This window comes from Muscardinus avellanarius, assembly GCF_963383645.1.
Source record: "Muscardinus avellanarius genome assembly, chromosome: 2".
NCBI classification, from domain to species: domain Eukaryota; kingdom Metazoa; phylum Chordata; class Mammalia; order Rodentia; family Gliridae; genus Muscardinus; species Muscardinus avellanarius.
In genome coordinates this window covers 201,729,958-201,846,172 of record NC_137787.1, presented here as the reverse complement: position 1 = coordinate 201,846,172, position 116,215 = coordinate 201,729,958, and the positions used below count along the sequence as shown (strand labels likewise).

The following is a 116,215-nucleotide window of genomic DNA, read 5'->3' as shown; positions in this document are numbered from 1 at the left end:
CAAACAGTCCATGGAGCTCTTCCACCTCTAATGGAGAAGAGAGTGACTGCTCAGTCCCAGCACGGGCTGGATCGTGGCTATGGTCCAAGAGTAGAGCATGGAAAGGAAGAGAAAGAGAGAGACTGGCCGACAGCGGAGCCCAGCGGGCAGCCCTGGAGCCCAGAGGCAGCCAAGCCGGGTCTAGACGACGTCACTTTGATGGCACCGGCCTTGAGGTGATTGATGTGATGAGAATCCTGCTTCCCTCTGAGGTCTCCGTGCAGTTGTGTTTGATGTAATCTGTGAGCTATTTTGATTTAACTGTGCTATCTCAATATTGTTCTCTGCCCCCTCCGAGGGTATATTTATTATTTCTTTTTTTGAAATCCTTTTGAGAAACATGTTTTATGCTTCTGTATTTTACTTTTCATTACTTTGGTGGCTATCAATATTTGTACTCTTAGCCGGGCGTGGTGGCGCACACTTGTCATCCCAGCACTCAGGAGGCTGAGACCAGAGGATCGTGGTTTGCAGACAGCCTCAGCCACTTAGTGAGGCCCTCTGCAACTCAGGGAGACCCTGTTTCAAAATAAAGAATAAAAAATAGGGCCGGGGGTGTAGCTCGGAGGTCGAATGCCCCTGGGTTCTACCCCCAGACCCGCAAAAAAAAAAAAAAAAAAAAAAATCTGTGCTCTTTGACCCTTTGTTTAGAGGCCCCTGGAAATGACAGCGAGCTTCTTCATGTTCACAGTCTGCCGTGGTCAGTGCTTTCATCTCTTTCAGGACATTTCAAAGACATCAGAACACTGTGATGAAATTTAATGCTTTCGCTATTTGGGAGGTTTTTAAAATCATTTTTTATTTTTATTTATTTATTTATTTTGCAGTGCTAGAGTTGGGATTGAGGCCTGGGGCATGATAGGCAGAGGCTCTACCCAAGGTACACTGCCAGCCCTGTGACATATGCAATGTATGTTAACCTAGAAACAGTATTGCTTCTCACAAGCAATGTCCATTCTTATTTACCGCACACACTGCGTGTGGTTCATTCCTTCCTGTAGGTTTAGCCTTTCCTCTAGCGTGAGTTTCCTTCTGCCTTATACTTTAATATTTAACTTAAAATGGGTCTGCTGGTGGTTAAATCTTTTCATATTTTCCCTTTGGGGGTGTTCCACTGAGTCCCACTACTAGCCCATTTTCTAATAGAATGTCTAGCTGGGCATGGTGGTGTGCAACTGTAATCCCAGTATGTGAGAGGCTGATACAGGAGAATCGTGGGTTTGAGTTGCCTTTGCAACTTAGCAGGACCCTCAGCAACTTGATGAGGCCCTGTTTCTTTCTTTCTTTCAGGTCTGGGGATGGAACCCAGCAGCATTTGACCTCCGAGCTACACCCCCTGCCCTATTTTTTTATTCTTTATTTTGAAACAGGGTCTCACTAAGTTGCAAAGGGCCTCACTAAGTAGTAGCTGAGGCTGTCCACGAACCACAGTCTTCCGGTCTCAGCCTCCTGAATGCTGGGATTACAAGCGTGCGGCACCACGCCCGGCTGGTGAGGCCCTTTTTCAAAATAAAAAATGGCTGGGGTTTCGCTCAGAGGTACAATGCCCCTAGGTTCAATCCCCAGTATGGGGGAGAGTGAGGGGGAGGGGCAGACACAGTATTTCTGTTTTTAAAAGGTATTTTGCTGAGTATAGAACCCCACACTGGCAGTTATTTTCTTTGAACAGTTTGGAAAGTAATCCCAAGTCCTTTGGCTTCCCCTTTTTCTGCTGAGCCACCCCTTGCTCCCGGGAGGCAGCCTCTTCCCATGACGGTAGTGCTGTCTCTGCCTGGCTCTCAGAGGTTCTGCTCAGATGTGCCCGGCCTGGCTCCGGGGCTGCCCGCTGGGCTCCGCTGTCGTCCAGTTTCTCTCTTTCTCTTCCTTTCCGTGCTGGACTCTTGGACAATATCCATTACCCAGCCCGTGCTTACTGGGACCGAGCAGTCACTCTCTCCTCCGTTAGAGGTGGAGATCTACCCAGCCACGTGGCACGGCTCCAGTGCAGTCTTGGGCTGGCGTGTCCTTGGCCGTGTCTGTCTAGTTGTTTTCTCTGGCACTCTTTCTTCACTCCTGAATTTGTGATGTGAACGTCACACTTCTGCCCTGTCTGACATACGCTGCCCTCTTCCCCTCGTCTTAAGTTCTTTCTTTCCACCTGCTTTGTTTTCTTTCCTCGTTATCTTTTCATTTGTGTCTGGACTGCTCTTAAGCCCACCCTTTGATTTTTAATTTCAGTGATACACTCTCAATTCCCAAGTTTCCACTAACTTCTTTTTATTCTCTACATTCTACATAACAGGTTCTCAATCATCTCGACTTCCTTGGGCATCCTGTTCATGGTGCCTTACCTGCAACACGCGGCATCTCCTTGTTTTCTGCGGTGTCTCTTGGTCTTCTGTACCCCTGCTTGGCTGGACAGTTTTTTGGGTGAAGAAGGCTTGAGGCACGAGTGAGGTTGGATTCCCTGGTGGGACTGACGTTCAGTTCTTCAAAGGGACCTTGCATGTGACCTTTGTCAGTCAGTGGCCGGGAGAAGGCAAAGCTGTCACAGGTCCCTGAAGAACTTACTTTGGCCTCAAGCTTGGTTTTCAATTACCGACCCGGAGCCCCAAGCAGCCGCCAGCTGGGTCGATGCCAGCCGCCACTGCCCTGCTAAGCTGCAGGCCCGGGTGAGTTCTGGTGGACACTGCTCATGTGCTCCTCTACTGTTTCTTTTGAAAGTAGGAAGAAGCCCGCAGGAAGAGAAAGTGGACGCACATGGTGGTGGGACTGTGGTGGAGCAAGGCTGCTGTGGCACCCAAGAGGCGGGTCCGCTGTCCCCTCAGGTTTCCAGTGGCCTAGCCTCCTCCCATCAGGCCTCTTCCTCAAGGCTCTGGCACCTCCCAGTCCCCCAGGCTGGGACCAAGCCCGCAACACCTGCCTTTCGGGGACACTTATCCAAGCCATGCGGAAATGCTCTTCATTGATCTTTGGGGAAGCTGGTGTGGGGCTGGTATCACTCTTCTTTGCTGCTGGGGAGGGTTCATGGGGAGGCCCACTTGGGCCCAGAGGCTCCTTCCTTGGAATGGGTTTCTTCTTGACAGGAAAATAAAATTGCTTAATCAATGGATACTCAGCTATTTCTTGAGCTTCAATAGTTTGTGTCTTTAAGGGAATTATGTATCTAACCAAACTTGCAAATTTATTGTCATAATTTTGTCATGACATTCCTTTACATACTTTTGCTATTTGTGGACTCTAAAGTTATGTCACCTTTCTTATTCTGCAGATTTATAAATTTGTGCATTTCCTGGGTGTAAATTGTGGTAATGGTCTTCCCAATTGGTTTTCATGCTGTTTTTAAATTCTCATTTTAATTTTTTTAGCTTGGTTTCCTCAGGCTTGCCCCTGTGTCTGCCTAACATATGTGCAAAGCCGGATCTGGATGGAGGCTGTAAAGACTTCATCCTCTGCTGATGGACCCGTGTGTACACTGGAAATACAGTTGGCCTGGTTCCCATGTCTCCTTGGGGCTGCTGTTTTGCCAGGGTATCTTGCCGGAGTCCAGCCCTAGAAGAGTCGGGGTCTGCGTGTCGATGAGGGGGAAACCGAGGCCAATGAGAGAATACGCCACACGATTCAGATTCAGTCTTCTCCGTTTTATTCAGGATTTGTTACAGTTTTTATACTTTATTTTTTGGCAGAAGAGCAAGAGCGTAGTCATGCAAGCAGGATTGCCAAGGACAGTAAAAATTATTATTTGTTATAAAGTTTAGGGCGAGGGTGCCAGACATTTAAATAATCACAGTGTGCTTTGTCTCACTTCCCAAGGCTGACTCAAACGTGCTCTGATACAGTGGCTCTGACTAAGGTCAGTTTGAACTTAATATTTGGCTCAATATTTTTATCCTTGGGAAGATATCTTTGCCGCCTGAGTCTCTCACAAGCCGCTCCCCATCAGTTTTAGTTACAATGTTTATACATAAAATTCCAATTATACATATTAATCCAAATAATCCTAAAATAATTTTATGAAAGGAATGCTAGGCATACTTCATGGGGGATCTACGCCGTTGCGGATCCCATGATCGAGCTTTCTCAAGATCTGCATGATATGCGGTAGCAGTGTCTCTCACATGGTTTCCTTGTCAGCCAGATACTGATGGGAAGCTCGTCTCAGACATTTCCGTGTGTGTGTGTGTGTGTGTGTGTGTGTGTGTGTGTGTGTACAGATAAGACAGAAGATTTGTTTTAAGGAACTGTCTCCATGACGTGGGGGCTGGCAAGTCTGCAATCTGCAGGTGGCTGTTAGGCTGGAGACCAGGAGAGCGCTGCCTGCTGCAGAACCCCTCTTGCTAAGGGGTCTTCTTGCTCTTCTCAGATGGACAGGACGAGGCTGAACCCATGAAGGCAGGTCACTGCTTTACTCAAAGTCCACTGGCTTCAGCATTAGTGCCGTCCTCAAAGTTCCCCTTACACCACCCAGAGTAAATCTGAGCAGGTTTCTGGGAACCGTGGCCCAGGTAGGCTGACCCACAAACTACCCATTACAATTTTCCTGGTCTGCACTGGCACCAAGCGGGACCCCAAGCTTGACTAGCATGGCTGGAGTGTGCCCTGCTTCCTAGCAAGCCCTCCGTCTCCAGCAGCATGGCTTGCTGCTTCTTGGCCCATGTGGAGCCTGCTCACCGTGGGAGCGTCTGATGGTTGGCCAACTCTACGGCTCTTGCCGACCACACCTTGGGACGAGTTGGTGCAGCCCTGTGCAAGGCCTACAGCTGTGCTGTTGATGGCCTTTTCAATGTTATGTCTCACTGGTTTCCAGCGTCAGGATGGGTTAATTTTGACAGTTTCACCTAGTTTTTATCTTTTATTCTGTGTGTGGAGGAAGGATTTGCTTACATCCTCACCCACCATCTCTGGAAGTTCCTCTTACCTTATGCATTTTGAAGCTCCATTATTAGGCACATATACATTTATAATACTATGTCTCCTTGATAAAGTGGCCCTTTTATCATTATGACATGTTCTTCGTTATCACTGGAAAGACTCCTTGTCTTGACGCCTATTTCAACATTAATGTGCCTTTCTGGCTTTATTAAGCTTGGCCAATTTTATGGTATTTCTTTCTTCCACCCATTTACTTTCAACCTATTTGCCTTTAAGTGAGAACGTGTCTTGTATAGAGCACATAACCAGGTTCAGCTTTTTTTTTTTTTTTTTTTTGGTGGTACTGGGGTTCCTGGAAGCCCTTCTACCTCCGGGCTACACTCCCAGACCTCTTTTTACATTTTATATTTGGAAACAGGGTCTCCTAAGCCAGCACGCGCGGCTGGCTTCGAACCTGCGTGATCCTCCTGTCTCTGCCTCCCAAGCGCGGGGATTACAAGCGTGCGCCACCACGCCCGGCCAGGTTCAGCTTTTTAAACCCATTCTTACAATCCCTGCTTTTAAGTGGAACGTCTCATTCCCCAATATTTGTAGTTAGTATGACTAATTTTAAGTATGCCATTTTAAAAACTTCTTTTTTTGCTGGTTCTCTTGATTTTTGTTTCTCTTCCCACCCTTTCTCTCCTTTTGGATCATTTTCGAATCCCTGGAATCCCCTTTGAGCTCACTAATGATGAGACAGCCATGCGGCGGCTCCTCTGTGGGCAGAGGAGTGGCTGCAGATACCACTTAAAGTCTGGGTGACTCTGGACTTCTCACTTTAACAAATGTCCTACTACACACAAAGGTCTCACTTTCCCAGTGATACCTACCCTCATACGAGATGTGGCAGGACTGCGTGCTCCGTCAGCACCACACCTTACTGCCTGGCTGGCCAGGTCTGGTCTGGTGCTCAGTTCTAGCTACTTTGTAAGTAGAAGAATGAGAGATCCTTTTAGGGCTCTCATGGCCACACCTGGAACTAGAAATATGAAATGCACTTCAGCTCAGTCCATCCCAACCCAGTCTTCACAGTCATGTTACTACCCAAACTCCTGGCTGGAGCAGCTACTTAATTTTCTAGAGTCTTGCTACGAACCAGTGCTTCGTCCCAAGCAGCCATGCCTGAGGATGCAAAACACTCGGTGCTCCCCACGCCATGCTTTCCTGCTGCTGCGTCTTCTACCCTCAAGAAGGTTGCCAACACATTGGAGCTTAGACATGTGAGCAATCTAGTTCCAGAGTACCATCTTGAGGCTTCTAAGTGGGGTCACTCCGACTACCAAGGACCATACTTGGTACCAGCACCCAGCAGAATCTACACAGGGACTGAACACAGAGAACTGGTAGGGCGGGTGATGGAAGCAGGGAACCGGCAGTGCAGAAGTGGCTACTGCTCACAGGGCAGCTGAGACGGCCGCAGTGGCTGATGCTCCTCACCATAGCCATGTTCTGGAAACTTCTGGTGGAGTAGTATCCATGCGGAGGTTGTACAGAGCAGGCTGGAGCCTCAAAGAAGGGGCGGCAGCAGGGATGCTGCCAGAGGAGACTCGGCTGCTATCACAGGGAGGTCAGCGGCAGTGTACTGCAACCTCTTCTTCCCTACAGCTTTCTTCCACCGGCTGGACCCCGGGAGTCCTGGAGTCCTGGAGCCTGGGGCCCAGGGAGTTTGCATTTGTGTTCTCCACCCAGCAGAGCAGGGAGGGAAGGGTAATTGATGTATCTGTGAGCAAAAGGTAAACGCGGGCATGTCCTCCACTGAGCTGCCCTTAAACTCCACCAGGCAGACAGTTCACATCAGCTGCCTGCTGCGTTCACACACGTCCCCGAACCTCTCAGCACACACATTTTATTTGCTATTTGTGCTGTATCCGGGGCTGCACTCAGCGAGCAGGTCTGTGTGCTGCAGACAGGCCGGGCTGTGCTGGCCATTGGGTTTACTGCCTATCCTTTTATTTCCTGAGCTCTCAGAAGCTTTCCTTTCCATAAGGCCTATGCTCACGGTCTTTCCTCCCTGCAGGCAGCTGTGAGGCAGCGAGGGACCACTACAGGGGCCAAGGGCAAGCGCACTCCTGGGCCCTAGCTCGGGCCGGCAGCCATCAGAAGTTTCTTGCGCTTCCACTCTAACTCAGCTTGTTAGCGCTTAGAGCCTGGTGCGTCCCCGGGCCAGGACGCTCTCGCTAGGGCTAAAAAGAGCCTCGCCTGACTTCTGTTTCTCCCACCGCCAAGTCGGAGCTCCCAGTCGGGCCCCGGCTCCCGGCTCCTGGGCGTGCCGGCGGGCCCACTCGTCAGCGTCCACGTGGTGGCTGACAGGCCTCCGGGTGGGCGGCTGCGTATTCACCCGTCAAGTGACCTGGCCTGGAGTCTCCGCGCGAGCCCCGCCCTCTGCTCCGGAGAAGCCGAGGCTGTGTGATCACGCCAGTATCACGCAGGCGTGTTTAGGTGGACGCCTTAAACACTCTCCATCGAAAGTGTGAAGTCTCCATCAAAAAGGGCGGTTTAAAAGCAGCCATCGGACTACGGGCAGCGAAGGTGCGCGCTGGGCCGCGGGACCACCTGCACGGCCTGCCCGGAACTCCTTGGCGCCTCCCGGAACTCCTCTGGCGCGGCCCAGGCTGCACGGGACCGGCGGAGGGCCGGACTCAGAGGCCGCGCACGCGCGCCGCGGCGGGGGAGCGAAGCATTGTGGGAAGCGCGCGCAGGCCGCTTCCGCGAACATGGCGGCGCCGTAGTCTTGGCGCGGGAGCCCGGGCGCAGGGGAGACCGCCGTGCGCGGTCCCGGGTGGCGATGGCGACCCCCGACCAGAAGTCGCCCAACGTTCTGCTGCAGAACCTGTGCTGTCGGATCCTGGGCCGGAGCGAAGGTGCGCGCGTCCGCAGGCCGCTCCCGCAGCGCCGAGACGTCTGCGGCGGGGCCGGGGCTGGGCCGAGGGCGGGGCGCCGGGTCAAAGTCCCGCGCGGGGCGGCGGGCCCGGGCCACCACAGGTGTCCAGCGTGGATCTCTCCCGGGGAGGGCGGGAGGTCCCTGCGCGCGCAGGGCCGGGGCCCAGGTCAGCGGTGGCCGCCGAGGCCCGGCCAGCCGTGGCCTCTTGCAGGGCCAGGGGGTGTTTAAGCGGCGAACTGAAAGGAGGGAGGAGTGCCGTTCCAGTATCTGGGAGGGCTCTGGGTAGAGGGAACCGTGCCCTGTCTCCCGGGGCTTGTCATCTGGGCCTGATCTCTTGGGTCCTTGTCACTAGGACACTGAGTTACCTTTCTGGTTTTGTGTTTCTAACAGAGGAGAAGTCAGATAACTAAGATAGCTAGTTATGACTTACCTACCCTAGTATCAGTTTACTTCTTATACCAGTGATTCCATTTTCCCCACCAGTTGTAAACCACACATTCATACGTTGTCACCGTCATAACGATTTTGAAGTCATTCATCGTGAGCTAGAATCCTGCTTCTAACCTTTAAAAAAAAAAAACTTGTTACGTTGAGGCGCTTTTTGATTGATATAAAAGTGTCATCAAGGGGGCTGAAATGCAAAATGCTGTATCCTATGTACTCATTCAGACTTGTATCTAAATTAAGAGCCTGTCGGTTGTCAGCGAGATCCAGAAGGGATTCTCTGAACAAAGTACTTTAACAAGGCCACTGGAGACCTTGTCCTCTGCTGCGTACTTGGACAGTTAGAGGTCCGAACAGTCATGATATTCATGACTTCAAATTTTACTACTGTTGGCCGAAAAGTTTTATAAATATTTAGTAGCTTTACTTGTTCCAAATTTTATTTGCTCTGTCAGTGAGCAAAGAATATTATTGCTTTTAGAGTATTAGACATTTAGGCCGGGCGTGGTGGCGCACGCTTGTAATCCCCGCGCTTGGGAGACAGAGACAGGAGGAATGCGCAGGTTCGAAGCCAGCCTCACTGGCTTAAGAGACCCTGTTTCCAAATAAAAATATAAAAATAGGTCTGGGAGTGTAGGCCGGTGGTAGAAGGGCATCCAGGAACCCTAGTACCACCAAAAAACAAACAAACCAAAAAAATATTAGACATTTAAAAGTTGTTTTGTTGGGCATTTTATCTGTTAATGCCATAGAACATTTGGTTACCTCATTTTTTAGTGGTATATTCAATTGCTTTCAGTTTTGTAATATATTTTAGTAGTGTAAAAACCAAAGCAAAATGGCTGCTACTTTTAATGTAAATTTCATTCTGTTAATCAAGTTTTCATAAGGCATATACACTTGATGTATATTGGTGCTTAATGACTTTATAAAATTAGTATAGCCATTATTTCCCACCTGTGTTGGTCAGCTTTCTGTTATTATAATGAGTTCTTGAGGGAATCCACTTATAAAGGAAAAGCTTTATTGTGACTTACAGTTTTGGAGGTGCTCATGTATTCTTGCTTGGCCCCTGTGGTAAGGCTGCAGATCATGGTGGAAGTGCTAGTCGGAGCAAAACTGTGTACCTCATTACCCAGAAGGAACCATGTCCCCTTTGAGGGCATGCCCCCACTGATCTAAAGACTTAAGACTAGGTTTGAAACCTTCCCAGATTATGGTGTCACTGTATCACCTTTTCCAACACAGAACACCTGCTACCTTGCTTAAAACACATAGAGCCAAGTCAGTGATGTCATACCCCTGCCCTTGCCTGGAGTATTGCACTTCATTTTGTAACACTTTGTAATCCTCTGAGGTAAAGAAATAGAGGGGAGTTAAGTCAGACATGGTGGCACACGCTTGTAATCCTAGCATTCAGGAGGCTGAGACTGGAGGATCACGGTTCGTGGACAGCCTCAGCTACTTAATGAGGCCCTTTGCAACTCATGAGACCCTGTTTCAAAATAAAGAATAAAAAAAATAGGGCAGGGGGTGTAGCTCAGAGGTAGAATGCCCCTGGGTTCCACCCCTGGACCTGCAAAAAAAAAAAAAAAATAAATAAATAAAAAAATAAATAAAAAATAAAAAAAAATAAAAAGAAAGAAAGAAATAGAGGGAGTTTACATTAGATTAACATTTCAGCGTAAGTATTCTGGTATGACTAGAACACAAAGCATTTGAGCTACGGTGGTTGCCCTGATTGTGAGACCACGGTGTGTGCACTTGTGGATGCAAGGGACAAGAGGAGAGTGCGTCTTGGTGGTCCAGGGCCACAGTGTTGCTGCCCCTGATTTCATGTCTTGCCAAAGTGGTGGGCTCTTCTTGATGAAGTTTCAAATAATGCGTGATCTTCCTTTGAATAAATGGAAATTGCACTCTTGGGAAAAATCAGTGTATAGTAAATGTGCATTAAACATGTTAAGTGTAAATTAATATCTACATTAAGTATACAGGTAGTTCTGTATCAGTGGGTTTGGGTCAGCAGATTCAGCCTACTGGGCATCTTGTGCCATGGAGTTAGTCTGTCGGTGTGCTCTAGTGCTGACTAGGTACAGACTTTTTTCTTGTCATTATTCCTTAAACAATATAGAATAACTCTTAGAAAGCATGATCATTGTATTAGGTATTATACATAACCTAGAGGCAACTTAAAGTATATAGATTAAATTATTGAACTATCAAGTTTTAAAATATTAAATAATAAAGTACAATATTTTTGGTACTGGAGATTGAACCTAGGGGCATTCTACCTCTGAGCTATACCCCCAGCCCTATTTTAGTTTTTTTTTTTTTTTTTTTTTGTGGTACTGAGGGTGGAACCCAGGGGCTTTTCTACCTCCGGGCTATACTTCCAGACCTATTTTTATACTTTATTTGGAAAAAAGGGTCTCCCTAAGTTGCTGAGAGTCTCACTAAATAGCTGAGGCTGGCTTTGAACCTGTGTAATCCTCCTGTCTCAGCCTCCCAAGTGCTGGGATTACAAACGTGTGCCACGGACCACGACCACGCTGGCTTAATTTAATTTTATAGGGTGTCACTAAGTTGCAGAGGACTTCACTAAGTTGCTAAGGCTGTGGTGAACCTGTGATCCTCCTGTCTAGGCCTCCCAAGTGCTGGGATTACCACTCCTGCACCACCATGCCTGTTTCTTACTGAGTTTTTGAGTGTTCTTTATCTGGATACAAGTTCTTTGTTGAATATTTTTTGTGTGTGTGTGGTAATGGGGATGGAACCCAGGGGCTCTACCTCTGGGCTACACTGCCAGACCTATTTTATATTTTATTTGGGAACAGAATGTCACTAAGTTGCTGAGAGCCCCACTAAGTAGCTGAGGCTGGCTTCTAACCTGCATGATCCTTCTGTCTCCTGCCTTCCAAGCGCAGGGATTACAAGTGTGTGCCACCACACCCAACCTGAATATAAGTTTTGAAAACATTTTTTTCCCCCTATTTTTGTTCTCTTAAATGTTATTTGCAGAGCAAAAGTTTAATCTTTTTGTTTGTTTTTTTGTGTGTGGTACTGGGGATGGAACCCAGAGGCATTTTACTTCCAAGCTATACCCCTCAGCCCTATTTTTATTCGTTATTTTGAAACAGGGTCTCACTGAGTTGAAAGGGCCGTCACTAAGTAGCTGAGGCTGTCTGCAAACTGCCATCCTCCTGTCTCAACTTCATAAATGCTGGGATTGCAAGCGTGTGCTACCACGCCCAGCTCAAAAGTTTGATTTTGATGAAGTTCAACTTACCCATTTTTTAAAAATTGTTTATAATTTTGGTGTCATGGGAAGAACTCTGTCAAACCCAAGGTCACAAAGATTATTGTTTTTGTTGATTTGTGTTTTACTCCTATGTGTGGTCCACCTGAGTTAATTTTCCTATACTGTATGTGTTAGAAGTTGGAATTCATTTTTAAGTTTAACAAAGAACCATCTTCCCCCTTTTTAAACAGTTTATTTTGAAAACTAAAGGTTCTAAAATAGAGACTTAAAAATATTGATAGCATGGACCCACTCTAGACCAGTACAGCCAGAATTTGTGAAAGATGGGGTCTAGCATCAGTATTTATTATTTTAAACTTTATTTTAAAATGATTTTAGAAGCCGGGCGTAGTGGCTCACGCTTGTAATCCCTGTGCTTGGGAGGCTGAGACAGGAGGATCGCGCAGGTTCGAAGTCAGCCTCAGCTACTTAGTGAGGCTCTCAGCAACTTAGTGAGACCCTGTTTCCAAATAAAATATAAAATCGGTCTGGGAGTATAGCCTAGAGGTAGAAAGCCTCTGGGTTCCACCCCCAGTACCACCACCACCAAAAAAAAAAAAAATGATTTTAGAAGCTGGGCGTGGTGATGCATGCTTGTAATCCTAGCATTTGGGAGGGTGAGACAGGAGGATTGCGGTTCACGGCCAGCTTCAGCCCTTTGCAACTCAGTGAGACCCTTTTCAAAATAAAGAATAAAAAATAGGGCTGGGGGTGTAGCTCGGAGGTAGAATGCCCCTGGGTTCCACCCCCAGCACTGCAAAAACAAAAAATAAAAGGTTTTAGAGTCACAGCAAAGCTGCGTGTGTGACCTCATTTCCTCTGACATCCACTTCTGTCATTGCCATGGTAGGTACGGTTGAGGAGTCAGTAACACACCTTGGTCTTAAGTAAGTGCCACACTTTGTTCACGCCTCTCTGGTTGCTGCTTGACCTGTTTGCTGTCCCAGTGTTTCCCTAGTGCGGGCCACGGTGCACATATTCCTCAGGTTGTGAAGTCCCGCAGACCTTGAGGATGCTCTGATGATTACAGGTTATGTTGCAGAAGTCTCAGGTCAGATTTGCCTGACACTTTTCTCGTGATTAGACTGGGGCTCAGGGTGGTTGTGCATGGTCTGTCACTGTTGATGTGACCTTGGCTGCTCCATCAGGCCGATGTCAGGCTTCTCCTGTGCGTTTGGTTACCCCGCTGTCCACACTGGACTCTGAAGACGAGGCACCGCTGCCTCTTTCCTCTGGAAGGGCAGGGCTGAGTTTGCTGGTAGCTGCAGCAGGCGCTGCCTCAGGAGTGGAGAGGGCACTCTACCTGCTTGGGGCGAAGCATCGACGCACATTACTCAGCCCTGCGTCTTTTTTTTTTTTTTTTTTTTTGGTGGTTCTGGGGTTCCTGGAAGTCCTTCTACCTCTGGGCTACACTCCCAGACCTATTTATATTTTTGAGACAGGGTCTCTTACGCCAGCGCGGCTGGCTTCGAACCTGCGCGATCCTCCTGTCTCCGCCTCCCAAGCGCGGGGATTACAAGCGTGCGCCCGGCAGCCCTGCGTCTTTTAAGTGTGGTGGAGTTAGTGCCAGCATTCCCTCCGTCATTCCTTTTTATTTTTTTTGCGGGTCTGGAGCTGGAACCCAGAGGCATTTGGCCTCTGAGCTACAACCCCTGCCCAGTCCCTCCGTCATTTCTGAATTTGCATCTTTTCTTTTTTTTCTTGGTCTAGTAGAGATTTATCAGTCCATCTTTTTTCTTTCCAATTTTTAAAAAAATCCAACATTTGCTTCTAATTGATTTTTCTTCTATCTTTGTTTTCAATGTCATTGATTTAATTTTTTAAATTTACTTTTTATCAGATTATCTTTATTATTTCCTAATGGATACTTTGTGTTTAGTTTGTTCTTTTTCTAGGTATTATTATATAAACTGAAGCTGTTGACTTGAGTTTTATTTTCCATTTTAGTGAAGACATTTTATGATATAAAATTGAGTGCTTAAGCATTTTTTTTTAGCTGTACCACATATTTTGGTGTATTGTACTTTTATTTTCACTAATTTCTAATTTCCCTTGACTTTTTTTGATCCACATGTTGTATTTAATTGACCCCCAAACATTTGGAGTCTTTTCAGGTGGTGTGTTGGTGACTTCTAGTTTGCTTTTGTTCAAGGACACATCATACAGTAGTAGTAGAGAGCACACCTTGAAGATTTTCAGATAGCAGAAGACAGAAACGAGCCAGCCCCGAGCCCCACGCCAGGCTGCTCCCGCTCCTCTGCCCGCCGCCCCGCCCCCTGAGAGCTTGTTGGGAGCCCGCCGCCCCGCCCCCTGAGAGCTTCTGAGCACTTCTGCCTCATTTCCTCTGTGAAGGCAGCTTGGCTTTTCATCTCTCAGGGAGCTTCGTAGTTTTGTTCCTCCAGAAGTTTTCTTTCTCTTTTTGTCCATAATCTCTTCTTGTCTTTCTAGGACCTTCGGGTTGTGTAAAATGGAGAGGGAGGCCTCCTAGACATGGCTGGCTCTCGACTTCTGAGGCTCTGAGGCCCGTGCCCCCTTCCTCTGAAGGGCAGGGCTGATTTCTCTGGCAGCTAAGGCTGGCCGCACCTCGGGGCCTGCCTGCCCTGCCCCACCCAGGGCCGCCCAGTGGTTGCACTTCAGGGTTCACCTGGTGAGGCGACTGCATTCCTCGACGGCGGACGACAGACAGCAGTCCTGACCCGCAGCCATTCTCCCAGGCCCCCGGCTGGTGAAGAGTCCCTCAGATTGAGGTGCCTTCTGCAGAGCTAAGATCTTGGGACCGGAGCAGCTGCTGTTGACCAGGCCGCCAGCCCGCTTCTCCCTCCTCTTTCGCCTCTGCACACACACGTCCTTTCCGAGTTCTCTCGTATCACTTCCTGGACATTTATTCCCCAGCTGGGCCTGATTTTTTACTTAGCTGTCTTGATTTCCATCTTTCCGCCTTTTCGTTTCAGGGTTTAGGAGAGGTCTTCTCTTGGTTTTTATTAACACACGTAGTTGTGCAGGTTAACGAATTCCCTGTGGCGTTTCTGTGCACGTGGACAGGGTGCCCTGATCATGTCCATTCACCTCCTTCCGTCCTCACCCTGACCCACCCCAGACCTTCACCTTGGAACACAAGCTTTCTACAGATTTAACACGTATCCTGTACCACATATGTGCGCATGCGCACGCACACACGTGCACACACCCACATGCCTTCCACTTCCCATAGCCTGCGTTGTCACTCTCCTTAGAGGTCCTCTTTTCGTCCTGGTCTTGCCTCTCATCCCAGATGTTGTCCTCAAGTGTCTGCTGTTTGTCCCCGTAGTATTAGGAGTGGAGTTGGCCTGGAAGGTCTCTGCCAGGGCGGTGGGGCCAGGGGCTTCCCTCTGGAGGGATTGCTGCAGACCCTGCTCTGCCTGGAAGCTCTACCTGTCTGTCCCTGGCGGTCCTCTCGGCCAGATGCTGTCCCACAGAGGAGCCAGACTCCCAGCGTCTGGGCGGAGGCCTGGTCCCTGAGCTCCTGCTTTTCTTTGCCATGCCCTGCCCTCGAGCGAGCAAGCCTGTGCCAGGCCCTCTTGCTTTGCCTGGGGTGGAGGGGCGGCTCTGTGGCTGTCCAGTGTTTGGGAGAGGACTCAGGGCTGTTCCATGGAGACGTGCAGGTGCCCCTTTGGCCTGCTGGTAGCTGGGTCTGGAGAAGGTGGAGTTCACCCTGGCCTCAGGCTTCGGCAGCGGGCACCGCGTTTCTTCTTTGATTTGCCCCCACTCCCTGGCCATGTGGACCTTTCAGGTCCCCTGTCCTCCTGAGCTAGTTGCCTTCTCATTCTTGGTGGACTTCTCGGGCTTCCTTTCTGCCTTTTGTCATCGTTGTCATCTTCGTCTGCCTTCTCCTCCTCTTCCTCCTCCTTTTCCTGCTTGAACCAGGGCTACTCTACCACTGAGCTACAGCCTAGCATTTTTTATTTTTTTTTATTTGGAGGCTGGCCTCCAGCTTGCCACCCTCCTGCCTTGGCCTCTGAGTTGCTGGAGGCCCCCTTTCTGTAAGTTTATGCTTTTTCCTTAAGCTGCTTTCTTCTCAGTTTAAAGTACCGTGAAGGGAGTGGAGGCAAGCACCCGTGCTTAGGCGAGGATCTCTTCTAGAAGTGCAGGCACAGGCTGGCCATGCGTGGCGTGTCTGGCCTTCTGGAAGCGTCGGCCTGAAAGCTCCCCTGCAGGCCTGCCTCCCAGGGCCGGTGTCTGTGCTGCCGCCTTCCCCGCTGCTCTGGCGTGGTTGCCAGTCCACTTTATTCTCTCCCTCTCTCTCTCTTTTTGTAATACTGGGATGGAACCAGGGGCTTTCTACCTTTCCAGATCTAATTTATATGTTATTTGGAAACAGGGTCTCACCAGGTTGCTCAGGCTGGCTTTGAAGCTGCGCGATCCTCCTGTCGCAGCCTCCCAAGTGCTGGGATGACAAGCGTGCGTGACCATGCCCAGCTGTTCACTTTCTTTTCTGTCTTCTAGGATTGCTCTCTCTGGTCTGTCGCTGTCTCGGCTGTTTTATACACTCACTTATTTACTGGTTCATTCATGCCTGGCACTGGTTCCCTAGTGGCTTTTCTGGCCTCGCAGTCAGGACCGTGGAGCAGGCGGCAGGCTGCTTTACGTGCTGGTCCGGGTGCTTGGACACAGGCTGCGCAGTGACTCACGTGCTTTCCTTCACCTTTCAGCTGATGTGGCCCAGCAGTTCCAGTTCGCGGTACGAGTTATCGGCAGCAACTTTGCTCCAACTGTCGAAAGAGATGAGTTCCTAGTAGCTGAAAAAATCAAGAAAGAACGTATGTATTTTTCTTAAATATTATGCATTGGATTATGAAACTTCTTAGGATTTAAGAATAAGTGTGTAAGCTGGGCGTGGTGGCGCACGCTTGTAATCCAGCATTTGGGAGGCTGAGATGGGAGGATTGCGGTTCGAGGATAACCTCAGCTACTTAGTGAGGCCCTTTGCAACTTAGTGAGACCCTGTTTCAAAATAAAGAATAAAAAATAGGGCTGGGATGTAGCTTGGAGTTTGAATGCCCCTGGGTCCATCCCCAGTACCGCACACACACACAAGATAAATAAGGATAACTTAGTTTTGTTTTGGATTTAAAACTGTTAGAACATAGTGGAAGAGGTTTGTTTAAATATTGTTATAACAATATAATTTGATTTTAGAGTTTAGTAGACAAAAGTGCTTAATCCAGCCTCCTGTTGCCTTGCGATGTGCTGGAGTAAGTATCAGGGACCTCTGGGCTGGGTAGTGTAGACACGGCTTGGCAGTGGATGGCGTGTGATGGTTCAGTCACTGCTGTTTATCGGCACCGTCTGGGCTTCTCCTCCTTCAGAGCCTGTGAGCATTTTAATTCTGAGGTGGTAGCTTGGGCTTCTCAAGTGGGGCGCTTGGGGAAGAAGGGTCTCCGCGCAGCAACACTCGACTGGTTAGGGATTACCACAGCTTCAGGAAGCCGTGAAGCCGGGAGTTGGTTTGTGAGCAGCGCCTGCTGTAGCTTGGCGGTTCCCTAGGACATCTGCGGCTGGGGGCGTGTGCAGCTCCCTCTCGTGGCCCCGCTGCTTGTGGCTTTGCTGTGGAGGAGGAGAATGTGGGCTTGACATTTGCTTCTGCTCCTGTCAGATAGTTGGTGAGTATAACTGGAACATCCACAGACACTTAGGACAGGGGGAGTCAGTAATTGACCAGTACGCTTTACACAAAGACAAGATGAGACATTGCTGTATAGCTTAACAGAAACGTGTAGAATCGTGAACAGTATACTTTGGTGTATTGCCCTTTGAATTTAGAACTCCAGAGGTATTTTAACCTATTACAAGTTAGGTTTCTCTTTTGTTAGCTAAATTGCTGATGGTTTTGCCTCACAGTTAGCTGGTATTTCTAGCCGTGCTAAGTGATTCCATGGTTTCTTTTTCCCGATTTTCACCAGTGCTTGGGCCCCAGCCTGACGCTCCCATCTCAGCAGATGTCCGAGGCAGGTGGGCTGGCCAAGCAGGTGGAGCTGCAGAAGCCTCCTGGCCCAGCTCTCTAGACGAGCACTTAAGCTCAGACCCTCTCCCGTTCTTCCAAGGCTTACCTTAGGTGGATGGTGTCAGAGAGGCGAGTTTTGGTCTACGCGAGGAACACGTTCACTCTTTATTTTTCAGTTATTCGGCAGAGGAGAGAGGCCGACGCTGCGCTGTTCTCAGAGCTCCACAGAAAGCTTCACTCGCAGGTACGGCTCAGCGTGCGCCTGGCGTCTGGTAGATGATTGGAACCCTCGGACACTTCCTGGTGACCTGCTAAACTTGTTTGTAATCACACGTGGCTTTTTAAAGAGTTTCACTACTAGCAGGAGCTTGAGCTGGGCTTCACAGAATGGAGCCGCACCGCAGGGAGTTGGTGCTCGAGGCCTGTTCTGGTTGCCCGCCGCGGTGCGTGACATGTCCCTGCGGCGCTGCTCAGCTGGCTTTACAAAGCTCATCAGTTCGTGACTCGTGCCCTGTAGGAAATAATGAAAAAAGGGCTTTGTGATTGGGTGCTGATACTGAGAAGCCTTGTGTTTTTAACCTCATACTTTTATGACTTTGCTACTAAGCTAATTGAGTCAGGGCAAGAGTGCCTTGAGTTCTCAGTGTAAAGGAACTGGGTTTGTCCAGCTCCCCTCTTTGTAGAGAGAAAGCGAATCGAGGGAGGTGGGGTGCTTTGTTCAGCCTACACTAAGCGGTCTTGGTGCTACAACAGTCAAAACCACTGCTGGGTCATAGAGCTGCTAGTAGTTTCACTTATTTTTTTTCTTTCTTTTTTTTGGTAGTGGGGATTGAACTCAGGGATGTTCTATTTCCAAGCTACACCCCAGCCCTTTTTCTTTTCTCACTCTTTCTATCTCTCTCTCTCTCTTTTTTTTTTTTTTTTTTTTTGTGGTACTGGTGATTAAACCCAGGGAAATTCTACCTCTGGGTCACACCCCCAGCCCTATTTTTTTTTAATCTTTTATTTTGAAACAGGGTCTCACTAAGTTGCAGAGTGCCTCACCAAGTAGCTGAGGCTGGCTGTGAACCTGTGATCCATCCTTCTGTCTCAGCTTCCCAAGTACTGGGATTACAAGCATGTGCCACCACACCTGGCTTTATTCTTTATTTTGAAACAGGGTCTGAGCTGTGGAGGGCCTCACCAAGGCCAGCTGAGGCTGGCCGAGAACTGTGATCCTCCTCCTGTCTTAGCCTCCCAAGTACTAGGATTACAAGTGTGTGCCACCACGCCCAGCTTATTTTTTCTTTTGAAACAAGATCTTGCTTAGTGGCTGAGGCTGGCCTGGGGCCTGGGGCCCTCCTGTCCCTGCCTCCCGAGTGCTGGGTCACAGGTGTGCCATCATGCCTGGCTTTAGATCTTCCTAGTCTTCATCTTTCTTCTCTGTTGGGCTCTTAGAACAAGCTGACATTTACTGGGCATTTTAGTTTTGTGGTGGGACATCAGGCTTTCTTAAGTGGCCCTCAGAGGAGGTGCTTCCCACAGTGGCACTTGGTCTGTTGGGGTAAGTGCAGAGAGGTGCTGGCCCAGGAGCCGGGTGGGCGGAGGTGCTTTGCTTTCTCAGTTTGTAGCTGTTACTTGGGTGCACTGTTTAGGTGCGCTTTTCCATACAATGTAAGAAACGGGAAACTCTTTGGGTATACATTTATTTCCAGGCAGATTAATTCAATGGTGATATTACTTGCTTGTCTTAAGTCTTTTTCCATGTACATGAACACTTGTGAACATTGGCTGCTAGAAAGATGTACTTGCCAGGTGTCATGTTTCCTGAGAGGTTTAGCCTTGCCAGGTTCCCACAGAAAGCCTCATCCAGTGACACCTGCTGTATCAGTTGATACAGGCTACTGGGTAGAAAGGTATTTATATGCTTAGCAACTTTATACTTTTTTTTTTTTTTTTTTTTTTTGCAGTACTGGTGTTTGAACCCAGGGACATTCTACCTCCGAGCTACACCCCAGCCTTGATATTTATTTTTTATTTTTGAAACAGGATCTAAGTTGTAGAGGGCCTCACTTAGTAGCTGAGGCTTTCCGAGAACCTGCGATCGTTCTGTCTCAGCCTCCCAAGTACTGGGATTACAAGTGTTTGCCAACACACCTGGCTAGGAACTTTATAAATTTAAAATGGTTGGGCCGGGTGTGTTGGCACATGCTTGTAATCTCAGCATTTGGGAAGCTGAGCCAGGAGGATCACTGTTCGAGGCTAGCCTCAGCTAGTACTTAGGCCCTTTGCAACTCAATGAGACTGTTTCAAAATAAAGAATAAAAAATAGGACTAGGGGTGTAGCTTGAACGTAGAATGCCCTGGGTTCTATCCCCAGCACTGAAGAAAATAATTAAAATGTTTGTTTTTTAAAATTTTGTTGGGAACTCAATATTTATTCTTAAACATTGATATTTTAAATGGTGGTCAGGTTTCTAGGGCTAGCCCAGAAAACTAACCTGGTTTTTTTTTTTTTTTCCATTGTGTGGCTGAAACATAAAAATATTGGGAAGCCAGGCATAATGGCACATATCTATAATCCCAGTATTTCGGAGGCTGAAACAGGAGGGCTGCAGGTTTGAGGAAAGCCTCATCAACTTAGACTCCTTTTCAAAATAAATAAAATAGAGCTAGGCATGGTAGCATATTCTTGTAAATCCCAGTATTGGGAGGCTGAGGAAGGAGGATCACAGGTTCACAGCCAGCCTCAGCATGTTAGTGAGACCCTCTGCAACCTATTTCAAAATATAAAAATGAAATAGGACTGGGGGCATAGCTCAGAGGTAGAATATCCATGAGTTCAACCCCCAGTGCCACACTAACTAAATAAATAAAATGGGATAGAGTATAGCTTGGAGGAAGAATGCCTCAGGATTCAAGCCCTAGAACCAGGAGAAAAAAAAGAGACACATAGTATAACACTGGTAATTGAAGTGAAGAGTATGTACAGATTAGCAGTGATTCCATCTTTTTCTAAAAATACCTCGTTTCTCAAGTGCAAAGGTTTTTGAAACTCTTCTGTCCAGTGTTCTGAGTTGGGCCTCATTTGCACATGTGTTATGCACGCCATGGGAGGAAAGGTGGAAGGTTTGGGTTTTTAAAAATTTTTTATTTTTTATTTTCTGTGGTACCAGGGATGGAACCCAGGGGCTTTCTGTCTTTCAGCTGTGTCCCAGCCCTATTTTATTTTTTATTGGGAAACAGGGTCTCACTAAGTTGTTGAACACCTCAGTAAATTGCAGAGGCGGGCTTTGAACCTGGATCCTCCTGGCTCAGCCCCAGGTGCTGGGGCTCCGGGCATGTGCCACCCTGCCCGCTGGAAGGTGTGGTTGCTGTTAGCGCGAGGCAGGGTTCGGGTGCGGGAAGCACTGAGCCCTGCTCCGCCATGGTGGCAGGGCTGAGGGCAGGAGGTGGGTGCCTGGGGGCGGGGCGGGTGCCCTGTGCAGGTGCTGTCTGCACTCTGTTCTGACACTCCTGGGCCTCCTGGTGCCTGACAGGTTTCGTTTAGTGCGTATTAAATGTGGTAGGTCTACACAGTGGAGTTTGCCTCAGCCAGGGGAGGGTTCGAGTTCTGCAGCTTTCAGGAAGTGAGTGGAGCTGCAGACAGGCGTGTGGAGTGAGCCCAGACAGCCGCCCAGCTGCTCTGGTACGTGAAGGTGGAGGGCAGAGGGATGCCTCTGGGCGCCGTGGGAGTCAGCCCGCACAGGCAGGCTGCGGGGTGCGGCCTGTGCACATGCTCCTCCAGGCCTTGCGGCGTGTAGGCGCCGCAGCGTGGGAGACTGGGCCCGTGCTCTTGGCCTGCCACGGCAGCCCGGTGCCTCCTGGGCTCCTGCTGGGCGCAGGCTTCGGGGCGGCTGGCGCTCCTCGCTCTCCGGTTCCCCGGCACCCCGGCACACACCATCGCTTGCAGGCGTCTTCAGCAGCCTGAGCCCGCTGCTCAGGACCTGTTCCTTCGTGTGAACAAAGCTGCCTGCCTCTTCACGATGTCGTTTGGTAATACGTGTGCTCAGTGTAGTCCGTTTTGGGAACTTCCTCCTCTTCACCCTTCACACACCCTCCTGAGGGAGGACCTGGGCTTTAAGCTGTTCCCCGCCACGGTCCCCAGCTATCTTCACGGAGTCGTTCCCTAAGAAAGCCCCGGGACGTGGCCTCCTCGGAACCGAGGGAGCGCCGCTCACCTCTTTGTGGCTCTGGTGCCCATTCACCTCCCATAGCGCCTGCTTCCCCTGGTGCCCATAACACCATGGATCTGGTGCTTTCTGCACGCCACGACCTGTGGACTGCCCTTGTAAGTACGCCCGTGGGCCTGCAGACTCGGGCTGCTGAGCGCGGCACAGTGTTGCGGTGTAGGGAGGCTACTTAGGCTTGCTCGCTGCCCTTCTCACTTGTGTGCAAAGAGAACACCTCCTGCCGTGGCGCTGTGGTGTGGCAGGAGGTGGTGTGTGCAGGGCACCTGCCCCTCGGCCACGGCGGCAGCTGCTGCTGGTGGCTGACAGCTCCGTGTGCTGAGAGAAGCGGAGTCCGCAAGGTCATCTGGGGCAGGCTCCCAGACAGGCCTGAGGCTGGTCACGGAGCCTCGGGCCGGGCACCCGGTGAGGTGTTCTAAGGCCGAGCGTGATGCAGCCACACGCTTCCCTCGGTGGCCGCTGTCTTCCGCGTTGCCTCCAGAGCCTCGTGGACCCTCTGCAGCCCAGTGCCGGTCAGCGAGACTCAGCGGCCCCTGCAGGAGCCCTTCCACGGCTTCCTGTGGTCGAGTTTAAATCCCAGGTTTTAGCCAGCGTGCCGGTGGATGCCTGTAGTCCCAGTACATGGGAGGCCAAGATAAGAGGATTGCAGGTTAGCAAGGCCCTCAGCAACTAGATCCTAAGTAAAAAGTAAAGGAGGGCTGGAAGTGCAGCTCAGAGTAGAGTGACTGTGGGCTCCACCCCAGTGCCACAAAACAAAAAGCAGACCCATGATTCTTGGTTCAGCACCGGATACCTGGCCTTGGGTTTTCAGTTTCCACTCGACTCTAGGCTTTCGCCAGTTGATCTGTTCACAGCTCCTCTCCTTCACTGGGCCAGTCTTCTAGAGGCTTGGGCCTCCTCTGGGAGCCCCTTAGTGAGTCAGGAAGGGCCATCTGTCGAGTTGATTTGTTGGCTTGCTTGTTTACCACTACATTGAGACTTCAGGCTAGCTGTCTTAGCTTGTTTTGCAAGCTGGGGAATTGGTTGAGTTTCTGGAGGATGTTTGTGTAAATCAACTTTAAAGAAACGTTCAGGGAATGTTTTATGTAATGAAGGGTTTGCATAATGTAAGTAACCGCTCAGTAGTTTGTTTGGTAAATGAAGATCTTACCTTCTAGACAGTGCGTCCACAAGGTACGGCAGTGAGATTGGAGTGCGGTGCTGTGTAGATGCGGGGCATAGTGGATCGAGGTCTGGCGGGTGACAGGATCGGAGAGAGGCCTGTGGGTCAGGATGGGGTCACGAGTGTTGGGCTGGGGCCTGTGGATGAGGGCTGGATGGTCAGGTTTGGAGAGGGGCCTGTGGATCGGCTCCTCCTTCTTCACTTTCTCCTCCTCCTCCTCTTCTTCCTTCTCCTTCTTCAGTGATACTTTATTTTGTGGCCTAAATGGAACATAAGTAAAAAACAGCTCAAATATTCCCGGTGACATTTGTTTTATGATCGCTGTGAGGAGTCCTACAGATGTTCTCAGGAACGACAACACTGATGCTCGGGGGGAGGTAGCGTAAGAGACTTGTGCTCTAGGCCTCGGAGTTAGTCTGCAGGGTGTTGCGGAGCCGAGGGCATTGCCAGGGGACGTTATCCCGGGCCTTCGGAGGCCAGGGCAGCACTATTTTGGACACATGAAGTGAGCACAGGCTGACGCTACCAGGGATTTTAAAATGCAGCCCTGTTCTGGCGGCAGACATGATGTAGGAGGGGGAATAGGACTGGAGAGTTGTAAAAATAGTTTTTTAATATTAATATTTTCTAAACAGGGAGTTTTGAAAAACAAATGGTCGATTCTTTACCTCCTGCTTAACCTTAGTGAGGACCCTCGGAAGCCAGCAAGCAAGGTGAGTGGCTGCTCAGTGGCAGGGGATGGCGGGAGGAAAGCAGACGGCCTGGCTCCGGGGTGGGGGGCACGCAGTCTGATTTTTAAGGCATCTTCAGTCAGTGTGCAGTTTTCTTAAGACGTGCTTCTGAATATGCTATGCTGATAGAATAGTGTGTGATTAAATAGAGCCTAAGGTAAGTGGGCGTGGTGGGCACGCTTGTAATCCCAGTGTTTGGAGGCTGAGACAGGAGGATCTAGGTTCGTGGCCAGCCTCTGCTACTTAGTGAGGCCCTTTGTAACTCAGTGAGACCCTGTTTCAAAATAAAGAATAAAAAATAAGGCTGGGGTGTAGCTCAGAGGTAGAATGCCCCTGGATTCCACCTCCAGTACCACAAAAAGGAAAAAAAAGAAATAAAACCTAAGGTGTCAGTGTTAGTCTATGAGTAGCGGTGGGTAGTTCCTCGCGGACCCGGGGGCTCCTGGTGCTTCAGCCACTGGTGCGTTCATCCGCCATCCAGTGGAGCTTCCTGCGGCACTGGGCTCGTTCTGCTCCGTGTGGTGTTAGGGAGAGCTCTGCTCCCTGCCCCTGGCCACGCCGTCAGGGGCTCTGTGCTGGACCCGTCAGTGACACGGAGCTGAGGTTTTTGGATGGCTGGCAGTCCTTTATCTCCGGAGCCTGGTCTGAGCATGCAGCTTTTCTTCATTATAATGCCGGACATTGAATTTTCGCCTGCTTGGATTTGGAAGAGTGTTTAGCCATCAGACATTGTAATAGTTGTCGGAGTTCAAAAAACTTCTACAACTTTGCCCTTCTGGAATATTTTGGAAGCATCTCATGCAGTTTTTAAATAAATACATGAAGTACGCATTGAGTTCTAGGAAGGGAGCAGGGTTGGAATATAAACTCTCCTCAGGCTTGGAGACTGTTTTGGACTCATACCCGTCTGTATCTCGATGCGCTTTCATTTCAGGTGTCCAGCTATGCCACGCTGTTTGCACAAGCCTTACCACGAGATGCGCACTCCACTCCCTACTACTGCGCCAGGCCTCAGACCTTGCCCCTTAATTACCAGGACCGGAGCACCCAGGCGGCACCGAGCTCTGGCAGCCTGGGCAGCAGCGGCATCAGCAGCATCGGCCTGTGTGCCCTCAACGGCCCCGCGCCTGCGCCACCACCTCTGCTCCCGGGGTAACGCAAGCTCACGTTCCACCTCCCTGACGCGGGGGCCAGAGTGCCTGAGCTCTGGCCAGGGCCTCGCGGTACCTTGCTGACCGAATAGTGCAGGCGTGGCTTGAGCTGTCTCCAGGCCTTCTTGTCCCACTGCTACTTTCTTGTTTTCGGTGTTGGGGACTGGACCCAGGGACATTCTAACTCCAGGCTACATCCCAGCACTATTTTGTTTTTTTATTTGGTTCCCTAAGTTGCTGAGAGCCTTGCTAATTTGCTGAAGCTGGCTTTGAACTTGTGATCTTACTGTCTCAGCCTCCTGAGTACTGGGGTTACAGGTGAGCGCCACTACGTCTGGCTCACATTGGATGCTTTAGCAATATGGTTGAATTATCCTTCAGCACTGTGGTCTTCAAACTAATGAATCTGGCAAGTTAGTGCATATGAATGAATGTGATGGAACCCAAGAATTCACAGCCGAGATAAGATAGCTTTGTGATTTGACAGACTTTCCAATCGAGTTTGGTTTTGGAATATGGAATTCATCTGAGAGTCAGGCTCGTGCAGTGTCTTTAGTGGGCTTTCAGAATTTGTTTTGATTTCAGGTGCACTCGTCGGTGGGTAGCCAGGCGACTGGTTCGCTGCCCGTTTGTTTCCGGGGTACCAGGGAGACTGCAGGTCATAAAGCTGGTGTTTCCCAGCAGAGCAGCGGTCTGGAGGTCTGCATCAAGTGCACGGTGCCCCCAAGCTCAGTGGCCCTTGGTCACTTGGTGGGCTGTGACATTGTGCTAGGGTATTAGAAGATGGGACGTGTGCGCCCAGGCCGTGCCGGGCGAGGGCTCTGTCCTGCGAGCGTCCCTGACGGAGCAGCGGCATGTATTGGTACTCACCGTGTTTCCGAATTTGGAGTGATTGCTGTGTGATACAAACAGTTGCGTAGAGAACGGATCTGAAAGTCTTTTGGGATCAGGCTCTTAAATGCGCGACACAGAAGACAGTTTAGTAGCTGGACTTCTCCTGTTGAGGGTAGCCAGAGGCCCTCTGGGAGCTCGCCGCTCCGCCAGCAGCTTGCAGGTGGGCCCAGGTGCTGTGCTCCGGGACCCGGAAGCCAGTGCGGCTCCGTGGCGTTGGCACGGTTGTCAGAGCACCCGCTGTTAGAAGGGAGGCACCTATCTGGCCCTGAGGCTGTCGAGCAGCACGTTGCTGAACTGCTTTGGTCTTGAGTGCTGCCTTCTACTCTGTGTTTGCCCGTTTCCAAGTCAGTTGAAGTGACAGTACCTCTTTTCTTAGTGAGCGTCCTGGGACAGGAGGTGTTTGAGGATGGGCGATGGGCCAAGGTCCACGTGTCTAAGCCCCGTTGCTCAGGAAATGTCAAGCAAGAGAAGGACATTGATTCTGAAGTTAAAAGTAGTTGGGAATTTCAAGGTGGCAAAATGTGAGCAAGGTACATCACATGTTAGTCTAAAGAAAGTCAGTGAGGAGAAAGGGACGGGAGCTGGGGTAGGATGTTCTCAGCACTGGTGTGGGCCCTGGGCCAGGGTCTTGGGGAGCCCGGACAGTCTATAGGCTTGAGACTGATTGTTAGATGCGTGGGGAGAGGGGGACGTGGTGGTGTTACCCACCTCAGATTGTGAGTTGATGCGATTCCATGTGGTAACCTAAGGAAAATCTCTAGGGGTGTTTTTATCTCTTCTCTAAATAGCCTGGTCATTTCAAGATATAAATGTCAGGTTCTTCCTCTAGACAGTCTCATCAAGCTCCAGGAGTTGGGGATTGCCTTCGACAGCAGCTGGGGTCGCGTCTCGCATGGACTTTGACTGCAAACCAGCCTTCTTCGCAAACCCCTACCTCAAAGGGCATCCCGAACACCATTGTGCGCAATGTGCCGAGGCCGAGGAGAGAAGGGGACACGGGCGGTGAGTAGGGTTGGCTTTGGCATTTAGAATCCATCCCTCCTCACTTTAAGGATGTCCCAGGACCGCCACTTGGTGGCTCCCGCTCTGTGTCGTGGAGCCCAGGTGTCTGATAGGGCCCCGGGCCCTCTGCATCCCCTGCTCGGTCTGCATCCCCTGGTGGCTGCACGGTCTGCTCCATCAGTGTCGCTCTTCACAGCTTGCCTGTTGTCAAAGGCCCCTTCCTGTTTCCTTCTCCACTGCTCCCGGAAGCCTCTGTTGCTGCTCAGACCCCTAGGAAAGTCACTTTCTTTCTCCCAAGTCCTAGTTCCCCAGAGGGCATGTCTGTCTCCATCATGGCACAGGGCCTCGAATGTTGAAGAAATTCATGGACACTTTGCTTGATGGTGAAATAATACCTTGTTGAGAGTTTTAAAGCCCTGCTCATTCCAAAATGAAGCCGGGGGGGGCGGGGAAGGAGTGTGTGTGTGTGTGTGTGTGTGTGTGTGTGTGTGTGTGTGTTTACGGGGACTTGAACCCAGGGGCATTCTACCTCTGAGCTACATCCCCCAGACCTATTATATATATGGGGTGTGTGTGTGTGTGTGTGTGTGTGTGTGTGTGTGTGTTGCTGGGGATGGAACCTAGGGGTATTCTACCTCCGAGCTACACCCCCAGCTCTATTTTTTAGTTTTTCTTTTTTTAATTTTTATTTATTTTTTTGGGTGATACTGGGGTGGAACCCAGAGGCTTTTCTACTTCCAGGCTATACTCTCAGACCTATTTTATACTTTATTGGGAAACTGGGTCTCACTAAGTTGCTGAGAACCTCACTCAGTAGCTGAGGCTGGCTTCGAACCTGTGCAATCCTCCTGTCTCAGCCTCCCAAGTACGGGGATTACAAGTGTGCGCCACCATGCCCGGTTTTTTGTTTTATTTTTTTAAACAGGTCTTACTGAGTTGCGAAGGTCCTCACTAAGTAGCTGAGGCTGTCCATGAACCATGATCCTCCAGTCTCCTCCTCCCGAATGATGGGATTACAGGCATGCACCACATACAGCCTATGTTCTTTTTTTTTTATTATTATTTTTGGTGGCTCTGGGGTTCCTGGAAGTACTTCTACCTCCGGGCTATACTCCCAGACCTATTTTATACTTTTTTATTTTTGGAAACAGGGTCTCTTAAGCCAGCGCGGCTGACTTCGAACCTGCGCAATACTTCTGTCTGCCTCCCAAGTGCGGGGATTACAAGCGTGCTCCACCACGCCCGGCTCTATATTCTTTTTTTTGAAACAGGGTCTCACTAAGTTGCTGAGAGCCTAAGTACCTGAGGCTGGCTTTGAACCTACAAGATCCTCCTGTCTCAGCCTTCCAAGTACTGGGATTACAAGCGTGCACCAATATGCTTGGCTATAAGAGCCACATTTTATTTTATTTTATTTATTTTTTCTGGTCTGGGGATGAAACCCAGGGGCATTCGACCTCCGAGATACACCCCCTGCCCTATTTTTTCTTCTTTATTTTGAAATGGGGTCTCACTGAGTTGCAGAGGGCCTCACTAAGTAGCTGAGGCTGTCCGTGAACCGTGAACCATGATCCTCCAGTCTCAGTCTCCCGAATGCTGGGATTATAAGTGTGCACCACCATGCCCGGCTAGCCGCATTTTATTTTATTTTATTTTTATTTATTTATTTATTTATTTATTTATTTATTTTTTTGCTGGTACTGGGGTTCCTGGAAGCTCTTCTACCTCCGGGCTACACTCCCAGACCTATTTTTACATTTTTATTTGGAAACAGGGTCTCCTAAGCCAGCGCGCGCGGCTGGCTTTGAACCTGCGCGATCCTCCTGTCTCTGCCTCCCAAGCGCGGGGATTACAAGCGTGCACCACCACGCCCGGCACTAGCCGCATTTTAAATATAAAGAAACAAGTAGGTCAAAGTAGGTGTGTGGGAAGACATAAGACGCATGGTGGGTGTGTGATTGTTGAGGGCTGTAGGGAGCAGCATGGTGGGTGTGTGACTGTGAGGGCTGTAGGGAGCAGCATGGTGGGCGTGTGACTGTCCAGGGCTGTGGGGAGCAGCATGGTGGGCGTGTGACTGTCCAGGGCTGTGGGGAGCAGCATGGTGGGCGTGTGACTGTCCAGGGCTGTGGGGAGCAGCATGGTGGGCGTGTGACTGTGAGGGCTGTAGGGAGCAGCATGGTGGGTGTGTGACTGTTGTGGGCGTTAGGGAGCAGCATGGTGGGTGTGTGACTGTCTAGGGCTGTGGGGAGCAGCATGGTGGGCGTGTGACTGTCCAGGGCTGTGGGGAGCAGCATGGTGGGCGTGTGACTGTCCAGGGCTGTGGGGAGCAGCATGGTGGGCGTGTGACTGTCCAGGGCTGTGGGGAACAGCATGGTGGGCGTGTGACTGTCCAGGGCTGTGGGGAGCAGCATGGTGGGCGTGTGACTGTCCAGGGCTGTGGGGAGCAGCATGGTGGGCGTGTGACTGTCCAGGGCTGTGGGGAGCAGCATGGTGGGCGTGTGACTGTCCAGGGCTGTAGGGAGCAGCATGGTGGGCGTGTGACTGTCCAGGGCTGTGGGGAGCAGCATGGTGGGCGTGTGACTGTCCAGGGCTGTGGGGAGCAGCATGGTGGGCGTGTGACTATCCAGGGCTGTAGGGAGCAGCATGGTGGGCGTGTGACTGTCCAGGGCTGTGGGGAGCAGCAGGGTGGGCGTGTGACTATCCAGGGCTGTGGGGAGCAGCATGGTGGGCGTGTGACTGCGAGGGCTGTGGGGAGCAGCATGGTGGGCGTGTGACTGTTGAGGGCTGTAGGGAGCAGCACGGTGGGCGTGTGACTGTGAGGGCTGTAGGGAGCAGCATGGTGGGTGTGTGACTGTTGTGGGCATTAGGGAGCAGCACGGTGGGTGTGTGACTGTCGAGGGCTGTAGGGAGCAGCATGGTGGGCGTGTGTTGTGGGTGTTAGGGAGCAGCATGGTGGGCGTGTGACTGTTGAGGGCTGTGGGGAGCAGTACTTGGGACACGGGCCTTTTTGACAATGATGGGTTTTTCCTTAAGGAAGACACAGTGTCCTAATCCTGTGTCCACCAGCTAACGATTTGTGAGTGCACAGAGCAAGGCAGACAGAACGGAGAGAAAAGGCATACCTGTAGTTGTAGTGGGAAATGTCAGCCTCTCGGTATCGACAGTCACAGAGAAGGCAGCTGCCACGTGAGATTCGAGTGCACTCGCTTGGAGGCATATGGAACCCTCCGATCTCCCCTGTGCTGTGTCTTGGTGGTGTCGGACCCTCTCAACTCTGCCGTGAGCTGGCTTGGCAGAGGCCCCGCCCTGCGCTCTGGCTGCTGTGCTGCTCCCCCACGGCCCTGGTCCTCAGAGCTCCTCAGCTGAGGCGCGTGAGCTGCCCTCACAGACCCCGGTCTGCCCGGTCTTGGTCCTTTTCATCTTAGCTTGTTTGTCGAGTTTGTAAATGTTCTCTTGGTGGCAAATGTATTACCTAGAGCTAATCATGTCATGGAGTTTATTTCATCTTAAAATGTGTTATTTAGTGATTACTGTCTTTTAAAAATCATTTTACAGGTGCTACGGAAATTACTGAAGCAGCTCTCGTAAGAGACATTTTGTACGTCTTCCAGGGCATAGATGGCAAAAATATCAAAATGAGCAGCACTGAAAATTGTTATAAAGTGGAAGGAAAGGTATAGTGACATAAAATCTTGTTTAAAATATTCAAAAAGAAAAACAGCGTCAGATTCAGTGGTGAACTGTTAGGCTTGGTGGGCCCCTGGGGCTTCACAAGACGGTGCAGCTCATGGTGGCACGCTCGGGTTCTGGCTGGTCTCCCTGCCGGGCTCTGGCTGCGGCGATTCACTGCGGGGCCCTTTGTGGTCAGCGCCTGCTCCTTGAACACCTGCCACCCTGAGCTCAGCGGCACCTGAGGGTCACAGCCCTGCCCACCCATGGTGCTGCGTCAAGTGGGGGGCCTGTCCCAGAGGAGGAAGGCCACAGAGCTGGTCGCGGCCCTGCAGGGGTGGGTGGAGCCTCCCCACTGCCCTGTGGTCTCCTCTGCCAGGACAGGCTGGGACGTGGCCAGGTGCCGAGGCCTCGGAGGCACAGCAGCAGGAGGACACGCAGTTGAGGGTCCTGAACCTCAGCGCTCTCCTTTGCTCTCAACCTGGGTGTGTTCACTTCCAGGCACACCTAAGCAAGTCTTTGAGGGACACGGCAGCGAGACTTGCCGAGTTGGGCTGGTTACATAATAAAGTCAGGAAGTACACCGACCAGAGGAGTCTGGACCGTTCATTTGGACTTGTAGGTCAGGTACGTTCCTTATTATTTTGCTGTGGGAATGCCTCTGTTTAAAACCTTATCTGAAATAACTCCTAGGAGAATTCTTAAAGCCACTTTGGCAGTTGATGGGGTCCACTGCAGAAAATGGAAGCAGGGCAGGATCTGCAGGAGCTGACAGTTGCAATGGCTAGGCCGAAGCTGTTGGCAGCTAGCTATAGGGGCCCTCAGCCACAGAACTCAGCAAGCTGCAGGGGAGGCGTGGCCTCTGTCGGGGGAGGCGTGGCCTCGGGGGAGGGAGGGGCCTCGGTTAGAGAGGGTGGTCTCTGTCAGGGAGGGGCAGGGCAGGCGGCCTTGGTCAGGAACATGGCTTTGAAGTCCATGGCCCGGGCTTCATGTTTTGGCTTTGTCCCGAGCACGGTAGCAGGAGTCACTTTTCACAGGTCACTTCCTGTCTGCCTCAGTATCTTCTTATTTACAGTGAGGTAACGATTACCTCCTGTTTGGAGATAGAGAAGGTGCCTGTGTGGCTGCTAGCTGCAGGCCTGGCTGTTCCTGTTACTGCTGGCCACCTGTCCTCACGGGGCGAGCAGCTGCATTGCTGTCTCCACCCCAGTGGCACCCACTGCCTGCCGCAGAAGTCTGCCTGATTGCTGTGTCTCCCCCTTCCAAAGGGACTGTTTTGTGTCTGTGTTTATGTCACTTCATTATATGTATAAGTTCCACCAATCTGTCCCGGTCAACTTAATAGATAAGCAAAACAAACAGGAAATACAAGGAAACTAACTTCCATAAAACTTATCTTTTTTTCTTCTCTTTTGCAGTACTGGGGATGGAACCTAGGGGCATTCTACCCCTGAGCTACACCCCAGCCCTATTTTTTATTCTTTATTTTGAAACAGGGTCTCACTGAGTTGCAAAGGGCCTCACTGAGTAGCTGAGGCTGTCTGTGAACTGCAATCCTCTTGTTTCAGCCTCCCAAATGCTGGGATTACAAGCGTGCGCCACTATGCTTGGCTCAAAATTTATCTTTTAAGTTGCTACAAAAAATTGGCTATATTTATGGGGTACCATGTGATATTTTGACATATGTATATGTTGTATATTGCTCAAATTGGGGTAAATATATTTATCTCCTCCAATAATTACCACTTCTGTAGGGTGAAAACACTCCAGATCCTGTCTTCTGGCCTGTTTGAAGTGTACAGCAGCTGACGTTACCTGCAGCTGCTCTGCTGTGCACTAGTGGAACCCGTCTCCCTCCTGCAGCACCGTAACTTGTGTTGAGCGGCCTTCCTCCCCTTGTCCATCTCAGCCTCCAGTGACCCCCTCATCCCTGACTTCTGGATCACTGTCACATATTCCACGTGAGCAAATCACGTGGTGTGGATTTTGCCCTGCTACACGTAAGGCAGTGGCGTGCAGGTCCATCTGTGTTGCAGTTCCTTTAATCAGTAGCCTTTGAAGGCTGCTGGCGCACATGCGCCACAAGGCCCAGCCACGGCAGTTGGCGCTCAGCTGACTTGTGTTCCTTGGCCCCGTGACTGGTACTGCGGCAGTCAGCCTGGGAGTGCAGCTATGTCTCCAACACACTCGTTTCCTTTGAGAACGCTCACAGGAGTGGGATTTCTGGATCATATGGTAGTTCTCTTTTTAAGTTTTTTGAGGCCCCTCCACACTGTCTTCCATGGTGGCTGTGCCATTTCCCATTCCTACCACAGTGTACCACCTCTTGTCCACAGTCTTGCCAGCTCTTCTGCCTGTTACACTGGCCACCCTTAGGCCAGGCCTGCACATTCATCTGAAGAGAACAGCTTTCCCACTGCAGGCTCTGTCAGTGGTAGGCTGTCTTGAGATGCCGAGCTCCCCACGTGCGGGGCCAGGGCAGCTCCTCCTGGCACCACTGGCACTGTCATTTGGATTTGGGCCCTGTATGTTGCTGGACATGGCGGCACACACCTGCAATCCTAGTATTTGAGTGGCCGAGACAAGAGGATCTCTGGTTAAGGCCAGCCTCAGCAACTTAGCAAGGCCCTCTACAACCTAGTGAGATACTGTTTCCAAATAGAAAATGGAATTGGGGGTGTAGCTCAGAGGTAGAATGCCCCCACGTTCAGTCTCTACGTGGGGCGTGTGTGTGGGCCCACACCACACACACACGGGATATGCAGAGACACTTATGATGCTGAGGACAGGGAGACCTCTGGGTAGACTGAAGCAGATGGAGGGTTGGTATCGAGTTGCTGGCTTTTAGATTTGTCAGTTAAGAACATTAGAGAAAGTTATGTTTTAACTCTGAAGATTTAGAGGGGACATAAAATAAAGGATCATTCATTCTCTAAAGCAACCATACTCAGAGCTCATGAAAACCTTACTATGTTCTTTATTTTCTTCCACAAAGCTCGTGCTTTTTGTTTGAAGGAATAACACTTCTTTTCTATTTATTTATTTATTTTGTGGTACTTTGAATTGAACTTGGGCATTCTACCTCTGAGCTACACCCTCAGCCCTATTTTATTTATTTATTTTTTGTGTGGGTCTGGGGATGGATCCCAGGGGCATTCGACCTCCAAGGTACACCCCCTGCCCTATTTTTTTATTCTTTATTTTGAAACAGGGTCCCATTAAGTTGTCGAGGGCCTCACTAAGTAGCTGAGGCTGTCCGCAAACCACGATCCTCTGGTCTCAGCCTCTTGAATGCTGGGATTACAAGCATGTGCCACCATGCTCGGCTTTTTTTTTCTTCTTTAGTTTGAAACAGGGTCTCAGTCTCACTAAGTTGTTGAGAGCCTTACTCAGTATTTGAGGCTGCCACAAACCTGTGATCCTCCTGTCTCCGCCTCCCAAGTATTGGGATTACAAGTGTGGACCACTGCACTGGTGGAATAATGCTTCTTTTAGCAATGTTACGATGTATTTGTGGTTAGGAGTGCTAGAAGCCTGTTGCCAGGCGGGATCTCAAGCGTGCTGCTTCCCTGAAGGTGTCCGCAGTGGTGTGCCTGCGTGCGTCCGCGCGCCAAGCCCCCCAGGCCTCACTGCTTCGTCTCCTCTCCCCACAGAGCTTCTGTGCCGCTTTGCACCAAGAGCTCAAGGAGTACTACCGGCTTCTCTCTGTCCTGCACTCCCAGGTAAACATCTCCTTTTTATCTTATTTCCTTCATGATTTGAAGATTTAGGAAATTCAACCATGTAGAGTTGTAAGTTTCTCCATGTATCACTTTTAATAGCAGTTTCATAACACTTTTATTGGACCCTGGAGCCAGTTAATTTTCAGGGTCTTGTCTACATTTAAAGATCATTTGTACCTTGAAAGTGCTGTTGCTTTCTCAGAGGGGCCCTTTGACGTCATTGTTAGGAGAGCAGCGGTCTTACTGAGTCTTGATCTGGAAGCAGCCGGGCCTTCCTCACTGTTGTCCTTGTGCTCCTCTCCTCGCTGCCCTCAGCTCCAGCTAGAGGACGATCCGGGTGTGAACATGGGCCTGGAAAGCAGCCTGACACTGCGGCGCCTTCTGGTGTGGACCTACGATCCCAAAATAAGGCTGAAGACGCTCGCGGCCCTGGTGGATCACTGCCAAGGTCCTTCGTGTGTGTTTTCTTGTGTGCCTGCCAGACGTGCTATGGTCCAGCCCCGTAGGGCCAGCCGTCCCATGCTGCTCTTCCACCCTGCCCTTCGGGTCCTGATCGGCATAGAATTTCCACTGGACATGGACTATCAGACACGCCCTTGGGGAGGGCCTGGCTGGAATGGCCTGCGGTGTCTTTGTCCCAGAGGCTCGGTGTTGGTGCTGCGCAGGCAGGAAGGAGGCGCTGCAGTGTTAAGCGCCTTTGGTGGTGGACACCACGCCTGCCCGTGCCCCCTGTGGCCTCCTTTCTGGCCTCCTGCCTTCCGGCCTTCCTCTTCTCCCTCCCCCGAGAGCAGATCATGTGCATGTTTGTATTTGCATGCACAGCTTGGTCCTCCTGGCTCTGCCTTCCACATTCTGGGCTCCTTCTGGACAAGTCTTTTTCCTCAGAGTTGGTGCCATCTCAGCGAGGAACCTCTCTCTCTCTCTTTTATTTGTGACATTGGGATCTTAATGGCTTCCCTCTTGGGCTTGTTAGGACTCCTGGGCTGGAGCCAGCGTGTGCCCTAGGGCAGGAGCTCCACCCTCCCCGCCTCCTGGGCCGGACGCGTCTGGCCCTGTGCTCCTGTGCCTTGACCCTCACCTCCTGGCCCTTCTCCCAACAAGACAGCAGCTGGACACAGTAACCCCCTCCCTGCGCTGGCCGTCGCCGGCCTCCTCCGCCCATCCCTACTCTCTTCCAGCTCCAGCCGCCACTCAGGTCCCGCTTCTGTCCTCAGCCTCTCCCGCTCTCCATCTTTGCAGCACTTGCTGCATAGGGGCAGTAGCATCCTGGGTCCCAGGCACATGCGTGCACACGCGCACGCACACACACACGTCCCAGGCACATGCACACGCGTACACACACGCACGCATGCACGCACACAAGCGTGCTTCAGAGCATGGGTGCCGCAGAATCCTGAAGTCCTGGCCTGGCGCCAGAGCCTGGGCTTGCAGCTCCCCTCCTTCACACCTGCGTCCTCACAGGACCCAGGAGGCCGTGTCTCAGGCTGCACTGCTGTGGGCCACAGGCAGGCCTGGCGGACCCCGGAGGAGGTGTGCTGGGTCATCGAGTTTGGCCATGCGTATTTGTGTGTCTCCCGAATTGTAACAGGTGTGGACTGTAACGCACGTTAGTCACATGCCACGTAGGCTCTGGCGTGTGTCCATTCATGGCTTGCACGCCAGCCCCAGAACTGCAGGCAGGAAGGGAGCGGTCACTAGGACATGGCTTGGTGGTGCCGGGCGGGCTCATGCTGTGAAGTAAACTTGGGTGTTTTTATGTATTTCCCTCCCCCAGGAAGGAAAGGAGGTGAGCTGGCCTCAGCTGTCCACGCCTACACGAAAACTGGAGACCCGTACATGCGGTCCCTGGTGCGGCACGTTCTGAGCCTCGTGTCTCACCCCATCCTAAGCTTCCTGTACCGCTGGATCTACGATGGGGAGCTGGAGGACACTTACCACGAGGTAAAGGCGGGTTGGCGCTGGGGCTGGAGTTGAGAGGCACGGGTGCTCGGCTCTCGCCCTCGGTTCCCTGTGGGGGATGTACCTGCGCTTCATCTAAATTTGCACAGCTGTATGTGCTTAGTGGGGAATCGCCCTCCCTGGCACTAGCGGGGGGTACAGAGGAGCAGGCCGATGCAGAGCCTCCTGCAGACAGGCCTCTGCCTGCAAGTGTGTGGCTGCATGTGCTCACTGCTCTGCGGGTGGGCGACTGCACACCCGTTCAGATAGCCAGGTATTTGTGTATGTGTCTGTTTACCTTTTGAACTATGGTCAGTTTTAAAATCATGTGTTCTTAAAAACCACTGGTGTACAAAACCATAGGGCTTTTGGGGAAAAGTAGGGTGAGAGTGTCATACTAAAAACCATCAAAATCATCAAAGAGACAGGACCCAGAAAATGTCACGACAGTTTACCACCATAAGGCTTGAGGCAGATCCATGCTGCAGCAATGACGAGTTCTGGAGGGTCCTGGTGTCTGAGTTGCGGGGCCTTCCCAGGAAGCCTGGGGCGCTCTGCCGCAGAGCAGCACTGGCAGCAGGTAAGGCGGAGCTGGAGGGTTGCGCACCATGCACCCTGTGTCTGGGCTCAGCCACCTGCCATCGCCTGCATGCAGCCACGGCTTCTCGGGGGAGCTGCACCTGGCAAGTGGGAGGTCTGCAGCTCACACAGGTCATTCCTAGCTGTCTCGGGTGCTGTTACATGCTGTTGTTTTGTAAACACGCTGCAGTATAACCAATTGCGTACGGTGCTTGGTGGGTGCTTGTGAACACACAAGGCCCGTGCGTGTGTGTGCGTATTGGGCGTGAGCTTCAGTGTCTTTCAGCTCTTCCTGTGATAGTGTGCCATTCTGTTTTCTACTATTTTGTGTCACGGATGGAAAGATGACTTTTTATTTATCAACTCAATACATAGGGATTGTAGTCTTTGTAATTTTCAATCTAAGGAGCATTATTAAAATGGACATTCAACCGTGTGTGGTGGCACACTCCTATAATCCCGTGCATGGAAGGCTGAGACAGGAGGATCACAGGTTCAAGTACAGCCTCAGCAAGTAGCAAAACTCATCAACCTAATGAGACCCTGTTTCAATATAAAAATAAAAAATAGGGCTGGGGGTATAGGTCAGAGGTAGAATGCCCCTGGGCCCAACCCCTAGTACTAGACATACGCACACAAACAAAAAAATAGACATACTTTCTCTGCCTCCTGTATCAGCTTGGGAATTCCTCTAAGGCAGGTCCTGGGAGGTTGAATTGAAGGTTTTCCGGAGGCACGCTTTATGTTTTTATTCTTCCATTTTACGTCCTTGAGTGAGCGTACTAACTTGCCCTACCACCGGCTGCACATTCCTGTTCAAACATGCACGTGTGAAGCGCTCTAAGCTCGGCCCTGCCGAGACTGCCCAGGCTCTCGGATCAGTGCGCCGAAACATGGATCCAGCCGGTTTGCACCTGGGCCCTCCTCAGGCTGGACCATTGTGCCACGAGCGTTCTAGTCGGAAGCAGCCCTGCAGCGAGCACTTCTGCCAAGCATTCAGATAAGGCCTGCCCAGCTCTGCTGCAGTCCTGGCCTTTGTCCTCCCACTGCGCAGCCTGGCAGAAAGGCTTCAGGACGCTGTACGAGCGTGCCATCTGCTCGGCCACATTCACACCCATCACTCGAGAGTACCAGCTTTTCAAGGTCATCAGGTGTCTTTCTTGCTCCGGGCTGCACGTTGGCCATGTTCCTTTCGCACCGAGGCATGGTGCTTTGTATGTCTGGGCGTTGTGGGTGTGACTGCTCTTCTCTAACTGTGCTTTTGCGTGGTCACAGCGGTTGTGGTAGTTGAGCACACCTTGGCAGCCGGGCCGCTTGCGCGTCTCCTCTCGTCGAGTCCGGGTCCGCCCCAGCCTCCTCCTGCACCCTCCTGTCCTGCCACGGCTATACCTAAGGCCTCTGGGGCCGTCCTCACCTTGTTCCTTCCAGGTTTCCCTGCTGGCTTTGCAACTTACACTTAAGACAGGAATTGAGAACCAGCCCTTTAGTTCAGCTACAAGTATGTCAAAATTATTTTATGGAGATTGCACACTGAATTTATAGGTTAAGAAATGATTTTATACTTCCTAATTTCATTTTGCTAAACAGACTATCTTTTTTCAAAAACACAGAATGAAGCCAGGCGTGGTGGCGCACATTTGTAATCCCAGCATTCGGGAGGCTGAGACAGGAGGATCTTGGTTCGCAGACAGCCTCAGCTACTTAACGAGGCCCTTGGCAACTCAGTGAGACCCTGTTTCAAAAATAAAGAATAAAAAATTAGAGCTGGGGTATCTCAGAGGTAGAATGCCCCTGGGTTCCATCCCACAAAACAAACAAACAAACAAACAAACAAACAAACAACTAGATTGAAAGCTCTGAGAGGTATTTTGTTTCTGTTTTACTAATGATTGAAGTGTTTCACAGGTATCTTTAGCCAGTGTCTCTGATGTTGAAGTCTCAAGTAAAACTCTGTTTGAACCCTTCCATGGGAGGGGGGGGAGGAAGAATTCTGCATTCTTAGCAGTTCTGGGTTCTTCCCCCCAGGCAATCTCTATAGCTTTTGTTCAGATCTAGCTTATTTTATTATTTTAGCTTTTCATATGTAATTAGTAAAAATTACCTTTCTTTTTAGGTATTGATTTGCACAAGTTATTTATAGTTTTATTTGTGCTTAACTGATATTTTTTATTATTATCAAGTTCAGGAACAAACTTACTGAGATACACATGTGGGAAGTATGGAGTTTATAACATGCGATGATCCCCAAATGAGCCACCTGCAGGTCGGGAATAGCCTTGTATCAGGGCACCATTGCTCATCCACCTCCCAGTCAGGACCAGGGCCTCCGGTGCACCCTCCTCCCCTACTGCCTTCAGCTCTGTGCTCACAGCTCCTCCCCTTCAACCACTTCTGTGCTCTCAGCTCCTCCACCTCTGTGCTCTCGGCTCCTCCCCTCCTCCACCTCTGTGCTCTCAGCTCCTCCCCTCCTCCACCTCTGTGCTCTCGGCTCCTCCCCTCCTCCACCTCTGTGCTCTCGGCTCCTCCCCTCCTCCACCTCTGTGCTCTCGGCTCCTCCCCTCCTCCACCTCTGTGCTCTCAGCTCCTCCCCTCCTCCACCTCTGTGCTCTCAGCTCCTCCCCCTCCTTCACCTCTGTGCTCTCAGCTCCTCCCCTCCTCCACCTCTGTGCTCTCGGCTCCTCCCCTCCTCCACCTCTGTGCTCTCAGCTCCTCCCCTCCTCCACCTCTGTGCTCTCAGCTCCTCCCCCTCCTCCACCTCTGTGCTCTCAGCTCCTCCCCTCCTCCACCTCTGTGCTCTCAGCTCCTCCCCCTCCTTCACCTTTGTGCTCTCAGCTCCTCCCCTCCTCCACCTCTGTGCTCTCAGCTCCTCCCCCTCCTCCCCCTCTGTGCTCTCAGCTTCTCCCCCTCCTCCACCTCTGTGCTCTCAGCTCCTCCCCTCCTCCACCTCTGTGCTCTCAGCTCCTCCCCTCCTCCACCTCTGTGCTCTCAGCTCCTCCCCTCCTCCACCTCTGTGCTCTCAGCTCCTCCCCCTCCTTCACCTCTGTGCTCTCAGCTCCTCCCCCTCATCCACCTCTGTGCTCTCAGCTCCTCCCCCTCCCCCACCTTTGTGCTCTCGGCTCCTCCCCTCCTCCACCTCTGTGCTCTCGGCTCCTCCCCTCCTCCACCTCTGTGCTCTCAGCTCCTCCCCTCCTCCACCTCTGTGCTCTCAGCTCCTCCCCTCCTCCACCTCTATGCTCTCAGCTCCTCCCCCTCCCCCACCTTTGTGCTCTCGGCTTCTCCCCTCCTCCACCTCTGTGCTCTCAGCTCCTCCCCTCCTCCACCTCTATGCTCTCAGCTCCTCCCCCTCCTCCACCTCTGTGCTCTCAGCTCCTCCCCTCCTCCACCTCTGTGCTCTCAGCTCCTCTCCTCCTCCACCTCTGTGCTCTCAGCTCCTCCCCTCCTCCACCTCTATGCTCTCAGCTCCTCCCCTCCTCCACCTCTGTGCTCTCAGCTCCTCCCCCTCCTTCACCTCTGTGCTCTCAGCTCCTCCACCTCTGTGCTCTCAGCTCCTCCCCTCCTCCACCTCTATGCTCTCAGCTCCTCCCCTCCTCCACCTCTGTGCTCTCAGCTCCTCCCCCTCCTCCACCTCTGTGCTCTCAGCTCCTCCCCCTCCTTCACCTCTGTGCTCTCAGCTCCTCCACCTCTGTGCTCTCAGCTCCTCCCCTCCTCCACCTCTGTGCTCTCAGCTCCTCCCCCTCCTCCACTTCTGTGCTCTCAGCTCCTCCCCTCCTCCACCTCTGTGCTCTCAGCTCCTCCCCTCCTCCACCTCTGTGCTCTCAGCTCCTCCCCCTCCTCCACTTCTGTGCTCTCAGCTTCTCCCCTCCTCCACCTCTGTGCTCTCAGCTCCTCCCCTCCTCCACCTCTATGCTCTCAGCTCCTCCCCTCCTCCACCTCTGTGCTCTCAGCTCCTCCCCTCCTCCACCTCTGTGCTCTCAGCTCCTCTCCTCCTCCACCTCTGTGCTCTCAGCTCCTCCACCTCTGTGCTCTCAGCTCCTCCCCTCCTCCACCTCTGTGCTCTCAGCTCCTCCCCCTCCTCCACTTCTGTGCTCTCAGCTCCTCTCCCTACTCCACCTCTGTGCTCTCGGCTTCTCCCCTCCTCCACCTCTGTGCTCTCAGCTCCTCCCCTCCACCTCTATGCTCTCAGCTCCTCCCCTCCTCCACCTCTGTGCTCTCAGCTCCTCTCCTCCTCCACCTCTGTGCTCTCAGCTCCTCCCCTCCACCTCTATGCTCTCAGCTCCTCTCCTCCTCCACCTCTGTGCTCTCAGCTCCTCCCCTCCTCCACCTCTATGCTCTCAGCTCCTCTCCTCCTCCACCTCTGTGCTCTCAGCTCCTCTCCTCCTCCACCTCTGTGCTCTCAGCTCCTCCCCTCCTCCACCTCTGTGCTCTCAGCTCCTCTCCTCCTCCACCTCTGTGCTCTCAGCTCCTCCCCCTCCTCCCCCTCTGTGCTCTCAGCTCCTCTCCTCCTCCACCTCTGTGCTCTCAGCTCCTCCCCCTCCTCCCCCTCTGTGCTCTCAGCTCCTCCCCTCCTCCATCAATGTCCTATCCCAAGTGTGGTTACTACTTTTCATTCCTTGGTCAGCTTTGTCTTATTTCAAATATCATGTTTCAGCGTTGGACCATAGTGTTTGTGCCTGTTAAAATAAGTACCATTTGTAGAGCATTTTTGTATAGCAGAGTTTGAATATTTTTTAGGAGGAGAGGGTGGCGTTTGAGTGTCTTCTGTCCCTAAGGCTCGTGGCCTTTCTCTTTCCTATTTGTAGATCTCTGACCTACAATTTCTGGAGAAGCCTACATTTATAAATTTTCATTTAACTCTTTGATTAGTTTTGAAAAAATTCTCTTACATTGACTATATAATGTATTTACTATATTAGTTTGGTAGTTTAGAGAATTACATTATGTGCTTGGTTATTATATCACTGAAACCTCAGAATTATGTTTCTTCCAAAATACAATAATTTCTCCTCACTCTGGCTAATGTGTACTGCAAGTTGTTTTTAAAATTGAATTACTTCAAGTGTGTAGTTGACTTTGAATAGCTGTACATGAACTGTATAGTCCTTCATAGTAGTTTATTGAACATTTATTTAAGGAAATGTAGCTTTCTATAATCAAAAGAAAGTACAAATGTCAACAAAGAGGTAGAAATTGTGGAGCTGAAAAGTGCCATGACTGAAACGGAAAGTAAGGCCAGCAGGCCTCCGGGCAGACTCTGGCGACTCCAGCAGCAGCAAGGCCAGGGGTGCAGAGCCCCAGGAAAGAGGGAGCTGCAGAAACCTGTGGCTCACAGCCCACAGGTGGCATGTTATGTGAATTGCGAGTTAATGGCAAACATTGACTCTGCACCAAGGCCTTGCCTGAGCTGAGATCCACAGCAAGACACTAGTGAAGCCGACCCCAGGCCCCAGGCTCTGCAGAGCAGTGAGTGAGGAGGCGCAGGGACCCTCCCGGAGGGCGGGCCCTGGCCCACAGCAGGAGGACGACAGGCGGGAGGACGGTGCCCTCAGACGGAAAGGAAACAGCTGATCACAGCAGAGTTCTCTTCCCAAATCGAGTTCCTAGAAGCACATAAACTACCAAATCTGATTTGCAAAGAAATAGATCTGCATAGACCTGGAACAGGTAGAGGTTGAATCAGTGGTCAAGACACTTGAATAGGAATAGCCCAAGACCGATGGCTTCTCTGGTGAGTGCTAACCAAGTATTGAAAAAACAACACTAATTCTTCTTAGACTTTTCAAACAGAGCAGGAAGGAAAGATTCTTAAGTCATACCGAATACGAAGCCACCTTAAGACAGCATGTGAAACCTATATGCCAGTGTCCCCTATGAACATGGATGCAAAACATCCCAGTAAACTACCGGGAAGCAGAGTTTACAGCATAGTAAAGGCGGCACACCGCGCCCAGGGTTAGGCCAGGAAAGCGCCGGTCGGTGCCACACCCCTTCAGAGCACTGCAAAGAGCAGAAAGAGCTGAAAGAGCAGTTGACGGAACTCAGCACCTTTGTGATTAAAACACTCACACTGTGACAGAGGGGAACCCCAGTGCCTGAGATGCTAACACCAGGGTCACATGAACGGGGGCTGCACACCTCCTGAGGATCAGGAGCGGGCTGGTGTCTGCTTCCTCCACTCCTTCGCGTGCTGAGGACCCTCAGGCGAGGCCAGGAGAAAAGAAAGAAGAAAGGGTCAGAAAGGTGGCAGTGAAACTGTTTCTGTTCCAAGCCAAGACGACCTTCCATCTGGAACACTAAAGCGTGCACTGCATAGTAGTATGTAGGTGAAGAGACAAGTCTGTATCTGACACACAAGGTCACTGTCAGGGTACAAGATCAGTAACAAAAATCAGTTGTTTTTCTGTACGTTCACTCTGAGTGATCCAGGCATGGAGTTTCAGAAAAAAATTCTACTTGCAGAAGCATTAAAATAAGTAAAGTACTTACAGATTCGTTTAGCCAGGAAGTACAAGACGTGCCCTTTCCATGCTGTGACCTCTCACGTGTGCCTGTGTGTGGTTTTGCTGCACAGATCGTCTGGCCCCTTGGTGCCCCCCCAGCAGTTGCCCTGTTATTTCTGCCAGGCATCCCGAGTGGGAATCTCACAGCAGTGCCTGGCATGGTTGGCAAGTTGAAGTGGGGTCTTCTGTGCTCTGTATTGATGGGCTGTTTGCTAAGAAAATCACCCACTCCGTTTCTGTTTTTAGTAGGGAGGCCTTGGCATTTGTCCAGTAGTTAATGAGAAATCATGGTACAATTATGTTTTATTTTTTCCCCTTGATTCTTTCTGTGTTTGACATAATGGTGAAAATTAAAGGACCTTGAGTGGAAAATGCACCCATAAAATAAGAGCTTATTGCAATTATATTCTGACCTCGGCTTGTCCTCTCTCACGACACATTTTTCATGGAATTAATGACTTTCTAAAGGTGCCCACACTCTTTGTGTGTGCCACGAGATGTTTGCTGGTAGAGGGATATGTGTTCCTTTGCCCCCAGCTGAAGCAGTGTGCTCGTGACTTCTAAGATGGCTGGACTGTCTGGGGGTTTCTATCTATGGTTTAAATTAACTTTTCTTATTCTTCATACTGATAAAAATCCAGCTTCACTCTAGCTATCAGGATAAATTAGTGTGTTTGTAAAAATTAGCTCTTCTGTTTAAGTGGATAACAGAGAAATACGATCTAATGCAATTGATCTGTTGACTGAACAGCCGCAGCACGATGACTGGTAGCCGCGGGGCCTCCCGGCGGGCTTTGCTGGTTTGTTTCTATCAGGCACAATTTAAGTGTAGGGATGGAGATAGCTGCGCTAGAGTCGGACTGTCCACCTCCCAAGGTTTTCCAGCCGTATGTTCTACACTTGAAGGTGATAGAGGTCAGAAAGTAGAATAGCAAGATCAGCGTGTGTCAGTTACTCTGTGGACAGCACAGGTAAGAAGTGAGTTGAAAGTCAGTGTAGGGATCCCTTTGCAGACAGAAAAGTGTTGACACGTATTCATGCGCCTGCTTGTAGGAGAGATCGCATATTGCTATCACCACTCACACAAGGGTCAAATGTAAGACCTTGGCATTTGTTTTTCTAAATATTTAACCTTGGCAGTAAATTTCTGTGAGAGAAAAACTTATTAATTGACCTGAGAAAATGATATTATTAAAAACAAATACTGGTAATGTATTTTAGTATTTGGCTGGAATTGATTCTTTCATTTAACAATTTCTGATTTAAAAATATTTGCAGTGAGCTGGGCATGGTGGTGCAATCTTGTAATCCCAGCATTCGGGAGGCTGAGACCGGAGGGTTATGGTTCGTGGTCAGCCTCAGCTACTTAGTGAGGCCCCCTGGGTTCCATCCCCAGTAACACACACACACACACACACACACACACACACACACACAATTTGATTTGTGGTCAGCCTCAGCTACTTAGTGAGGCCCCCTGGGTTCCATCCCCAGTAACACACACACACACACACACACACACACACACACACACACACACACACACACACAATTTGCAGTAACAGTGCAAGTCCAACCGACCTGCAAACTGAAACAAATGGGGTGTGGATGGCGTGACGTCCTGCTGGCGGAGTGCTGGCCAGTCACCTTTTGGAAAGGAAAAATGGCATTGTTCATCAAGAATGAAAAACTGCTTAGACGCAGCAGTTGTGCTTTTAGTAAATAAGTGTGGGATTAAAAGCACAGGTCTGGGCACAGGACTGGAAATGAAATGCCCTCGTCGTGTGGCCAAGCTGGAGTGATCGCAGTTGAGTTTCCTCCTTCCCGATGCAGTTCTGGGTGGTAGGGTGGTGGGATAGAACAGGAAGTGAGCTTCAGCTTGGATGAGGGCAAGGCTCTAACGTTGGGTGGTCTCCAGGGAGAGCCGCAGGGCAGTTTGGAGTGTGGGCATGTGTGCCTCTGGGTCTGCCTGTAGGTGGTAGTGTGAACTCGGGGCTCTGGTGAACTGAGTGCCTGGGTTTAGGCCCGTTTCCGCACTGTGGCGCTCTGCAAGGCAGAGATGGCAGAGGTCATGCGAACCTTGAGGAGCAGGTGCAGCTGAGTGTAGGGCCGTTCCAAGCAGGCACTGGGGAGTAGGAGGTGCAGGCGTCTGAAGTGCGCCGAGGTGGAAGAGCTCCTCGTGCACAGAGAAGCCGCCAGGCGGGTCTCCGATGCTGCTTGGTACAGGCTTGATGGGTACTCAAATGAGGATTCGAAATCTCTACCAAAAATTAGAACTTGTTTTTGTTATACTTTGATCTTATAAATCTGGAAAATATATAATCCAACTTTGATTTCCATCCAAAATGCTGCACAGTGCACGTTTTATTGTATAAATGGTTAGGACTTCTTGATCTGGAGAGGTTACCCATAGAATAGCTTCTGGAATAACTTAGTTTTGATGTTGCTGTTCGCTAATACTTTGCACAAAGTCACTTTTTAATACTTGATCTGCTTTGTGTTCAGTTTTTTGTAGCATCAGATCCAACAGTTAAAACAGATCGACTGTGGCATGACAAGTATACTCTGAGGACATCGATGATCCCTTCATTTATGACCATGGACCAGTCTAGGAAGGTGGGCGAGGAGGGCGTTTGTGGGCCCATGTTTTATTGTTTTTATGTGTGTGTCTGTGTGTGCATGCACGTATACATATGCACACTCAGACTGTGAGCACAACTAATTTTTAGTTAAATAAAATGTCCTTGCATTTATGATTGTTTATGTTCTTGAGGTGAAGTATTAGTGATGTCAACATATTAATGTTTGTTAAGATACTGGTTTTGAGTTCCTAGAACTCTCTCGATACTTGATCCAGTATTAAAGTATTTGGATGATTATTAATTTTATATAAAGGTAATCACAGTATATTTTCTGTTTTAGGTTCTTTTGATAGGAAAATCAATAAATTTCTTGCACCAAGTTTGTCACGATCAGACTCCTACTACAAAAATGATAGCTGTGACCAGGTCTGCAGAGTCACCTCAGGACGGTACGATTATGTTGATAGGATGGGAGGTGGTGCCTGTGCTGACGGTGATGTGGTGTAATCGGGATGAAGGTGGAGGTGGTGCCTGTGATGGTGATGGGGCTGGTGATGACCGTGGTGATGGTGGTGATAAGATATATGGCTTAAAATATTTTTTGTTTCATTGAATTTACAGATTATTGAATTTTTTAGACACCTTTGTGTGTGTGTGTGTTTCTCTCTCTCTTTTTTTTACGGTACTGGAAATGGAACCCAGGGGCATTCTACCTCTGAGCCACACCCCCCAGCCCTATTTTTATTCTTTCTTTCTTTCTTTCTTTCTTTCTTTATTTATTTATTTATTTATTTATTTTTTTGGTGGTACTGGGGGTGGAACCCAGAGGCTTTCTACCTCTGGGCTATACTCCCAGACCTATTTTGTATTTTATTTGGAAACAGGGTCTCACTAAGTTGCTGAGAGCCTCACTAAACAGCTGAGGCTGGCTTCGAACCTGCGCGATCCTCCTGTCTCAGACTCCCAAGCGCGGGGATTACAAGCGTGCGCCACCACGCCCAGCCTTTTATTCTTTATTTTGAAACAGGGTCTTGCCGGGCGTGGTGGCGCACGCTTGTAATCCCCGCGCTTGGGAGGCGGAGACAGGAGGATCGCACAGGTTCGAAGCCAGCCGCGCTGGCGTAAGAGACCCTGTTTCAAAAATATAAAATAGAGGCCGGGCGTGGTGGCGCACGCTTGTAATCCCCGCGCTTGGGAGGCAGAGACAGGAGGATCACGCAGGTTCGAAGCCAGTCGCGCGCGCTGGCTTATGAGACCCTGTTTCCAAATAAAAAAGTATAAAAAAATAGGTCTGGGAGTGTAGCCCGGAGGTAGAAGGGCTTCCAGGAACCCCAGTACCACCAAAAAAAAAAAAAAAAAAAAAGCAAAAATATAAAATAGGTCTGGGAGTGTAGCCTGGAGGAAGAAGTGCTTCCAGGAACCCCAGTACCACCAAAAAAAAAAAAAAAAAAAAAAAAAAAAGAAACAGGGTCTCACTAAGTTGTGGAGAGCCTCACTAAGTAGCTGAGGCTGTCCGCCAACCACATCCTCCTGTCTGCCAACCACATCCTGTCTCAGCCTCCTGAATGCTGGGATTACAAGCGTGTGCCACCATGCAAGCTTGTTTCTCTTTTTAAATGGAGTTAAAGAGTAGGTATTGGAACAGATGTAGCTATTTTAGCCTGGTTAGTGATTTGTGTTACTTTTTTATTAATGGTAAAGTGACAGGTGTCAAAATAAGAAAACTTTGCTAATGTTGCTTTGGGACCCAAGGCTGGTTCAGAATCAACAAGGATGTAGGAAGTGTTAACAGCGCGTTCGGTTCTGCTGCATTTAAAGGCTCTGGTTCCTGTCTGCTGTCCTTCTCTTTCGTTTTCCCCATGCATGCCTACCTCAGCTTCAGTCCTTTTATGGTTTCTTATGTCAGGCTAAGTTATTTTCATAGATTTCCAGTCTTTACTGTATTTGTTAATTATATTGCTTTTCTGATTCATTCAAAAGATTTACTTTGCATAAGATATTGTACTGGAAATGGCGAGCCAAAGCACTGTCTAAAGGTTGGGCTGTGTGGAGACTGGGGGCACCTGCCCGGGAGGCTGGGCGCCGTGAGGAGGTGGTCCTGGTGGTCCTGGAGAGCTTCACCCAGGATGTGCCCGTCAGCTCCCGGAGTGGAGAGGTGTGTGAGGGCAGATGTGGACAAATGCTGGCGTAGGACTTAGAGGAGTGGCCCAGAGAGCGTTCCTGCTGGAGTGTGCCTAGAGAGGACGGCCTGCAGGAGAGGCTGGGCCGTGGGCCGCCCCTGCCATTGAATTACTCCTACGTCTGCCTCTGCTCTGCCACAGTGCTGTCGCTGCCGCTGCGGGGCCGCCGCAGCCGTGCCCTCGGCCAGTCCTGCGCTGCCTCTCCTCGGTGCCAGGGACTCCTGCTGCCCCTCCAGCCTCTCGGCTGTGGCCAGTATCTGGAAACCCAGGCTTGTGCTGCTTACGGCTGTAGATACTGAAAGGGGGGGACGCAGGAGAGTGCTGGCAGTGCAGAACAGTGGCAGCGTCAAGTCTGCGCTCGCCCATAAGAGCGTGTGAGGATGTGCAGTGCAAGTGAGAGTAAGAACGGGAGCTAAAGCGGCTCAGTTCCGTTTAAGCCGGGAGAAAAGATCCTAACTTCTGGTGGAATTGGTTATTACTTAACCGTTTTTATCGGAATGAAAAATTTTAGTGATTCAGGGGTATGGTAAAAGCATTCCTGGGGAAAATACCAATAATTTAAAAACTGCATAGATCCAGAGAAGCGTAGTCCCCCTTGGAAGAGGACCACGGGAGCGAGCTCTGGCGGGTGCCTTCAGGGGCCCTCCCACGCTGTGGTGTGGAGCTGGCACGAGAGCAGTGCTGAGGCCAGCCTGTCATCGCGGCTCACCTCCTGCAGGACAGAGGTGCCTTCCTCAGGTCTCCAGCACTGTGAAGTGGGTTCACTTGAATAGTGGAGACCTAAACTGGGACTGCGAGGCACTGCCCCTCGCATTCCTGCTTAACCTTGAACACACGTCTTCTAGCTTTTCTCAATCCTAGATTGTTCTTCAGCGTTGGGATTACTTTCTAGCCCAAGTGTTACTGTGGTTTTTAAGTGAAATTGAATGTTCAGATATGTCTGATAAACGGATCTGAGCCACGCAGATGTAGATTAGCATCATAAAGGCTCTATTATGTCTGGTTTGCACATTGTTCTTTTCAGTAGAAAGCTTCGGAAGCACTTCTTTTCTTCTGTGCCTGCTCACCCTTCGGCTTCTGCACGCGGCAGTCTGGGTGTCCCTGGAGTCCCCGCGATTTCCCTGGAGCCCACCGTGGAGGTGTGCGTGGCAGCAGGGCGTGTAGCTCTCGCCCAGCCACGCAGCTGGAGGCTCTTGCACACTGAGTGGTGACTGAGTCACGGGGTGGTGACTGGGGCCATAGAGCCCGGTGAGACTTGACGTGAGTTGCAGCCTGGACGCGGCCTGGAGTCGGGAGCAGTGCTCTGTGTGCCTCTCCTGCACACCGCTGGCCGTGTCGGCCGGCGATCCAGCGTCCTCAGCGCCTCCAGCTCCTCTGGGGCCTGGCTTGCCTTCGCTGACGCAGCTGCTGTGATGGTGGGGCCGGCGATGCTGGCGCCCCTCCTGTGCATGTGTGCCTTTACTGTTCCTTTGTTAAAATACACATTATGTATGGATGTGCCTTTTCCCTTTTGTTCTTTACAGCTGCGGATTTATTCACGGATTTAGAAAATGCATTTCAAGGGAAAATTGACGCTGCTTATTTTGAGACCAGCAAGTATCTGTTGGACGTTCTCAATAAAAAGTACAGCTTGCTGGAGCACATGCATGCAATGAGGCGCTACCTGCTTCTCGGTCAAGGAGACTTCATAAGGCACTTAATGGATTTGCTAAAGTAAGAACGCAGGGTGTTTGAATTTATAAGTATCGGTACCTTTAGTATGAAAAGGGTATTACCTTCTGGTTTAGGAGAATGCGTGGGCACATGTCTAAACGATGCCACGGGCCGGGGGCCGGGGGGGTTTGCATGGTCAGGCCTTCCCTCGCTGACCATTGGGCGGTGCTGCGCTTCCCCTACAAAGAACCGAGGCCTTATTGCACTGTGCAGGTGTGATGGCCCCGAAGGGTGCGGATGCAGCCCTTGGCTTGGGCTCCCTGTGACGTCAGCAAAGCCCATAGAGTCGTCCTAGTCAGCGTCTTGGTGGGCACGCAGCGCCCACCCTCGCTGAGGCCTGGCACTCTCCCGTTCTTCCACAGCCCCGCGCCAGCCCTCCTGTCCTTCCTTAGAGACGGATTTCCCTGTCCCTGAGAGGTCCAGACACAGGGGTGCAGTCCAGGACTCCCGGCCAGTGCCGGCCAGTGAGTGCCCAGTGTGGGCACACCATGGGCTCAGAGAGTTTTGCTTAGGCCTTTTGGAGAATGGAGACTTCTTAGTTTTTCCGTTTAGGAACCTAAAAAATCAAACATTCTTTTTTTTTGTTTTTGTTTTTTGTTTTTGTTTTTTTGGTGGTACTGGGGTTCCTAGAAGCCCTTCTACCTCCGGGCTACACTCCCAGACCTATATTTACATTTTTATTTTGGAAACAGGGTCTCATAAGCCAGCGCGCGCGGCTGGCTTTGAACCTGCGTGATCCTCCTGTCTCTGCCTCCCAAGCGCGGGGATTACAAGCGTGCGCCACCACGCCCGGCCTCTCAAACATTCTTTTTATGATATAAAATGATAAGTTACCTTTAAACCTTCGGACTAATCAAGCATAGTCTTTTCTTGGGTCTGTAGTCTCAAACCCAAGAGAGCTCAGCCTCTGCTGGAGGCTCTCTGAAGCAGGTTGTGGCCTCTTTGGAGTGTGGCTGGGATCTGGGGAGTTGGTGTGCCGGTAGTGCTGCACCTTGACCCCCGTCCCAGACACTCGGGTTCCCGGGTCCGTGTTCTTGCCGTGGAGGCGTCCAGCGTGAGAGCAGCCGAGGGAAGGTGGTCTCGCGGGGCTGACCTGCCGCATGCTCCACGTCAGTGCGTGCCTTCAGGCTTGGGCTGGGCTCCAGGCTGCGGTCTTCTTGCCGCTGCCTGTCAAGTGCTGGGATTGGCAAGCTCTGCTACCATGTCTGGCCTGGTCTTTCCAGTTTTTATAATTTGAGCTTTTACTTTTTAACTTTAAAAGTTTACTAAAAAGTCAAGTAACAGTTCTTTTAATTTTTAAAAAACTTTTTAAGACCAGAACTTGTACGTCCAGCAACGACTTTGTATCAGCACAATTTGACTGGAATTCTGGAAACCGCCGTTAGAGCCACCAATGCACAGTTTGACAGTCCTGAGATCCTCAGAAGGCTGGACGTGAGGCTGCTGGAGGTAGGGCTGCCGCCGTCCTGCCTGCCGGGTGTACCTCCATGAGCTGGGCATCCCCAGGTGTGTCCTGGTAATGCCAGGGCGCAGCTAGTCTGGTCACTCCTAGAAATTGCCCAGCCTGCTTCCTGGGAACTGTGATCCCACTCTGTTCTTGGAGGCAAGTCACCTCCCCTTCAAATTGCATTGCCTTTGGGTTGGGGGCATTCATAGGCTGGGGGCTCAAGGTGGACAGACTGTAGGGACACACTTGCCCAGAGCACAACAGTGTGTGCATCACACCCAACCTCAGGTGCACAGGAGCACCTGGGACTCACCAGGAGTCTATTTTCAGTGCGTCCAGTGGGGGGTGGCTGCCTGGGACCAGGGGTTATAAGCACGGGCACATGGCCACTAAATGTGATGAGACATTGGTAGCTGAACTCACAGGAGTTCTTAAAATGTGGACTTCCTCTTATGAGGCCTAGTAGGAGGGATTTTTTCCTGTTATACAAATGGTGATGGGTTTTGAACATATGCCAACAGTATTCATTCAGAGCGATGCCATTCATCCCTGAGTATTTGTACAGCACTTCAGTGAGCCTGGTCATTGTCTAATGGCTGGGGATGTAGAGCTGACAGCAAGGCAGCTCCCAGCTCTCGCAGAGCGAGGCACTCAGGCAGCCTTTGAAGTCGGCCTCGTCCCGCCTTCCCTGGGGGTGGACAGGTTCTTCAGCGGTAACTCAAGCCTGCCAATCGTTCATGTCTGCCTAGGTCTCTCCAGGTGACACCGGGTGGGACGTCTTCAGCCTGGATTACCACGTCGATGGACCGATCGCCACTGTAAGACCCTTCTGTGCACCTGTATAACATTCACCGTGGTTGAGGTTGCCAAACACTTTGTTGTTCAAAACTAGTTTCTCCAAGAACTTCTTATGAAAGGGATCCTGACGTCTAGGACGTGCCACTGAATGAATACTCAAGCCGAAATGTGTGTGTGTTACATAATTATTAATGAGTGCTGAAATGCTCTATTATTTGAAGAATTCTTAGAAGTAGCATTTGTTCTATCATGGATTTCAGCATGTACTTAGTAAATGGATTGTTCATTTTGCACCATTATTCTTAGACTGTAGCAACTAATTTAGGATAATTTGAAAGGAACTATAAAGAGTATTTTAGGGGAATTGTATTTTTACTACTTAGATAAAATTTGATATCTAGTATTCATTTAAACTGATGAGAAAATAGCTGTACTATTGTTCACAGTGCTTTTACCATACGTAAAGTGCCCTTTCTTGGAACACTTACCAGATGATCAAAGGTTGGCCAGAGGAGCCGTCTTCTTACATATCTTCTCTGAAAACGCCTCTTTCTGGTGCTCTCCCTCTCAGGCTGGGGCAAATCCTCTTAGACCGTGGTATCTCTTTAGACTCATTCCAGTGATGTTTATATCTGATGCACTGAATAAAGGATACTGCGGTTCTTTCAGTTATTGGGAAAATACTCTGAAAAGTGCTGTAGTTTGGGCCTAGGCCCTCTCGTCGGCAGTTCTCGCGGGGATGGACCCTCGCGTCTACTCCTGTCCTGCCACGGCACAGGCTGCCTGCCGCACCAGCCTGACTGTCAGCGTGCCTCCTATGGCTGCCTGCTGGAGCTGCCGCCGCTCAGTGCACAGCGTCTCCACGTGTGCCCCTTTCACGTTCCAAATAGCTGCTTCTCTGGCGTACACCTGAGCATTGTTCAGGAGTTGTAGTTTACAACACAATGTGATATTTTAACAAGGCATTTGAACCACAGACTTATGTATCTCCTCTTGTGGTGTGTGTACATTCCCTAGCATTAAAGATGCCACGGTGGACGGGCCTAAGTGGTAGGGCACTGGCCTAGCACACGCGAGGCCCTGGCCTCCATTCCCAACGCCAGTAAAAACGGATAGCACAGTATAGGTAATTGCGCAGATTACTCAGAGCTAGGTACCTCGCCAGAGGGTACAATGAATGCGGTCTAGATGTGTGGTTACATACTGTTTGGTGATGCTGCACATCTCCCGAGAGTGTGCAGTGCACTCAACAGTTCTCATGCAGTGTTGTCTTGTTAAAACTTCAGATACGTTAAAGCTCCAGCTTAGTAGGACTGAAGCGAAATGGTGTATACCTGTATCTCTGTTCATTTCTGAGGCTCCTCTGTGCGGCCTTGTCTGTTGTTCAGTCTGCAGCCTGGTGGGTTGGTGGTGGGCAAGATGGAAGGCCTGGGCTCGCTGGCAGCTCCGCGGCCATAGCAGGCATGCTTCCTACACGTCTGGTGTCTGCTGCTCTCTTTACAGTCAGCTGCTGTCTCGCAGTTAGTATATTTTTTAGCCTAATTGCTGTAACTGGAGCTGTGTTGCACAGTTACAAGTATTCAAATGAATATTCGACATAGAAATATATATATATATATATATATATATATATATTTTTTGGTGGTACTGGGGTTCCTGGAAACCCTTCTACCTCCAGGCTACACCCCCAGACCTACATACTATTTTATTTGGAAACAGGGTTTCTTAAGCCAGCACAGCTGGCTTTGAACCTGCACAATTCTCCTGTCTCTGCCTCCCAAGCGTGGGGATTACAAGCGTGCGCCACCACGCCCAGCAGATATAGACATTTTTTAAATCAGATTAAATTGTATGGAGCTGTATACAGAAGTTACTAGAGGATTATTATATTGAAATATTTTTTAGTCAGGTTTTTGAAGAAATAATATTTCTGCTTTTCCCCTGTTAAATTCACATATTACCTCTGTTTTCTTTTTGTTTTCATTAGTTGAGATTATCACTTTTGTACAGAATTATGATGGGCCTGTATTGCGTAATAATCATAATTATGTCTTGTATAACAGCAATTTTAGCTTCATACTAATTCTGTGATGATAAAAATACCAATGAAATTTTCAGATAGGTCTAATTTGGGAAGTTAATCTGTGAAATTCAAAACTGAGATTACTAAAAAATAATTAGTCAAATATATTTTATTGAGCATTTAAAATATTTCTAGTTCATGTTATTTTTAATGAATCTTAAACTCTTTGGGCAAAATCAGCATGGTAAAGGTCCTCTGCCATACACATACTGCATGTATCGTGAGAAATCCTTTAATTTATTTACAACATTATCGAAACTTGTTCCCCTTAATCCTGTGGTTGTAAGACTTCACAGCGTAGGCCGCAGTGAAATAGACGATCTCTGGAGCACTCGTGCTCGAGTTGGAGTGCCTTCAAAGCAGTCTCCAGTCACTCCCGCTTAGGTTTGATTGCCTGTCGGTCCTGAGCGCCCGCCAGGTACTGGCAGAGACAGGCATACAGAGTAGATAGTCCTTGCTGACAGTTGGCCGTGGTGAGAATAGATGCGCTAAACAGGAGATAGTGCCGTGTACAGCTCCAGGCCGACCTCAGGGCCAGGCAGCCACGACTGAGTGTCTGGGAAGGGGAGCGGGGAGACCTGCAGACGGCCTTGACGGGAAGGGCATGGGCAGCTGGGAGGGTGGAAGCAGGTGGCTGCGAACGCCACAGTTGGAGCCCTGACGACAGGGTGGACGTGCTGCTGCCGGGACCCGCGAGCTCTCTGAGCAGAGCCTGGCCTCATCCTGGGGCCGGCCCGGAGTCTGCGCAGGGGGACGTGGTGGCGGGCGCGCTTTCTCTGCCTGTCATCTAGGGGGGTGGACCTGGCCCCTGCCCCGCCACGCTCATGTTTATGTTAGAAATGTGTTTGCCTGCAGTTTGCAGAAAACCAGCCACGTAGCACACTCTTAAACTAAAATATTTTGTGTGGTTTACCTGGTGTGTAAATTCAACTGGGCATCCTGTGTTTTTATTTGCAAAACCTGGCTGCCATGAGGGGGTGGCAGGGAAGACAGGCCTTGGGAAGCCGCTGCAGGCAGCTCGCAGAGACCCCAGAGCAGTGGGTGAACGGGAGAAGGTGACCTGGAGCCCCGACTGAGGAGGTCCTCCCAGGCCTTCCCCGCCCTGGGCTCGCCTGGCCCCCAGGAAGGCCCGAGGCGGAGTCGGAGCCACATCCAGTCCTCGGCCTGGCCTTCAAGTCCTCGCGGCATTCTCTCGCCATAGCACTGAAGCCTGTCTTCTTGGGCCAGGGGCAAGCGTGGTATAGAAGTAGTTGGGTTCCGTTGGCGCCAGCCTGCCTGGGGAGTAAGCACTTAGTGTGGTGGTGGCTTGGTTGTCATGCTGTTTGAGCCCTGCCTTCCACTGGGGCTCTCCTGAAGCTGGCTGTGTTTGGAGGCCGGTCCTGGGTGGGGACGCTTTGCATAGGCTTCACGCACGTGTCTTCCTGTCCTTCCCAGGTGTTCACGCGAGAGTGCATGAGCCACTACCTACGAGTGTTCAACTTCCTGTGGAGGGCCAAGCGCATGGAGTACATCCTCACCGACATACGGAAGGGGCACATGTGCAACGCCAAGCTCCTGCGGAACATGCCAGGTGGGCCCACGGCTCGCTCCTGGGTTCGTGTTTGGGTGCAGGAAGACTTCTGGTGGCAGCGCTTGTCGTGGCCCCGGGCAGAGAAGGAAATTGAGTCAGGCTGCATTTTGTTCAAACTGAAGTTTCTTTGAAAACCCCATTGGTTTTTCAGTGCTATTCGTGTGACTTCTCTAGTTTTATTAAGGAAAGCCAGCCATTTAATAAGTCACTGGCTCATTTAAAATTCACCGTGTGTCTTAGTAAAGTTCTGTCGCAGTTACATCCTGGATGCCACTTCTCTCTCCCTTGGGTACTGGGGTTGAGCTCAGGGACACTCTATTCTACCTCTGATCTGTGCCCTGGGCCTTTGGATGTTTCATTTTGAAACAGAGTAACAGCTAATTTACTGAGGCTGGCTTCAGACCTGCCCCCTCCTGTCCCTGCACCTCCCTGGGAATTTCTCTAATACTTTATTTTGTCTTTAGAGGAGTATGTGAAAATGTTTTGTATTACTTTACAATTTTAAGCTCTAGTAAAACCTTCCAGGTGTTAGAGAGTCGAGATCACTTTAATGCTGCAAATATTGAATGGCTTCACTTGTGAATAATTTTGAAATCTTTATATTGAAATTGATTTTGGTCAAAGCCTGAGAAAGTATTTCATTAAGTATATATTTATAAAGAAGAACTGAACTGGAAATGCCGGTGGCCAGCACAACGTAATTATTGAAAACAGAAAAGGAGCAGTTGTTTGGAGAGAGGTGTTCGTGATCTCTGCTCAGTCATGAGCAGCGGCACCCCTGGGCCGCAGGCGCTGGCGTGGGCAGAGAGTGGGCATCCCCCTGGGGCACTGTGGGACCCACCGTGAAGTGCTTGGGGTAGGTGGCCTCCGAACTCTGGGAAGGGAGCGAAGACAAAGCTTCTCATGCATCTTCAGGGATGGCCATGAGTGGATAGCACCTTCATTGTCCACTGCTCATAGAGGTGGGCCGATTCAGCACGTTGCTGCCCCGGCAGGGCGTGACCATCCTCATGCCCGCCCCTGCAGCCTTCCCTGGGGCCTCTCCGGGGTCACTGGGCATGTCCTGAGGAGGCAGTGCTGAGCCGCGGCTCTCCTTGCCTACTCTGCCTTCTCTTCAGTCAGTGCCATGGGGGACCGAGTCCTTAAGCACCTGGCCACTGCAGCTCTGGAAGTCCAGCTCCAGCACCCCTGGGATGCCTGGCTGGGACAGGCTTTCTGATTTGAATATCAGCTTGGCAGTATCTGCGTGAACTTCTCCTCCTCTTACTGCACTGAGTAATCGACACGGGTGTGGTGTTTAGAGATCCCAACTAGAAGTCTTTTATTAGTTCTCTCTGAGCAGGAAAATGAGCGTTTCTTCATCTGGCAAGACAGTGCCTTTGTGCACCTGGGTCTTACTGTGCTTCTCTCACTAGTCCTTCCCCTTGGCCATTGAGACTTCTCCAGAACTTGGCGTCGCGTCGTGCTGCGTCCTTGGTGCAGCATCATCTGATCACTTGTCTGCCTGGACACGTGGTCCCCTTCGGCTTTTCACTAGTGTCAGTGTGCCGTGCCTGCTGTGTAAGCTTGTCTTACGTGCCTCTGAGTATTTTTTTAGAACAGGTGAGTAGAAGTGGGATTGCTGTTGGACAGGTGTGACATTAGCTTCACTCTGCTGACACTTAGTTCCTGTGTCTTAGCTGTTGTGCTCATTGCTGCCTGGCACTTGGCAGAAATCTGTACCAATTTAATTCACATCCTCCCGAGCTCAGCTCTTCAGTGGGAGTCGTAAGCATCGCTATTTTTGCTAATATTGGATATTACAGCCAAGCAAATTGTGCATTCAAAAAGTGAAAGTAGAATTCATTTGAATTGTTTTATGCTTTTAAAATTGCTGATAAGGATGAACAGGTTCTTTCTTTCTTTTTGCCATTTGTATTCTTTTTCCAGAATGTTGTTTTGTTGCCTGTCTTTGTGGGGAGGGGCATCGTATTGTAATGCTAGTTCACAGAAGTTGCTATGGCCAACAGCTTCACAAACAGAATTAACCAGCTAGGTAGTTTTGTTAATACAGAAGATTTCAAGATACTCTACCGATGAAAGACCCTTGCCCAGATGGGCCCATCGAGTTCTCCTGTGAGCAGCCTGTGGAGCCCTCTCCTGTGCAGTGGGAGGAGGGCGCATGGCCCCAGGTGGAGCGCCGGCGCTGCAGAGGGCACCTGCAGTCGTCATCAGACTGACCTCTTGCTCCCTGTGCGGAGTGGGCCGTTAGGAGCCAGCCGTCTGCTCTGCGGGGGCTCCTGCTTGATGCTCCTCCAGGAGGACCGTACATTCCAGCATAGGATCATTTCCCTTTGCCATCTTGGGCGAGGCAGGTTGTTTTATATACTTGCCATCCGGCTATATAAAACACGCGGTTGATACTAAAATGACTTACTAGATTTGGTAACCCAAACGGTATTGCTACTCGTGGCAGCTAAATTCACATTTCAGATGGTGTTTCACAAGATGAGAGACGTGTAGATAAGTGAACTTTGTTCTTTCCCAGCCTCTGTGGTGGGAAGGAGCAAACTGAGCCCCCCCCCCTTTGAAAGAGCGCATTAAAGTGATGAAATGATAGCCTTTCCATCCTGTAGAAGCAGGATTGGCCTGGTGTTGAGGATGGAGAGCGCCTTCACCCTTCAGGAAGCACAGGGATGAATCGTGTGCAGTGGGGGCCTCGCAGTTGGACCAGAAAATGCATTTCCTTTCATTCTCCTTGTTTGTCGAAAGGAGGAACAATGTTTAGATACTGAGATTTTAGAGGATCATACGCGTGTTGATTCCCCGAAGTGGCTGGTGATAGGGAACAGTGGTTAGTGGCGGTTTAGTGTTTACGTCTTGACTTTAAGATAATGGAACTCTACTAGCTTAAAAAGAAGTGTAAATAATAATTATGTTTAAAATTAGTTTGTACACTAAGCACCAAATTATCCCTTGACTAAATGATAATAAAAGGCACTGGTTTTTCTCTATCCCTTCACACCCTGCTGGATGAGACGGTGCCCCCAGTGCTGTGGGATGTGGCCGCCTGCCTGCCGAGGCCCGCGTCTGTCTGTCTATCGGGGGCCCCTCTGGGTTCATCTGAGGGACCAGGCAGGCAGGCGGCTCTCCCCGACAAGGCGTGGTGGGGTCACACTTACAGTTGCACCTCTGTGGGAACTTACTGGCCTGGGACGTTTTAATAAACGTCTCTGCTGTGTTTGATCTCAGGTATGTTGCATAAAGACAGGGATCTTAGAATGAGCAAAGAACCCAAATAGGAATGGGGCGCGGGGCCTGGCCGGCGGTCAGGTCGAATCTGGAAGTGGGGTGCTGGCCGGATTGTTGGGAGGACTCAGGCTGGGCCTGGCGTGTGTGCCCTGCCCCGTCCCCTGAGCTGTGGCATCCCAGAGTTGCCCGTGACCGCAGGCCTGCACACAGTGTGCGCCTCAAGTGTGAATTCAGCTGGTGGAAGGACCCGCTCCATCTGGCACAAGCTCTGCTGAGCATGCTGGTTTCCCAGTCTTTGTGGTACAGGACACAGTGCCCCTTCCTGGCTTGCTGTGCCTCTGCGCCTTGCCCCTGTGCCTGAGCTGAGCCCAGCAACAAAGGCAGCACAGGCAGTGGTGTCCACTACCACAGTCGGGCTGACCCAGGTGGTCCTGGAAATCATGACGAGCCAAGGGGTACCTGGTTGGCTCTCCTGTTACCCATGTCTCGTCATGCTTAAGACAGGCACTGTTTCATGCCCAGCTCCCAGAGCGTGTCCGAGCTGTCGCTGCGACGGCGGCAAGGTGGCGCGTGGGCTGGGCCACGCCGTTCTCTGCCCCCCAGCGGCTGTGTGTGTCGTCCGGGCTGCAGTTGACACTGGCCACAGGCGTGCCTGCTTGCCTTTGGCAGGGTGTGCAGGGGGGTCTGTACCGAGGTGAAAGCCCACTGCGTTGGCAGAGGTGTGCGCACAGTAGGGACAGGATGGGGCTCACCTGTGAGCCGTCTTGGAGGGAACCGCCGAGGGGGTGCTGTGTTTGCCGCTTTCCTTCCTGCTGGCACAGCCAGTGATGCTGACCTTCACAGGCGCGCCTTGCGCACTTGGTGCGATAGTGCCTTGAAGGACGTTTTTCTCTTTAAAGTGTCTTTGTGCGCCGGGTGTGGTGGCACATGCTTGTAATCCCTGCACTTGAGGGGCTGAGACGATAGGACACACAGCCTCAGCTACTTAGTGAGGCTGTTTCCAAATAAAGTATAAAAAAAAACGTCTGGGAGTATAGCCCAGAGGTAGAAAAGCCCCTGGGTTCCACCCTCAGTACCACCAAGAAAGAAAAAAGTCTTTATGTCTGGATGGATCCTCAATAATTTTACAGAAATGAAAAGGCCCCTTTGCCTGACTCAAGCTTAGGTACAACCCAGAGGCTGGGGCTTTCTGGCCGCCTTGGCTGTGTGGTCAGCTGGCTTGTAACCTGCCTCGGTTTCCCCACCTGGGGCAGGGGCAGGGGGATGATGATAGCAGTTGCTGCTGAGGGTTGCCAGGATTCCAGCTGCACAAAACCGGCTTGGTGCAAGGGCACTGTGAGTGGACAGTCCTCTCTCTGGCTCTTGCCTGTGGTGCAGGAAACGGGCACCATGTGGGGTGGGAGCAGAGCCATGGAGGTGATCAGAGACTGAAACCGGACGCTCGGAGGACCCTGCTTCTTGAAGCCTGTGCGAATCCCTGGCTTGGAGGGGACAGGTCACTCGCACTTGGGTCAAGTCATTTGAAATGCCGTAGCGCCGGGGAGGGACTTTGAAACCCACGAGAGACTGCCTAAGGGCCTTCCTTTAGAATTCTCCCAGGATTCCTGGTAGCACTGAGTGTGGATGTAGGGCATCTCCTGGGCAGTGCTGCTGCTGGCTGAGGTGCCTGGACCACCTGAAGTTCTCCCAGCAGCCTTTAGAGGGCAGCAAAGAACTGCAGATGACTCTAAGGAGGCTTGTAAACGCGCCAAGGAAATAGCCGTGGGTTTGACTTTATGAGAAAAATCTGGAGAAGATTCCAGAAACTCAGATGTAAAAGAACAATACAAATGGATTTTCCTGGAATTGTGCCTCTTCTGTTACGTGTGGAAAATTAACTTGGAACTAGAAGACCACACAAAAAAATGTGTATGCTATGTAGAAAACAGGGTCCTGAGCAGCAGTGGCAAGTCACCGCTTAGCGTTTGCGTGAGGAGCGGAGGTGCGAGCGCTGTCTGTTCCGGGGCGCTTTCCCTGCTGGAGGTGTTGGAGAGGCCAGTGTGAGCCGCACAGCTGGCCCGAGGCTGGCGAGGCCGTGAGGGCGCTCTCCGTGCTAGCATGGAGGCAGAGGGAGGCTCGGCGAAGTCAGCTGAGTGGAGGCAGCAGCAGTGGAGCCGTGTGAGAAGCCGCCAGGCCCGGTGGTCGCTCAGAGCACTCCAGACTGTCCCTGCTCAGGGTGTCTAGCACGCACGAGGGCTCTGTGGGGAAGACGCCGCTGCGGCGCCCACCGTAGGCGAGTGGCGCTGAGGGAGGCAGTCCTCTCTTCGGCTCGGGGCCACGTCCTCCCGAGGCGCTGGGGCTGAGGCAGCTAGCACTGTGGCGCCTCCCACAGCGGTGCTCCTCCCGGGCCTGGTGGGATAGGCCCAAGTGTGAGGTGAGCAGGCGTGTTCAGGCCTCCCCCGAGCGGGGCGCGTTGCCCACCCCTCGGTGTGGGTCTTCCTCCACCCGCAGCAGACCTGTGGCGTGGGAGTGCGTGCTCCGCCTGGGGCTGCGGAACAAGTGTGGTGAGATGTGGGTGGTGCGCTCCCGGGCAGCAGTCGTCCGGGCTAGACGGCGCCTCCCGCTCTGGACACAGAGCCAGTGTTGAGCCATCTGTGGGCTGAGCCGGGAGCATCGAGGAATCCTTGAGTCCTCCATGGAACGTAATCTGTGCACGTCTTGGATGTGTTTCTTAGAAATGAGTCACAAGCCGGGTGTGGTGGTGCACGTTTGTAATCCCAGTACTTGGGAGCCTGAGACCGGAGGATCTGGGTTCATGGTCAGCCTCGGGGACTTAGTGAGGCCCTGTTCAAAAATGAAGAATAAAAAGTTGGGCTGGGGGTACAGCTTGGAGGTAGAATGCCCCTGGGTTCCATCCCCAGCAGCACCACCAGCACGACAAAAAGAAATGGGTCGCAGAGGCTGGTGAGGGATGTGCTGCAGCCGTGAAGCAGCTCTCCTCGCCAGCTGCTCTGGGCCAGCTGCGCACACAGAGGAAACCCTTTGGTCCCCTCCTCCCTGCCGTGGTCCCAGGACAGCATGCCAGTGTCCTCTTTAAAGATCGTCGGGCGTCCTGCGTGTGTGTGGTGGCTGAGCTTCGCCGCTCCTCTCTGAGGGAGATGCCTCTTGTCTTTGGGGCTTGCTTTGCGTGTCTTCGGTTACATCAAGTGTGTCTCGTAGCTTCGGGCCTTTTTTCCTTTCCTCACAAGAAGCGTGTGTGTTGCCATGTCCCTGCACCTCGTCGGGCCACCTGCCCGCTCTGTGCTGTGGAACCCGGCTCCCTGAGGCCGGCCCCCAGAGCTGGGGAGCACCACTCCTCACCAATCTCCAAGCGTGTGGCCGCATCTCCAGCTGTCACCGCATCAGGAGCAGACTGTGGTGTCGTAAGTGAACTGTGTGCCTGCACGCCACGTACGTACGTACGCTGGTCTATGCTTGTTATCATTGAAGTTTGGATGAACCCAGTGGCATTGTACCTCAGAGCTGTACTCCCAGCCCTATTTTATGTTTTTTTTTTTTTTTGAAACGGGGTCTCATTAAGTGGTTGAGGGCCTAAGTTCTGAGGCTGGCTGCGAACCTGTGATCCTCCTGTCTCAGCCTTCCAAGTAATGAGTAGTAAAACAGGGTCTCACTGAGTTGCTGGTAGTACTAGGAGTGAAATCAGAGGGCCTCACTAAGTAGCCAAGGCTGGCTGCGAACCTTCCAGCCTCCTGTCTTAGCCTCCCAATTACTGAGATTACAAGCATGTGCCACCATACCTAGCCAAGAGTTTAAATTCTTACAAAACTAGGGGTCACTTCTCTCCTCTCTACTACCAAATCGTCTGTGCTGAGCCAGGATGGCTCAGTCCCCACGGCACCTCGCAGTCCAGAGCTTGCAGAAGGTGTGGTCCTCTCTGAAGCGGCTTGCTTTATTTGGGGGTCACTCCCACACGGCTGGTCACGTGTGCTAGTGACCGTGGGTTACACAGGCAACAGCAGGTGAGCACGTCACAGTGCTGGAGCTGGAGCTGGAGCTGAGGCTCTAAGGTGAGGGGTGATCAGGCCTCTGGACCACCGCCCCACTCCGCCATCGTGTGTGCGTCTCTCTGTGTCTGTCTCTTCTCCCGAGGGCCGCAAGTGGACTAGGGCCCGCCGTGACAGCTCAAGTGGTGGAGAGTGGTTTGAGAGGCATGCGTGTGGGGATTTGTGGACAAAGTTCACCTCACATGTGGTCCCTCCTGCATTTTTCTTACGAAGGGCAGGGGTGGTTTTCCTGAAGAACTGCCTGCCTAATGGGTGCCTGGGCACTAAGGCAGCAGGATGAGGTACTTGGAAGGGAACAGAAACGTGTCCGGTCCGGCCAGCGTGGCCACCTGCTGCAGGCCTTGCTCCCACGGCCCCTCCTGGATGACATGGTGGTGTCCACAGCTAACAGTGATCTGGTCTGCCTCCGAGCAGGAAGTTAAAGGTGGGAGCGGAGGGCTGTGGTCCGTGGTGACTTCGCCACCTGTGACGGCTGTCACGGCGTTCAGCCTCATGGAGAACGGATTCTGGGCTCATCTTGTTGCCCTCATGGGCCCATCTTCCTCAGTCCTTACGGAAGTGCCCTTCTCATCTCAAAGTAGCTAGGGAACAGTAAGTGTTTGATGCTCAGTAGGCAGACTGATTGTAAGGAAGCCATAAAGTAGTGCTGGTATTTATTCATGGTGCTGCGGTTTTAATAAAGCTTTATTATTTGACTGTTAATAGACTGTGTGTTTCACGCCATTTCTTCTTAGTTCCTTGTATTTGGTAAAGGAAGCATGACCACTCCATTAGGAAGCAGAATAGCACGGAAACCGATAGTGGAGGGGTGCTTTCCTCCCCAAGGCCGCAATCAAGCCGCGCATCTCGGGGAGGTGGCGGCAGCAGGTGGCGAGGGCGCCGTGACCTGGGCCGGCTGCTGACGCTGCGTGCTTGTCTTGCAGAGTTCTCTGGGGTGCTGCACCAGTGTCACGTCCTGGCCTCGGAGATGGTGCACTTCATCCACCAGATGCAGTACTACATCACCTTTGAGGTACCTGCTCCCGTCCAGCTGCGACCGAGTCGGTAACAGGGAGACGCTGCGTGAAGGACGTTGTCTGCAGGTCTCCGACTCTCCCTTCCAGGTGCTCGAGTGCTCTTGGGATGAGCTTTGGAACAGGGTCCAGCAGGCCCAGGACCTGGACCACATCATTGGGGCCCACGAGACGTTCCTGGACACCATCACCTCCCGCTGCCTGCTGGACGGTGACTCCAGGGTAAGGCGGGCGCCCAGGACCAGGAGCCACAGCCACGGCTGTCTTCCCTGCGGTCTTAGAACGTGCGGCTCTGCTGTTGGCCTTTAGATACGTTTATCGGAGATTGATGTTTGAGGCTTGCCATTTCTGAACAGAATTGGAACAAAAGTGGGTCAGACAAGAGCATGCGCTGATGTTCCTGAAATGGTGCGGAGGCGGCAGGAAGGAGCCAAGGCCTCGAGGAGCGCTAGCGAGAAAGAGCAGTTGTGGACGGTGTTCTGAGCTGTGGGAAGATAAAGGGCACAGCCTCGTGGGTTGTACTCGCCACCCACACGCTAGCGTCGCCTCGCGCCCTCTCCCGGAAGGCATCTGGCTTCAGGGCTTCCGTGTCGTCTAACTCCAGCCTATCTAGATTAGCAAACAGGGCCAAGAAAATAGGGTTTTGATAATGCCTAATTTCATCATTAAAGCATTATTGGTCCTATGTGTGCAAAAATTGAGATCAAAGATGCTTCTAAAGAGGACATGTTAATGGTTTTATAAATGTTGGAATAACCAGCAGAATAGCTTTCAGTACTTTGAGTGTAGTTAGTAATATAGGGAGGAGTATATATCTGAAGGCTTGTAGGCCTTTTACTTCTGTTACAGGGACTAAACCTGTCTACTTGGCTAGGCATACAGCTGGTTGTAAGTTGATGGTGGCAGAGTGGGGTGCCCACGGGCGACGTCACCATGTTAGGTCGTCCTGAGGTGACAGACCGAGCTGAGTCCCACTTCATGGCTTCCGATCTAGTGGTTTTTTTTTTTTTTTTTTTTTTTTTTTGGTGTACTGGGGTTCCTGGAAGCCCTTCTACCTCCGGGCTACACTCCCAGACCAATTTTATACTTTTTATTTGGAAACAGGGTCTCCTAAGCCAGCGTGGCTGGCTTCAAACCTGCACGATCCTCCTGTCTCCTCCTCTCAAGTGCGGGGATGACGAGTGTGTGCCACCACACCCGGCCTGATCTAGTGTTTTAAATGGCATGACGCTAGTGTCTCTTCAGTAGATTTGAGAGAATTAAATTACGTGATTCACACAGACTCTCACCATAGTGACTGGCACATAGGTGTTAGCCGCTACTTCTTAAAGCAGTTAAAAGTTGTATTTTGTGGATGTGCACGTGTGCATGTATGTTTTACAGAGGTATTTATAACCGCTAGATTTTGCTCCTTTTCAGAAAACGGAGCTACTAAGGCTCACGCCCACACGATACCCCTTCTAACTGCCGACCGAGCAGTGCTTCGTGGCACTGACACTGGCGTTTCCCTTGCTGGGAATGAGTTGAGCGGAACACACCGTTGTCCTCGTTCTTGCCGCTAGCGAATAACCTCGAAGGCAGCAGAGGCCAGGGAGGGTCTCCTGTGTGCAGGCGACACTGGTGCAGGCTGCTTGTCGGGTTTGGCCAGCTTCACTGCGGGAGCATTGTCAAAGGCCCGTAGTTCCTGAAATCACGCCTGCTGAGGTGTACTCTTCACACACTATTTAATCACGAGAGGTGTTTTTAAAGAAGAAAACCATTATATAAAATGAAGTATTTCATTATTGACGCAAATCGTTACTTAAAAAGTTTACAGTTACAAATCAGAACTGAAGATGTTAAGTGTAGTGTTTTTATTGCTTGCCAAGAAAACCAAGGCTTTTCCATTGACACATACCTTTGGAGTTGGAGGCCGTGGCACGGCAGCTTCAGGTGTGTGCGTTTTTGCTTTGTCTGCAACGTTGAGGGAAGTCCTGACTCACAGGAAGCCGGTGCTGGCTGGAGGTGCTGCAGCAGGTGCTCCCGCAGCACCCCTGGGAGCAGCCTGCGCACCCCGACTCCTGCAGCAGAGCATCGCACACCGCCTCACAGGTGCAGTCACGGTTCCAAAGATGACTTATTTCTTAAGTGCCTACAATAAAAAAAAAAATGAGACATAAAGCCCCATTTAAAGAGAAAAATAAGCTATCTCCACCTTTTGTCTTGCTTTTTTTTTAATCATAAAATAAGACCTCTCCCCAGGACCAGGCCGCTTTTGATAGTGGTGTGCCTGTGTTGGTCACACGCGCCTAGCTCGAGGAGTCTCAGACCCCTGTCCTTCGCTAAGCCAGCGCCGCAGTTTTTATTGTTGCTGGGTGGTTTGAGGACCGTTTCATACAGTGACAGCCTGAAGTGAGCGCGCACGCGATCCTGTGCTCTGCCATACCAGCGCCTGCATTCTCCTGTTCTGGGAGCAGTGAGCAAGCCCCTTGCTGGTTTTGCCTCCCTTCAGATCCAGCACTCCTTCAGCTGTTGCCGGTGCTGCCGGCACTGGGTAATCGCTGTCCCTCATACGGCACGTCTTTTTTTTTTTTTTTTTTTTTGGTGGTACTGGGGTTCCTGGAAGCCCTTCTACCTCCGGGCTACACTCCCAGACCTGTTTTTACATTTTTATTTGGAAACAGGGTCTCCTAAGCCAGCACGCGCGGCTGGCTTCGAACCTGCGCGACAAGCGTGCGCCACCACGCCCGGCCATACGGCACGTCTTTTGGCAGCGCAGTGTGCGTGTCCACAGGGACGGGTGCTGGAATGTCCTCGCTGACTGTGGGGTGGTTCTGGCCGTGGGGTAGCGGAGGCCTGAGCGGCTCCCCGGCAGCCAGGGAACCAGGAGCCCATGTAGTTCCCAGGCTCTCTTGAGCCTGGCTGTGCGCTGCTAGCTCCTCTCCCCACACCTGTATGCAGCCTGGGTTGCTCACTCCACTCGTGGGCTTTGGCTGTCGGGATACCACTGACATCTCCACCTGGCTCTTTGGTCCGCCTTCCTCCCTGATGTTACCACACTGAGAGCTCACTCCCAGGACGACTCCCATCCCCGGAGAGCAGCCTCCGCCCTTCCTGGGTCCAGCCCTCAGCACCAGACCCCTCAGGCCCCTCCACCACTGCTGTGCCATGGGCCAGATTGCAGTATCGGAGTTTTGGAGAGGATAACCCACACCAAGGGCCTTTTTTCTACTTAGAAATACTTCATTAAAAAAGCTAAGCATGATGTTGAAGTTCTAGTAATGAAAAATGGTTGCTGCTTTTCAGGTACTTCTAAATCAACTCAGAGCTGTGTTTGATCAAATTATTGAACTTCAAAGTGCTCAAGATGCAATATACAGAGCCGCCCTGGAAGAGTTACAGAGGCGACTGCAGTTTGAAGAGAAGAAGAAGCAGAGTGAGGCTGAGGTAGGGTTTTGCCGGTGGGTTTATCAGCTTGAGTAATGGACTTCTTGCCAGAGTGGCAGCGGCAGCTTGCCTGCTGGGGTGCCTCCGTTGAGTCAGGGTGCTCTGACCACTTACGTGTGGTGTGCTTACCCCTGCCATCATCACGTCTTAAAGCTGAGAAAAAGAGCCGTACCTGGGAGGACCCCAGAGCTCAGCGTCGGGATGCCGCTGCTGGCCTTCCTGTCTCTGGAGGCCGCCTCTCTGCGGCCTGAAGCCCAGAGACCATGCGCCCGCCTCCCTGGCGGGTTGTGAGCCAGACCTCTGCATGGAAGGCTATTCTGTTCACCTGACTGGAGTGTATTCTCAGTGACCCAGACTGCAGAGGTTCCGCTCAGCCAGCTCAGCTCTGCAGGACTGCTTGTCATCTTGCTTTTTCAAGATGTTCGCTCTCGGGCTGCTCGGTGGCTGCAGCTGCTCAGCCTGGCTGGTGCGTGTGGCTTCCAGGCGTGGCTCGGCAGCCCAGGCACAGAGCGCCCAGAGCGCCCAGGCGTTTCTCTGACGCTTGTTCCGTTGACATCGCCGCTCCGTCTCGTGACTCGGCTGGCGAGTGAGGACAAGAGCCCTGGTGTTGTGCGCACAGTCTCCTGGCTTTGCCCGCACCCCATGGTAGCCAGGTCAGTGGGTGGGAACCCACTGCGAACCCCTCACTGCGGCTCACTGCAGAGGCTCCGTGCCTCTGGCTGGCTGGCCTCTCCAGGAGGTAGTCACGATTCCTGATGCATGCCAGTTGTTCAGCATCGAGCGAGTGTTCAGCAAATGCTAGCCTTCGTTCTTGCTTTTTTTGTTTGTTTGTTTGTTTGTTTTGGTGGTACTGGGGGTGGAACCCTTCTACCTCCAGGCTACACTCCCAAAGCTCTATTTTATTTGGAAACGGGGTCTCTTAAGCCAGCGCAGCTGGCTTTGAACCTGCGCGATCCTCCTGTCTCTGCCTCCCAAGGGCAGGGATTACAAGCGTGTGCCACCACGCCCAGCATCGCTCTTGCTTTTAAAACTGCCCACCTGTCCCTAGAGAGTCTGCCCCGGAGGGTTCTAAACGATCTCAAGTTCTACAAAGCCAGTGGGCCTCCAGGCTGTGGCTGTGGGGTGGCTGCAAGCGGTCCGTCGTGGGGAGGTGAAGGCTCTCGCCGGGTGCCTCGGTCAGTGTTGGAGGAGCCACCATGTGACAAGCACAGGGTTACTTGGTGTGTCTCACTCAGATATTCCTAAGGACCCGGGAGATATGTGGATCTGAAATCATACCTGCAGTTATAGAAATTCCAAAGGCAAAATGGTTTTTGCAGCAGCCATTTTAGACCTGAGCTCCACTGAAGCTCTGAAGATCAAGTGAGCCGACTCCTTGGGTTTTCAGAACCCTCCTGCGAATGCCTTGTGGTGGAGGTCAGCTCTGCCCGCAGCACAGCCCATCCCGTCCTCACCCTCTCGAGATGCTTGGTGGAGGGGTCCCTGGGGCTCTCCTGCATCCCATCCTCACCCTCTCGAGCTCTTCTGGTGGAGGGGTCCTTCAGAGTCTCCAGCATCCCGTCCTCACCCTCTTGGCTTGGCAGAGGAGTCCAGGGCTCTCCCGCATTCTGTCCTTATCCTCTCGAGCTTCTCGGCAGAGGAGTCCCCAGGGCTCTCTCTCCTTCACTTCAGGGCTCTTCTCTCCTTTCCCCCCACTTTTCTTCTCAGAACGCCTACAGCTATGATATTTCCAATTCAGATTTAGGAGAGAAGGTCTTTTACTTGTTTCGTTTTTTTAAAAAAAAAAGCGTTGAAAAATCTTGGTTTCTAACATGAGCACACTTCGTTATTTGCTGTCTTACAACACCCACGCCCATACACTCAACTGTCTCAATCATGTCACTGTCTCCAGCAGTATCGTAATTGATATGGTTACTGGAAAAATCGTTTCATTATTTTGCATCCCCCTAGATTAAATCCTACTTGGTAGGTGCACTCAGACTCACTGTAATGCCCTTCAGGTTATTCCACCAACTAAATGTACAGGTACATCGATTGCTTTTATTTTTGCTTTTAATTTTTTAGGGATTGCTCTTATTTATAAAACAAAATTGAATTATGTAAGGTATTTAATTTGAATTCAGTTTTAAAACAAAACATTTAGCCAGTCCAGCAATTGTAGTCTCTCATGAACATGGATATAAAAACTCAAAGTATTAGCAGACTGGGACATACCAAAAGGAAAACATGTTCTACCATACTTAAGCTTATTCCAGGACCACGAAGCTCTTTGTATTATTCTTATAAAATGCTATAATTCACATTTTAAAACTTCATATGAAAAGTCATTTGTTGTCAAGTAGAATCTGCTAAAAGACTTGCATGGGAATCTCCAGCACGGCTTCCTCGTCGGTGCAGCGAGGAGCTTTGTCCCCAAGATGGGGAGGGGCTCCGAGCTGCCGCCGCTGTCCATGAAAAGGGAGAGAGGGAGAGGAAGAGGCCCATCTTTCTGCAGGAGTTGTGATTGTGAGCACAGAAAACCCGAAAATAGTCTGGAAAATTGTTGGGATAAATAGGTGAATTTATCAAAGCATCTGGGAAGAAGGAAGGTTCATATGTAGCAATGAATTTTATTTCTGTCAGCAACAAACGGTGGGATTTTAAAAGAAATGCTGTTAAAGGAACGCTGAGGTATAAGACCGTAAGGAGCGGTGCAAGCCAGTGCTGGGAGCCCGGGGCCATGGACCGTGGGCCGGCGGGCTGCCTGCTGCGCCTGTGGGTGCAGCGCTGACCACGCCCAGCGTGTTTCTGCTCCTTCTGTGGTTGTTTTGGCTCAGGCAGCAACAGCTGAGTGGTTTCAACAGAGACCACGTGGCCCCAGGTGAGCCTAAAGCATGGAGGAGGAAGTGTCATGCCTGCTGCTGTGCCGCAGCCTTGAGCAACAGCAAAGGGCCAGCTTGTGCGTCTAATCCCAGGGTGCTATCTGCTTTGGCTTTACAGTGGAAATAACGAAGGCCACGACTTATGTGGCAATAAGGCCTGGGATAGAGAAAGGACAATTGCATGAGAACAAAATTAGAACCAGTGCATTTACGGCCACGGGCGTGTAGACAGCCTTCCCCATAGCTGCAGGCTCAGCCTTCTGGAGGTCTGCACTTCTTACACAGCACACTGCAGTTGGATAGCACATTTAAAGGTTTGTTTAGGGTTGGGGGTGTAGCTCAGGGAGCATGCGAGAGGCCCTGGGTTTGATTCCCATTTTACTCCCCCACACAGAATGTTTTAAAGACATAAAGGACAAGCTGTGGGGAGAAGAGGTGAGGAGTGGCATAAGTACGACGATCTCTCCATCTTTATGGCCAGGCAGCATTAGGTACTGCTTTAAAGCTCATAAACAGGTCAAACGGGCATAAATGTGTTGTTAAATATATAAACGTGAAGGTCACTTATTCTAGAATTGGGTGGCAAAGAGGAGCGGCATTGCTGTTGCCCAGGTTAGGTCTCTGTGCTTGAGGACGTGGGTAACTCGGCGTGTTGACAACAGCTCAGTTGCCAGAGAAGCCATCAGTCCTGCAGGCTCTCTGACGGACGCAGGCTGTGTCATGAGAAATCCTACCCTCGAACACCAGCAGCCACCAGTGTGACGAGGGCCAGGGAACAGGCACAGCGATCACGGCAGGAGAGGTGTGTCCAGCTAAGCTCCCACTAGGGCCCTGGGGAAGCGCTTGTCTGCCTGGCCCGTGAGCCCAGTGCGCCTGCTAGTGGGGGAGGTCCAGGCAGGGGAGGCGCCAGCAGAGCGCTGCGGAAAACGTGGGAAGGAGAGAAAGGAGAATGTGGCGGTACACAGTGTGACCCCAGAAGAGAACCCAGAACGGCTCTCAAGGAGAGCCAGAGAGCTCTGCCGCCACGGGGCCACCTGGGCACATGAGAAGCCCTCGGTGCCCGGCCACCTGAGTTGTTGGGAAGGCCCTCCAGATCCTGGCTAGGAAACACCCTGGCTGATTCCACTCGGGAAGTGGCAGCAGCCAGTGTTGAATATGAGGGGAAAGTTTAGATAAACTCTGAGTGAAAAAATAATTTAGCTAGGTGCGGTGGCACACGCCTGTAATTCCAGTCCTTGGGAGGCTAAGACAGGACGATTGTGGATTTGATGCCGTCTCAAAACCTAGCAAAACCCTGTTTCAAAATTAAAAATAAAACGAAATAGAGCTGGGGGTGTAGTTTTGAGGTAGAATGCCTCTGGGTTCAAGCCCCGGTATTAAAAAAAAAAATCAGAAATTTAAAGAATAGTGCTGGGGGTGGTGGCGCATGCCTTTAATCCCAGTACTTGAGAGGCTGAGACAGGAGAATTGCACAGGTTCGAAGCCAGCCTCAGCTACTTAGTGAGGCTCTCAGCAACTTCGTGAGACCCTGTTTCCAAATAAAATATAAAATGGGTCTGGGAGTGTAGCCCGGAGGTAGAATGCCCTGGGTTCCACCCCAGGACCACACACACAAAGAAATTAAAGAATAGTTACCAAGGATAGGTTTCTTTTGGAAATGCAAAAGTTCGGGAACTCTAATAATATAATTCTGCATATTAATAAAGACAATTCAATAGCTCCTGTCTATGCTGGTTCCAAGGATCATCAGATTCCTCATTAATTGAAAATAAACGGAAACAGACACCTCCATGACCTGCCAGGGAGAGGGACGGGAGCGGCAGCGCCCCAGGAGCGGCAGCCGAGGAGCCGACCTGCCGAGAGGCGTGTGTTTCCAGCAGCCGCAGCCTGGTCAGCTCGGGACAGGCGCCTACTTCGCCACGGCCCTGGCGTCGTTACTAAAGCAGGAGGCCTTGGGAGTTAAATGTGGTGCTTTTGGTTCTTCAGGGCCAGTGGGGAGTGACAGCTGCTGAGGAGGAGGAGGAGAACAGGAGGATTCTTGAATTCCGAGAGTCTATACCAAAAATGTGTTCCCAGTTGCAGATCCTGACGCACTTCTACCAGGTGCGTATGAGGGTGCGGCTGCTTGGCCTTTTCCCTGGCTGACAGTTGCTTCCCGGTGGGTGGCTGGGGGACCCAGTGCCCAGTGAGGACTGTGTGTGTGGAGGGCTGTAGGGCCAGGGCAGCCCCTGCTCCCTCCTGGGACTCCCTCCAGGTCCTCCGGGCGGAGGTGGCTGTGCAGCCAGGACAAGAACTGCTGCGGGGCGCTGGCCCTGGGTCCTGTGCCAGCTGAGAGTGCCGGCTGGGGCAGCCGACCCTGCTGCCTGCCAGCCACCACCAGAGGCCGCCTGCCTGCCTGCTGCGCTGCGTCTTCCTAGTCGGTGGGCCTGGTTCTCCTCCTAACACTTCTCAGTTGGGAGGTAGAAATAGAGATGAGAAGGACTGAGGCTGATTTCCCACTTGGTTGCTGGTGACTACTGAGCCAGTGGAGCGGGCCCTCAGGATGGGTCTGCGCGAGCCCCTGGGCCGTCCAGCTCCGACTCACTGCGGCCCACCACCGCCCGGCTCCACGGCCTCCCGCTCTCCCGCTCAGGTTCTTCCTGCATAGCTAAGGGCAACATTTATCCTGTTGGCAAATAGTCATACCTTGGCACTGGCCTGGTCCAGAGGGCAGGCTGGTGACCGGCCCGGGGCCCGCATGGTGTTAAGTTCCCTGGCCCTACTGTGTGTGTGCCATGCACTTCTGCTTCCTGAGAGCGCATGCCTGGTGGTTAGTGCCACGCTGCTAAAATAGGAAGCTGTGCAGCTGTAAAGTGACAGTGTATAATTTTGTTATTGTGTGTGTGTGTGTGTGTGTGTGTGTGTGTGTGTGTTTGTGTGGTACTGGGGGTGAAACCCAGGGGCTTTTCTCCCTCCGGGCTATACTCCCAGACCTATTTTATACTTTATTTGGAAACAGGGTCTCACTAAGTGGCTGAGAGCCTCACTACGTAGCTGAGGCTGGCTTCGAACCTGTGTGATCCTCCTGTCTCAGCATCCCAAGCGCGGGGATTACAAGTGTGCGCCACCACACCCGGGTTGACAACGTATAATTTAAAAAATTCAGCCAGTTGGTTGTTTTGGAGAGATGCTGATTTGGCATGCGATTACTCATTTTCCTGACAGAGTTGGTGTCTTTAAACGAGTAGTCTAAATCAGTATTATCCCAGTTTTGCTCAAGTTGCCGCCTTCACCCCCACAAGTCGCTACCATTCACATCTCCTTCCTTAGCAGGGAAAGCTGCCCCGTGAGCACCTGGGCGCCAGCCTGCAGCCGCTGCGCGCTGGCTGCGAGAGCGAGCCGCCAGGTCCCACCTGAGCATGGCCGGGTCTCCTGGCCTCAGTTCACAGTCATTCAGTGTGATTCAGTGTCATCTCCTACAGGAAACCACTGCCTGTATTTCTGGCATTATAATTCCTTAGTGGCTTCCATCTGTTTCCTAGAAGGACGGCTGGTCCTCACGTGGCAGCCTCAGCGTAGTCAGGGGTCATGAGCTGGGCTCTGCCTGGAGCCCAGCTCGGGAGGGAGGCCTTCGGGCCGGGCGGATGCTGAGGTGCCTGGGCCTCTTGTCCTGCGCCACCGGGATGGACAGCAGTGCCCTGGTCCACGGGTGTTGGCGCCCCCTGGCAGTGACGTTGCTGTGGAGCTGTGTGGGGCATGCCCACTGCCGACCCCTGGAGCCCGTAAGGACGCTTGCCCTGTTGTGAGGACAAAGTCTGAGGCACTTTGTCCTGTTGCATCCTCTGTACAGAGCCCCGAGGTTGAGTTAATGGGCCTTGGCTCCTCAGCCAGTCTCCAGCTCGGCTCAGTGTTTATGTTAACTCCAGATGTGGGCAGTCGTGGCTGGCGCTCGGTCCCTGGACAGCTGCCACGGTGGGGGTGTCTGCTGAAGGCCGGTGGTCGGGGGAGGACGAGGCTGAGGGGCACGGGGCCGGCGGTCCTCTGAAGTCGGTGTACCTTCCTCTCGTTCTTCAGAGCATCGTGCAGCAGTTTCTGGTGTTGCTGACGACCAGCCCTGACGAAAGCCTCCGGTTTCTTAGCTTCAGGTTGGACTTTAATGAACATTATAAAGCCAGGGAGCCCAGGCTCCGCGTGTCGCTGGGCACGCGCGGGCGCCGCAGTTCCCACATGTGACTCAGCACGGTGCCAGGAGCTCTTAGACATCGCTTCACCAGGCCTGGCAGCTGGCGCGCTGCGGGGTTTTTCCACGGCATGGCGGCTGGTAGAATTAAAGTGTTTTCGACGCTGGAGTTGGACGTGTTTGTGACGCCGCCGAGGTCAACAGTCTGGCTCACACCGCTCGCCTTCATTCTGGAAGTCTCATAGTCGAAGACACCACGATGTCTGGGCCTCTTCAGCACTCTTTCATGCAACCTAAAATATTTGTCACTTTTTAAGAAAACCTAGTTTCCTTTTAGCACAACAAGGACAGTGATGTACTCATGAACTGACATGGTAGTGTCCATGCTATTTTTTTTAACATTTCTTTAGGGGAAGTTTTTGTTACCATAATCAAATGGAAACAAGATATCCTCCTAAGACAACACATAGAGCGTTTTATTTTGTTTTTAGTGCTATAAAATCCTAACCTCAGTGAGAACATATGTACCTAGTACATTGCCTTCACATATTCATTCTTTCTCTTCTTCCAAAGTTTACATTTTATATTTAGTTTAATATTCCAGATGACTTCTTCAGCAGTACAGAAGAACACAAGCACTAGACAGAAGAGAACCCGCAGCAGTGTAGCCAAGCTTCTCCGACCACCCCGAACCAGGTGTAAATACAGGTGACGACGAATCAAGGGTTTTATTTTCAAAATTCTGACAGAAAGACTTGACTTGGATGATAGCGCTCCCCTCTTTCCTTGCCTATTTTTTCATTGTAAATATTTATATACTACTGCCCAGATGTTGGGGGGACTGTTTTTGTAAATGTCATATCAGGTCACATAAATATGCCTTTTTTATGTTGCATAAATGAAAACTTAGAAAATTAAAGTCACTTATCTTTCAGATCTCTTATTTCTTGAATAGTCTGTAAAGAGATGGTTCACTTATGGGGTTTGGGGTTGGAAATTGATAATTCACGTTAGCACATAAATTATTGTGGAACCAAGAAATGAGTGTGCACTATGGGCGCAGACCCTGTGACGGGCTGCGTCCTCGCTGCCTGGCACTGCAGCTTTTCCTTCCGGTGTGGATCCCTCAAATGATCCTTGGAGTGTGAGCTAAGTTTAGTTAAGTCCTTGAGAGTGGAAAGCAGAGGCGGCAGAGGTGGCGCTGGGACTGGCCTCGGGTCCTGCTTCCACTCTGACTTGAAGCCCTGACCAAGCATTGGTGCTCAGGAGAAGACACTCCAGGAAGTGCCCCTGGCCAGAAGGGTGCTGGCACCGGCAGAGGAGCCGCTGCGCAGGTGCCCTTGTCCTGGGCGGCCGGTGGAGAGCGGCAGGGCATTTCAGGAAGTGCTAGTGGAGTGCTCGGCTGGCCTGGCCCACCCGGGAGCGGGCCACTGGCTGGGCAGGGTCAGCGAGGCAGCGGGCAAGCTTGCCTCTGCGCTCCAGCCCCGGGCACAAGACTCTCCCCTACAGGACAGGAGAGTGCCAGTGCCGCCAGCATCAAAGCACGTGAGGTGGGCGAGGGCACGTTTGCCACTAGCCAGATGGGATGTGCGGCCAGGCCAGGCCGGAGCCGCATGCGGAGGCTGCGTGGGGATCAGCCTGCGCGCAGCACACGCCCAGTGCCCAGCATACGGCTGCCAGTGGCTCCGCTGCTCTGCCAGGTGAGTGCCGCCCATTAGCACAGTGCTTCCAGTTAGAGCTTCTGTTTCTATTGCAGTGGGTGCTGGCTGACAGAGCCACGTGGAGAGCTCCGGAGTCACCACAGTTCACGGGCTAGGAGGGCGCAGCAATCGGGCGATGGCACCTGCGTGCAAGGTAGGTGGCACTGGGCGCTTCCCAACTTGAGCCTTGGCTTTTGGGGGGCTGACCTGGAAGAAGGGCCGCTTAGACCACTCCGCCCCCCCAGAGGCCTCCGTCCTTTCAGGAAGAAAGCCCCAGTCCGGGGGGTATTGTTCCGACAGCCCCTCAGCTTAACGGGGTGTGAATTACTCAGTGCCACTTTAGTGGGTAGATCGTACAGTAGCTTGTTAGTTTTCTGCCATGACACGAGACGAGACCCCGGATTCTGAAGTGAGGTAATTCTCTGAGGACCATCTTTTTATATAGGCTTTCAGATTTGTTAGCATACATTTTTACGTGGGTGCTTTCATAAATTTCAGAATAATCACTCTTAAGTTACATTCTTTTCATTCTTTTCAATATTTTTATTCTTTTCAGTATTACCAAGAAATATTTGTATTACTAAAAACATTTGTAATTTCCTTTTTTCTCCCTGGCACATTTACCAAAGTTTGTTTCTAGTTTGCCTTTGAAGGCACCTTTCTTGGTATTGTTTATCACTTTACCATGCCACACAGGGTTTGTTTTTGCTTAGTGCACATGTAATATCTCCCATCTCCCTCCTGGCTTGTTGTTTCACGAATCAAACGCATATGGAGTTTTCTTATTACTTAATAAATATTTTTCACTGTGACTCATCTCCGGAACACTTGAGTACACTTGAGTTATATCACATGCTTTTATATAGGTCATTTCAGTGTTGTTTCTTTTTTTTTTTTTTTTTTTGGTGGTACTGGGGTTCCTGGAAGCCCTTCTATCTCCGGGCTACACTCCCAGACCTATTTTTACATTTTTATTTGGAAACAGGGTCTCCTAAGCCAGCGCGCATGGCTGGCTTCAAACCTGCGCGATCCTCCTGTCTCTGCCTCCCAAGCGCGGGGATTACAAGCGTGCGCCACCATGCCCAGCTCAGTATTGTTTCTAACCAGTAGTAGTTTGGTATTTTCTTTCAACCTTGTTATTTTCTTTCAATATAGCTACAATTTCAAAACTTCCAAGAAGTTTTAATCCTTTTTTTTGTGTGTGGTACTGAAGATTGAACCCAGGGGCATTCTGCCTCCAAGCTATACCCTCAGCCCTATTTTTTATTCTTTATTTTGAAACAGGGTCTCACTAATTTGCAGAGGGCCTCACTAAGCAGCTGAGGCTGGCCATGAACCTGTGGTCCTCCTGTCTCAGCCTCCCAGGTACTGGAATTATAAGCATGTGCTGCCACACCTGGCTTTAATTTGTTGAAAGAATAAGAGAAAAAATGAAGGGAAATTTGCCAAACCACTTACCCAAAATATAAAGCTGTTGGATATAAAGTAGTATAGTATAGGAATTGAAAGAATCCCCAACGGAATAGAAGTGTCCCCAAGTGCCAGTCATAGTGTTCATGAACTTTAGTATGTGATGAAGGCTCGCGGCAGAGCCTTGTCAAATGTTTGATCATTCGGCAGATGCTCTGAGGGAAATGTTTTCCAGAAAACCATGTGGAAAAAAATTAAGATCTTAAATTCAGATCACAAAACAGTTTAGAGGCGTTAGTTTAAATATGAAAAACAGAAGCATTATGGTTACTAGAAAAAAGAATTATTTTATAATCTTGGGATTTGTAACACTTTCATAACATGACACTGAGGACTAAAAGTACTAAGGAAAATCATGACAGAGTTGACCAAATAAAGTGAGAGCTGATACTTCGGGAGAAGCAGCAGAGCGGGGCAGCCTGCTTACAGTGTAGCGGTCCGTGTTCTCAACGGCAGCAGGCCCAAGTCAATGTGAGATCACAGTAGTTCCAAGCAGGCCAACACGGAAGACTAGAGGGATGTGCGGCAGCGGGGCGGGGCCTGGGGCTGTCTGGGCTGCGAGGCCTGTGCCTGCGCTGACGCTCGCTGAGGCGTGTGGCCTGTGCCTGGCGCGGTTTCCTGGAACCCTGCCCCCTGCCTCCGCTGGTTGTTGCGTGGGTCGTTTATATTTCCTGGAGTTCCGTCAGTGTTTGTGTGTGCCCCTCGCCTCCCTGCTCACCATAGTCAGTGTGAGATGGGCTCCGTGCTATCTGTCCAAAGGTCTGCCTGCTCTGTGCCAGTTTGCCTACCCACTCCCCGTGACTGTTGGGGGGCTTCTGGCTGTTCAGCATCAGTGCGAGAAGGCTGCAGGGAGCGTTTGCAGGAGCTCTGTGGATCCATGTGTGCGTGTGCGCGTGTGTGCGTGCGTGTGAGTGCGCGTGTGCGTGCGTGTGTGTGAAGTGCCTGCGTGCCCACTCACGGGCGCGTCACACCACCACGTCCTTGCTAAAGCGCCCTCTGCGAGCGCCCCAGCCGTGGCCGCCCTCGTGACCCGCTTGGATTGGTGCGCAGCGATACTCTATGGTGGTTTTGATTTACATTTCCCTAATGTAATGCTGTAGAGAACTGCCGGGTCCCAGCCCTAGCAAGAGTCGGGGTCCGCGAGCGGTGGAATGAGGAGTCAGCGAAGTGCGGCGGAGAAGCAGCACAGACGCAATGGAGGTTAAGCTGCTCTCTTTATTTTTCAGTTTTGCTCTCCCTACTTTTGGTTTTGGCAAGCATTTTATACTTTCTTTTTTGGCTGCATTCTACTCTTACAATTTTTTTCAGAATTAATGCATCAGTAAATATACAAAGAAATAATACATCAAGGCAAGGTGACAGACGGCCAGTTTCTTTTTTAAGGGAACATTTCCTCTTACAAGCAACCATGGAAAAGCTCAGAAGTTTATTATTAACTAATAATGCAATGTCATAGTAGTATCCTATGCTAAGCATTACACTCTCTGATTGGTGTACATCAGTGTTTTTTAATCAATAGGCACTACTGAGCAGAGGAACGCTTCATACTTTCCCATGTCTCAGGCTGTGGCTGGGTACCCATCTATTCTGCGGCTGTCCACGTACCCATTGTACAACCCGGGGGGAAGGGTTACTGGGGGTCAGTAGCCATTCTACCATAGCCTACCTCGATTACATATGCTGGCCTCCCAGAACTCATGACGGTGGGAACAACTTGTCGGCTGTTTATTGTTAATATGTTTATTGTTAATATTGGTTTATTGTTAATATCTGCTTGGGAAAGGCCTGGGGAGGACCGGTTGCCTTTAAGGCTTGTTCTGCTTGTTATTGTTTGAGTCTTTGGAATTCTTTTTAGATCAGACATTTGTAAATTTAGGTGCAACTCATACATAAATGTTACAGCTTCAGGGAGTAAATCTAGAGTTATTTTAAACAATTTGAAGCCATTAATAACATAAGTCTCAAATACCCATGCCTAATACTATTCCCCAGAAGGAGATGTCGCGCGCCCATTCCAGAGAATGTCTGCCATGCAGCATTCCTGCGAGCCTTGGTCAGTTTTAGATGGGAAGAAGGCGCAGCAGAGAACTGTCCCCTGAAGAGCATCTATCAGAATATCTCGGCCATCTTGTGGGTGAGCTTGGTGGTGTCTTGCAGAGTGTCCAGTTCTTTCCATGTGTGATGTAAATCTTAACGGGTCATTGATTCACAAGTATTCCCTCCCAGTTTGCAGCACGCGCGTGTGTGTGTGTGTGTGTGTGTGTGTGTGTGTGTGTGTGCTCGCGTGCACACAGGTAGTCGGAGCGTTCTCTAGTTCTGTCTCGTTGGCCTAGAAACTTTGGTTCAGGTTCATGCTGACTTGGCTGAGTACGCGGGCTGGCGCGTGTTCGTCGTAGCCTCGGGATGCTCGGGGCCATTGGTTCAGGTTCTTGCGGACTCTCGGCTGAGTACGCGGGCCGGCGCGTGTTCGTCGTAGCCTCGGGATGCTCGGTGCCATTGGTTCAGGTTCATGCTGACTTGGATGAGTACGCGGGCCGGCACGTGTTCGTCGTAGCCTCGGGATGCTCGGGCCGCTGTCTGAGTGTCTGTCTGCAGTCAGTGCCACGGCCAGCTAGTCACATGGGTCTGTGAACGTCTATTCACATGGGTCTGCTAAACACTCGGTACGGAGCTTGACCCGAGGGCTGGTGAGCGAGTCAGGCCTCAGATTTCAAGTATTTAGTGCAAAGAAAGAATGAGGAATCTGCCTATTTTGTTCATCCAGGCTGCATGTTGAAATGATAGTCTTTGTCTGTGTTTGACCAAGTCGTTTATTAAAATTTCACCTGTTTGCGTTTTTAATGTGGCTCCTAGGAAGGTTCAGGTCGTGGAAGTGGCTCATGGCTGCTCTCTGCTGGACCGCGCCTCTCAGGCAGGCCACTTTCCTCTGGGCCCGTCCTGGGCTCGTCGCATTGATTGTGGAGTCTCCGGCTCCTCTGGGCTCTGGAGCTGCTGGGCTTTGCTTGCCTCTCGTGACTTGGCAGTGGTGAGGAGATCGTCCGCCTTCCAGAGCACACCCCAGCGGGGTTTGGCAGGGCCTTTGCTCCTGACAGACGATCTTGGCTTGGGGCAGAGCAGAGGTGAGGTGCACCCTCGCAGCCAGGAGCACAGGGCTCAGCTACTTCCCTGACAGCAGAGACCAGGCTGAGGTGCTGCCTTGAGCCAGTCACTTGGGATTCTGCTGGTGGGAGAGGGCATCTCCTCCCCCGCTGCTTTACTCAAGACGTTTTTCCTGGGGGAGTGGATGTGTGAATGTTTATTCTTCGCTTTGCCTTGTAGCCCGCACCTACTTTGGGACTCAAGTTGTCCTCGGCCCTTCTTGACTAAGCTCTGGCCATGCGTGTCGTTCACGGAAGCGGTCCATCTCATGTCAGCTGCTGGGTGTATGGTGTAGTGTGTGTAACACCTTCGTAATAACTGTTGGGACTAAAGTGTTACTGCTCTCATTTCTGATAGTAATAAACTATGTGGCTGTCTTTGATTGGTCTGGGTGGACTAATCTATCACTTCTGTTGATCTTCTCAACAAAAGAAAAAAACAAAGACAGAAGCAGCTTTCGCTGTGGCTCTTGGTCCCATGGACGTCACGCGGTCTTTACTAACCTCCTGCCTTCTCCCTCGTCCTGCTGCGGTCCTGAGGTCCTCATGTGGTGTGCTCACATTTTGCTCAGTTCAGAATGCTTTTAACTTCCCTTTGGATTTCTCCTCTGACCCATGGGTTATTTAGAAGTTGGTTGTTTGATTCCCAAGTATTATTGATTTTCCAGATTTCTAAGGTAATCCCGTTGTGATCACAGAGCAGAGTAAAATGGTGTGGAAATTCGTATAAGGTGATTGCGGCCAGATTTAGTGATGCTAAATTATGGCAGAATACGACTGCCTCAGCTTTGCTGTTTTCACAGACAGCTGCTTGCTTACATTGCCCCAGGCATCCGCGTTCTACTGACCTCTGCTTTCCCATCAGCTCTTGCGAGTCCTGTTGAGATTCTGTGACAGTGCATCTGTGGGTTTCTCCCTGCTTCTCTCTGGGTTTGGCTTTAGGTATTTGGAAACTCTGACTGAGTTTATACGCTTAGGACTTGTATGTGCTCTTGGTGAACTGACCTCCATATTGCAATAAAGAGACCCTTTCTAGTCCTGGCAATACTTTTTGCTTTGAATTTTTTTTCTATCCTTTTAACTAATTTTATCTATTAAATTGGTTTTCATGTAGACAACATGAAATTGGGTCGTGTGTGTGCACACGTGTGTGTGTGTGCGTGGGTGCGTGTGTGTCCAGTTGGGATGTCTAATGATTTACGTTACGTGTTTTCATGGAGGCCGCAGGTCTAGGGAGCTGCTTGCTTTTGTTTCTGTGGGCTCTTCCTGGTGAGGGCCTGGCGCAGCCCTGGCCCGGGTCACCCCTGCCCCTGGTCTCCCCTTGTTTGGTTTGAATTCTCACCCTTAGATACCCCTTTGGCTGGTGTTGGTGGAGACCCAGTCCTCTCCGGGGCACGGGGGTCTGTGCCTCTGACCATCACTCCCCTCTCAGGCCAGCGTTGCAGCATGGAGCAAGACCAGGTTGCCTGGGGGGCAGTGTGGAGTGGCCCGGGGCCCACACACCTCAGTCCCAGCATGAGGTGAGGGTGCCATCCGTCTCTCCTACCATCTCCTCTGTGGCTTCTGGAAAGTCTGTGGTCAGTGGGGACCTGGCCAAGGTGGGCAGGAGGGATGGCTGTGGAGACAGGTGCACAGTGGCCTGGGGGGCAGCCTCAAAACACCAAACCCTGTGGCTTCCGGAGCTCAGGGTGTGATGACCTTGAGGTCTGTTTGGTTTGGGTGGCTTCTCTGCAGGAGGGCCCAATTTCTAAGACAGCCACACTTGAAAACACTTGGTAAGTGCCAGGTACTGTCTACAACTCTCTCAACCCCAGCAGCCATCCTGGAGGGCTTGCAAAGCACCATTTCTTCCTAAGCTGGGGGGACCAAGGTTCTGGGAGCAAAGGTTTCCGGGGTCACCTGCTGTCCAGGGAGAGCAGGCCATGGGCACTAAATCTGAGTCCTGTGTCCCGCTCTGGTGCCCAGCCTGGTGGGTCTTCGGGGCTTGACCAGCTCGTTTTGGGAGCAGGCTCCCGGTGCCCCTTCCCCTCTGCTAGAGGCCCCAGCCCCCCATGAGTGTCCACCAGCGCCTTCTGCCCTCCTCAGCTGGCCAGTGCCCAGCAGGTTCTGAGCACAAGCCACCTTCAGAAGCTAGGCTAGCAAAGACGCGAGCCCCGCTGCGGGGCTCCTGGTGGGCGCATGGGCAAGAAGTGAGAATTACACGAAGATCTCTGAGCTCCGAGAGCGTGCCTCTGCTTCCCAGAAAACTGAGTGCAATGCTATGGAAATCTGGCTGAGTGATTATGGGTGTTGTTCTGTGGACATGTTGCCAGGCATCTCTTAAGGAAGAGAAATCAATCCGTATTTTTCCTGCCGTTACTTCGGCCCGAGGTCTTAATGATTCAGAGCTGGAGGTCTGCCCAGAGGCTCACTGGGGGCCTCGGGCCCTTGCTCCCTTGTGCAGGGCCGCTGGGCAGCCACCAGCAACATGGAGGTCACCACGTCCCCCACCAGAACCCCACCCGGCCGCAGCTCCCGGGAAGGACCACGCCTGTGACCACCTGGGGAGTTGGGGTGCCGGCCACTGCCCAGAGCAGGTATATCACCCTTCTTGGCTTCAGTGCCCACTGGTGGGCCGCCTGCCCGCAGCCGGACAGGAGCCATGTCACCCACATCCTGCCTCTAGCTGGTGTGAAGTATGGTCCTTCATGGTGTGCATGGGGTGCAGGGAAGCCAGAGAAGCCACCCACCCACCGCAGGCAGGGCGGGGTGGGGCTCTGCCCAGGGGTGGCCACGTCTGTACCGAGGCTGGAGACGATCACAGCGCTCGGGTCCAGCCAGACACTGGACGCGGAGCACGAGTTTTGGAGGGCAGGCCCTGGAAGGCCGAGAACCCCGATGGGAGGCCAGGAGCCAACTATCCTGTGGCCCAGCGTCCTGGGGCAGAGTGGGACTGACCGTGCACACACGGGGCGTGAACCTCCACTGGAAGATGAAATGGAAGGTGCTTCTAGTTTGGTCTCTCTTGGGGGGTGGCTTCAGGCCTGCTTACTCTGAGCCCCTCCTCCTTTCTGTTGTTGAGAGTCTGGGGCAGAGAGTAGGGACAGCGGACCTCACGGGGTGACGGCACACAGGAGCTTCGTGATTTGCATGTCACCCTTGCACAGAGGCCGAGCTTGTCTCTGCGCCATCCCAGTTCTAGTATCCTATATTATAGGATATATATAGTATATCCTATATATATCTAGTATGCTGCCAGAGCCAGGTGTGGGGCACACCTTGTTAATACTAACAGCTCAGGTGGCCCTGGCCTGGGGCCTGCAGACAGGAGGGGCTCTGCAACCCTGCAAGGTCGCGGGCCTCTCTGACCTGCTGTCCGCTCTCTGCACACGTGAACTTGGGTCTGTTCCTGTGCCTGATGGGCCAGGCTTACCCTGGGGGGGGATGTGCCCCCCTGGGTATGTGCATGTGTGTGCATAAGTCTGCAACACCATCAAGTTAAACCTGAGCTGGAAGAATCGCTCTGTGTATGTGTTTTAAAGGGTTCTTTTTTTTGTCTTTTTTGTAATTGGGGATTGAACCCAGAGCCCCATACCTGCAAAGCAGGCGCTTTGCCACTGAGCTACATCCTGGCCCCTGTGTGTGTGTTTTACTGGGGATTGAACACAGGGGTAGGGGTGTTCTGCCTCTGAGATGCACCCTCAGTCGTATGTTTTTTATTTTGAACCAGGGACTGGCTGAGTTACCACATGTTAGCCTTGAACCTGTGCTCCTCCTAGCTCTGTCTCCCACGCATGTGGTTAGGCCAGCTCAACACATGTGGTGTGGCAGCTCTGTGGCCTACCGAGATGCGGAACGTTTCCCTGTCCCCGGGACGCCTGCTGTGCTGGACCTGTGGCGCCGGCCCCTTTCGACAGCACGTACTCTGAGCAGACCATAGTCTGTCTTCGGCTATTAATGCGTGATTGGTAAGGCTGCCATGAGCACCTGCCTATGTTCTGGTGTCTCTGGATGGATCCTGCGAGTGGAATTTCTGGGTTGTGTGTCAAGGGTATTTTTGGTTTTGTACGAAGCTGCCAAAGGGTTCTGGAAGGGCGTGCCTCGTGTTCTCTGTAGCACTGCGCCCTGTCGCCCCACGTTCTTTCCAGCAGAGGGCCAGCCCCTCCTCTTCCCTTCTCGGTGGCTCTGAGTAGGGCAGGGAGGAGGTGGGTGAAGGCTTTGCGGCCTGCAGAGGTGTGCAGGTGGCCATGGCCACGCACTGGGGGAGATGGAGTCTCGGGCAGATGCTTCACTTAAAAACACAGTTAAGTGCCACCATTGTGCCAGTGTTCTCCGAATGACGAACAGCCTTCCAGAGAGCTCTGGCAAGTGCTTTAGAAAACATCACAGGCTCCCCAGCCCTGCGAGGAAGCCCTGGTTGGCGCTGTTCTGACAGTGAGGAGCTAGCTACTTGTCAAAAAAAAATGCGTCTGTGGAGAAAACTGTGAAAGCATATGGTCAGAAATGTTAGAATTATGCAACTTTGTCAATAAGAATGATGCATTTCACTTATTTTCTTGAAAAAGTTTGTCTGAAGCACTTAAGAAACGTGGAGGCACGGTTTTAAAACCTGCTGAAGAGTGTTCCAAGCACAGTCTCCGTTGCTCGCACCTGTTTGTCACCCTGGGCAGGGTTCCTTTGGCCTGAGCGCCTGAGAACAGCCAGCCGGCCTCCTCCACTTGGTCTCTGGTCCACATGGGCCTTCCTTCTGAGGACCCATGGTGCAGACATCGCATTCATTTTAGCTAATGTCAGAATTAGCTGAGCTTAAGTGTGGCTTCGGATGGCAGTACTGCCAAGTGTGGAGCCAGGCAAGCAGAGCGCGTCCTGACCCAGCGGCAGCAGTGATGGGTCGGAGCCCTTAGTTTAGCTTTCTATCCTTATCTCATTGTCTACAGTTTCCTTTTGTTATTTAGTGTGCATGATACAGAAATACTTCTTGTATAAACTGAAAAACAAGCATGGGTGCTCATGGGGACTTGTCTCACGTTTTAAAATCCAGTGTGATTTTAGTAGGTGTTAAGAGCTTGGAGTGCTCATCAGTTGGTGTTTGGAGCTGACAGAACTGAGTCTTGAAGGTTGTAACCCAGCAGTGGGTAAATCCATCAGGATGGATTTATCTGTGTGGTGACCCAGGCCGGTAGGGTGTGCGGCTTGGGAATCACCTGTGGCCCCTCCTCCTGTCCTCTCTTTGGCCTCCATGATTTGAGGAGCACAGCCCATGTACTCTTCCTCTCTCTGCCTCCGGCAGCCATGTTATGAGACATGTGGTCCCCAGCCTCACGTGGACCAAACCTGAAATCATAAAAATCTCTTTCCTCTAAGTTACATGGTCAGTCTTTTAGATTATAGCTGCAGAGATGCTGATTGGAGCAGGTGGCCTCAGGTGGCCTTGGGTGGCTCTTTGGGGCACTGAGAGTGCTGGGCACTGTGCCTTATGGTAAGCGCAGATGGTGGCACACGGCGTTCTTCCTACTGCACACTAGAGCCGATGTGAAGCTGTCCCTGGGTGACCTTTCACCGGCCTCCACCCTTGAAGTTGCTTGAGCGGACAGGAGAAATAGGCTCGCCAGAGACTGCGGCAAGTTTGGGCGAGTGGCATCAACCCTGCATTGCTGCTGGAAGATGGAAACCAGCTCAGCCTGGGCTTTTGGACGCAGTGGACGCATGGCAGGCAGAAGAACGCCAGCCTGAGCCCGCAGGCTGGTGACTGGACCGCGTGCTTCCGAGCGTTTTCAGGTGATGTGGTGCTGTGACCCACTTGCTCTCTGAGGCAGTTTGGCTGAACTTAGACAGGCACCATCGGGCTGACCATGCAACATGGCCCTGGTCAGGGCGTGGCCAATTCTGTGTGCTGGCAAGGACCAGATCCTGCACAGACTTGGTCACACCAGCCCACAGAGGGCAAGGGAAGGACTCCTGACCCCACGGTCCTTGTCGTCTCTGCCTGCAGCTGCTGAGCCATCATCCTGGCCTGAGCTGTGGGGCTGGTCCCTCTCCAAGGCCTGGTCCCTGACAGGCGACAGGCCAGTGGTCCAGGAAGACACCACAGCTCCCCAGGCCATTCCACAAGCCACACCTCTCTCCATGCCTCATCCTGCAGACCAGCCCCCTCCTGGGTGCCAGGCGGCCTCTTGCCTGCTCTTCCAGGACATGAGGCGCCCAAGGAGACAGCAGGTTCTTGTCCCTGGAAGGCAGTTCAAGGTCACAGTGGGAGTTTGATTGATAGCACCCAGCAAGGATGTGCTACTGAGGGGAATGCGTGAATCTTTCAGAGGGCCTGTTGTATGTTGAATGGTGGGCCTGAAGACCTGTCCACACTGGACCCCTGGGGCCCGCCAGGTGGCCCTGTGGGCAGGAGTAACAAGTTCTCAGGATGAGGTTGCCCTGGACACTCTGGGGCCTGGAATGCACTTAAAGTTTCCTCCTGGGAGACATAGAAGAAGAGGTGTGTGAAGATGGAGACTGGACGGAGACCCAGGTGCCACCGCATCCTCTTCCTCGGCATCTGCGTGTGTGAACTTGCGCGCATGACCGGCTAAATGCTTAACAGAAGCAGAGCCCCGAGGAGGGAGCATTGTCTCTGGCCAGAGTACTCACTCACTCTTAGATATTCTTTCATAACTATTATTCTTTTGGTAATGATTTTTTTAACTTTCCACACGAATTGCTCCGGTGATGTAAGATCAGGACTGTGGGAGAAACTGAGTCCGTGGAAAATAAGTTTTCTAGTAATATGTCTGAGCCTTTAAACGCCCTCGGCTTTGCTCAAGCTGTAATAAAATGTAGTCAGAATTCAGATGCTGTGGTAGCATTCCAGCTGCAGCAATTACAAATGCAGAATTCCTCTCTATCTCTGACCTTCATTCTAATCATTAACCTTTAGTAAAAGCCTTAAGAGTCAACTGAAGCCATTAACCCTAAAAATTAGTAAGGGAGGCAACCTGTGCCTCTGTTTACCCCCTCTCCTCTGGAATCTGGCTTGAGCATAAGAAAGGTAAGCTTTGTGTGCGGCTTTTAAGCAGCCTAGTTGATGAGCAGCCAATACTGCCAATACAATAGAGCCGAGGGCTAGGAAGGTTCTTGACCTTTGCACCCAGTATGTGCTGCCAGAAGACAGGGAAGCGCCACGTGGTTAAGAAATGATTATGTCAGAACAAAGGACAGGTATAATAAGTGTGCAGGTATGAAGAAAGGGAATATTGTGAGAATAAGAAAGCATTTTTGTATGAAGAAGAGTTTATCCTAAGATTGTCCCAAATGGGAAAGAGCCAGCCCGTCGCACCCAGAGATCTCCACCAGCAGCCCAGAGCTGGGAGCCGCCTGGGCAGAGCGCCCCAGGGCCTGCAGAGGGAGCGGCCCAGCTCCAACAGGTGCAAGGTGGACATGTGGGGCGCAAGGGGTCTGGCTGAATGGGCCGGTCAGGATTCAAGCGGAAGGAGGCCAGGGCGGGTGGACGCCAGGGTGGAGAATTTTCTGGGACCCCACTGAGCAAGGTTCTCATTCAGATGATTCTACAAGGCAGGGCGGGAAGCCAGAGTCAAGCCTGCTCAGAATGGACGTGGGAGCCTGACTGGAGCTGGTGAAGGAGAGCCTGACCGAGGGATGTGCCTGCTTCCCAGCGGCTCTGCCAGGCTCTCCTGTTGCTCCTCCTCCTGACCAGGATTCAGAGGAGGAGCAGCTCCAGCCCTGGCTGCAGAGCCTGAGCCAGGGAGCATGCTCCTTCTCCTGGGCACCTGCTCCAGCCCAGGGTTGTGCCCGGCAGCTCTAGGGCTCCACTGGAGGACTTCAGCCGCCAGCGGCCATCGTGTGACCAGGCCTGCGGGCCCAGTGCACCAGGCCTGGGTGGCTTGACTCCATGCCGCCCCCCTTCAGCCCTGTGGTGCGGAGCAGGACCTGGGACTGGAGGATCAGCATGGCTGATGAGGTGTCTTGCAGTTAGGGGCTGGGCCAGCCCCACCTTTCCCTGCCCATTTCCTCCTCCCCTCCCTGGCTCCCCCAAGCCACACCCTCTGCCTTGACCCTGAACTTGCAGTTGACAGAGCTGTCCTTGCACATTGAATCCCCAAACAGAAGCCACGCAGCTGGTTAGTAAACGAATTTAGTCGCTGGAGAAGCGATTCTTTCTGGCATTGTCTTTAGGTCGGATGCCTTCATTAGCGGTTTTCATTGTCCTCTCTTGGGCTCAACAAAGACGGTGCAATCTGCCCTGTTAATTTTGTAATTGAGGTCTGTGCAAACACACTGCCATCGCCCTGGAAAATGTTTACTCTTTCTCAGTTGAGCACACAGTGCATTTTTAGTTGAATAAGATCCAACTGAAAGGCACAAATCAGGAGTTTAAAAATAGAACGAGGCTCGGGAGCCTGGTGTGTTGGCGTTCTCTAGCAGTGGATGATGAAGCCGAGCCAGGCTGCTTTGCAGCACGGGCGGTTCAGTCTGACCTCCTCTGGTGCCTCTGTCTACACTGCATCCTCTGAGGCACCTCCTGCCTTCGGGCCAGCATGGGGGAGAAGAGATGGTATTTTAACTATTAACCTTTCTCTTCCTTCCAAAGCAGAAATCTGCCGCCAGGGTCTTTCTTGGGTCTGAAAGAGGAAGCAGAGTACTCAACCTGGTGAGGTCCTATGGACCAGGCAGGCTGCAGGAGGGCCCTTCGTGGGCAGGAAGGATAGGGCAGAAACTGAGGCACCATGGGAGGGAGCAGAAGCAGATCCCTCCCTGAAAACCTGGTAGCTCGCTTGGGGTTGACTGCCACTTCAGGTGGGGAAGCGGTGGGGTCGGTGCCTGGGTGGCCTACTGCCCTATCCGGGCTGAGCCCCGGACTCCGCCTCCACCACTGCTTCCTGCCCTGCAGCCAGGGCTGCGCCTGAGTGAAGGAGGGGCTGTCACACCAGCAAGCCTCTGTTACCACTTGATACTTTCATTCTGAAAATTTCATTTAGCATATGAAAACCCCTGAGGTTGATAACTTGGTAACTTATCCCAACATCACAAGACTACCCAGACCTCCAATCCAGTTCCCATTGCAGGTAGGGAAGGATGAGCCCCAGAGGCGCCTGGGAGGGGCTGGAGCCTAAGGAAGACCTGGGAAATATGCGGGTCGCTGTGGGGGGGGGGAGTGCGTGGTGGCAGCCCCTGGGGGCGGTGAGGTTTGGAGGAGGGTGGTGCCAGGTGTGGGGCTCAGATCAGCCCGCTATGATGGGGTTGACCCAGTGAGGGGGAGGGGAGCCGCAGGGACGAGGGTGCCGGGTCCTGGCAGGCTCCCGGGCTGGAGTGTCATGTGGAAGGGTTTGAACATCAAACTCCGTTGTCTGGATTCATTCTGAGTCACAGGATGAGAGGTGAAGCCCTTCAGGGCTTTGGCTTCTCTCCCCCAGTGACTTCTAGTGGTGACGTGAGATCCAGCTCTGTTCTCAAAGCGTCTGGAGCAGGCAGATCCGGGAGGCCCACATGGAGGGAGACCAAGCTAGCCTGGCTCGTGGGCGGCCTGGGTGCTACAGACTGGCTGGGAGTGGGAGGTGGGCTCTCCTGGCCTTTTCCTGCTCGTGCACGACCAGGAATTTGGATTCTCGGCCAGCGGGCCCTACCAGGGCTCCGGAGCTGAGATGACTCTTAACAGTTTGTGCCCCTGGATTAGCCAGCCAGTTCCACGGTGCTTGTGGAGACGAGAGTCCTGGTCAGAGGGAGGGCACCACTGCATGCAGCAGCCAGAGGTTCCTGCACACGGCGGGCTGCAGGACGATCCTAATGTCACTCAGCTGTCTTCCAAGGCTGTGTTTCAGACATCCTTAAGAGGTATCCCTGAGCAACAGGGAGTCATGGGCACCCTCCATGAGATGTGTGGAGGTGAGACCCAGGGGTGCTCGGGTGGGAGCTGACAGGTGAGGGCGCCTCGTTGTGGGCAAAGCCCCCTTCCTCCCCCACCACGGCCCACTGCCATGGTGCTGCCTCAACTCCTTGGGTGCTTTCTGATGGAATGCCAAACCATTCTCTCCTCCTGAAAAAAAGTGTAGAGTCCTGCTAGACAGCCTGGATCCTTCTGGCAATTCATTCTCCATTCTGAGGTGGACGCCAAGGACAGGCCACTCGACCTTCGTCACGCTCTCCCTCTGCTTGAAGAGGAGAATCAGAAGCCACACGGACAAGACGTCCTCGCAACCAGCCTCAGGATGCGAGGAAGTTAACAGCCCACGTGCCTGGCTGTGTAGATGGCGGGTGGGCAGTCGAGCTCTTGCTGAAGGCACCGTTATTCAGTGTGTTTCCTGCCTCGTGTTCGTCCTGCATGTTCCAGCTGCAGCCATGCCAGCTGTGGCCACCTGGGCTCGCTGGGCCCTGGCCTGGGATACACTTAGGGGTCACGCGGCGCCCACAGAGTGGACTCTCCTGCCTTGCTATGGGGTTGACTTCTGGGGCAGCTGCTCTGGAATGGCTTCTTCAACCCCACCCCGCGCCTTTCACAACCCCCTGTGTCCAGCCGCCTTCTGCTCTGGGCTCCAGGTGTGGCTGCTCTCCCCACCAGCCTGCCTGCCAGCGATGACGAGGTCCTAAAATCTTGTCTTCAGCAGCTCAGCTGGCTCTCAGCTTTGGTCTCCCTGCACCTGCCTCTCCAGCACCTGCTGCAAGCAGTCCAGGCCAAGGCCAGGGTGACTCTGGGGGTCGGTGGCAGGGGTCCCAGCAGGCCTTGAGGGCTGCCTGCCGACCGGGAGCCCATGGACAGTGGCGGTGGGCTCCAGCTATTGGTGTGTGGGGGCCACTCTCCAGCCACGTCCCCTGTGGCCAGGACGACATGGCGAGGGGCCTTACCAGGTACTGCTCCTTATTATTGTCGAACACCCGGCTGAGGTAGAGGGATGGTGGGCATGAGTCTTTGTGGCGGGAAGGTGCTGTGGCTTGAGCCTGGTCCCTGTGGAAACTGAATCGCCCCAACAGTGTTGGGTGGTGGGCCCCAGCTCCAGGGAGGGCTCAATGGCCCTGGGGGCTCTCGGGCTCGTCACTTGGAGGAAGATCCTCGCCTGGAGGGGCACCTCGGGGACAGGGAGCTCCCCACCGGCCAGGCCTTGTCCCCAGACTCCTAGAACCAAGCAGTGAGTTTCTGTTTGGTATCAAGCGCTCACTCTGTGGTGTTCTGTTACAGCAGCGCAGAGGGACTGAGACGGGCGTGGAGCTGGACGACAGAGGGGCTGAGAGGGGCCTCGCTCCTCCCTGCTCAGCCCGGGACCCAGGGCACTGCCTGCCCACAAGGCACGCAGTAGGGGCTGAATGTGTACAGAAAGGTCATCCACAGCTGCTGCACCTCCTCAGACACAGACTGAGGTCTGGACCTTCAGGGCAGCTGAGAAACTATTTGCAAATACCCACTGTATCTCATGCCGCTGTAGTCCAAGGGAAACGTCCGGAACCCCTTCAGCTGGCTCCTTTTGGACGTGATTCTGGATCCATTTACATCTGTATTTTTGAAAATACTGCAGTTGGTTAACACTTCTCCTACCTTGTGTCAGTCATGCCCCAAAGCAGCTGTCGGAGCTCGCAGCAGGTCATGGCTGCCTCTGGACGCCCTTTTGTGCTTCATCCACCCAGAGTAGGACTAGCAGGTGAGTCCTAGCTGTCTGCTTATAGGACTCCTGTCTGCACTGCGGGAGCCCCAGCCCTGCACCAGGCTTCCCAACAGCACCGTGCTCTCCTTCACCCTGCCTGACCCACTCTGGCCTGCGAGACTTCAGTTTGCACACTTTGGCCCGTCCTTGCAGGCTGCTCTTTAGTCCCTTAAAAAAGTTGCTTTCCTCCCTTAAAAAGTTGCTTTCCTCCAAGACAAATGCTCCTGTCCCGCTGGCTGCCAGGAAAGGCGGAGGCACAGGTGGGCCCTGCGTCCGTGCACCCCTGGCCTTCCCTGCGTCCCTGGCGTTCAGGAGCACACGGTGCTCATGAAGGTGTGGCCTCGGCCATGTGCAGAGGTGAGCCGGGCCACGAGATACCTGCCGGGCTGTGACGCTGTGAGGCCAGAGCCCCGGCGCGTGGGGCCACCACAGCTCTGAGCACTGTCTGCGTCCTGGGTGAACAGGCCAGAGTGCCATGTGCCCACCAGGTCTCCTGCCTGCCTGCCCACACCTCCAGTGACCAGTCTCACTAGATCATCTCCTTGAGACTGGAGATGAATTAAATTGTACTTTAAAAAAGTAGAAAGATTTGTATTGATGGAAGCCAGAGCCAGGCCCGCTGGCTGCTGGGCCCAGGCCTGTGTCACGGCACAGGTGCTCCCTGGGAACTGCTGGAGGGCCACTGTGGGATCGTAGCAGCAGCAGTCCCGGCTGGCTGGGCTCTCCTGCCTGGATACAGAGGTCCTTGGAAAGGCAGCCAGGATGTGAAGGGTGTCCACACAGGCTGCAGGCCCCACCTTCAGGAGGTGAGTGGGTGCCGGCCAGGCAGGCCCCCAGCTGTCCTCACCAGTCCTCCTGGGGTGCCATCTGGCCAGAGCGCGGGGCTCACATCTGTGGCAGCCCTGGCACTGACTCCGCAGTGAGTCAGAAGTCACCATGTGACAGTAGGGCAGTGGCAGGTGGGGTCAGGGGAGGAGGCCCCTTAGTGCCCCAGCAGTAGGTGTAGGCTCACGGTGCCTTTGAGACGGGAAGGGACGGGCAGGCTGCAGCAAGAAGCCTCCTCCTCCTGGGTTGCTGGGTCGGTGGAGGTGGTCGGTGGAGGATGGCTGGGTGGCTGCACTAGAGGCCTGCCTGTGCACGGCACCACCCACCCTTATCTGACCCTGTCTGACACTGAAGTCCTCTATGTTACCTCGGAGACAGCTCGACCCACAGGATAGGGCCCCAGAGTGACAGCAGAGATCCCTGAGGGTGGATTTTCTATGCTCTGGTGCATGCAAATGCTTTACACCCACTGTCTTCTTTCATTCTCCCCATGATTGTATTGTATATCTTTTTTTTTTTTTTTTTTTGATACTTGGGATTGAACCCAGGGGCATTCCACCTCCGAGCCACACCCTAACCCTATTTTTCACTCTTTATTTTGAAACAGGGTTTCACCAAGTTCAGAGGCCCTCACTATGTAGGTTCACTGATTTCAGCCTCCCAAGTACTGGGATTACAAGTGTGCACCACCACGCCCAGCCTGTTTGCCCTTTTTTAGGGAGGAGCCAAAGGCCTGGACAAGGTGGGTAACCACTCACCCTCCACATAGCTTATGGCGGAGGTGGGCCCTCCAGCCCTGCCTGTTCTGCTCCAACCCATGGTCCTGCCACCCTGAAAACCCCAACTCCCCCAGGCCTCTCACAGCGCTGCCCATTGCCCTGCACTGCCCCGCCTCTGGGGTAGACTCAGAGCTTTGGGGATGATGTGTGATCGGCAGGGTCTCTGTGACCCTCCGGTACCAGGGAAGGCAGTCGCTGTGGCATGTGCAGGGTGTGTCGGGAATGACACAGGGCTGGGGGGAGCTCTTGACCACCTGGCCAGGTGGATGATGGCCATCTTGTGGCCGTCTTCTCTTGTGACAGGTCACCAAGCTAGCCTTCAATAGCAGGGTGCCCATTATCTCCGAGGAGCCATGGAGAGGCACTACAGGACAGGGGTTGAGGTCCTGAGCCCAGGAGCAGTGTCTGGCTAGGACTCAACAGGTTGTGGCCCCCGACCTGAGCCCCCATCTACCATGGGAGGTGTGGTGTGTGTGTGTGCAGCCTGCCACAGGGTGAGCACACCTCCCTGGCAATAGCAGGACCGTGTCCTTCAGCACTGGGAGGTGGGGTGGGGTGGAGGGAGGCCAGCCCTCCAGGGAAAGTACAGCAGGTGACCTGAGAGGCCCAAGGTCACAGGTCCCACCCCTGCCCTGGGGAGAGGCCTGTGCTCCCAACTGCACCAGCGCGCAGATTTGTCTAGCTGTTTCTAGAAAGTGCAAACTGAAGATCCAGATTTGTCTAGCCGTTTCTAGAAAGTACAAACTGAAGATCGTGGGTTCAAACCCGTCCGTGCCTCAAAAAAAAAAAAAGAAAGAAAGAAAGAAAGAAAGAAAGAAAGAAAGAAAGAAAGAGCAGCTCCCAGGGCCAGCACAGACTGCGGAGATGATAAAGAGATGAGTGAACGCGAGCAAATGGAAACGTATACCTGCCTAATGCCAGGGCAGCCAGTTATGTGAGCAGGCCTCGTCAGATCTGAGAGGAGGGACAGAGGGTCACACGTGTTCACCAGCGACAGGTCAACACTGAACATCAGTTAAACCGTGCTGTAGACCAAATGGCATGGACGTTACAGAGCTTTCCTACCAGCTGCACCAGGAACCTTCTCCAGGAGAGACTGGCTCTTAGACCAAAAAATAAGTCTCAAGGATCTCCCTCCCTCCCTCCCTCCCTCCCTCCCTTCCTTCCTTTCTCTCTTCCTCTCTTTTTCTTTTTTTTCTTTCTTTCTACCTCCGGGCTATACTCCCAGACCTATTTTATACTTTATTTGGAAACAGGGTCTCCCTAAGTTGCTGAGAGCCTCACTGAGTAGCTGAGGCTGGCTTCAACCTGTGCGATCCTCCTGTCTCAGCCTAATGTGGGGATTACAAGCGTGCGCCACCACGCCTGGCTCAAGGGATTTCTTTAATTGAAATTATAGCGTGTTCTTTTCTGACCACAATGGAATAGAACTAGAAACCAATACGAGGGGCTCAGCAATTGTTCAAATATATGGAAACTAATTAATCTGCTCTTCAGTGACTGACAGCCAACAAAGAAATCTAAAGGGGCATATTAAAGAGATTCTTGAAATGAAATGGGAAAACAACATACCCAAGTCTGTGCTGGTCTGGAAGGAGGCTGCTGGGGGACTGGCCCATGGCGATGGGAACTACGGCTGACGTAGGAAACGCCTCCCACCTGGGAAATAACTCCTGAGGTTCTGTGAGCGGTGGCATCGCTCCCAGATCACAAGGGATATGACTTTCAAGAGACAGTTCTGTTTGTGCCCCCCCAAAATATAAAAATAGCCAAGTCTTATGAGCCTTTCCTTGCAATATTTTTTCTGTCATCTATTTTCCTGCCTCATCAGTGCTTCTCAGAGTTTCATTTCTGAAAGTGATGAGCTGATTTTTAGCAGGCCAATTATCCCGTGGAAGACAGGAGACAACCTGGGGAGATGGGAAGCCTCTGTTGGAAAGTGGCCCAGACAGACAGGACGTGAGGGGTCAAGCCTCAGTGAGGAGGAGTCAGGACAGGAGCTTGGGCAGTCCAGCCCTCCACCCTGCGGTATCTGCTGCTTTCTGCGCATCCCAGGTGCAGTTTGGGGAGCGTAACAGAAAGCAGATGCTAACAGGTGTTCTGAGTTTCCCGGGGCTGGCGACCTGAGGTGCCCAGGTTCCAGAAGGAAGCTGTGTGCATAGAGCAGCGCCGGCCTGCACTCGTCTTGTGCCCTGGGAAGGCCGAGTTGTCGCCCGAGCTCAGGCTGCAGAGCCGGGAGAGCTCTCTAGCAGCCTCATGGTGTAAGAGGTAAAAATCAAATTTCAAGAGTCTGGTTAATTTCTGGAGCTCTAAACTGGAACTCCTGTAGGAACTAGGGAACCTAGAAACAGACCCAGTGTCATGGAGATTGAAACCCAGTGTCAGAAAGCTCAGGACGCGCCCTTGCTCTTCCTGGCCGCTAGGACGAGGTCCTCACGGTCAGCTGGCTTCCATCACTCACATCAGCCAAAGCACTGGCCACACCGGGGTCCGGGCGAGAAAAACAGACTTCTGGGAAGTCCAGAAACTGGAGCCATCAAGGGTACCTTTCAAGAAGCGGATTAATATATCTTCATTACACAGGAGCTTCACAGAGCAGAATCAAATGGAAATTCTCGGATTAAGCGATGCTAGCTAAAATCCAGTCCTAAGGTAATGATCGGCCATCGCTAGAGGGAATTAGTGACCTGGATGTGGGCCAGTAGAGAACATCGCAGGCTGAAGCCAAGAGAACAAGAGTGGGGCCTGGAGAGTGCAAGGACACGCAGTAGCTCCACACGGTCCGGGCCAGAGTCGAGGTGGGAAGTGCGAGGTCAGCCCTTGAGCCCGCAGTCTAGAACTTTCCAAACACACGAGAGAAGTCGAGTCCAAGTTCAAAGTGCACCACGCAGCCTGGGAGGCAGGAGGACACTGGCACCCCAGGCGCGTCATGGCAGACAAGGCTGGCGAGTTTCCCAGCACTGCTGGGCAGGGAAACCTCTGTTTGCCCTAGTGCAGCCGCAGCAGCCTACATGCCAGCAGCCCACATCGGAGATGACGAGACCAGGTCGACACACGATGGAGGATGACCGTGGACTCAGTTCCACACCAGAGAACACGTTCCTCGGAAACAAGGACAGAACCGAGGGAGTGGCCTGCAAGCAAAACACCTGGGAGCTTCTCAGGTAGACCCACATTCGAGCGCTGAAGGGAATTGTCCAGCTGGCTTGCATCTGCAGCGGCCAGAAGCGTGAAAGAGCACTGTCGGGCAGGGGCTGGGAGGTGTGGCTATGCAGGTAAGTCTACGTGAATCTTGGCTACACAGAGCTAATAGTAATATTTTGTGACAGTGAAAATGTATATAGAATTAATATTGTGGCAAATAATGTAATACATGGTTTGTGAATGGAGCTAAGCATTCTTTTTCAGTTGTGATATTCAGAAGGTGGTGAAATACTAATTTTAGTTTGTAGTAAATCAAGAATGCATATACTTGCCAGACGTGGTGGCGCACACTTGTAATCCCAGCATTCGGGAGGCTGAGACAGGAGGATCATAGTTTGTGGACAGTGTCTCAGCTACTTAGTGAGGCCCTCTGCAACTCAGAGAACCCCTGTTTCAAAGTAAAGATATAAAAAATAAGGCTGGGGGTATAGCTCAGCTCAGAGATCGAGTGCCCCTGGTTCCATCCCTAGTACCGCAAAAAAAAAAAAAAAAAAAAAAAAAAGGATCATATAGTGGTCTCTAATACAACCTACAACCTTTTTTTTTTTTTTTTTTTTTTTTTTTTTTTGCGGGTCTGGAGATGAAACCCAGGGTCATTCGACCTCCGAGCTATAACCCCTGCCCTATTTTTTATTCTTTAGTTTGAAACTGGGTCTCACTGAGTTGCAGAGGGCCTCACTAAGTAGCTGAGGCTGTTCGTGAACCACAATCCTCTGGTCTCAGCCTCCCGAATGCTGGGATTACAAGCGTGCACCACCATGCCTGGACTAATACAATCTTTGAAGTAATATCAAAGGAAAATATAATTAAAAATTTAACGAGGGGAAGAGGAATATTTGCTTAATCCAAATAAGATAAGAACATTTAGCCATGTAATACAAATAAACCAATACTGCATAGTAGATACAAACCTAGCTATATCACAAATTATATTTAATGTAAATGTTTTTTTTTATTAAAAGACGAACTAGATTAAAAAAACCCCTTCTGTATGTCACCTAATAAGATACGCACTCAATTTACTGTGACAGAAACCTCAGATGGAAGATGTCACACCACTCACACATTAGCCAAAGGCTTGGAGATGCCCAGCTCAGAGCAGACCAGACATTCAGGCTGGGAGGAACGCCACCGGGGGACAGCATTTGTAGCAATAAAGCCTTAACTCCACCAGGGGTGTATGACAAGTTGATCTTTATGGTCTAACACTGCTTTGGAAAATATAAAACAAAACTGACAACTCAGGAACGACCCGGGTCCCTCACAAGGAGAGTGTGGGATGGGATGTCTCTTGGTGACCAATGGGCTGGGGGCAAGCAGGAAGATGTTAACCCCACAGCCAGCCAGCTTCATCTTCGTAACTCTGCAGGACACTGCGTCCACTCACTGCGGCCACGTCTTCCTCCCCAGTTCCAAATGGAGTATTTACCGTATGTTCTTCCATAAAGGAAGTCTCAAGAAATTAAAAACACTGAGATCATACATGGTAGGCCGGTCTTTTCAGTCCCCCACCTCTGCGCCCTGGGGACACCCCTCTTGGCATGAGCACCATGGGACCAGCCGTGGGGTCCTGGGAAGCCTCAGTTTGGAGGCTCAGCTCTGACACTCACTGCCTGCCAGCCATTGCGCCACTCCTCTTCCCTAGTGAAGACCAAGATTCAGGTTGTGCTCATAAATTCAGCTCTCAACTCTGGGGTAAACCCCTGAGAACGGCAATCGCAATAACCAGGAGCACCTGACACCCCAGCTCTCAGGGACACCGAAGCCCCACACTGCTGGCTGGTGTTGCTGCTGTCTCCAGACAGAAGATGGTGTGCTGTGGTCACGCTGGAAGATGACTATCATCAGGGACCTGGGGCCACCAGGGGTAAGGGGGAGACAGCGGACTGGGCACGAAGTCAGGTCAAACAAGACAAAACCCCAGCAAGCTCACCCCCCTCTACCTTAGCACTTACATAAGCCAGCTGGACTGGGAGTGCATGGGTAAAACAACTTTATGGAATGGTTAGTGCATGTGTACGTGGCTGTGTCTAAGGACAGGAGGAGAGTCCTGGCCTCACAGGCCCTGTCCAGGGAGCGCCCGGCCAGCGCCCTTCCTCTGAGCTCCGTCTTCTCTCTACTAGAAGCTGTTTCCTATTTGGAAAGAGGAGACTTGTCTGAGAAGCGCCAAGAGCCCTGCCCATTGTCCCAGCCGCCCACATGTCAGGCCCCACAGCTGTAGCCTGAGAGCAGCCCGGGCGCTCCTGGTCAGAGGGGTCGTGGGCACGGGGTCTGTGCTGGGAGTGCGGCTGCCTCTGGCTCTCACGGGGCACAGGGCGGTGGGGCGGCTGTCCCCCATGCCCACCCTCACTTCTCCAGTGACGCTGTCCCTGACCTGGAGGAAGGCCCCATCCACGGTTGTGGATTTTTGGGGTGCTGTGGCACCCTTTCTCAGGGCTTTCACAGAGCTGGGGGAAGGGCTGTGTGTGTGTGTGTGTGTGTGTGCACGCGCACGCAGGGGTCAGGCGGGATAGAAGAAGGCCAGTTTAGAGGCCAGGCTGAAGCTCTGGCTGCTGCTCACCCCAGGATCTGAGCCCCTCGTGGTCCAGCCATTTATTACAACTAGGTCAACACCCAAGCCCGCGGTTCCCAGGAAAGGAGTGCAAGTGCAGACGGGACGCAGAGCTGTGAGAAGGCCCTCCCCTCCTCAGCGGGGCCACTGACCCTGAGCTCCAAGTTACCTGAAGATCTCCCTAGATTCTGAAGGATTCTGTCCAGAACTGATAGTCTGTTGTACTGATCACTTATCGAATGCTTCTTTTCTGTGGGGAAAAAGTCAGCACAATATCAAGCTTTGATAAGCAATTAAGGCTCGCTCCCTGTACTGTTTTTGGTGTGTGTTAATGAGGATGGAACCCAGGGCGTTCTACCTCCAAGCTACATCCCCCCTGCCTTATATTTTATTCTTTATTTTGAAACAAGTTCTCACTGAGTTGCAAAGGGCCTAAGTTGCTAAGTAGCTGGGGCTGGTCACTAACCACGATTCTCCTGTCTCAGCCTCCGGAATGCAGGCATTATAAGAGTGTGCCACCATGCCCAGCTTCACTTTCTAATTTTGAAACGGTCTCACTAACTTGCTGAGGGCCTCACTAAGTTGCCAAGGCTGGCTAAGAACCTGTGAGCCTCCTGTCTCAGCTTCCCACGTACTGGGATTATGAGTTAGACATATGGCTCACCACGCCCAGATCCATTTATTTACTTTTTTTTTAGACAGGGTCTTGCTAGTTGCCCAGGTTGGCCTGGGATTTGTGCTCCTCCTGTGCCAGCTGTGAAAATCCGTGGGGGTATAGGTGTGCACCATCAGGCCTTTGCTTCCTTACTTTGTGTGTGTGTGTGTGTGTGTGTGTGTGTGTGTGGTACTGGGGATGGAACCCAGGGGCATTCTACCTCCAAGCTACACCTCCAGCCCTATTTTTTTATTCTTTATTTTGAAACAGGGTCTCACTGAGTTGCAGAGGGCCTCACTAAGTCGCTGAGGCTGTCTGTGAACTGAGATCCCCTGTCTCAGCCTCCCAACTGCCACCACGCCAGGCTCCCCCTTCCTTTTTAAATTCCAGGAAACCATCAACTGTGAGGAAAGCTGCCATGTGGGGGCTCTTGATGTGACCCAGCTGTCCCAGCATCCATCTGCTGAGGTCACAGAAAACATCATTCTCTTTACAGAGCCAGAAACAAAAACTTGTGGCCATGCTCAGTGTTGGGTTGGGTGGCACCTACGACTTGCTTCCTTCCTCCCTCCCTCCGTCCCTCCGTCCATCCCTCCCTCCCTCCCTCCCTCCCTTCCTTTCTTCTTTCTTTTTTCAGAACTGGGGATTGAACCCAGGGGCATTCTACCTCTGAGCTATACCACCTAGCCTGATTTTTTATTCTTTATTTTGAACAAGGGTCTCACTAGGTCACTGAGAGTCTCACTAAGTATCTGAGGCTGGCCGCGAACCTGCGAACCTCCTGTCTCAGCCTGGCAAGTCCTGAGGGAGCGCCACCACGCCCCCTCTCCTGGTGCTTTCTAGTCTCTGCTCTTGGGTACCGCGGCTGGGCGACCTGTCCACCGCCACAGCAGCTGTGTCGTCGCCGGCAGTGAGCCCCGCTCCCTCCTGGTGCCTGTGCTCCTGTGGCCCGAGGCTGCCCCGGGCCTGGACACGGCTCTCAGGATCCTTCCCAGGAGGCATTCCTCTCCCTCCTGCCAGGACTGTGCCAGCAGCACTGCTCGCCTGAGCTGAGCTGGTGCTGCCCTTGGGTCCGGCTGCTGGGAAGGAAAGGCAGGCCCCTCTGCATGCCGCCTCTGAGCCTGCCCCGCCTCTCCTCCTCCCCAGGCGCCAGGAGGCCCACCTCCCACTCTCCCCTCACATCCCCGTGGAGGACAGCTTGCAGCCTCGGCGCCCTTAGGGTTGGTTCGCTGAGAGTTCCTGGACACAGGCTATGGCTAGTAACTCTTTGCTACCTTGCCTGGCTCACTCCATCCCCGAGCTCTTGGGCAAGAGTTACCAGCCCTTAGTCACCAGCCCAGCACCTAGAGGTGCTGGGTAGATGGAACTGAGTGATGGATCTTTGTTACCATGGGTGTTAAAGGAACTTAGTGAGGCATAAATGTATTTTGTTGAAATCCACAGGACGCTGGATTTTTAACAAAGCCCAGAACTTAACCAAGCTCTGACACAACTACTGTGTCAATAACCACGCTGTGGACAACGGAAGATTGGGAGCCTGGGGCACAGGGGGCTGGCTGCTGGGCAACAAGGAAGGGAAGGTATCTGCCCAGCCATTATCCTTCAGGCTGCCCAGGTTTTAAAAATATTAATTTACCTTATTTTAAGGTGCTCAATCTACATTTTAAATTCTAAATTTCTAAATTACAAATTAATCTAAAATTTAAGGTACTCAATCTATATTTTGAATAAGTATCACAGGCTCTGGGTACAATTTTTAAATTTTAGAAAAAATTCTTGGTTAAAAAATGCCTCTTTCTAGTGAGGTGTGTGGTGTACACCTGTAATCCCAGTACTTGAGAGGCTGAGACAGAAGGATTGCAGGTTCAAGGTAAGCCTCAGCAACTTAGTGAGACCCTGTTTTAAAATAAAAGATAACAATGCTGGGGTAGCTCAGTGGTAGAGGGCCCCGGTTCTACCTCGAGTGCCACAAAGAAAGGAAAAAAGGCTGACTCCTCATTGCTGGTTTCTTACAGGAGGCCACAGTGGTTTCTGTTCTGCTTAGATCTTCCCAGGGAAATTTCACACTCAACTTTATACTCTGACTATACAAAGCCACACCTAATATTCTTTAGAAGAAAATGCTTAGAAAATTTTGGTGTAGAAATAATTCAGGAAAGGTATATAATTAATCAACTAATGAAAGTTTCTCACTGTCAGTGTTGCTGTTTTTAGAGTGCCATCTTTAGGTGTTGGGTGCCCCAGGGAGCACCCAGCATGACCCGTGGGTGCAGCTTCACGCAGACAGCAAGGCGTACTTTTGGTCTCCATCATAATAAAGATCCAGGGAAGCAAAGCAGCCACCACAGGTGACTGAGGAAGTATCTGCCAGGCTGGGAGAGAATCCACAGGGCCAGGGGCTCCGGCTCCTCCCGTGGGCCACCCTGAGGCTTCTCCCAGGTGAGGGAGGGGCAGAGATTTCGCACTATGGCAAGTCAGCGTTCTGTGGAGGTCTCAGCACCCATCAGTGTCTCCATGACCAACAGAGGAAGGCTTATTTGCTCACAGCTTTCCTTGGAGGTACTGTGGTTCAGTCCATGTGTGACTGAGGACTGGGGGTCTCAGGACCCAGTGGCGGGAGGAAGCAGAGAGGAGAGGAGAAACCATGGAAGCCTAAGGGCCCACCCCGGAAGCCCTCCTTCTGCAGCCACAACCACCAGCCCGGGCCACCGGCAGAGACCCACTGGACGGGACTTATGAGAGAGTGTCACCCTCCTGACTGGCCACAGCAACCACCAGCGTTAATCAGTGAGCTCTTGGGGACATTCTACAGCTGACGCCGCATGGGCTAGTGGGAAGTGGAGCCTCAGAGAGAGCAGGTCGCCTGCGTGCCCTGGGAGGGCTTGTCTCTCCTGCCCGCCTGCCTGCCTACCTCCCTCTCTCCTTCCTGGATGACAGGAGCCCAGCAGCTTTCCTCTACCCTGCCCTCGCCCAGGCCAGAGCAATGGCAGCCAGGGTGGGCAGAGCTCGGACACCGCGGCCTAGAGAAATCGTTCTTCCCTTAATTGCCCTCATCTGTGTCTTAGCCACAGCGACAAGAAGCTGGCCCCTCGCACCAAGGATGAACTCCACTGGGTGGGGCCCTCAAACGCAGGAGAAGGTACTCAGCTAGTGAAAACAGCACTCCTAGTGCAGGGAAAGACTCCCAGCTGTGACTCCAGTGTCAGAGGCATCAAGACACCGATCACTTGGACGACACAAAAACTGAAATTTTTGGCATGAAAATATTTCATCAGAAGTCAACTGACAAATTTGATAAAATATATGCAACACATATTTTGCTTAAGTGTGTGTGTGTGTGTGTGTGTGTGTGTGTGTGTGTGTGGCACTGGGGTAGGACCCAGAGGTATTCTACTTCTGAGTTATACCTCCAGCCCTATTATTATTATTAATTTATTAATTTATTTATTTTTAGTGGTTCTGGGGTTCCTGGAAACCCTTCTACCTCCGGGCTATGCTCCCAGACCTATTTTATACTTTTTTATTTGGAAACAGGGTCTCTTAAGCCAGCATAGCTGGCTTCGAACCTGCGCGATCCTCCTGTCTCCACCTCCCAAGCACGGGGATTACAAGCGTGCGCCACCACGCCCGACTTTATTATTTTGAAATAGGGTCTCGTTAAGTTGCAGAGGGCCTCACTAAGTAGCTGAGGCTGTCCTCAAACCTGCTATCTCCAGACTCAGCCTCCCAAGTACTGGGATTACAGGTATGCACCATCATGTCCAGCCTAATATTCTTAAAAATAAAAGCTGGTCACGGTGGCATATACCTGTATTCCCAGTACTTGGGAGGCTGAAACAGTAGGATTGCGGGTTTGAGATTAGTCTCGGCTGTTTAGAGAGGCCCTCTGAAGCTTAGTGAGACCCTGTCTCCAGAAAAATAAAATAGGGCTGGGGGGTATAGCTCCGAGGTTGAATGCGCCTGGGTTCACACACACACACACACACACACACACACACACACACACACAATTGCATGAGTATATTTATAAAGGTGCTGTAGAAATGGCTAAGTATGAGATGTTCAAATGTACTTATAACTAGAGATTTGCAAAATGAAAGCAACCCTGAAATAACAGCCCTTATGAGCACTGGAGGGCGAGCACTGGAGGGTGAGCACTGGAGGGTGAGCACTGGGGGTGAGCACTGAGGGGGTGAGCACTAGGGGGTGAGCACTGTGTCATGGCCAAGTTCTGTGTAGACATCCATCTGGAGCCCAGCTCCCCCATAATGTTCCCTGATGCCCGCTCTAGGCACCTGAGGAGACACCATGGCCACCCCTCACCTTCAGAAGAGATGTGCGACTCTTGGTTATTCTCAGGACTACTGATGTGAAGTTCCTTATCAGAATTTTCTTCTTTAATGAAGAACATGAAAGAAAAACAGGTGGGGACGTTCGTGGTTACACACGTGATCATTTGGGGACGTTCTTGGTTACACACGTGATCATTTGGGGACGTTCGTGGTTACACACGTGAACATTTGGGGACGTTCTTGGTTACACACGTGTTCATTTGGGGACGTTCTTGGTTACACACGTGATCATTTGGGGACGTTCGTGGTTACACACGTGATCATTTGGGGACGTTCGTGGTCACACACGTGATCATTTGGGGACGTTCTTGGTTACACACGTGATCATTTGGGGACGTTCTTGGTTACACACGTGTTCATTTGGGGACGTTCTTGGTTACACACGTGATCATTTGGGGACGTTCGTGGTTACACACGTGATCATTTGGGGACGTTCGTGGTTACACACGTGATCATTTGGGGACGTTTGTGGTTATACACATGATCATTTGGGGACGTTCGTGGTTACACACGTGATCATTTGGGGACGTTTTTGGTTATACACGTGATTATTTGGGGATGTTCGTGGTTATACACGTGATCATTTGGGGACGTTCTTGGTTACACACGTGATCATTTGGGGACATTCGTGGTTACACACGTGATCATTTGGGGACGTTCATGGTCACACGTGATCATTTGGGGACGTTCTTGGTTACACACGTGATCATTTGGGGATTTTCGTGGTTACACACGTGATCATTTGGGGACGTTCGTGGTCACACACGTGATCATTTGGGGACATTCGTGGTTACACATGTGATCATTTGGGGACGTTCTTGGTTACACACGTGATCATTTGGGGACGTTCTTGGTTACACACGTGTTCATTTGGGGACGTTCTTGGTTACACACGTGATCATTTGGGGACGTTCTTGGTTACACACGTGATCATTTGGGTACGTTCTTGGTTACACACGTGATCATTTGGGGACGTTCGTGGTTACACATGTGATCATTTGGGGACGTTCGTGGTCACACACGTGATCATTTGGGGATGTTCGTGGTCACACACGTGATCATTTGGGGACGTTCTTGGTTACACACGTGATCATTTGGGGACGTTCGTGGTCACACACGTGATCATTTGGGGACGTTCATGGTTACACACGTGATCATTTTGGGCAGTTATTTTACGATGTTGAGTTGACATGTCATGATCATGTTGAAGCTCTATTAGAATAGTGTTTGGAAAGCCAGTTGGTAGACTCAGAGTCAGACACCATCTGACTACTAAAATTGCAGGTAGTTCCTCATTCATCTTGGGACTCAGCCAGGCCAGAGGAGGAATTACCCTGAAGATACATTTCTAACACACACCAGCACCTGTGCATCGGCCAATCGCTGGGCTGGGTATGCGATGGCAAACTGCAGAATGAAAGACCCTGGAGAGGATCAGGGCTGAGTAAACTGTAATGGAGGGGAGGCAGGGAGACAGGATGGGAGAAAGGGAGGGGGAGGGGAGAAGGAGGGAGGCGGGGAGGGTGGGAGGTGGGGAGGGAGAGAGGAAGGAGGGAAGGTGGGAGGCAGGGAGAGAAGGAGGGAGACAGAGGGAGCTGGGAGGGAGGCCGGGCACCAAGAGCCAGTGCTCCTCTGCCCACAGGGCCCTGGCTGTCTTGTCCAGCATTCAGTTCTTGGTCTCTACACTTGGCCTGGGCAGGGTGCCAGAGGGGCCCTGAGCATCCTGTGGCCTGAGGTGGGGGCAGCTGGAAGAGGCTCCGGAGGCCCGGCAGCCTGCGATCATGTGGACAGCCCAACACACGATGCCACTGGTGTGTTATGATCCACGGGTTAAAGTGGGTATCAAACTCTGGTGCCTATTAATAAGTCATCTAATAAGTAAATAGAGGCCATACTGCCGGCGGCAGCGAATTCACTGGACGGCTCCAGATCAGCACACTCAACAATGCACCAGGCTCCAGAGAGGAGGGGTGGACGGGTAGCTGAGGTGAGCAGTTGCGGAACAGCCGGGTGTAAGTCAGCAGTTTTTTCTGTGCAAGGAGCATCTAAAGCTCCCAGGGACCAGGCTCAGCATACCCTGCAGGGACTCTGAGTTGAGCTCAAAACCAGAGAAGAAATACGCCAGCCTCACGGCCAAGGGCGTGGCAGCGGCACCATATTGCCAGCGGTGGTGGCAGCGAGTTCACCAAGTCCACTACAGCTATATCTGACACTCAACAACTGTGAGTCAAATTGCGGCCCCTAAAGGAAAAATCCCAGTACTGCACCCCCAGGAACTTGCGCAGCTTTGATAATCTCCCTGGGTCTGAGGTTTTGCAGTCCAACCCAGTGAAGGAATAGCGGTGGCAGAGATCTCACACCCTAGTCACAGCTCCCTGCGGGAAAACACCCAGCCTGGCAGCGCCATGGTCTCCCGCAGCCTCGATTAACTCCCTGGGTCTGAGACTTTGTGATACAACCCAGTAAAGGAGTAGTGGTGACTGAGATTACCACAGACTGAGATCCAGAGCACCTTAAGTGAAGTCGTAGTTACCCAGGGAAGAACCCAGAGAAGGCACAAACTTCTGAAATCATGGGAAAGAGGAATAACAATGGAGCAATGAATGCCCACAACCCCACAACATCAGAACCTGATAAAACAGAAATTCAGAGATCTCTAGAAGATCAAATCAGGAAAATAACTGTAGAAATAGTACAGGACCGTCAAAAAGAATTCAGAGAGAGTCTAAAAGAGATAAAGGATGCAATAATTGAAGTAAAGGTCTCAATTCAAAATATAAACAATCAATTAGACCACATGTAGAATAGAATCTCGCTCCTAGAAGATGATCACTCCAAAAATGAATGCATAGTTTATAATTTAGAAAAAAAAATCTGACAGGAGGAATTTGACACAAGAAATATGGGCCCATTTTAAGAGAGCTAACCTAAGAATAATTGGAATAGAGGAAGGAAAAGAAGGTGAAACCAAAGGGATCAATAATCTCTTCAAGGAAGTAATAGCAGAAAATTTTCCAAACATAGACAAGAGGTCGATACACAGGTCCAGGAAGCGTATAGAACTCCCTTTAGACAGGATCAGAGAAGAGGTTCCCCATGCCACATCATTGTCAGAATGACCAATGTGGAAGCCAAGCAGAGAATCTTAAAGGCAACAAAAACAAAAGCCCAAGTGACATTCAGAGGCAAACCAATTAGAATCACTCCAGACTTCCCAAACCAAGTCTTTCATGAAAGCCAGAAGGGCATGGAGTAACATATTCCAAACTCTGAAAGAAAACAACTTCCAGCCAAAAATTTCCTACCCAGCAAAACTATCTATCAAATTAAATGGGGAAATAAGAAGCTTCCTTGACAAACAGAAACTGAAGGAATTTATGTTTTCAAAACCAGCACTAGAGAAAATACTCAAGGAGATTAACTACAAAGAAGAAATAGGTAATACATGCCAGAACCAGAGAAACTAGATTTCCCATCCAGCAGACAACTAAGCGAAGAAGAATAAACAGTATCTCAAACAGAAATAAAATCTTAACATGTTAGGAATTAAAAATTATCTCTCAATAATCACACTGAATGTAAATATCCTCAACTCCCCAATAAAAAGACATAAAGTGGCAAAATGGATTAAAAACCAGAATCCATCCATCTGCTGCTTACAAGAAACACACCTTACAAGTAATGATAGGAACAAACTCAAGGTAAAGGGCTGGAGCAAGGTAATCCATGCTAATGGAACTCGAAGACAAATAGGAGTAGCAACTATGATATCAGACAAGTTAGACTTCAAACCCAAACTTATTAGAAGAGACAAAGAAGGTCATATTTTACTGGTAAAAGGAATAATCCAGCAATAGGAAATAACAATAATCAACATCTATGCTCCAAACATAGGGGCAGCTACTTTCAAAAACTCTTTGTGACATGAAGGCACACATAAATCCCAATACAATAATACTGGGAGACTTCAACACACCTCTCACAATACTAGACCAATCTTCCAGACAAAGGGTCAGTAAAGATGTCTCAGAACTAAAGAACACCATCAATCAAATGGACCTGTTGGACACATATAGAATATTTCACCCAACTATAGCGGAGTTTACATTTTTCTCAGCTGCTCACAGAACCTTCTCCAAAATAGATTACACCCTGGGACACAAAATGAGCACTAGAAAATTCAAAAAATATTACACACTTCCCTGTGTCATTTCAGACCATAATAAAATGAAACTAGAAATCAAATATAAGAAGATCCAGAGAAACAACATAAACATGTGGAGACTGAACACCACACTTCTGAATGAGGAATGGGTCATAGAAGATGTAAGAGGTGAAATCAAATTTCTAGAACCAAATGAAAATAAAGATACAACATATCAAAACCTCTGGAACACTTTGAAGGCAGTATTAAGAGGAAAATTTATAGCACTGAGTGCTCACATAAGGAAAACAGAAAATCTTCAAATAAATAACTTAATGATACACCTCAAAGCCCTTGAAAAGCAGGACCAATTGAACCCTAAAGCCAGCAGAAGAAGGAAATTATTGAAATTAGAGCAGAAATTAATGAAGTACAGAATTAAAAAAAATACAGAAAATCAACAAAACCAAAAGCTGGTTTCTTGAAAAATTTAGCAAGATAGATAAACCACTAGCCAACCTAACTAAAAAAAAGAGAGAATCAACCCAAATTATGAAGATAAGATATGAAAAAGGAGACATTACTACTGACAGTGTAGAAATCCAGAGGATTATCAGAAACTACTTTGAAAAACTATACTCCAACAAAATGGAAAATCTGGAGGAAATTGACAACTTCCTAGATAAATACAACCTTTACAAACTGAGTCAAGAAGATATAGAACACTTTAAATCAACCAATAACAAAGAGATTGAAACAGCAATAAAGAGCCTACCATCAAAGAAAAGCCCAGGACCAGATGGTTTCCCAAGTGAAATCTATAAAACCTTTATGGAAGAGGTAACCCCAATACTCCTCAAACTATTTCATGAAATAGATAAAACCAGGACTCTCCCAAATACATTCTATGAAGCCAACATCACACTAATACCCAAACCGAATAAAGACAGTTTAAGGAAAGAAAACTGCAGGCCTATATCTCTGATGAACTTGGATTCAAAACTATTAAAATACTAGCAACACATATTCAAAACCACATCAAGAAAATCATACACCATGACCAGGTAGGGTTCATCCCAGGGATGCAAGGCTGGTTCAGTATACGAAAATCAATCCATGTAATTCACCATATAAACAGAATCAAAGACAAAAATCACATGATCATTTCAATAGATGCTGAAAAAGCATTTGATAAAATCCAACATCCATTTATGATAAAACACTGCAGAGAATTGGAATAGAAGGAACATATCTCAACATTATTAAGGCAACTACAATAAGCCCACCGCCAACATCATATTAAATGAGGAAAAACTTCAAGAATTCCCCCTAAAAACCAGAATGAGACAAGGATGTCCATTATCACCACTTCTCTTCAATATAGTACTTGAGACTCTAGCCAGAGCAATAAAGCAAGAAAAGGAAACCAAAGGAGTACAAATAGGAAAAGAAGAACTCAAGCTTTCACTATTTGCAGACAACATGATACTATACTTAGAAAACCCAACAAACCCAACCAAAAGCCTTATAGGTCTGATCAACAAATTCAGCAAAGTATCTGGATACAAAATCAATCTTAAAAATTCAGAAGCTTTCTTGTACACCAACCGTAAATCCACTGAAAAGGAAATTCAGAAAACACTTCCACTCAGGATCTCCCACAAAAAATAAAATACTTAGGAATAAACCAAGGACGTAAATGATCTCTACAAAGAAAATTATAAGATATTGCAAAAAGAAATCAAAGAAGATCTTAGAAGATGGAAAGTTCTTCCATGTTCATGGATTGACAGAATAAATATCATTAAAATGGCCATCCTCCCAAAAGTGATCTACAGATTTAACACAATGCCCACTAAACTACCAAGTTCATTCCTCACAGACATAGAAAAATCAGTCCTTAAATTTATCTGGAATAACAAAAAGCCCAGAATAGCCAAAGTAGTTCTCAGCAACAGAAACCATGCAGGAGGAATCACAATACCTGACTTTAAACTATACTACAAAGCCATTCTAATAAAAACAGCATGGTACTGGCACAAAAACAGATACATAGACCAATGGAGCAGAATAGAAGACCCAGAAACAAGTCCACACACTTTCAGCCAATTGATTTTTGACAAAGGGGCCCAAAACATACACTGGAAAAAAGATAGCCTGTTCAACAAATGGTGTTGGCAAAACTGGTTAGCCATATGCAGAAAATTGGAAATAAATCCTACTTTCTCACCCTATACAAAAGTCAATTCAAGATGGATCAAAGACTTAGAAATCAAACCAGATACTTTGAAGCTCCTTGAAGAGGGCATAGGTCCAACACTGTAACACATATGTACAGATAAACACTTTCTCAACAAGACCCCAAAGGCACAACACATTAAAAGGTGAATCAATACATGGGATTGCATGAAACTGAAGAGCTTCTGTTCAGCAAAGGAAACATCGAGAGCCAACAGAATGGGAGATTTTTGCCACCTACCCCGCCGATAGAGGACTAATATCTAGAATATACAGAGAACTCAAGAAACTCAACACTAAGAAAAAGCATCCAATAACAAAATGGGCAAGCGAACTAAATAGACACTTCACAAAAGAAGAAATTCAAATGGCCAATAAATGCATGAAAAAATGCTCAACATCACTGGCAATCAGAGAGATGCAAATCAAAACTACCCTGAGATTTCACCTAACTCCAACTAGAATGGCAATCATTCAAAACACAAACAACAACAGACGCTGACGAGGATGTGGAGAAGTGGGAACTCTAAGACATTGTTGGTGGGATTGCAAATTAGTGCAACCACTTTGGAAAACAGTATGGAGAATCCTCAGAAGAATGGGAACAAATCTACCATTTGATCCAGCAATACCACTTCTGGGTATCTACCCAAAAGATAGGAAACCAAACTACCAAACTAATGCATGTGTATCTATGTTCATAGCTGCACAATTCACCACTGCCAAACTATGGAACCAGCCAAGATGTCCATCAACAGATGAATGGATTACAAAACTGTGGGATATGTACACAATGGAATTTTACTCAGCCATTAAAAAAACTCAATTACGTCATTTTCAGGGAAATGGATGGAACTGGAGGACATTATGCTAAGTGAGATTAGTCAGTCACAAAAAATAAGAAATCAGATGCTTTCCCTAATATGTGAGAGTTAGGGAGAAATGGGTCATAGGAGGAACTCTAGATGAAAAAGGAAATCCTATAGAGGAGCAAACAAGGTAACCTAAAGGAGGAGAAAGGAGGGGGGAAGAAGAGAATCTCTAAAACACATAAAGTACTTAAACATATCGAAGTCAACCACTAAGCCAAGCAAGGGAGGGAGGGATGGGGAGGGAATGGGGGGTGGTTGGGTAGGGGTTAAATCAGTGATTTGTACATGTTTGTACACACAAGTTTTTTACTCCAATATGATGTATGAATATAATGCACCAATAAAATATAAAAAATAAGTAAATAGAAAAAAGAGGATAAGGGGAAGTTCTTTCTTAAAGCAGAATCCCCACTAATAAGCAAAAAACAAAGGAATGGAAGAAAGAGAAGAGCAGCCTTGTCAATGCCACACTACCCCCGGGCGGCTTGCAGTCTGTGAGCGGGACGAGTTCAGGGGTAGTAGAGATACTTGTTAAAGTAGAATTGTGTTCTTGTTTAATCCCTTAAACTGTCTACTTTGATCCTTCAGAATACCAGTGACAGGTCACTGGAGAAACTTAGAAGAATGGGCCTTTCTGCTCGGTGGGCCCAGGAACATGTATTAATAAGCACTCCCCCCCACCATGCCTGAGACCAGCATGCTTGGGGGTTGCATCTGGTCCTGCATGTGGGCACACCAAAGACAGCCTACACGTGTGTCCTATGCACTGTACGTATTCCCTTCCTGGGGTTTAGTCTTTGGGGCTGAGCCCCAAAAGACTGTTGCCCCGTGGGAGTCACGCTTCTCCTCTGAGCCTTTGCACACGGTGGATTCCCAGCAGCCTCGTTGGAGGGAGGCTTGTCCCAAGTCCTGGGGTTCCTGGGAGCATGCTCTGACTCCAGCTCCCTTCCACCCATGGAGGAGGATGACTTAGCTGAGAGTCTGGGAGAAGGGACCCAGCCCTGGAGCAGCTCCCTCCTGTCCCTCCCGGCATCTGCCCACCCATGGACAGTCTGCTGGGCTCCGCTCAGCTGTGTGCCTTCCCAGGGTGAGGCTCCGGGGCAGGACGGCAGCTGCCGTTCCTCAGCCCTGAGGAGACCTGCCCAACGGGGCGAAGCAGCCACGGTCCCTAGCCAGGCCCTCGCCTTCACCAAGGGGAGTGTCCGTCGGCACCAGCCTGCTCCGTCTCCTGTTGCCTTTGGGGCTTGGGCAGGGGCCGCAGGGCCATATTTACCGGTGTTATAAACTTTGTCCTCGTTGCCAGAAGAGAAATGGAGACTGTCTAACAGCTCGCGGTAATTCTCAGAACCTTCGGCTTCGGAGTTCTCATCAATGCTGACCGCTTTATCTTCTTTCATGAGGAACATGGGGAAAGAGGGAGAGTTTTCTGGATCACACACTTATGAACATTTTTGGTGTATGCTTTATGTTAAACCATTAAGCTGGGATGATAAGTTTTCAAGTTCTATTTGACAATGTGTCTTGGTAAACCAAGCAAGGTGTCACCGACCATCTCGGGCCGGGTGGTTTGGGCCTGGGCAGTGCCAAGTGAACAATCCTAGGAATTGGAAAGTTATTTGCATCTGAATGCAAAATTTCCAGAAAACGAGGTGCCTTCCTGCTGCTTGGAGATTTCTGACACCGGGTCTCCCCTGGCCTCCGCCCCTCACATTCTCAAGTCCTCAGCCTGCTGTCTTATTTACTGAGACAGGGTTTTGACGCTGTAACGCTGCACTTTGAGAAAGTGCAGTCTTTACCGCGCTGTGACCCTGGGCACGTGGGTCAAACCTGGGCGTAGCCTCCTGGGGAATGGGGACAAAGAACTGCCCTGCCCGCTCAGAAGCTGCAGGTGGACACAGGATGGGGTCCTGACAGAACACATTGGCTCCGTCCGCGTTCTCATTTCTATGCCTCCTGTTCCTGCAGCGCCGAAGCCCCCTTTGCATCCTGCATGAACGTGCACACGGGAGCGTCCCAGAGCAGGCGAGGCATCGCCATGGGGCTGAAGCCTCAGGCCCGGGAAGCCGGCAAGGCTTTGGACAGAGGACTTTGCTTTGCACGTGGCTCTGCCGATTCGGCTGGTGCTGACCACCTGGGGCAGCAGGGCCCTGCGCTCCCTAGCAAGGCTCGAGGGCCCGTGCGCCAGAGGGTTGGAGATGGCCCACTTGCCTTTCTGCTGGCTTTCCTTTGTTGATGATGCTGACGATGTTTTTTGAATTTCAGACGCTTTTGATTTGTTTGGCTCCAAAATCTCTTGGACGAGGATCTCATCTTGGGAGAAGCACACAGAACACATTAGAGGCGTGACGAGGAGGGCGCTCTGTGTGCTGTCCATAGCTCGGTCAGTCGGCGAGCACTCTGACAGAAACCAGGACCAGGGAGCCCCGTGGACAGGGCCGGCAGGCCATGGCCTCCCGAAATGATTGCAGGAAATCTGAGACTGTCGGGCAGCCTGACATTCCACGGTGCCCCAAAGACGAAGCTGCAAACCCGGCCCCAGTGGTCACGGCTCCACTTCCCGCCTCCGCGTAAGTCTGTCCTGCGTCTGTCCCCAGGTACGAGCAGGTGTCTTTCCTGATTCTGCAGCAGCGTAGCCTTACTGCTTTCTATGTGAGTCTGATGTCTCCTAGGGGGCTGCTACCACAGGACTCCTGACTTCGTGTCTCACGGACCCACCCACCTCCTGGCTCTCCTCACCAGAACGTGAGCTGGATGAGTTTCCTCTTGTCTCTGACCTTTACCTGCTCTTCTGTAAAATGGGTGCATGTTTATCTCGTGGGTTTTTTTTTTTTTCAGTACTGGGGATGGAACCCAGGAGCATTCTACCTCCAAGCTACACCCTCAGCCCTATTTTTTAATCTTTTATTTTGAAACAGCGTCTCACTGAGTTGCAAAGGGCCCCACTAAGTAGCTGAGGCTGGCCGCGAACCATGATTCTCCTGTCTCAGCCTCTCAAATGCTGGGATTACAAGAGTGCTCTTTTCATGGGGCTTTAGGACAATCAAATAAAATAGCCCCCAGCGGGGCTGGGACCTCAGTGGAAGCTGAGCAAGTGGCAGCGGGGATCGTAACTGGCCGTCTCAGTGGGACAGTGCTGGGCACTGGGGGAGCCAACCTGCCCAGAGTGTGGCGCCAGCAGCAGAGGGCAGTCTCCCGCTCTGAGGAGGGAGGTTTAGGAAGGTGGGCAGCAGCAAAGGCATGCTGGGAAGTCCTCCACTCCAGGTAATAGGCAATCACTCATAAGCCTCTCTCAGCCCAGCTTTCAGGCCGAGGGCTCCTGGAGAGGCTCCCTGCCCCTGAAGGGCGTCTCCATTCCCAGCAGAAGCCTCCTGACCAGGCTCTCCCGAGGGCCCTGTGTGCAGCCACCCAGGGCCTCGTGTCGGGCAGGGGATGGCCATCATCTACTGGGGCCCCTCAACAGGAGACTGACTGGGCCCAGAGGCATGGCCGTGAGCTGGGGCCGGCCTGTGCTCTGATCCAGCCCTGCTCAGGGATGTCGTCAGGCCTCAGTTTCCCTAGAGTGGGATGAGGGTTGAGCTGGATGCTGAGCACTGTGTGGGGGTGGGTCTGGCCACAGGGACCCCAGTGGAGCATGGCTGGGCCCACGACACAGCCTCTGAGTGTCACCCACAAACTGCATGTCTAAGACTCTGATTAAAAGTCTGGAAAACTTATTAATAATGTTATATAGATTACATGTTGAAATAATAGAACTAAATGTTAATAAAATGAGCATTACCTGCTTCTTTTCATATGGCTGTTAGAAAACATTATACCTGAGGCTTGCATCTCAAATCTGTTATTGGACAGTGCAGTCTAGACCAGCAGTCCTCCACCCCACCGATGGTCCATCAGGCCCCTGGAGAGCAGGAAACCCTGGCTTCCCGGGGGGAGCCAAGGACAGAGCCTGAACCCGGGGTCTGGTCAGGTCAGGGGCTCTCGCTGTCTCCTGGGGACCGTCCTCACAGCCCAGCTGAGGAGGCTGGAGGAGGCTGGGCTCGCCTCGGGGCTCCCAGGGCAGGAGCCTCCGCAGCACCTGGACACAGGCGGGCTCCATGTGCACGGGGCTCAACCCGGGGCGTTGCTAACAGGACGCAGATGCTGCTGGCCCATGGGCCTCACCTGAGAAGCAAGCTCTGAGGTGCTTTAGGGCTCACCATCTAGATTCTATGTCATTTTCTAACCTCTTGGGAATTTGACTCTTGGACGCTAAGTCTATGGGACACAGGAATGAGATTCAGGCTTCAAACCAAGTCAGTTCCCTCCACCGTCTGCACCTTGGAACTTTGGGAAATGCTGCAAACAGCGGCCCAGCCCTCAGCACAGTGCAGGTGTTTGGTGTGAGGGTTTCTTACCAAATACTCCAGGCATATCTTGGCTTTTTGAACTGAGTGATTCATCAGTAGTTGGACCTAGGGGAGGGGGATAAATTCCCTGTAG

General features: G+C 51.2%; 1 protein-coding gene across 1 annotated transcript; it reads left to right on the top strand.

Annotated features, from left to right (window-relative positions):
• Positions 1 to 7,717: 7,717 nt before the first annotated feature.
• TUBGCP3 (tubulin gamma complex component 3) lies at positions 7,718 to 74,247 on the top strand (the record flags this gene model as incomplete). Its single annotated transcript, XM_080690124.1, has 22 exons — positions 7,718 to 7,793; positions 16,244 to 16,351; positions 17,712 to 17,779; positions 23,541 to 23,618; positions 24,571 to 24,788; positions 26,511 to 26,683; positions 30,239 to 30,357; positions 30,854 to 30,979; positions 34,006 to 34,074; positions 34,390 to 34,522; positions 35,849 to 36,015; positions 45,594 to 45,704; positions 46,011 to 46,119; positions 49,374 to 49,563; positions 50,877 to 51,012; positions 51,760 to 51,828; positions 55,326 to 55,461; positions 63,659 to 63,747; positions 63,839 to 63,970; positions 67,034 to 67,174; positions 72,022 to 72,138; positions 74,089 to 74,247. The coding sequence occupies 22 exons, from the start codon at positions 7,718 to 7,720 to the stop codon at positions 74,245 to 74,247; spliced, it is 2,724 nt and encodes a 907-aa protein (XP_080546250.1).
• Between the last annotated feature and the right edge of the window lie 41,968 nt (positions 74,248 to 116,215).